Here is a 144179-nt window from a genome sequence, read left to right as displayed (position 1 = left end):
TATTCTTACAGGTAGCTAAAATATTAGGTTATTTTGCTTGAGGCAGATAACCAGCAAGAACAAATTCTGCATTATAACAACTGTTATGATTGTACTTCATGAGAAGTCTCGGGTAAGCTTAATAACAGATGGACCGTCCAGCCTAATGTGATGTAATAGAATATAAATGACCAGTAAGTGTCTATTTAAATATCTCTTCTTGGGTGTATTTTAAATTGGCTATTTACATTAATTATGAGTTTAACTGCTGGTGAATTTCACGAGGCATTTGATCTAGTTTGCCATATATGAGAAAGAAGGACAACAGTTATGCAGGTGCAGTGCCCTGCCTGGTGGTATGAGCGGAACTCCTTGGCAGTGGAAGGACACCTCCAAGAAGCCGCCTGTGCAGAGGTACGTCACAAGGAAATGCTGGGACAACCAGCTTCTTGCCCAGCTCTGGGATTAAATCATCCACAGCATCCCATGGAGGAGCACTAACATTTTAGTGCCCTGATTTACTGCTTGCCTTCACAAAATGGGGGTACTGGTACAAGCGCGGGATGGTCAGTTGCAGTGTGGCTGTGGGAAGGAGCAGCCAGGGCAGAAGTCACTTAAATCAGCTTTGCTGCATGCGGAAATGAGTGAGATAGGGAGTGATGAGGTGGGAATGTCTCTTGCTGAGGCTGGAGCTTGAAAAGCAGGAGTAGTCCTTCAGCAGCTAATTTAACAGTCATCTTGCATATCAAAAGGACCCACTGACTTTTGGAGTGCACAGAATAAATAATTGATACCTCATGAAGGCAACTATCAGGTCTCAGTTGTCAAGCTGATGGGAATTAGCCTCATTGGAGGGGATGTTTGCAAGGCCAGACCATATGCAATACTGATGCTAAGTGATTTGGCTGTGACATAATGCAGAAGTTAACAACATGTCAACATTTTGTTCTACCATTTTACTCTCTGCTCATCATTAAACCCTTTCAGTGCCTGAAAAGCCACTTCTTCCCAGTCACCACTGCGCTTGTTAAAGCCCAGCAGCCTGGTTACAAGGCTTGCTCACTGAGAGGGTCTCCCAGTTTTCCTGCTGGAACAAAGCAGCTCTCTGGAAAGTATGCAGGCAAGAGGGACCCAGGAAAGGTCATTTCCACTGTGAAGCTTCTTGGATGTTACAGCATTTGGGAGTGAAAAGACTGGAATTCTTTTTTAAGTTAAAGGCTCAGGCTTTTAAGGGGTAGGATCCTGCAAATAGCACCTCAGAAACAGGATGAGTTCAGTGGCACCAGCTGGTCTGTGGATAAGGTCATGTCTTTGGAGGGGAAGACTGGCTGTACAGCCGTTGTGCAGGAAAGCCTGTATCACAGAGGCTTCATTAGCCTGGGACAAATGCTTCACCAAGAGAAAATCCCATTGTGGACTGTTTGGTCAGTCAGTGCCTTGACACTCGATTTAGAGCCCAGGAAGTAATCTGTGAGTACAACACAAACCGCAGGGAACTGCTGTGAAATCAGTAAGGCGGAGAAGGAGGCTTGTCTATGAAATGGCTGTGGATCTTGAGCTGAGTCTTCACTCCCATGCTCTGGATCTACCTGCACGCACCTAAAATTTAGCTGAGAGATTTTGCCAGACACCTGAGCCATCAGGAAAACAGAGTCCAGTGGAAGTAAATCCCCGGCCCCTTATTTTTATCAGCCAGCTCTGCGTCAGAAAAAGGAGACAAAACAAAGTTTTAATTTCTCAGGGAAATTATTATTATGCTATTAGACCTGTGAGCTCCTGAGTATCATAGTGATAACTGCTGAGACCAAATCTTCTAGGGATATGGGGCAAAAGCACCCCCCATCACCAGGTCAGGGGCTGAAGGCTTGAAGCACCTCTTGCTCACACTGGCAGTGCAAGCCTCCTGAACACAGCACATTGCTGCTGCAGCAGCCAACTCCCAGCTCCAGCCCTATCCTGCAGCTGCCCCTGAAAAATCCAGCCCAGGTCACGGGCTCCACCTGGGACTGGCTGGGAGCATGCCCCAAAGCCTGGCCCTGCATGCCTTGCATGCCTCAAGCCCCCTGCAATCAATGGGGGAGGCCGCGGGGAAACAAGGGTCAAGCCTGTCCCATTAGCTACTAATGAGCAAGCTGGCAAGGGAGGGGGTGGTTTTTGGCTTCCTCCTGAGAGGAGCCTAGTGTAACTAGATATGAAGACAAAGGTGACAAGGTCACTCCTGCTTTTGGCAGCCCCAGGTCGCAGCTCTTTCCATTGGTGCTGGGCCACAGCCTGTGCCAACTGGGGAGCCGGGTGAAGCCACAGCACTTGCTGGGTGTCAATCAGGGACAGGGCAGGGAAAGGCCACATGCTTGTTCACGCCGTCCCCTGAAGACAGGCTGTGCTGCACATCCCCTTCAGTAACACTTGGGTAGTGCCTGAAGCTTGGGGAAGAGTTTGAAGAGGCTGATGTTTTGGAAATAGGGAGGTCTGCTTAAAAAATGGTGAACCCAGATGTGCTCTGCAAGACCTAAAACAGTGGAAATTGCCACTTTGCAGTCTGCACCGCTTTTAAATTCCTAGAGCTGAGGTCAGAGGGGTGTTAGCAGTGATGTAGATTAACTGATGTTTGGTTGAGATAAGCACATGGTTGGGAAATTGCCACCTTGTTAATGAGCGAGGCCATTTTATCAAAGTTTCTGGGAACCTAAATGCCATCAGTGAATATACCCTCCCAAAACATGTCTGTATTGTTCTCTTAAAACCCCAAACACTGGGAGATAAAGCGACTTACTTAAAGTCATACAACAGACCCAGGGCCTTGCTTTTGGCATTTAAGCCAGGTGCGGACACTGGGAGCAGTCTCACTCCACATTCCATTGAACACCCCAAAGGCTGAGCTCTCTGGAGATGCTTGTCTCTTCCCTTTTATTGCAGAGGGAGCCTTATCTGGGAACATGGAAGGAACTCGAGACAAATGAACCTCTCCTGAGACACTGTCCAATACCCTTATAATGATATTAATCGCCATTCCCAACTGTGCTATTCTGTCTGGGATCAGGATTTAGCCTGTGATGGAGCATGTTTGCATTTCATAATCTGCCTCTGAATTCTAACAATAATCCACCATAACCACTGTAATAGACTCTTCAAATTAAAATGCTGTTTAACAGGAAAATGAAGTTTTAGAAATATATTGCAAAATTAGAATTACCCACAAAATAAAATAATTTTGACATGACATATCTGGCTGTAAATTTGCCTTGCAACAGAAATATTCATAATTACAGTAATTTGCAGCTCAGCCTCTTACTGTAGTTATATGATCCCGTAATTGCTGAGTTGTCTGCAAAGCGCTGGTTGTGCTAGCTAAACCAGTTTGCTGCTCTAAAGGAACAGCCTGTGAGCCAGCTCCAGTGCGTCCTGAAGCCATGGAAAACTTCCCAGAGACTGGAGTGAGCAGCAGGCTGGACCTTGAGCTGCAAGGGAGGATATTCAGCCCCCTGCAGAACAGTGTTTCGCTAACATCTGTTCAGAAGTGTGGAGTACTGGGATGGAGACAGATACTGGTTAAAACTGTGTAAATCAACCTCTGCTATAAATCCCTGCATCTTAACTAAGTAGTTCTGGATTTATACCAATACAAATGGAAAACACTTTGGTCAACATCATGGACAAAACTCTGGCTTGTAGTTAGGATATGAAGCTGCTGATTTCCTCAAATTCAGAATTTAATGTTCACCTCTTAAGAGCCAGAACTAGGAGAGGTATAATTCAATAAGTACTACTTCTAGCTTAAATGATCATACAGCACCACCATCCCCCAAACAAACAAGCAAACATTGACTATTTGCATTCTACTGTAATTAATGACCTTGAGAGGATAGGCTGTTTCTGCTGATCACATATAAAATGGCATAACCCATGGAAGTTTGTTCTTAATAACGTCAGTGAGCAAAAACTTGCATAGGAAAGGAGAGCCTGAGGTTCAGGTACTTGATCCTACAGCAGTATCTGCATTTAACGTTGGGTAAAACACAAAACGAGTCCTAAGATCCTCTGTTCCTAAATCCTGAGACTTCAAAGCCATCCTCGGCCTGTCCTACCATCTTGCTTCCATGAATCTGTGTTGCAGTGGTTTATATTCAGCAAGAACAGAGACTGTACTACCTATAAAGCTATGGTTTTCTCCTGGGATATGGATACTGTGGATTTGAACTCCTCTAGAATGAGGTGCAAAGAGATTTTCCACCTCCTAAGAAAGTCCTCTTACTACCAAGCTGTCAGAGACAAGGTGTGCTGCATAGTCAGACAGTACATAATGCTGGTGGAACCATAAATAACAGTTTGAGGTGTTCTTTATAAAGAATGAAAACCAGGGTGGTTTGGGTTTGTTTGGGGTTTTTGTTTGTTAATAATGAATACTACTATTTAAGCTATTTTTCTTCTGGTATGTAAAATAAATGTTACGCTCCATCTGACATATTATGACACGGTAGAAAAAGAGAAACTTGAAACAGATAGATTTTTACATCTATGCCAATGTTACAGCTGTGCTTGTTCAGATATCTTTATTGATTTCAGTGTTTGAACGGTTACTCCTCTATTATCTAATGTATGTTGCTAACGATCACCCACTTACGAAGCACTTATTGCAGCCAACAGCATGAGATTTCTTCAATAAAATTCTGTGACCGAGGTTGGCCAAGTACCAACCTAATTCAGCTAAGAGACATACGCAGTAAGAACTTTCTGCTGTGCCTGGGGAAGAAGTAATAACAAACTACTTTATCTAGGAGCTTAGGAGAGCAAAAAGGCCCAGTGTCATAATGCCTGTTAGCAGCCTGAATCATGCTGCTGATGGGATGCCTGCTTTGAAATGCCCCATCCATCCAGGCTCATATTTTACAGCATTTCATTATGTTCACTGTAACTTAATACCTCCTACAGCGAGCAGGATCCTAGCACATAAAAATGTGAGCAGCTTGCATGGACTCACTGCTATGATGAATCCTGAGTAGCATACCACAGTATTTTATACTACAAGCTTTATGGCAGTTGGTTACAAATGCTAGTATTATTAGAGAAATATATGGCTATCCAGCTTGTGTAAATGCTTTCAAAAGCCTATTTCAGTACATGACCTCTCGAAGGAGAGCTCAGATGCACGTACTGCTTATTTTGCCTTGCAGTGGGCCAAGCAGGGGAGCTGCCAGTCAGGCTTTGCCCAATATGTTTTAGAAGTCTGTTCCTCCTTCTGACCTCATCCCACCAGGCTTCTCTCGTCACTTGTGTTTAACTAGGCTTTCTGTCACTGTAGTATGAATAATGCTATACATCACTGACCTTCCTTATCCAGGAAGGAGTCCAACCGCAGAAGCCAACACAGCTGGACTTGGGATTGTTCACCCCCACTCTGCAAGGCACCTTCTTCCTCCCTGAAGCTGCTTGTCCTCCTCTCCCCTCAGCCCTAGCCACCCCCTTCACCTCCTCCTTGCCAGTCCCGAGGGTCAGGTCTAGGATGCTGAGGGTGGGGAGGAGAAAGATGAGGTGATATTGTGGTTGCCGCCACACAAGCAGAAATGGGAGCTATGTGGACAACTGCTGCTGTTGGGAAGGCCAGCTCCATCCCAACCAGTCTGTCCTCTGCAACCCAGTGGCAGCTGCACTAGTCCAGCACATGCAGTTCAGCTACAGCAGGCACTGTGCCACCTTCCTTTTAAGAAACAGGCTGGGAGAAGGGACCTGCAAACTTTCTGCAACCTGGAAGCCACCTTCAACCTGCAAGCCCATGGACAAATGCCTGTGCATAGGCCTAGTGTTTCTTCTGAAAGTAAGGGATTGCACTACAGGTTCCTCCACCCTCTGCCCCATCTCCTTCTTATGTTTAACATCCACCATGCCTGTAGTTTTTCACTGCAGTTTTTCATACCTTTCTCCTACCTGAAGAGCTGTCAGTACTGATTCCTGGTGTCTAACACAGTGGTTCCTATACAGGGACATGCTGGTGCCTGCAGAGATGGAGCCAGACCCCACAGACAGGCTCTGCAATGGGTCCCACAGCGACTTGCAGCATATGATACCAAGGATCCATCTTCTCAGCAGTTTTCTTAGCTCTATTCCAAGTCCTGGGTCAAGCTTATGCTTCTCCATGGACAACCAGCAGTCACTACATTAAGTTATCCTCTTGTACCACCTATTTTTCACCTCTCAAAAACAAAAAAAAAAAAAAAAAAGGAAAAAAAGAAACGAAAAAAAGAAAATCTACATGACAAGAGGGTTGTTAGATCAGTAAGAGGAGCAATAAAAACATTGACTTTGTGGAGTCTCCTGCCCTAGGCTATACGTTTTGTAAAGCACTTTTTCAGTCAGTGCCAGGCTGGGATTACTAAATGTGATAACCAGATGCAGATAACCTGCATGTACAACAAGCTGAATAACTGGACAGTGGAAATGACATTGATTTTTGTCATACTTAATGAAAGTTATTATTCTGACTTTAACGCTTCCTCAACTTTCAAAGCAGTATGTGGTGGTTTAGCTCCATATTCCTCCCATATTGTGGAAGACAATAGGAATTTTATCATTGATTTCAAAGGGAACAAGCTCAGACCAATGGTATCAACAGCAATTGCACCATAAGGCTATTCTCTTGGAAAAATGAGCTGCCTTATCAGGTTACTTCTGACCACAAAGTACCACAGCACATGTGATGGCACCAAATATTTGCTGTGTGACATCATACAGCTCAGCATGCTTCCTCAGAGTTTTCCCAGCGAGTATGGCAGTGAGTAGATGCACAGCTGGGCTCCTTTTCAGGTGCCTGTTTCCTCTAGATTGAAGCCAAAGTCCAGATCTGTTGGCGGTGACTGTAAAATGTCGGTAGAGCTTATGCTTCTTTGGCCAAAGGTAGATTGAGTCATTCTTTTTAATGAAATGTTCCTTAATTGCCTTTATTCCTTTGAAAAGCGCAAGTAAATAGAGTATACATAAAGAGATTATAGAAAAGGAGAGTTGCCAATATAATTATATAATCTTGCAAATCCTAAACCTGAAATCGCCTTTTGTTTGCTGTTTTACAGCACATCTTTTCTCCCTGTCCTCTACAGCTGACAGAATAGCATTTGTTTAAAAAAATATGTGACAGAAAATACCATGGGAAAAAATGTATTGTTACATCTCAGCCAACCCGCGGGAAGGCTCAAGCTGGGATCGTCAACACAAACAATCCCAATTCAATGTCTGCTCTTTGCAGCAAATGAAGGCAGTGAGGATCTAAGCAGAAATTAATTAGAGAACTGAAAGGAAAGAACAGGGCAAATTCTATTTCTTTCTGACCCCAACCCAAATCCAGTATGGCAAATACCTGTCTACTGTACAGGGATATGGTTTCATTTTCTAGTCCCTACCTTGTGAGAGCTATAAACTAGTTTACACTGAAATATATATATATTATAATCCCAAACAAAACTCCTACTGATTTCAGTGGAACTAAGTGGAACATTTGATAAGCTTATCTTGTTCTATTTCAGCACTTCAAGAAACCAATTTTAGAATTCTTTTTCCGAATCATGCATTTCTTGGTCTGTGTATTTCAAGTCATGATAAACACTGTGAACATACGGCATGATGATATATATTTGTCAGAGCTGTGGGATGTCATTTTACTGCTTGCCCCTCACTAGGGACACCCTAGATAAACCAGGGAAGAGACTTCTGTGTACCTCTCCTGGCAAGACCGTCTCTTAAACTGACCTTTCTGATAGGAGATGCGTGTTGGGATTGCAGAGCTGCTCAGCTCCTGAAGGTACACACAGGCTCAGCCTGCAAATGCCTCTTTGTTTGGCTTGGTTCCACCAGAGAATAAAAAATTATGCCACACCCCATCAGATTCACTTAAATCTGTTTTGGATGCTTTGGACACTCTCCAGATGAAAGCAGCTAGTTTTGCTATGGCTAAGAAAAGGCTTGCACCTTTGCTTACGTGTTGGAAACATTGCTATGGAAGCAAAGTATTAAAAAAAACCCACCCAGGAACTTAAACCATGTTTGATAGCTGCCTATAGTCAAGCTGCCACTTAAACTTTCTTTGAAGCATGATGTTGACCACAGGAGTCTAAGCCAGAACTGGTAAGCAGCTGCTTTCTAATGTGCTGTTCTGTTTGGTTCCCCAGTACTTCCCACATTGCCATTGCACCCAAGAGCATCAGAGTTTCACTGTGTGCCAGCAAACTTTAGAGTTCAAAGGATCCTTTCTTCTACTAAGCTGCTAAGGAACCCTGCACTAGTTTTGCAAGCCTTTAAAAAGTGGTCCAGACATGGGATGTACAGCCAGTGCTTCCTGCTCCAGAATGAGACTGCCCTTCCCAGGTGGCATGAATTGCACAGAGAACTTCTGATAGCGTCATAGCAAGGTACACATTGCTTATCACACAGAGAATTACATACAGAGCGTTTTGACAGCCTCTGGATTTGTGGGACTTGTGCAGGCTTTCCATAGAGATGTGATGATGTTATGGTAGGTGTGGGGCTTTGGTGTGTCACCTCCCCACCTACCTTACGTCAGTAGTATAAAGTCATCACCACGTATGCTATTGTGTTCACAATGGCTATACAACCACCCTGCACAGCTGCTGCAGTGCCTGCTTCCCTGCAGCTGTGTGTCTCTGAAATCTGGTGGACTTACGACTGTAAGGGTTTTATGCAATACCCTTAGGTCCTCTCTCTTCCTCTTACACTTTTCTCTCTATCCTCGTGTCATATCAGGATTGAAGGTTATAGTTGCACTATAACCTTTCTCCTCTGCTTGCACTAAACGTGTATAAAGGTGTTTGTGACCTCTATCGTTTTGCCAAATATACTAAAAATCACATATTGCTCAGAAATACGTGGAATTGCTGGGGTTTGGAGGAAAAAACCTTGTAAAATATGCACTCACAGGTGTTTTGAATCTTCTGGAAACTGGGTTAAAAAAGTAATACATTACACATAGGGCTTTCACTTTCTACCATGCTGCTGAACAAAGGGAGTAAAATGGTCACAGTATATTATTTGTAGACATAGTGCTAGGACAGTGTTGCTGGGCACCTTGCTAGCAGGGGAACTTCTCCATTGCTTCCCTACAGTAATATTTCTAGCTACTGGGCACACTAGAAACAAAAAGTACAGGACTAAATGCTGCCTGTGGTATGTTGCCACCAAACTCTGGATATAGTTATAGCCACCTTATTAACTCTCTGAAGGTATTCAAGCGCCTTTGTGAAAGATGGGGTTTCGCACAAGACAGAACAGAATACTGCTGGGACATGATTTTTTTAGATCATGGGTTGAGGCAAAGGCTGTAAGATGCCTGGTATTCCCACAAAACCAAATATCCTGGGATTCGTTGCCCACATCTTTCATTTATGCTGTCTTTTCTACTAACTTCTCAGGCTAGCAGGTAGTTTGCATGGAGTCTGCTGCCTTAGAGCAAGCAGAATCCCTCTCACAGCACAGAATAGTGACTGGTTTTGGGTTTTTTTGCTAAATATGCACTTTTCTTTGCCCACCAGCAATTTAACAACTGATTCTGTGGCTTTCTAACAAATCATTATCTTAAAGAATAAAATAACAGAGCAGAGAGATGCAAGTCCTGTAAGACTCTTGCGGAGATCTCTGCCAAAGTAGGTCAGCGCGTTTGCACATCAGTTTTAGCAAAACTGCTGGAAGATTCCTGAGAGAAGAAAAAATCTGAAATTGCTTTATTTGTTGCTGGCTTTGCAATCTGCTTGGGCTTATTTAAAGAAGTGGTTAAAAATACACTAAAACAATTCTTATGGCAACTGAGACAATAGCAGTCATGGTGAGAAGAGAAGCAACACATAATGATTATATCATTATGCAAAGCTCTAAATGATTCCTGCAGTAGGCTGCAAATGTCTCTGATTTAATCCCAGGCGTTTTTCATACTTATTGTAATTTTTAGCCTTAAGAATTAACAAATTATGAGAACTTTCAGAAGCCCACATCAACATTCACCGTCTTAGAAAAAATTAGTTTACCTGGGATTTCCTGAAACAGCAGGAGAACAAATAGAAATGTTCTGGGAAGTTTAGTTAAAGATGTGCCAATCCAAATCCTGGTCTGTATCTAGGAGCCACAACATTTTCTGCATCCTAAATATGCGTATGTCTGGATGTACAGGTTTGGATAAAATATTATTACACTTATACTAACATACTGTGCAAATTCTTTGTGTCCTAATATCCTTCTCTCAAACCAGAATGTTTTCTACAAAGATTCACAAATTTCCTTCTCCTTTTCCAGTCTCCTGTAGCTAAATTTAATTCCTGGGCTTTTTCAGCTTTGCTAAACAGCTACAACCAATAGACAACTCTAATTTTTGAGCTGTGTTTTCAGCCAAAGAGCTGGATCTAGGGCTCAGGAATGTAAAAACTCAACCCGTGCATTTGTATCACGTGTGATTGCAAGCCTTTCCTACAAATAGCTGGGGCAGGAGAGCACCCGTGCTTTTTCCTCCCAGCATTTTGATGGATAGCTTTGTTAGCATCTCCGCAATAGACACTAAATTCAAAAAAGAGGCTGAGTCAGTCCTAAGTAATGGAATGCATCCAAATTTTCCTTGGCTTTGATTCTAACAGAGAAAGACATCATTTTCTTGTCTCCTTCCAGATTAAACTCCATTCCATTTTCTGCTGCCCTCAATGCACACTCCTGAAAATCCCACAGATGCATTAACATTCAGTCAATGAGATATTTCTAGCAGCTAGACTACTATAATGTTTAGGTTCTTCTGTAGTTGCAAGGCCTTGATTTTAGCCTGCCTTTGCAATGCATAAACTGTCTTTAATTTTGACAGCCAGAACAATACCATCTTGACAGCCTGTAATGTCTTGTACCCTTGCTAGCTGCAGCCTCCTGTCTTTAAGGCTGCCACTTCGATCTTTTGTTGTTGCCTGAGAGAGAGCAAAAAATTCATAATCACCACCCAAATCATGAAGAACCTGGATTTTCATGAGTCCTCAGTGAAATTCATGAGGAATTTTTCCCATTTCAGTGCAGATTGTTTGGAAATACCTCAGAATGTGGGTGAAAACCCAACGTTCACATGTTCTTTCTTCCCCTGGTGCAGGATAAAGAAACCACCCCAGATGATAGCGTATCCACAATTCCATTCTCAGGCACTGGGGGAGCAGGACCAAGGGAAGCATGAGAAGCAGGTTCAGGCTTTGAACATAAACTATATCTACTGAAGAGACCAGATGTGAACCAGATAACGTTGTCAACCTCTTAAACCCTCCTGTTGGAAGATTTCATGCTACAGAAAGTACAAGCTATTTTCTTGCCACTTGCAACATTTGATTCAGTTGCCTGCAGACTCAGGAAGATTTGCTGCCCAGGTTTATAGGACATTGTATTTTCAAGGTTTTCTTTGCAACTTTAAACGGCAGGAGGATACTTCAGGCTGGAAATGGACTGCAAGAACAGCACAAGCTTTAGACTTGTGAAGAGTGCTGGCACTGTGCAGGTCATTCTGACATACTTCGATATCCTTAACCATGTATGGGCCACCTTGCATATGCTAACACAGGCATTAGCTCAGGACAAGCTCACCAACCAAGAAATTACCCCATCACTCAAGTGGCTTCTCCTGTCTGTGTCAAACTTCAGATTACTACACTGCTGAAAGTCCCTGAGCTGGTTTAATGGTAGCTCATGCACATCCTCGCACACCCACATTGCTACACAATGTAGTCAAATGTGCTCAAAAAGCTTGTGTTAGTTTGCAGTGGCCTTTTTTTTCAGCTTAAAATTCAGTTCGACTGAAATAATTCAAGGGGCCTGAGCAAATGTAGAGGTTCAGTGGGCCAGGTTCCCCAAGAAATTACAGCTCACCTTACTTAAACCGCATCAAAACAGCCCAGATTGGTTACAGAGCACGCTCTGCCAGATTTGACCAGTTTGTGTTTGTCCACACATTTCCAGCCTGATTTCCTTAGGAAGGTTTGTGATGGCAGCCTTTATGCAAGCACACGTACATGCACAAGTGTGGGTGTACATTTGCATATCTATGAATTACCCTTCCCATCACTGTCCATCACCTACTAATAACTTTGAAGCTCTCAGCCACTTCCAGCCAAATCTGACAGCAGAGCAGAGATTTCTAACAACACATTTATTTCCTATGGGTCCATATAAATAGGCAGTTAGTTAATGGATAAAAGCTCTATTAGTGTATAAGTAGTCTTGAAGAAAAGGTGTAATTCCTATTAGATACCAGAGACTATGTCCACACATCAACATTACATTTTCCAGGACCATCTTCTGCCATTAAGGGCAGCAGATAGTGAACAGCTCATGCCAATTACTATTAAATACTTTTGCCCTCCAAAACAGGGTGGCCGAATGTGAACTACTTGCTGGAAATGGCCTTGGCCAAAGCTCACTCCCAAACTGTGTTCAGGAGGCATTTGGGAGACTCCTGTGGCCATAGGCCAGCACTCTGTCAAGCATCATTTGGAAAATTTGATAGTACAGAGGATCAAATTCAGGTGGCCAGAAATGTTCCTTGGGTCTATTTAATTTAGTACAGCCACTGGCAGCGAAACTCCACAGGAAAGGGGTTAGGAGTGCTCCACCCGCACAAGAAAAGCTTGAATTAAGGTTGCTACCATATTAAACAATGGAGAATCCAAATATGACGTGCAAACCCCCAGGAAATAGGCCTCATTAAATCTGTTGCTGACAGAATGGCTTGTTTAGTTGATGGGACCTTATTTAGAATTCACTCCCACCAGCAACCCATTTCAGATATGATATAGCAACTCTCAGCCCTGGATGCCAGATGCATGGTTTGGTTTTTTCAGCATTCATTTAGCTGTTCATGTTTTGTTCTCTGTTTGTATTAGCTGCCACTGTGATTGGGCTTTTTTTGAGACACTGTAATTATGGGCACCTTTATTGCTTAACATGGGAATGAGATAATTTACCTTACTTGCTATTAGTGGTCATGACTGAGAATTCAGACCATGACCTCCAATGCTAAATTATGAAAACATTAAAATCTTAGAGTATGAAGTCTGTTAAAAAGCAGCTGCAAAGTCTCATCTTCCACAGCAAAAAGAGAGATAGAGGACAAATATTGAATATCTGGATGCTGGCTATCTGGAGAACAGCTTTCTGCAAGAATAAACAGCTGAACATTGTAGCAATGCTGAAAAGAAGATTAAGACTCTGAGGAGCTGGAAACTTGAATGCCTAGGAGGACTCTGAAAATTGTAAGCTGTAGGCTCCATCTCTTGGGTACCAAAAGATGAAGTCTAACATTCCTGCTGCGATATTATTAACATCTCCTGTTTGTATTTCAGTGGCACCCAGTGACCCCAAATCCAAGACTGAGACACTCAGCTGAAAAATGAATACACATGCATTGTGAGTCTATGATATGCATACACGCTTTCCAAGAAGAGAAAGACTCCTGTGAAGGAAACTTTTGCACACTTTCTTTGTCATAAATACACTTGTTCCACAAACAACAGCAATAATGAAACTTGGCGGCCTACACACTTTCGTCCGCCATACAGAGCAGGCCTCCTTCTTTCCTACTTCATCGACACTTTTTTTCTCAACAGAACATCCCCCCTCTTCAAGTTCTTTGTCCCCAGGGAGCGACATGGTGTAGCTGGCCAGAGTCCACAGGCTGGACTGTGATGCCATAGCCACTGCGGCTGTGGAGGTGGCTGTGGGGTTCCTCTTGTCCCATGCCAGTGGTGCATTAGGACTTTATCCTCTCCCAAGCTGTAGAAATGCCTGAACCTTAGGGCCAGCATACATTTGTGAACTCTATCCCAGGCTGAAATCAACCAACAGGTTCAAAGTTATTAAAGAGAGGCTGACAGACATGCAGACGGACAGCCAGGCAGAACAGTTGCGTAAGCTTTGTTTCCTTAGGAAAGCAGGCTAAAAAAAGAAAGAAAATGCAGTATTCACTCATCATCATCTACAAAAACACTGAAATCAGCTATTTAACACTTTGTAAGGAGTGTAATGGCTCAGCAGAGTTATTTATTCTGCTTGAAAAACCTGTTTCTAGGCCTCAGAGGATTAGCTAAGAAGCAGCATAACCTCTCTGTGACCTTACCTGAGAAGAAGCTGGTCTAACTGGAAGTCTGAAAGCAGTGTTTTGAAATTGGTGGCAGCTACACATAGACGTGCTAGAGCTAAGCTTAGGGGAAGTTTTACAGAGAAAGAAAATAATCTAAGCATCAGAATGGAGAAAGAGTTAAAGAAAAAGAGAAGTGAAAAAGCAGGCTAGAAGAAAAATGAAGAAAAAAACCCCAGAATCAGCACAGCAACAAACGCATTTCGGTGTGCTGAGGAACATGATATATAATTTAAATGACAGGCTAAAGGTATGCTAAGACAGTCAATAGAAGCTGAACCAATATAGAAATTTGTAGAATACAGATTTGGTCTTCTTAAACACTTTTTAAATCCACATGAAGCGTCACCGCCTCCAAATGCAGCAGACACCAGAGCAAAGAAGAGCAGGCAATGTCTGCAATATGAAGCCAGGGCTGAACCCACAAATCTCTTTCCCTCTGCCTGCCAGCGTTTGGTTGGGGAGGTCACATTTACATAGGCTGCAGCAAGCTGTCCAGTTTTGTGAGAATGAAGACAAGGAACACGGGAAGGAGCTCTCAGCTGCCCAGGCCAGGCTGAACCTGTCTCAAAGCACCCTTGGCTAATGGTACCTGACAGGAGGGAATGCAGAAGTGTCAATTAGCAGACACTGAAAGCACCACCAAGCTTCAGTTAGGAAAAAAAAATAATATTTAAGTCATACTATATATATTCATATATATATCCACATATGTAAATATTTACATATCCACGTGTATGTTTATATACCTATATTTATCTGTATAAAGAATGTGATTTTATTCCTCAACGTTATGCTTGGGAATAAAATCACATTCTTTCTTGCACTGGATAATCACCTGTCACTTTAATCCTGGTATCAGGTAAGAGCCTTAAATTATTGATTATTGTCCTTTAAGTATTGTATATATTAATGGTAGGAATAACCTTACAGATTATATGAGCCCTCTCTTGATCAGCAAAGGATTACTCGCTAAAGGCAATTCTTCAGTATTTTATCCTGGTTAAATCTGAGTGTCCCTGTAATTGATTTTACACCCCTTTCTTCAGGCTGCATTTCACTGTTAGTGTCTAACGTATCTCCGAAACTGTTCGTTCTGATGTTCAGTCTAAATATTCTTTTTCTTATGCCACTGGCTCACATACCTCATTCTAGGTCCTTACTAGAGTGACACACCCTAGACATCTAATTACCCAGGGCTCTCCTAGCAGTCAATGGAGAGAAATTAGCAGCTCCAGAGGATGCAGAGGTTGTATGTGAAGGTTCCTGTTCTCTGCAAGAAATTTTACAGCAACACTTCTAGTTCAGGTACCTCACCACGAGTGAGCTGAATCTGGGTCTGAAATATCACCCCCCCTCCTTTAAACAGTCAGAGATTATTATCTTGTGATTTAATGCCTCGACCTGCAGACACTTGCAAAACAAACACGCATTATGACTGAAATTCCAGCTTTTTTCCAACATCACTTTTGTTGCATTTCTCTGGAGTATTTCCAGTTCTCCAATACACTTCTAGTATCACAGAATTATTACATATATATATATGTAATATATATGTATATATGTGTATATATATACACACATATATATACACATTACATATATTACATATAATACTTAAATTATTACAATTCCTAGAGTTTACCAGCAAAAGCATCTTTACAACTGTCACCAAAGATGAAAAACGCTACTTTGCATACATTTTATATTCCAAAATTATATCTAATTTTGTGTTTTACTAAGTGTGTGAACTAAGCAAATGTACTTTTTCAGGAAATATGAAGTCCGCATGTCATTTCCTGGACCTGTCTGGTTTCCACACCACCTCTCATCTTCATGTCTGTGAATTTCATTTGTATCCTATTAACTTCTTCCTCTATGCATGAAGTAAAACAGTACCGTCTCCTCCAGCCCACGCCGACAGGGAGCTGTCAGAAGTCCTCTCACTGAGGATTCCCCTTTGACCATCCTCACTAGCTGCTGAGAAGACACCTGTCAATTCAACAGCAAGTGCTCTGAATGTTTCTGAGTTACACTTAGCATGTGTGTTGACCATGATTTGTCTTTTGCTTCCTACAGATGGTTTAAGAGACGACTGAGTCACTGAGGAGACACAAGGCAGGGGGTATTAGCTGCGGGAAGCAACTCCCTTGCTGTATTTTGTCTCACGGGACAGGCACACTGACATACTGCCCCTTATTCAAGTAGGGCTAGTCAATCACCATAGTCTGAGGCGTGTTTTCACACTATTTCTGCCTTTCCTCGTTTATTATCTAAGAATTCATTTGGCAGCGAGATGTGGCAAGTAACCCCAACGGGTTTAAAACTCTCATCAGTGTTTCCATGCCAAACTATGAATAAAGGTATTAAGACTGAGCAGATTAGAAATAAAGCACTTTCTAATCAATAGAAACGTGCTTTTTTATGTCATGTCCTTTTTTAAATAGTCAACTTTCTAGTCTCTTACTAACAATGGTTAAAACGCCTTAATGAGTGGTAAAACTGGAAATGAGGCAATGTGGCTTGATCCTAAAGCAGTGAAATATTGCAGGCCTGGCTTTTAAGCAAAGACACAGAGCTCCTATTAGACAAAAAAAATCATAACCTTTAAAAAAAAATAGTGGAGAATACCTGGTCTGGCAGCACATGGAGTAAATTTCTTTTTGATAAAGACTCAACACTGTTACCAACTAAAGGTCAACATAATCTTAAGGGTCCATAAGACCACACCTTAGCACATACCTCATCTTTTTGTCTTCTGAGTCTACAAATATTTACACATTTAATGTTAAGTTTTTAGGGGTTTAGTGACCACAAGTTAATAGTCAAAGGGAGTGCTCACATGACCGAAGTTAAGCCTCTGATTATATGTTTGAACTGTCAGGACTTTGCACATCTTTTGTTCTACTGAAATTGATAAAGGCAGTCTTTTCTGGTGCTTGAGTTAGGAATCCTAAACCTGTTTTCCACTGAATTTTGTCACGAGGACATTTAATTGACTTTTCAGGGCCTGTCAGTGTATGTGTGCAGAAGCAAAAGTGTCATACACAGTAATTTAAAATGCAGAGATAATCAAAGAGAAGGTGACTGAAAAATTAGAAAGCAGGGAAGCAAACCAAAGACCTCACAGAAGTGAAGGAATTAAATTTACTATTACTGTGAATAAGTCTGTATGTCCTTCAGCAGAGAAATAATACAGTAGAGGTGATTTTTATTATTGGAGAAAAGCATAGCAAGTGACTACTCATAAAAACCGTATTTGCTTTGGTGCTTATGACCTGTCTGTGCTTGCTTTCAGTAAGCAGTTCAGTTACACTACGACTAATGCATACAAACCCCATAGTTTTAAGTTTGCTCAAGTACTGTCCAATAGAAAATTCTGGATTTGTGCAAAGAAATATTTGCTTCCACAGCATATGTTTTAGATGGGAAGAAACACTGTTGACACAGCTGAAAGGGTGATGAAAGTTTGATACGCAAGAGTCAGACAATTAAATGAGTTCAAGAAGGATTTCTCTTCACTCTTCACAACTATGGCAGCCTATCTGCCTCCAGTTGCTATGTGATAATGTAATGACAAAAAATGTGTGGCTGTGCTAAATACTAACTACCTACAAATTCTGCTTTTCCAAAGAATTCTTCATTGAACAATCCTGGTGCTTCAGGGGAGAAAAAATATCCAAAAATCTCTTTACTTTTTCCTAGCCTAGGATTTTAAAGATTTATGCCTCATCACAACAGACATATCCACCCCTGATCGTTGAAGAAAATCACACATAAATTGCAGAACTTTTGGACATCACAGAATTGCCAATGCAGTGTCAGGGGACACAAAGTGCATTCTTAAACAAAGCATTTTCCTAAGTGTTTTCCTCTATCATGGCTAAGTCAAAAGAAAACAATTCCACACAATCTTTGTGACCAAGAACTACAAACTAAGAGCTCACATTTCCAGTGCTATTAAACAGTCCCATGCAAATGTTTATTATTAATTCATAAAAACTAAAACTAATGTAAAAAACCTGGTTAACCTGTTACTCTGCTCATTGATCTCCCAGAGGTATAAAAAGGGAGGGTCTTTAACAACTGGACCATTTTTCGATGATTTGATCATCTGTTTTATTTGATCTTCAGCTTAGTTATTTACACCATTTGGCTGACTAATCAAAGATCAAACAGTTAACAATCTAAGACCTGTACTCTACAAACAATTACACAAATGATCTCAGACTACAATGGAACTGCATCCAGTACTTTCCAGAACTTGTTGCTTCTGTAAGATGCAATTTCATCAGTTGACCACGAACACAAGCAAAAACAGAGAAGTAAAGGACAGCAAGATGAAAACAGTGATAAAATCATGGTGGTCTTTTTGGCTGGTAATGCATCAGTCATGGGCTGGTGGAGGATCCACTTTTAACCCTCACTCCTGCAATACAGTGCACATTAAGTCTATACACCTATAGTCATACAGTTTAAAGAGATGATAAAGCTTCTGTAAGTCTTTCATAAAATCTGAATTTGAATCAAATCCCCATTAGGAGGAAAAAAAAAAAATTAAAAAAAAATAAAAAGACTATCTACTTGGCCACATTCCCCCAGTGCAGGTATAATGAATATTGTAAGACAACTTTTCCAGACAATGTAGGAAGATATGATTTCGAGTATATTGGCATTGGAATAGACCTGACTAGTCTAAAGGAAGCTGATTTTGTTTTTTAAAGCTTGCTAGAACTGTCGATTTCTGCAAGCACTTACTTAATAAAAACTTGTGAGAAAAATTCCCTTTCCAAAAAGTTCAACATAATTTCCTAAGAATTAAGATAAGGACTGAAAAATGTGTAAGTAGGCGTTTTGGAATCAGTCAGTAAACCCAGTCAACCAACTAACCAGCCAACTAAAAACAAAACAAGAAAGGAAGCTCAAGACTTGACTTGAACTTTCTAAGAAAATGCAGAAGCAGAATTACAACTTTTTCAGAGCTGAAAGGTGAGAATTTTCTGATGAGTACTTCTCTTAAGAAGGAAGAAGAAAATTGCATACATCTTTGCAAATCAACTTAGAGACTACAGTCAGCAATATTAATGCACACAGAAAAGCCTCCTGTCTAACAATGGCAGCTTCATATCATAAAAAATTTCTTTTCATTGAAGTTTTCAAAAAATTATTTATGAAGCAGTCACTCAGGGTTTAAAACACACATCAGTGTGCTGCCATGATTCTGACTGTCTTGAGTAAAAACCCCACAGTATTCCTGTTTGTTTGCTTTATAATTACTCTGCACAAAGACATAAACTACTGCATATGCCAGGATGAACACATACAACTGTGTCAAATAGAAAAGGAGCCAGAGAAAGAAAATATTAAAGTACTGTTTCTTCTGGTATCCTTGGAGAATCTGTGGTGGCAACAATGCTTGTTGTTTCCTGTCTGAAGAAATATTACATATATGGGAGCCAGATCTCTAAATATTTACACTGTGAAGACCTTGTTCTTTTGTGCTAACCTGAATTGTAAGATTTTAAAGTAGAAATAAGAGTTCTTCCAGACACTTACTCTCCCTACCTGGCAGCAAGGGCTGCATCAAGCCCATCTGTGCTTGCTCATTCAGGAAGCATGTATATAGGAGATGAAATCCAAGGGGATTCTGCCAGACTGGCAACCTCCAGCAGTCCTCAGTCTCTAGCTGAGGCAATGACGGAATTGCAGGACTGGCTGCCCTGTAGTCATGAGCAAGGTCATGAGCAAGTCATGGTGAAGAAGGTGCTAGATCCATCCAGTGATGACACAAGCACCTCTGGTTCCAGCCGGTTGATGGATATAGTTCATTAAAAAAGAGCAGATGGACTTGCGTGGACTATTGGGCAATTTCACTTACTGTCCATACCTGAAGGTGGTCAGTTGTTTTGTGGCTGGTTTTGAAATATTTAGTGTTTTGTAAAGGAGCTATATGATGCAATTTCTTTTCCCACTTTGAACAGAAACTGAGTAACGCAATTCATAACAATTAAATTACCAATTTCAATGGTTTCTTTTTAATTTCATAAACCTTAATGGACGTGAAAAGGAATTCAAATCTTTGAGAATCCCATTTTCACGCTTAGACTAAGGCTTACATAAGGTGAAGTGCAAGGATATGAAAAATGAAAATGAAAAAGCAAAGAAAAAAAGGTGTAATGAAAATGTTCATACCTACAAACAGCATTACAAAATTATTTTCAAACATGCCACTTCAGATTTGCTTTGTCTAGTCAAGACCATCATTTGGATTGTTAACTGAACAGTGACCACACTATGCAGATAAGTTAAAACTCATTTACATTTCTTTTTTTTCTTCAGTTTCTCTTGTCTAAGAAGAGAACCATATGGACCCAATTTAAAGAACTGCTTCATATGCTGTAATGAGAAGTTTATAGCCCAAAAGACTACCAACTACTCAAAATTAATGTAAGTTTGTGTGGGCAAAAGCAAACATTTAACCAATGACAATACTACTGCTTTAAATCTTTAATTTTCAGGCTTGTTGATGTCTATCAGGTGAATACAATGTCCATAGCTCAATCCTGAGTTACTTTTCCATGGATTTTTAAGGTTAGAAACAGATTCATCTGTATTCATCGCCTTTGTGCTTTAAAAGTAGTTGGACTTTGTTCAAATATTCTAAAAATCATCTCTGAGCTGCAACTAATCATAGAAGATTTAATTCCTCGAGGAAATTGTTCTGGGAAAGTTATAAGCAGTCATAACAGGAATTTATAATGGAAGTTGGCCTGCAACCTCAGGCTCTCATCTCAAAAATGTTTACACATGTGAGTATCTCATTAAAGACACATATAAGGCCTCTCATGCACCAAGCATCAGGACATAGACAGATTGAAGGCAGCTTTGTGATGCTTTCCTGAAATCTGTGAGGGTTACATGAAGGCATCTTCCCATAAGCAGCTCACGTTCAGGTAGTATGGTCTTCAAGCTGTTCTATCTGATTATCAGCTTTAAAAAGTAGTATTGTATAGCTCTCAGAAAAGGCAGAATCTTATTTAACTACTGTCAATCTTTTCATAGTGTCTGTATACAGGCAGTGTCCTAGAGCCATGGAAGGAGCAAGAGTTGGAAGTCTATCTTTCAGGCACCTGGAGATGTGAGCTGAATGTCTGCATTCCAGACATAAAAGGAATTAGGCTGCAAAAGGCGTGATTTTCTCAAATCCACCCTGTGCCCACACCAAGCGAGAGCTAGATAAGCTAGGTTAACAGAGGGAGGCAAGATGGAAAGGTGAAATTCAGGTATAGACAGCAAAAGCTCCCACTGTGTGTGACCTTGAACCCTCACCCTTTTTACAAAATGGAGCTAGAAAAACAGCTTTTTTAGTACCTCAGTGATTAAACACCACACACCAAACATGGGGGACTCAAATCTCCTCTCTGCCTGAAGGAACTAATATTTACATCTCCCACTAGAACTCTCTAATGACTCAGCTATATGATATAATACCTTGGACTCTCACAACTTTTCTCCCGTTATGGCTCTAATGCTCTTTATAATGTGCTTAAATATTCACTGCAGCAAACACGAAGCCCTGATCTTTTTCTTCCGTGCCTTGCTGACTGTCCTAACCAGTGAGCTTCACAGGTTACAGAATCAGCCTGAGCCAGTCAAGTCCTGTGAGCATTTTATCATTCCATGCAAACCAGACAGTGCAAAGCAGCGATTTGAGACCTCCACCAGCTCAAAGATGTGTGTGTTTGAATACAAGGGCGTGCTGCCAGGAGGTGGGAACATGAGCAGCCTTCCGGACACTGCTGAACACCAAGCTGCTGAAGAAAAACGGAGAGGGTGCAACCCTGTATCCCTCTCTGTAGGAAAGTGGGATGTTCAATAATTGCACTCTGAAAGAGCTCCTGGAGAGGGTCCTGTTGTTGGGAGAGGTTAAGCAATGCTGATGGTGAGAATCTGCCGGGTTTGTGCAGCCATGAGATACCTGCCTACCTGCTGGGCAGCTCTCTGTGCACCAGCAGCTGCAAGGACATGAAGGAAAATCTGGTAGACATGCACACATCAAGCACTTTAGGAGATCTGATGATCGTTGCTCCGCAATGAGAAGCAACTCAGTTTGGGACTAGGAAGAGCTGGAACAGCACCGTCCCAGTGGGTGCATTGAGCTTTGCCACTTGGCTCTGGGGAGACCCACGCAGTCTTTCTTGTTCTGTGGGATGCTGGCACTGAAACAGTGTGGGAAGGTCGATGGATTTCACCTCAATTCTATTTAGCAACTTAAAAATACCGTTGACCAGCATCATTTCTAGAGCAGCGCTTCGGTGGATTTCCTCTCATCTGAAGCTGCTGCTCCCCTTGTGAATGCAGATGAACGGTTTCACCTGACCCGTCGGCCTCCGGGCGTCGTTCCCCCGCCACCGGCACAGGGCTCGCACCTCCCGCCCTGCCAACGGCGGCTGCCGCGCTGGCAGCACCGGGGCTTCCCGTCACCGCCCGGTGCCACCGTCCATCCCGTCCCGGGGGCCTTCCCGCCCAGCGGCTGAGCGGGGACAGCGCCTGGGGGTCGGCGATGTGCGGCGGCCATTTCGGGGCGTGAAGGGAGTCACCCGCCGCGACCCCCGCCGGGGGACGGGGAGGCACAAAGGGGAAGGCGGCCTCCGAGCGAGGCGCCCCCGCTGTCCCCATGCGCAGGGGGAAGGAACGGGCAGGAATATTCTGGACCGAGGGAGGGGAAGGAAGGAGAAGGTGATGAATAACTTGAATAAATCTGCAACGGAGCTGAGGCGAGGGGGAGGGAGGCGGCGGGTCATGTGAGGCACAGTCATGCTGCGGGCCCGAGGCAGAGGGGGCGGCCGGGGGGAAACCTGCGCCCCCTCCCCACCCCGGAGCGCCGCCACGCCGGGACACCCCCCGCCCTTCCCCCGCCGCGGGCTCGGCGCCGCTCGGCAATTTCCGCCACGCGAGCCGAGCCTATTTCCGCCGGCCTCGGCCAGACGGGCTTTATGTCTGCCAGCGGGGCGCGCATGCGCGGCGGCCGCCGCCATCTTACGTTGTCTCTCGCCTGCCCTCCCCTTTGGCGAGCTTTCCCCTCCCCCAGCAGCCCGCGCAGCGCCCTCCTCCAGCGCTCCGCGAGGAGACGGGGCCGGGCGGGGGACGGACCGGGCGGCGGACGGAGCCAGGCGGCAGGGCGGCCGCGCCAGACCCGCGGGGAAGAAAGGACGGGGCAGGCGCGCACGCGGCTGGAGGACTGTTCCCAGGCGCGGTTCTGCGGAGGAAGAGCGGGTGCCGCCTGTTATAAAGGGGGAGGAGGCGGAGGGGGAAGGAAGAGCGTGCGGAGCGGAGCCTCCTCCAGAGACAGCCAGACACAGAGGGAGGAGAGAGAGGCTGCCTGCCTGGCTGGCTCCCCCTTCCTCCCTCCCTCCCTCCTTTTCATGGACTCTCTTGTCGGGCTGCTGCTGCTGCTTTTCTTTTCTCCTTATTCCGTCGTTTTAATACCCAAAATGATTCAGCTCCATGGCTGCCACTGACGGGGATGTCCCTGCCCGGCTCAGCCTGCCGCTGCCGCCCTCCTGTGCGCCAGTCCTGTACGTATCTGCGCTCTCCTACTACTACTACTACAGCGGTGATGGCGAGGGGCGCCGTCCGCCCCGCCGGGCTGCCCTGAGGGCCTGCCGGCTGCCCTCACCCCGCCGAGGAGGAGGAGGAGGCGGCGGTCCGGCGGCGGCGCCCGCCGCGGGGAGGGCGGTTCTGCCGGCTGCCGGCGAGCCGCGGGGAGGAAGGGGCTCGCCCCGGGGCCACCGGCATTTCCTCCGGCCTCTGCCCACCCCCGGGGAGAGACGCAGTCGGGGGGTGGCGGCCGAGGAGGGGGGTGGTGGTGGCAATCAAAAGGGGGTGGGGGGAGAGAGGGAGAAAGAAAGTGAATGGCGGAGGATTGAAAGTGTCACATTCAGAGGCGCTAATCTATAGGCGGCGGAGGACCGGTCCTCGCCCCCTCCCTGTCTCTGAGGGGAGGAGGAGGGGAGGGGGTTGGTTAGCGGCGGTGCCGAGGCGCCTCAGCCCGTGCTCTGCGGGAGCCGGGGGGGGTTGTGCGTGGTGTCTCTCTGCCCTGCCGTGAGCGCAAAGCTAACTGTGTGTGTGTGTGTGTGTCTGTCTCTCTCCATACCGGGGGATTGCACTCTTAAAATACACCCGATACAATGCACCAGCCTGACTCAGCCGCAGACATTAGTGCTAGGAAGATGGCGCACCCGGCAATGTATCCTAGAAGGGGCAGCAGCAGTAGCAGCGGCAGCAGCTGCGTTACTGCTCCCACTGCACCAGGTACCGGCGTTGGGAGCGCTGCCCTCTCTGCCGAGGATTATCAGCCGCCTTTGCTGGTCCAGCCACCGCCTCCATCTCCTGCAGCATCTTCATCAGCGGGTCCACAGCCGACACCCCCTCCTCCACAAAGCCTGAACCTCCTCTCGCAGTCGCAGCTCCAGCCACAGCCTCTTGCACAGACTGGAGCTCAAATGAAAAAGAAAAGTGGCTTCCAAATCACCAGCGTGACCCCTGCTCAAATATCAGCTAGTATGAGCTCTAATAACAGCATAGCCGAGGATACAGAAAGCTACGATGACCTGGACGAGTCCCACACTGAAGATCTGTCGTCTTCGGAAATCTTGGATGTTTCTTTATCCAGGGCCACCGACTTGGGAGAACCTGAGAGGAGCTCCTCTGAAGAGACTTTAAATAACTTCCAAGAGGCAGAGACTCCTGGGGCTGTTTCTCCAAACCAGCCTCATCTTCCTCAGCAGCATGCTCCTCTGCCTCATCACCCACAGCAGAGTGTTGTGATCAATGGAAGTGTTCACCCCCATCATGTTCATCACCACCACCATCTTCACCACCACCATCATGGACACCACCATCCGTCGCATCCTGGGGTGGGCAGTGCCCCGGTTTCTGGAGGACCACCGCCCAGTCCATCATTTAGAAAACTATCAACAACTGGAAGCTCTGACAGTGCTGTATCAACTGCACCAGTTTCTGCTGCATCATCCACTGGTTCCCCGGCATCTGTCGTGTCTAATATCCGCACTACGAGTACTCCTGGCAATTTAGGTGTAAGTCCTGCTACCGGAACTAGTACCTTAAATAATATGGGTGGTGGTAGCTCTGGTGTGGCAAGCGGTGTGATTGGTACTATAAACTTGAGCAACATCACGAGTACTGGTAATGTAAATGCTTTGTCTGGAACTAGCAGCAATGTTAATGTGAATATCTTGAGTGGTGTTGGCAATGGTACGAGTGCTTCCTCTAGTGTCATTAACAATGTTACTAATCCAACTGCAGGAATGGCAGTGGGATCAAGCCAGCAGCAGCCTGCATCTGGCACATCAAGGTTTAGGGTTGTAAAATTAGATTCTAGTTCTGAACCTTTCAAAAAAGGTAGATGGACATGCACTGAATTCTATGATAAAGAAAACACTGTTGCAGTTTCAGAAGGAGTAGCAGTAAACAAAGCAGTAGAGACAATAAAACAAAACCCGCTTGAAGTGACTTCTGAAAGGGAGAGCACCAGTGGGAGTTCTGTTAGCAGCAATGTAAGCACACTGAGTCACTATACAGAAAGTGTGGGAAGTGGAGAAATGGGAGCACCTCCTGTGGTACAGCAGCAAGCGTTTCAAGGTGTGGGTCCGCAGCAGATGGATTTTAGCAGTGCTGCTCCTCCGGCAATTCCAGCATCTAGTATACCACAGAGTGTTTCTCAATCACAGCTTGCACAAGTCCAGCTGCATTCTCAAGAAGTAAACTATCCACAGCAGAAGCCAGGGGTCCAACCTCCTGCACAGGCCAGTCTAACCACTGTTACTGGGGTTCAGCCAGCCCCAGTTAATATACTAGGTGTATCCCCATCTATGGGCCACCAGCAACCTGCCATTCAAAGTATGGCTCAACAGCAGCTACCGTATTCTCAGCCGGTGCCGCCTGTGCAGACTTTGCCAGTTGTGCAGCAGCAGCAGTTGCAGTATGGACAACAGCAGCAGCAGCAGCAACAGACAGTTCCTACACAGATGGCCGCAGGTCATGTTAAGCCGGTGAACCAAAACTCTGTGACGGGGGCTATGCCAGACTACATTCAGCATCAGCAGATCCTTCAGACTCCAGCCCCTGCCATGCAGCCTAGTTCTACAGGAGTAGGAGGAGGGCAACCGGTTCCCATTGCCCAGGCGCAGGGCATGCAGCCTTCAGTGCAAGCACATCCAGCCGCTGCCCCAGCTCAGCCTGTTGCGCATGCTCCAGCAGCAATACCAGGTGTAGGTACCAGTGGTCAAATGCTGAATGTTGGGCAGCAAGGAAGTGTAGCTGCTGTGGTGCAACCACCATCTGCTGCAAACCAAATTCCACCTCCAGTTATGCCGTCAACGGCTGCTCCTCCATCTTCACAAGTAGTGCAGCCTGTGCAGACAGGAATAATGCAGCAGGGATTACAGGCTAGTGCTTCAGGCCTTCCTCAGCAAATGGTCATTGCTCAGCAGAACACTTTGTTACCTGTACAGCCACAGGCACAAGGAGTGGAATCTGTCGTCCAAGGGATGACTGGCCAGCAGCTGCCTGCGGTTAGCCCTATACCTTCTGCTAGTACTGTTCCTGCACCAAGTCAAGCTGGTTCAGCTGTGCCTCCTGGCATACCTTCTGCTTCTATAGGTCTGGGACAGCCACAGAACATAGCACAAGCTTCGGCTGTACAGAACGGGAATTTGGCTCAAAGTGTTAGTCAGCCTCCCTTGATATCAACGAGTATAGGTGTGCCGGTGGCACAGAGTGTGCCACAGCAGATGCCGCTAAGCTCTACCCAGTTCCCCGCACAATCACTAGCTCAGTCCGTTGTAAGCCAAATTGAAGATGGCAGACGCCCTACAGAACCTTCCTTGGTGGGTTTACCTCCAGCTCCCAGTGGCGAGAGTGGTGTTGGAGCATCAGCCGTTTCAGATGGCGGTAGCAGCAACGTGCCGTCCTCCGCTTCCCTCTTTCCACTGAAGGTGCTGCCATTGACAACACCTCTCGTAGATGGTGAGGATGAGAGGTAAGACTGCCTGTAACTTTATTAAAAGATAGATTGCCTGATAGTTTGATTTGCGCTAACTTGCAGGTCTCGTTACAGCCATTCTGTGAAATGAAGCAGCGTGATGTTTGTGTCTAATTAGAAATGTTGTTCCTCAGGTCCCAGCGCATGTAGGTATTATATTAAAAGACTTGTTTTTCTCTTGAGGGGGTGGGTTGTATTGATTATGCTCTGAAACTACTGCGTGGGTAAACTGTGTTTAACAATCTGTGACAGTGTGTATGTTCCCATTGTATAGAGGAAGACAAAAGAATACTGTGGAATGTGGGTATGCTAGCGGTGATTGTAGTTTAGATTATTTATTATATTGAAATAATATTTATTCTTAGGTAGAGTTTTTTTTACAAGCCTAGACTTCATCCTGCCTCTGCTTCTCTTTTTCAAGTATTGACTTTACTCGGGTTGAACCAGTTGCGAGTCTGTGGTGTATGTAGAAGCCTTCTCTTTCACAGCCAAGAGACGCTTTAGGCAAATGAGTATGGTGGGAAAAGGGAGGTTCAGCCACACTGTTGTGGCTCTTGAAATTGAACTTGGGGCACTTTTGGTCTTGGTGGTTTTGCTTCAAAGCATTAATCCATTCTGAGAGCCACTCAGGCCTGCGGAGGAGTGGTGAGCCTTTGAATCTGGTGCACTGATTCTCTGCAGTCACAGTAAGAAACTGCACATGTTCTCCCACCTGCACCTTTTCAGAGAAGTGACCATTGGCAGGTCTTAATAGTATGTGCATGTGAATAGTCTTGTTTCTTTGACAGCATGTGCAGAGAAGCTGTGTCAGCTGTGAAAGGCCCTTGCATGTGCAGGCTGAAGCGATCTGAATGGTGGTTCTAAAGTGCAATTGTTTAATATTAATTACGTGTGGAAATTCCTCGCCGTATTGAGGACCTCTTGTTTATATATATACTCATTTACAAATGGACGGGAATACTGTGGTGGTTCTCCCAAAGAACTTCTTGTCTAAGCAGCAGCTATGTTAATAGAAGAAGTAACTTTGAGATAAATAACTTGCCTTGAGAATGTGGGAGAGGACAGAAAAGAAAAACTGAAGACCTGGATGGGGGGGGGGAAAAGGCAGTAAACACTTACATGGTGGGGAAAATGCCATAGCAATGGGAGGTGAAGTACTTCTTAAATATCTTGGTGCCATAACTTAAATCAGGAGTAGTATCAGTGGCCAAATTTTATAACAAAACAAAACACAAACCAACCAAACAAAAAAAACCTACCAAAAAAAAAACCAGGTTGCTGGGAGAGGCTTGATTCTCAATATTGAAAATACTAATTCTATCAGCGGTCTCTGATTATGTTGATCATGAGGTGTTGACTGCCTTAGTGGCTTTCATCATGTCTTTCTAAGATGCCAGAGAGCTGTAATGAGTAGCAGCTTGTCTTCGAGGAGTGCTAGAAGACAAGTCCCAACACTGTTTCATTCTGATTATGTTTTTTAGTCAATAAGTATGTGAAGGTGGTAGAAGACAGACTGAGGTGTTAAAGCCCACAGTATCACCAGTATGCTACTAGCAGTCAATTTTCTCAAATGTTTTTTCATTTTCCTTCCTTTGATCTTTCTACAGCAGGACATTAATTCTGCTCTTCATGGATCCTGTTTGTGTTTGGTGGTGTTTTGTGTGTTGCTTTTTTCTAACCAAGCATCCAACCAAAGCTCCTTAAGCTTTCAGGGTTGAGTAAGAGGATCATAAGCTCATTGATAGTCATTGTTTTGGAAAATGACATCTAGCATGTGACTGTACCCTGATTTTAAGAGCATATGTTAGCTGTTTGTCATGATTGGTGGTTTTTCCAGAATGCTTAAATCCCTCAGGGTAACAATAGCCAGAAATACCTTCTTCCTCTGTTATTTAGCTAGCCAAAGATCATATCCTTTCTTCTCCCGTGCACGTTGTGTCTTTGTTCAATCTGTCATCTCCAGGTAGACTACACTTTTGTTTAGCTGCAGTTGGAAAATCATTTAGATTCTTTACACAGAGCAGGATATGACTCTGTTAAATAGAGACCAAAAATAATTGTGGTTTGTTGGTTTTTTTTTTTTTTTTTTTTCTGATGGCAGTGGTGGTCAGGTCACTTTTGTACAATCAGATAATTTACAGCAGCACTTCTCCCTAATATCTGTAACATTAAAATCTTAGTGCCATTGCTTCTGTTTCCTCTTCTATGGCATGTCAGGGCAATGTATTAATTGTATTGTCATCTTGACTGGAATTTCTTTTGGTCTGGAGCTTAGACCTCATTAGTCACTAAAGGTGCTGCAAGATGTGCTGTTCTGCTTGGCCTCTCACTTCTCTGGCCATTGGATTTCTCTAACTAGAGTTCTCTAGAAAGTTTTTTGTCTGTTAGATTATTCCCTCTTTTACAGGAGATAAAGGGTAGTGTATTGTAAAAGTACACAAACATTTAAGAAGCAGGTATACTGTAAGCATGTAAAATCCTCATTTCTTTGTCTCGTGCATACACATATATATCACTGAAGATTTATATCGATACATCCCCAGTGATTATAAACCTGGCAAGGGAGAAGGTAGAAGAAAGAAGTAACTGATGACATAATTGGGCCAGTAAAGAAGCTGTAAAATTCCATTTAGTGTGTCTTTGAAAAAAAAGCTGACCCATGTAATGCCTCGTTTAGATTAACTCTCTGCTTTCCTTAAACCTGTGTATAATTGCGTTTAAAGATGTGCCAGTATCTTCAAATCTTTAGCCCTGTTCAGTTTTTAGAATACCATTTGCAGCTCTTTCTATGACTATTATCAGGGCATGGCCTTTTAAATATAGACAGTGTGGAGTGTATGCGCTTTGAAAACTGTAACCTTTATTTCCCTGGTATGAATGATTCTTTTAATATCTCTTATTTCAAGTCATAGTAAAGATTAACAAAAAAGCTGCTTGGCAGAATGCTGTATGGAAAATCAATTTACAAACTTTACTAAAGAGAGGATACAAATAATACTATTACAGTTTCTGTATTTATAAAAACAAAACAAAAACCAAACCAACCAAAAAACAAATGCAACAAAACCCCCTAACCCTAGTTCTCCTTACTGGTCTGTCTTCAGCCTGTGGGGTATGCCATAGATGTTTGTATGTTTGTAGGTTCATCCTCTCTTTTCATATTTCCATCTACAAAAATGCAGGTCACTTTTTATTTTCTTCGCTTGAATCATGGTATGGACTCATTTTAGTGTTTGATTCTTATATAGTTTCTGGTTTTGCATTAGTTATCTTGATATATCAGTTCAGTTATTAAATCCTGTCAATTTTAGATATGGTCTTTTGAGCTTACTATTTCATCTCTAGAACTGCAGAAGATTTCTTTTATGCTTTTGAAACTTCAGTATGGGGAAATACTTCTATTTCAGTGAATTCTTTTGTGTATTTATAATTAGTGTTTCAAATCAATTTTACATCTCTCCTAGACTATACTTTATTATGCTTTGGATGCTTGCAGTAGGATTTTGTACAGACTTGTATAATTCTTAAATTACCTGTGAGGTGAAAACTTAAAAAAATCAATGTATTTTGATGCATTTATAAAGGCTGCTCTAACTGAAATATTTTAACTTAATCTCAAATGTTGTTTACCATTACTCAAAAGCAGATTTTGTGAATGAAGGATAAGAGAGCTAATAACTGCCTCCCTGTCCTTGACAGCATTTTCCATGGAATTGCTTTCATTCTTTAGTCTGATGCAAGATTTTTTTCACCTGTTTGTGCATTTCATCCAACAGCGAAGCAAAATAGGAGGAAAAGGTGGTGAGAAGCACAGAAAACCATCAAGAGAGATATTCTTTCTTATCTGACAATCTCATAATTTTATTTTTCAAGAGAAATTTTTATTAAAAGATCCCTTTACAGCTAGGAAAAAAAGTGGAGGGGATATTTTCTGTATAGGGTATATGTTTTAGCTTGTTACTAAGTCTGTGGAAGGGCTGGAAGCCTAAAGCTGAACGTGAGAATTGAAAGACTTGTGAACAGCCTTTGAGAATCTCTAGTAGTAGTAACTAGTAGTATTCTGACTTGTAAAGCAAGAATGCAGTCAGGAAATTGGATCAATTTTCATCATATATGGGAGCAGTAGGAAGGTTGAACAGGTGCGGATGAGATTTTCACAGCTGTAACTGAGTATTTGTTGAAGATGTTAGTAAGATGTGGCAAACATTAAAGTAGAATGGGAAATTTCAATTCAACATTATTTTTGATGCACTATTTTATTTGGTTTTTTCCAAGCTGTTTTAGAGTTTTTATTTTTGGGCTTTTTATTTGCTGTAGGTCTTGCTTCTGTGTGTATGATGAAAAAGGGAGATACTTCTAGAAGATACTTCAAAACAAAGGATTTATGGTGGCTTAGCATAGATTTCCAGTGGTGTTTCTGGACTTGCATCCTAAAGGCAGTGTTGCTATTCTCCATTTTTCAGATTTTAAACTTGTTTCAGAGTCTTGCCACCAGTTTGAAAATTGCATAAGTTGAGTTCAAAAAGTCTCTTCATATCTTCAATTTGGTTATTTATGGAAGTTGAAAACATAGTTACCCTCAGTAATGACAAGTCACATGAATAAAGAGAGAGCGCTTTGGCAAAGAAAATGTGGTTGCTGTTGTGTCATGCTGAGAAGTCCTGCTTCTCATTTCATCTGATGAAATAAAATACCTACTGTTGATGGAATTGACTTTCAGCTCTCTGCTCTAAGTAAAGAACAATAAGGAGTTTAAGGCCTGCACCTTGTGTATCTGCTGGCCGACTGTAGGTGCCAGTAACTGTTTGGATAGACCTTTTCCCCGTGTCTTTTATAGATGCGTTCTCTGCATCTGCACACGCCATGGTGTGCCTTGAACTAAGGATTGCTACAGTGCCTGGTGTTGCATTGTCTTTAAAGATAGGAAGAATTCAGATTTCAGGGGGTTATAAAAGCAGTAATTTAGCACTTAAGGCAGATTGTTGGAGATGCTGAGAAGTGTATCTCTCCAGCTGATAATGTGATTTCCAGAAAATGTTCCTGAGTGCTACAGCTTTGGCTGCTCTTTGGAAATTGTCAGTGTATAAGCAGACTAAATCATCTATGTATGTGTGTGTAAAAACAAAAGGTTTAAAAATATTTCATGTTGAAAAGCAATCTTTGTTACTGTCTTAAGATTTGCATTCTTTACAGGCTAATCTGGAAATCAGAATTATCTGTTTGTCAGTCCGTGTATTGGTAGTGAAGTGTTCCAGCCTTTAGAAATTACTGTGATCTAGATAATGCTACAATGGAGTGATGACTGTAACAGTGGTAAACTAGCAAAGTTTTGAGGATGGGAGATGAAAAGAATAATACCACCTCTCTCCCCAGTAAAAACCCTAAAACCCACCCCGCCCCAAAATGTTAATGTATCTTGCTTAAGTGTAGGTAAATAGACATATGGATAACATGCCTGTGCTGCAAAAACCCACCTGTAATAATGCTGTGCACTTCGCAGAGGGTAATAAAGTAAATAAGTCTTTTCAGATCTGTCTCTGTCATCTTAGGAAGTAGATCAAGTTGTAAACAATAATATTGCTAGTAAAGTCTTTTAGAAGAAATGACTATGCATACCTGGATATCAGTGTAATAATAGCAAGCATATCCTTGCTATGACCTTTTGGGGAATAACTTGTGATCTGGATTTGCAGATTGGTGTAGATGAAATGTAAAAAAGAACAGAAGAGAACGGTATGTCTTTGTTCTCATTGATTTAATGCACCGGTTCTTTTCTTGATTAATTTATGAGGCTAAAATGTGCTATGTATGATATGTATTATACTTCAACAAATGACGGAAAACATTTTTTTTGAAGTGGGCCTATACCTTTCATTTACTGCTCTTAGGCCACCAAAGGCGATGATATTAAGCGAAAGCATGCTTCAACAGCAGACTAAGCAGGGACTAAGGGTAAGATTATTCAGTAAATTATTTCATGGTAATGATCACCACAAATAAGGAACTAGTTTATTCTCAATGTGATTGTACCAGAAACTGTAGCCTAAAGCTAAGATAGAAGGAGCTCTTGAGCGACTAGAGATACCACTTTATTTCTTTTAGCCTGTTCTGAAGCATTCACAGCTAGGAATTGCATGATGGAAGTGCCGCGTAATTGCGGTATCAAATTGGAGCACCTGATCATCCTTCTGGCTTTAATGGCTTGCAACACTTTAACTCTTGCTGTGCCTTTAGAACTTGCTAACAAAGATAGTAAATGTGCCACAGTCAGCTGTGGTGTAGAAACCCTTATCAGCTCATTTTGTGCAAGCCTCCAAGCACCTATAATGCGTTATTGGTGTCTGACGCAGGATTTGGTTTGTGGTTGCAGTTATATGCAGGAGTCTCCATCTTCCACTGGAGCTGGACAGACTTTCCCAAGAGAGAGTTAGAGGTTATGAATGTTTGGCAGGCAGGGATTTTAATGATCCCATACGTGCAAATGCTAGAGTATTGCCTGTGATAGCTATAGTTCAGTGTTGGTTACCTCATGGACTGAGTTGTTACCTACTTAATGAAGACTTCTGACTTGGATGCTATGCAGAGATCAAGAATGGTACTCATAATAGTTCAAATGCAGTATTATGCTTTCACTAAATGAAATTTAATGAATTTTTTTGCACTTGCAAAGTATAATCCTGAACACTTTTTTAGGGGAAAAAAGTCACACTAAACTTGGTTGCCATTTTTCTTTGAGCAAGCAATTTGTTATTACAATTTCTTTAAATTATTTTGGCATTAATTTTTGTATGTCAGAAATTACTCCTTTTTGATCTTTTTCTACTCCACAGTCTTAAGTTACACTTATGGATCTTGACTTCAGCTAAGTTGTTTTAACTTTTTTTTTTTTGTTGTAATTCAGTTAATTTTCTGGATTTTTTGCTAGTCTTTTTATCATAATACTTAAAAGTGTACATTGAGCCTAAACGTTACTACTGTAAGTTTAAAATAATGCTATATAGATTATTAAAAAAACCCCACCACAACAGGAAGAAACCCGTTTAAACTGGGCTATAGAAACATAGGAATATGTTTCAGTCTTGAGTGATGCTCCATGTGTTGCTCCATATGTGCTTCATATATGAAGCCAAACATTCACCACTGAGCTAAGTGTGAAAAACTCACATGTAGGTATGTCTGTATTTGGGCACTTAGGCCAATGTGTGTTGTCATGTTTTTTCTTTGTGTTTATGTGTTCATAGTACTGTTTTTGAGATGTTTAGTGTTGGTGAAGCTTCATATAGGATGTACCTTTGACAGTCAGGACATATGTTTTAAGTATCGTAGGCATTCAGGCTTGAAGTCTTTGTCCCAGTTTGTTTCTTCTTGCAATGCAGGGTTAGTGATGGTCCAGAACAGTTCAAGTAAGCTCCATTGTTCAGCAGAGAATGGCTACCTAAACAAACCACTCTTTACAGTTAGCCTTCCTTGCTGGGGGCTGTAGGCATTGTACAAACTGAAATGGGTACAGAGTAGGAAGAAGTAAAGCAGTTTGAGGTGCTGTTATCACCAAGGATTAGAAATTAAACACATTTTTTAAGCTGACCGTAATCCTTGAAGAGCAACAAATGTAAGTACTGCTGATGCTTGGTTTTTTTGAAATGAAACTTTCAGAAAACTGTGCTTCATATTTAATGAAACTTATGAGGGATCCTGATCATCTGTTTATATACTTTTGAATAACCCATTCTTTTGAGTATAGTTAGTGGAGTACAGTTTTATAAATTGCTAAAACAGGCAGCAGAAGATCTTCTGTAAGTTTAGACATAACAAAGATATGGAAGGGCCCACAGCCTGTTAAAACAATAATTCATAGACTGTAGCTTTGGTAAGGTATAGATTTCTTAGCAGCTGACAGTTGGTTGTGGAGTGTTTTATAATGTCCTGCTTAAGTGTGCTAAACCACTTGGCCAGGCAAATTGTTTGAGCCTGTGTGTGATTTAAGTACTTGTCCAGCCTCCTGTTTGTATGTCTTTTTTGGGTGGGGGGGATGTGTTTTAATTAGCATGGATATCCAGCAGGAACTTTTCAGGGCTCTGATTTCTTCATATGTAATCAAGATTTGAACTTCTCCAGCAGTCACTTAAGCAACAGTATCAAAGTACTGTGCTAAGCATCGGGGACAGTACTGAAAGCTGCTGAAAATGTGGATACACATTCAACAATAGTCTTACTGTCTTAATACATTTAGTAGCAGATTTTTTTACCACTAGTGTAGTTCTTCAAGATGAGTTATGCAGATAAGGAAATTTCAGCTCATGGTGCTATTAGCGTATGCTTATTTCTGTTACACTTGATGCATTCCTGTAAGATCAGAAAGTGCAAATCAAATGTAAGTTACACCATTTGTTTGCAGACACTGTTGATCTTTTATTTGACCCATGAGACACTAGATTATAATAACAGTCCTAGTTACTGGTAGCCAAGTGTTAATCTTCTTTTGTGCTTGCGTATCTAGTCAGTAGTCCTTTTAATTGCATAGTGTTAAGTTTCTGAATTTAGCATCTGTTGAGAGTTGCTTGTGCTTGGTTTAGAAATGGTGTTTTTCTTTAAATTGTAAACAAATGTGTGGTATGGAAATAACTTCTAAGGTTTTTCCAGTAACTTTGACCTCTCTGTGCAGTGTAGAGGGATGAAATCCCTGTCAAGATGAGAGAAAACTTAAATGTCTTTTAAGGTTCCTCTGACCTTTGCTTCACCCAACTCTGTCACAGTTGTGTATAGAAGACAGAGGTAATGACTGGCAGACATAACTTACATATAAGAAACTGTAGAAATGAAGTAATTAAAAAGGCAACCATCCTAAATTTTTGTTTCTATATATTTAGTGCTGTTACAGCTTGTAAGGAAGATAGTGATTAAAAACTAACCTGGTAACTCATGTATGGTTGTTTTGACTTCCTGTTGTGACTGCAATTTTGAGATATTTCTCTTTTTAAAGAGGCACAAGCAAAATCTTCTCAGGCAGAATCTGAATAGTGAGTGACTTGTTTGGCATTATATTGCCACCGAGTTGGGATAAGCATAGTAATAAAAATAACTTCTCTAGATTTCCTGGAAGATTATTTTCAGCTTGGTAATTTTACTGGATATATATGTCAAAGTATCATAGTGTGTTTTTATACCATGTGAAAAGATTCCATATGTCTCTGAAGAAGCTTGTCTGTGGACTACAAACAGCATTTTAATTCTTACCTCCAGGTTGACTCTGACAGAAGTGGAATGTTTTTGTTTCCTCTGGGGTTTCGTGAGGATTCATGCAGCAATGCCTGCCCTATAGAAAGGCATGTAAAGGGAAGCAGAACAACTCGGGATGTTTCATGATTGTCACGTGTGTAGAAACTTGTGCATGGTATTAATTGTCATTGTCCCTTTGTCCCTTGCAGTACAGGATTCTCAAACTCTGAGCATCTCTGAAATCTAGCAAGGATTTTGTAGTAAGAATTAGTTTATATTCAGCATTATGGTTTGTTTGTTAAAAGCTGTTTAGTGAAAATCTTGACCTGGCCTTAACCTGAAATGTCTAGTGAACATCTTGATTAATTTTTTGGTAAATTCTTTGTTCTAAAATTCTGAATGCTGCCTGTGTGTATACTTGTATATGAGAACATACAAGGTTTAATTCTTTAAAAAAAAAAAAAAAAAACAACAAACCAAACCCAAAACAACTGAACAAACTTGCTGGCGAGAGAAGGAGCAATTGCTTCTCTTATGGTTTAATTTCTTGCATTCTTACAAAATAAGACCAAGTAAAAATAAAATAGAAGGAACCATGAGTTAATGACTACATATTTTAAGTACTTGTTAAATAATTTACTGTAGCACTCAAATGAATTCGAGGTATAAATGTACCTCTTTAATCTATTGAATGAGGTTATTATGTTAAGAATGGATCAGCATATTGCACTGCCAAGTGTTTCTTTAGTAGGCCTAATATCCTAAATTGGGTGAAATTGCAAGTTACTTGTAAATGCTCAGGGACTGGTGCAGGATGTGCATATGCCTGCATGTTCTGTTCTTTCTTTCCAAGTTTGTGAGACTCTTTCCAGTTCCATAATTGCTTGTGAAAGGGAGGAGTTCCCAGTTCCATAATTGCTTGTGAAAGGGAGGAGTTCCCAAGCACATGCTTGATTGGAGGGAGAGGTGGGAGGAATGAAAGTGTGAAATGTTTATGATGGTGATTTTGGTTTTCTTCTTTCTTTTTCTGGTGGGGAAAGGGATTTTAATTTTTGAAACGGTATCAGGCATGCGTGTGTTAGAGCCAAGTATATGCAGTTCTTGGCAATACAGCATCTTCTTATTTATGAGCTGGTAGCTAAAAGGCCTGGTTGTGAACTGGGGCTCTGCTTTACTGGCTGCTTTGTAACAAAGAGCAGAAAAGACAATCCTAAAGGACTTGTTGTCTGATGTCCATATCATTTCTGAATTGATTTTGAGACAGTGATACTTTAAAACAGGCAAAATCTTAAATGTTTTTAGTGGTTTCTGAAAAACTGGAGCAGCAAAGCAAGATAGTAATCTGTCTGTTCCTGTAGAGATGTACCCCGTTAATAATGAAGTATACCATCTCTGGAATACTGCTGCATTGAAAATTAAGTCACTGTTCTGTCATGAAAGCATGGGTTAATCTCTTTTGTAAGGTTTCACAGACTCTGCTCTTGGGATGTGTAGATTCTTAGTGCTGCTTGTTTATGCTGGAGCATGGTGAAGTAAACGAGCAGTCTTTTTATTTCACTGGAAATTAACATGTAAATGGAAGATGATGATTTGCATGAAGATATTTTTCAGCTTCCAGAGAGTACTGTGATCTATGGAAGGGAGAAAATAAGTAATAACAAGTTATAGCAGGCAGTTGTGGCTAACAATACTTATCATTAGTTTTTGCATTTGCCTGACCAGAATCCAATCTCTGGGAATGTTTAATATGTATATTTACTGTCTAAATACTTAAAGTATTTAGAACGTGCTTTTTAGTGCCTGTGAAGTTATTGGATAAAAGTGTTTTCTCTGAAAGTATCACAAACAGTCCTCCAAAGAATTCTGTAAAGGATGTTAAAATTGTGTGAAGCATTTGTAGGTAGTTCCAAATAGAGGATTGTCTTGATATTTACTGATGTAAAAATTCTTTAAGAAAGCTGTGCAAACCTCCCTCTTAATACTTTTGAATTGGAGAGATGTTTAAGGAAGCTTGCCTGTTCCAACCTCCGAATATGATAGACTAAACCGTTCTTAAATGTTTCAAGAACAGCTATATTTTACAAATATACAAAATGTCTTATGTTTATGTTGCAAGAATGGGGGAAAAAAAAAAGAAAACCCCAAACATTAGGATATCTTCTTAAATGACGGATTTTGCATATTGTGTTAGATGGATGATGAAGTCAGATCAATGTAACCATGCAGTTATCCAAAATCCCAAATAGCCTTTCTTTAGTTCTTCTACATCGGCTTTAAAAATCCTTTAATTCAGTGAATTTACAGGTACTCTTTAGAATTCCTTTCTCAAAGTTGTTCTGTGAGTCAGATAGTTCTGGAACAGAAGTACTTTGTAGGCACTAGGCCTGCTGTCTGTGACTTTAGAGGAAGGTTGGTATCTTCTCGTTTAAGCCTGTAGCCTTTGTGGATGCAGACTAACCTTCTTATGCTTTTGTTTCTGTGATCACTAAACCAGTCATATAGATTGCATTCATCGAATAATACTGCCATGTAGCTTTGCGCAATTTTTGTTCAGCAGTTGCGTGTTTTTCAGCCACTGATTTATGTTTTCTGCTTCTAATGAAGAGGCAAGATGTAAAAACAAAGCCCTTTCAGAAATCATGAGGTTGCCAGAAAGAGCTGCTTTTTTGCCTTAGAAATAGAGGTAAAAGAAGTAATTGCCACTCGTAGTCTAATCTGTGACCACAAAAGAAATGTATGAAACATAATTGCTGGGAAAAGCAGGCTTTTTTCTTTATAAAAGAAGATCTAGCCATGTCTGCATACTATTTGGTTATAGTGTCTGTCAGTGAATGTGACTAGTTTCTGTGAGATTGTCCTTAAGTGATAAGCCAAGGTTGTTTGTAACCTCAAACTGGTAAGAAATGGTTTGAAATGCAGTCTCTGAAAAGAGATTTGCAGTTTTTTCTGGTGACGTAAGCAGCTTTTCTCTCTGTAAGTACATCAATGTTAGTGGGTTGAATTAAGATTGCAGAGACATGAAATGTGAAAATTAAGACTCTCTTCAGTGCTGGCTTTTCTGAAAACTAAAACTAAATAAGAGTCATGTTTGAAACATGCCAATGAACCCCTGAAATGCCAGGATGGCTGCTGCTTGACTTGGCAGCTTGATCTTGAAGGGACGTACTTGTGTTAATTCATCTAATCGAGTAATAGATAACAATAATAGAGCGAGCTGCTGGAGAAGGAAGCTGAATACAGCCCCATGGAGAGCTTGAAAATCCTGAATTATGGTTTGGAACAGTTTATAGTGGAGATTCTGAATCTTTAGCCTTCTGCAGTAAAGGTATTTGAAAACATATATGCTACTCTTACCATCAATGCAAGTTGTTGGGAAGAGATGGAACAGTTTCTCTCTGCTCCCTCATGATGGCTTATGGCCAGAAGCCCACTGCCATGGGAAGAAGTGACCAGTAGAGAAGCATTTGACCACCTGGAGTGGGTTTTGCAGAGTGGCTAGTATGGCTGAGTGGTGTTGGGATGCCGTATATCCTTGACAGTGACAGTTTTAATTGGGTAAGAAGAAGGATGGTAATGAGCGATTAACTAAGTTTTTAACTAAGTTTGGGTGCTGCTGACTCCTCTTGTCAGTCTGTGGGAAGACCTATGTCTGTGTTATTTTCCCTTCTTTGTTTTCCTGGAGAGTCACTTTTTCTTAACCAGAAGCTCTTTGTGTTTTAGGCGAGGTTTGCTTGCTTCTAGTGTTTGGTGCCAGGAGGAAGTGGAGCCAGTGTTAGGGCCAGTGGCTTTCCTTTTCTTTTACTTCACGCATATCTTCAAGTACAGCGAATTGTCTTTATCTGGTCACTTTTGCCTTCCTAGGATTTTCCACTCATACCCGCTATTACTGTGGTGAATTAATATGTTTGAGTTAGATATCTGTTGCCAAACGTGCCACAATGGTCATTTAGTTTTGGTGTGGACAGCAAATACAAAGCCCAGAATGTCCATTTTGTAAATTAAATGAGTACTTTTAACTCAAGCCTTTGAAAACAAAAAGCTAATGAGTTAAGGCCTGCTGTGCTGCTGGAGCCTGTCCTACAACATCTCAGAATTCAATTGTGGTGGTGTATTTTTTTTTTTTTTTTGATGACTAAAGATAATCTACAGGGATTAGAAGGAATTCAAAGTAATACCTAAATCAAGAAACAAATCTCTAAAGCTGAATAGTAAACCTACATCAGACTTCCAATTGAGACAATGACTCAGAAAGAGCCTAAAGCTATGATAACATATCCACTTTTTTGTACTTTAAATTATAAATGAGAACTAGTTCAGAACGAGATCTGGACCTTATGTGCCCTCAAATAATTTGGGAACAGGAGGACATGGGTGAAATTGCCTCGGCTAATTTTAAGACAGGTTTTGTCTGTGGAACATACTGCCACAAGATCCTGTGGAGGCCTAGAAATTAGCAACACTTAAAGGGGAAAAAAAATGTGTATATGCATGTATGATTATGTAGGAAATAATACAGAATTATAATAGGACATGGAAAATTAAATGCATTTTTTCTTCAGCTTTTGAGACTACTTCTAGCTATATCAGGGAAAGCAAGTACATCTTTAAGCTAGATATGCTGTAGCTGCTGCTTTCACCTTTTTTCAGTGACTTCTAGAGTACTTGGTGCTGGCAGCTGTTGAAGTGAGGATACTGCTCCGTACCTTCTTCGTCCAAACAGAAATCAACTACAACTTAAAATTCTTTTTATTTAACTTTATTGAAGATAGTATTGAAGTATGAGGGCAGGAGAGGAAACTGAGTCAAGTGGAAAAACAGGTACAGAAGGTGGCCATACATACCCTTTGGTGTTGCTTGTAGAAATGTGAATGATAGCAGTTGATCCCTTGGTTGCTAAAAGCTAGCTGTGATGCAGTGATGTGTTATGACTTTATGGAGTAGCAAAAGTTTAGAGGTATTTGCATCTTTAAAGGAGGGAAAGGTGTAACAACTGCCCTACTCTAGCAAAGCACAGGTCAGAAGTTAAGATGTCATGTAAGCAGAAGCAGGATATTTACAGTTTCATTAACAACAAAAACACTTATTCACAATCGTTATTTTTCAGGAAGCTGTTCTCGTGCTTGAAGAATGTAATGGTCAGCACAGCAATGGCTGAAAATAGCATTTTGGATGCTATAGCACTGGCATTAGAGCCCCATTGGCAAACATCCAGGAGGTCTGTAAAAGAAGAAAAATGCTTTAAATGTTAAAGCTCAAAAGGCAGCTTCTGATGGTTACACTTTCTAAAATTTATAAATGGGATGCCTATTTAACAGAATATTGGAGAGTGAGCTAAAAATCCCATCAAGACACACTAGACAGCAACAATTCTTATTGGCAACACAAAATAATTAATTATAGGAACACATGTAGGGCAGCTAGCTGTGAAGAATTACGAAAGTTGTACAGAGTATAGTGGTAGCTGCACCAGTGAGGGGAAAAGAAAAAAACTTCAGCAGTTGGCTTTTCCTCTTCTCCCTGCTTGTGTATTTTTCAAATGCTTGGTTGTATGTCAGGATATAATGCAGGCCTTTCTAGGCAAGTTCTTCATAACAACTAAATATATTTACATGTTTATGTGATGGAATTGAAGTATGTTGTTTGTCCTTTTGCAGAATACTGCGGATAGGAGGAGGAGGGATGGCCTTTAGCAGCCTCCTTCCCTGCTTCTGCCAAGAGTCACCCCTGGTAGTTACATCCTGCCTCAGGGGAGGAAAGATGCCTTCTGTTGTGATAACTGCTCTTAGAGTGTCTTGTGGATAACTCCGTTAGCTGTTGTTAATGAATAAATAGGCAAGTAGCAAGCATTTAAAATTACCACCTTCTCAATTTTACTGCTGCCTGCAGAGGACTTGGAATAAAATACATGAAATGCTTCCTGCTCTTCCCCTTCCAATTTTCAGGTAAATGCTGCTATTAAAGTTGCTCCAAACTATCTTTGCGGTAAAAAAACCAAAACTAACCAAACAAAAAAACCAAACAGGACAGTTCAGCTTGATTCATGCCTGGGTGGGCACATTTGCAACCAGGGCACTAATAGTTATTGTAAAGAACGTTACCAGGACTCTGAGATCTGACATAGTATTTTCAAAACACTCCCTCATCACAGTGCTTTAGGTAAGCAACACTGAGGAGGAATTCGACTTTATGCTACTACTGAGTTTTGGAGCATGTTTTTCAGGCCTTGCAGATTTCTGCAGTTGCTGGTGTATCTGATGCCCTGGAGATCAGCAAGCACGTCAGAGGTCACTAAACCCTAAAGGAGACAAGTAATCTACTTAGGGTATTTTTTTTCTCACTTTATTTAGAACTTCTAGTTTGTAGTATATTGAAAATAGCTTACTTTGTATTTCTCTTTTAATCCATCCAGCAGCAGAATGGAATGGGCATATCTAGTGCAATCTACAAATTAATGTTTTGCTTAACAAGTTTTTCCTTGTCCAAGACCCTAATACGATCCCCAAAAGAATACCATTATGGGAAGGACTTAAGTCAAAACCTGGGATAAGACAAGCCCCAGATACCATATCTGCCCATTTCTCTCCTTATCATATGGCTCTTGGCTGAATATTAGTGTTATATTTGATCTACAGCAAATACAGGAATCTTATTTCAAAAGCTGAAGGAGTCTGCAGACTTTCCAGGGCTTGTCCTTGGTGTTTGGGGAGGATGTTTGATCAGATTTTAAAGCAGTGTGATGTGGATTATACACAAATAATGCAATTATGTTGCAGGTTAGCAGTGGAATGAGTAATAAATCAGAAATGCAGGAAGCCTGTTGATCTTGTGTTAAACACAAGAAGTTTGGCAAAGCTTACTCTTTTTAATTCTTAAATTAATCACAGTTACTAAGGCCAATAAATTACTTTTAACATTTTCAAGCTATCAAATACAGACTGTCGCATGTTCCCCATTGGCTGCAACATCAGGTAGTATTGGAGGGTATTATTATGCTTGGCCTAAAATACAAAATTCAGAAAAGAATGTAATATACTCCGAGTCATTGCACAGCGTATGACTAATGCATAAGACCAGTTAGCAAATGTGGATTTGCTTAGTGTTAGTGTCTTGGCATGAATTTCTATACTTAATCCATTTTTTTTTGTCTGTAACCTGGTTTATGTAGTAAGTTCATCTAGGCTTATCTTTCCATTGCCTTGATGAAGCATCTTGAATATGAGATTAGAAAGTGCTGTGTAACACTAAAATAGGATTAGCCAAGTGTTCTGTTTATACTTGACTACTGTTCAGGAAACTTACTTCTTTCTCATGCTAGATGTGTTTGAAATTTGCGTCGTGTTGTCATGTAGGTGATAGTGTAAAATGCTGTGTTCATGGGAACAGGAAGGTGATGAATTAATTGTTCGGTTAGTTTTGAGTATCTTGCACTTCTCTGGGAATGGGCACAACATTGTTGGAAGTGGAATAAAATACCCATAAAAAATAAAAAAACCATAATCCTTATCATGTTAGTGCTTACCACGTGCCATATCATGCTCATGTGTACTAGAAGGGAACAGACATGAGTATCTTACATTCTTGGAAGATAAACTGTGTGCTAAAGATTGGGGAGGGGGATGCAACCACATGTATAAACTACTTACGTGTAGCTTTACTCTTTAAGAAAATGTACCTGACCTTCTCTAATATAACTTTGTTTATCTCTGTAAAGCATCGTATCAGAAAGGGGTCTGAAGAAGTTAGTGACTTCATTGATCTGTGGGGCTTTTTTTTCCACTTCGTCTGTATCATGAAAAAGACAGCCATTTGTATATTGCTGAGCAATGCAGGACAGCAGGGCCTTTGAAGATCAGGAGTAGAAGCTTAGCTGCAGGGGAAATTTCCTATGCTCATAAAGGTGATTAAGTAGCCAAAATAAAGCCAAGTCCACTGACTGTAAATATACCTTCCTCCTATATTAGGCTGTAATAGTATGTGTTGGTTTAGCCCTTTCTTTTAAGCTGCTGTATTTGGTGTGTTCAAGTGTGTCTAATTAGACTGGCAAGCTCCTTTTTCAGAAGCATTTTCCACACTGTCATTGACTAGGGCTTTTTTGTTGGTCTTCTAAGTGTTAATCTTGTCTTTTTATCTTCCAGATTTATGGTACTGTGTGTGTAAGAATTGTACATGTGTGTGCCGCTTCCTGCGTGCAGCAGTATATGCCTGTGATGAACAGCTCAACAGTGTAAGAGGCTAAACTGAACAACCCACATAATTCTGTAGGAGGCTGGCTGCTGGGTTGGATAAATTTATAAATCTAATTAGTCTAATAACTTAATGCCAGCAATTTTAATATGTACTTTTTGCAAAACTTCTGTTACGCAATCTGTGATGATTTCTGTGATGTTTGAAGAATGCAGTATTGGTTAATAGGCTGTGGAGATGGATGGAATGGTATTGCTGCTGGATGAGGGCTTAAGGTAAGGTGTTCCTGCTACACTACTTAGTTTTAAGCAATTAATAAGAGAAGTTAAGTGTTGACTCTATTTTGCCTTTGAAGAGAATTGTCACTGCTGTTTCTGTTTTGGGAATGATCATGCTTTTATAATTAGGGGTTTGAGACTAATGGAAGACAGTGATGAAAGGCATTGCCAAGTTTCTAGTACTGCTGAGTATTTAGATACATTTGGTTAATTGATGTGGCTTAAATAATTTTTAAAACTGTATACCAAAATGGTACCAAAGTTCTTTTAAGTAAAAGATAAATCATGTAAGCAGAGTGAGGATGAAGACAAAGCTCAGAGGAAAACATAAGGAAGCCAGAAGAGCATGGTGCATAATTTGTACTGTGTAAATTGCTTTGAAATCAGTGACTCCTGGTATCAATGCCCTTAAAAAGTGCGAAAGAGAATAGAAACGCTTGCATGTAATACAGATCTCTACTGGAAAAATTGCTACTTATGGTAGTGACTGACTTTTAAAATAGAAACTGCTAAAATCCAGAAGCCAGATACTAGATGGAAAAGTAGAAATTCAGTGATTGTGTTTACTGATAAATGTATTATTCATTGGAATGAGACTGAAATGCAAGAATATTTTCCTTGTTTGAAATTCATATGAAAAAGATGAACTGTTCTAAGGGCTGTGAAACCTGATTCTGATACTGTGTAACGCTGTTTTTCTATTTTGGCTTGGATGATCTGATCCCACATGTTATTTAAGCTTTTCAGTTGCCACACAAAAGAACCTTACATTGCATTCCAACATCAAAATAAGCTCTTAAATTCTTTTGTTTGTGCTGATAGTTTCATCCTCTAAAGGTTAATATAATCAGTTCAAATAATTAGCTGTGTAATAGAAAGCCTACTTAATTAAAAAAGTCCCAACACCTGAGGCTTACTGCATGGAAGTCTCAGCTGTGGAAGGCAATGGACAAACAAATCTTTTCCTTAACTTTTTAACTTATACTTGATCATTCCTGTAATCCTGATTAGAACTAGAAAAAGGATTCTTAAAAATACTTAACATTTATGATGTGAAAGTTACTCTGTGCTGTATCTAGGCAGGATTAATTTCAAAGCAAATTGACAAATGGTTATTGTTTCTAGATATTTGGAACCCATTTCTCCCTGGAGGAAAAGGATGAGTGATGTAGCCAGGGAAGAATTTTCTGTTGGAATTTACTCATCGTTGTCTAAAAATTCATTAAGATTTTGTACTGCAACTGCTCATGTCTGATGCTTTTTTCTCTGAATGGCTCTCTAAGGGAGCATTAGCAAGAGGGGGAGAAATGTGAATTGCCATGGTTTGACACAGAGTTGACTGTATTAGTTCTTTGAACGTGTCATCTAACTCTTGCACTAGTGAACCCTCAAAACAGGAATCTGGATATCTTCCCCTTGAGGATTTTGATTTTTTACAACTTTGACTTTTGTTTGAGTAGTTTCTGAAACTTTTTATATCCTTAAGATTATTAACAATGTAGCTTTAGCTGAAAACATACATGTACTTAGAGTTTTTATTGAAGCCAGTGGGTTATTCAATGTCATGTTACATCTACTGTTGGCAGTTTAGTGTTTTCTTCATCATTAATGTGGCTATTAGTTTATAGAAACAGACATCTTTGCTTTAAAAATCTCCAAACCTTTGATATTTAAAACGTTATTCTATAGTACACAATATAGAAATGTAATGTGAAATGCCCATGGTAACTTCAAAGTCTTTGACCTAGTTTAAAGAAATCACTGGTTTTAAAGGGTCCCAAGTGACTGTAGGAGGAGCATTTTAGTCTCTTTAATTCTTCTTATGGGGTTTGAGTTAATACAGCTCAACACTTAAAAAAAAAAAAATAAAAATAAAATAAATCAACCAACCAAAAAACCCAACCAACCTCATACTAATGTTCATGCTTCAAGAGGGTTAAATTACTTGCTTTCCTGCTCTTTTGGTTTATTTAGTAGTCTTGGCATGTACTCTTTTCAAATGCAATGTATCCCAAAGCATCCTTATGAAATTCTCTTGAAGTCAATGAAAAAAAGTACCCCTGAATACTACTTGCTATCTTTTGCTCTTTCTGGAACCGTCTCTTTGAAGCTTCTGTTTCTGTTCACACTTTCCTTTTTCGTGTTTCCTGGGTTAAGTCATACAGAAAGAGAAAAGAAAATTCACACATTTTTTTGTAGCTGTCTCTTGACTCTTCTGTTTCACAACGAGTAGTTATAAATTAAATACAGTTATTGCACAGATTCAGGGCTGCATCAGTTGAAGGATTTACCATCTTTGCTAAATGTTTTACAGTCTTGAAACTAAAGCTTTGAGTAATGCAAGCTTTTTATGTGATACCCTAGTTTGTGTATAGATTTTTAGTTAGGAATCAATAACACTGTTCTTGTCAGTGAAGGTATGGTATATTGCCTGGAAGAGGCTCTCAACAACTAGAGAAAGGCCTCCCCTAAATTGGGGAATATCAGATGATGACACGTGTAAATAGGAAAGTTTACTGATTTGATAATGAGGTGTCAGAATGCTATGTTAAATATAGTTACATTAATGGCCTTGTGGCACACTGTGCTTCGCTGAATACATGATAGTTCCTGTAAAGAAAAAACCTGCTTTTCCAAAAATTAGTATACATGTCTCTTAAATGCAGCTTCTGTTGCCCATGATAAAGTACAAGTACCGTTGTTGCCCACCTCTTAAAAAAAATGGGCAGGAGGAGAGGAAGCTGGTCTGTTAGTTCCTAGCCCCGTTTGCTTCTGAGTCTCAGAAGTTTCAGCTTTGTATTCCATTTGTGACTTGTTAGTCCTTCCTGCCAGCCGGCCCTGCTTTGAGCTGTGGGGTTGGACTAGCTGGTCTTCAGAGATCCCTTACAACCTCAACTAGCTGGTGAGCCTGGGAGAAATTCAATACACTGTTCTTTTAAATTATATTACTTATGCAGCAAGGAAGCATGGGTTACTTGCTTAGTGATTCTGTTGTTTTGTTTTGGTTTTGTTTTAAGAAATGAACCTAAAATTGGGACCTTTGATGGTAAAATAGGAACTGAAGGCGGTGCTTCACTAAAACAGAGGTAACATTCTTCCTCTGTTGCAGAACTGAAACTGAAAACCTTAAATATCTTAGGCTTATATGCAGACTGCAAGCCTGACTTGTATTAGTCCTCTTAAGCTTGCACTTAATTCCCATGTCTCTAGAACACCTTTAACTTATTCCTGACACAAACCTGCATTTTGTTTAGATCCCCCCGTCTCCTGTCTCTATCCCAGCAATGTTTTCAAAGAAGCTTAATGTAGATACTGCTGTGAATTCCAATGGCTGACTTGTTTCTAACAGCTTGATCCCTTCCTTATGGCCCTTTACCTTTCTCTGTTTGCTGTCTATTTCTTTGCTTTCCTCCCTGACCTGTTGGTTTCCTTTATTTGAAAGCTTCAGATGGGATGTTGGGGAAAGGAAAGGAGGTGAGGTGAATCCACTGTGGTAGTTTATCTCTAAGCCCACAGTTCTGGCACTGTTTATATTCCATATTTAGTTTATCGTAATACATTATATGATCATCAGTTTGACTTAAAAGTAGTGAGTTCTAGGAAGCTATAGATTTTGTGTACGGTTTTCTATCTTAAGTGTTATTATGGTGAATATTTATTTTTAATACATTTAATTTCCAGCACTAGTTTGAGAGAGAGAACATTCAGCTTTCTGGAAAGTAAGATTTCTGGAAGGGCCACAAGGAAACTTACTGTTTCTTCTGCGATCTGTAACTAATGCTTGCCCATTTCACCTTTTGTTGCCTTACAGCCATATCATGTCCCCTTTCATGGCTCCTTCAGCCTTAGAATCCACAGTGCAGTCAGCACAGCTGCCCTGAGCTTGACCCTTTGGGATTGAGGAATTTTATATCATGAATTATTTTTTGTGAGACTTCTAAGTAAAAAGAAAGTCTTGGTTTTGTTCTTGTGTTCTGAACTCCTTTTCACTGGTGCTTGTGGAGGAGAGCAGAAGCTTGAAGTAAAGAACTATAAAGCTTGCCAGAGTATTGCAGGAGAACCTGCTGACCTGCCGTTGTCTGTTTGCCAACTCTTCCCTGTTGCTTTGGGCAGCATCCTACAAGCTTCTGGACAGGCTGTGAAATTCCTTCCAGAGGAAGCAGCAGCTGGGCAGGTGTAGGTCATAACACAAGCGGAGAGGCAGTCCATTGGACTTGTCGCATGTATCTTGGTAAGTCTCAAGGGATCACTAGTCCTAGCAAGGTATTTCACTGCTATTGTTTCCAGATATTCTAGTATTGGAGAGTTTCAGTTTATCACACTCCTTTCTTCATTTTGTGTCTTCTGAACTAGTAGAGAATGTGGCCTAAGTGCATGATGGAGTGAAAATAACATGCTCAGATTTTCGTTATACTAGTAATTCAGAACTTGTTAGGTTTTTCTGTGGTTTTACTTTGGCCGATGAGCAGACCAGAGTGGGTGTATTGGAGCCAAGAAAATGGAATGTGCTTTTGAATCCTTGTTCAGATCTGTTCAAACCATTCTTTTTTTCTTTTTTTTCACTGTTTGTCAAGTTGCATTGAATGGCTTAGGTAGATAACTCGAGGCAAAGCAAAGGTGGAGGAATTGACAACTGCATGTCCCTCTTCAAGCACCTTGTCTTGAGCCGGATGGTTACTTTTTCATGAACTTCTGTGGAACTTTTTCGAAAAGCTGGGATGTGAAGTATTAAAGGAGATAGGAGAGAGCAGGTATCTTGGTTTCCCATGATGCATTTTTGAGATGTGTTATGGCTGAGAAATTGCCAGTATTTCAAGTGACATCCTGAATGTTACCTTGATGAAAAAGAAAGCAAGTCCAAGGATAAAGTCAGCAGGAGAAGTAAACTGGTGATAGTAGCTTCTTCATTAAATTACCTTACAAATCAGACTCTATGGTTTTGGTTGGTTCCCCCCTCCCCCGCGGTTGTGAACTCTCTGAAAACTGTAGGAAGGTGCTTTTTTAGATGCACAGGGTAGGAACTGGCGACAGCTCACCAAAACTGCTTAAAGAATTCTGTTGCATTTCTGCTGCAGCTTAGGTTGGGAACTCCCAAATTCTTCTTTTCAACTAGCCTTTTAGCTAAGCTTTTTTGCTATGCTGAATTTGTTCTAAGAGAGAATGCACTATCTTTCATAAATGGTACATAAATGTGGTTTTGCTTCTATGGAAATATTTTGTTAGGTAAACCAAAAATCAGGTAATATATAGTGAAGGGCTCTTGTTCCTCCCCAGCTCCAGAAGACTGGGAAGAGACATTTCTCTCCCTGCCCCCCCCCCCCCCCCAGTGTAGTTCTTCTATATTCTTGACTCATCTGTTTCATTCCATTTTATTGCAGCTTCATGTTCTAATAAAACCTCCTTTAGTTCATTCTTTATTTCATGCTGTCTCTTGGATGGTATTTATTCCAGCACAGACTGGTCTCACTTCATATTTTTCTAAAACATGCTTGTATTGGTGGTCTCAAAGGAAGAATGCTCCTGAAACTGAGCCAAGGATACTTCAAACTGGGCACTCAAACCCATTTGCAGTTGGAGAACACTTTCAAAACATTCGTCCATGCTTTGGTTGGTTAAAGGGGAAGGCATTTCTAAAATAGTGGGTGCTTAAAATCTGGGAACTTAATGTTCTTCTGTAGTGCTGGCAATTAAAAGAAGTGTGGGGAAGAACAATTATATCTGTTGCAAAATATCCTTGACAGGGCCTAATTTCTTCTAAATGCTTGATTGCCAGCTCTGGTAAGTGCTAATGTGTACATTGATCATTCAAAATAAAAGTGCATGTTCAGATTTCAAGTTCACATTGCATTGAAATTTGGAGCTGTAAATTCAGCTGATCAAGCTCTTTGCAATATAGCACAAATAAGAATGTATATTGGTTGTAAGTTCTGACGACTGGAAGTTGTCTTTCTGAGAATCCCCCTACTTTGATTGTTTAAAACTCAATAATGTCATTTTGGAAAGTTTCCATTGTAAATCGTGCTTTTCATTTGCTTTAATGTGTGCCTCTCTGCTAGAAAAGCTTTGGTTTAGAATCTGTGATGTTTCTTAACTGTTTTGCATAGCGATGCCAAACATTTTGGTACTGTCCTACAGCCTAAAGTAGTAAATGGAAGTAATAACAATGTTTTGCTAGCTTTGCATGTTTAGAAGGATCAATTTTAGCAGCTCTCTTGTCAAGCATAGCAATCACTGCTTTTAATAAATGTTCACACCAGTAGATGATGTACAGTCTTAGAATGGCTGTTAAATATTTAGCAAATAAGGTGGTGTTGAACAAACTGCATTTGAACAGTGTTTAAAACAAAACAAAAACCCCATATAGGCTTGCATCAGATTGTGAAGGAAAAGCTGAACTGTACTTAAAAATAGCATGGCTGATGCAATAGTGAGGCTAATGTTGAAGCCGAAGTATTATACCCATAACATTGGCTCCAGTCCTGCCAGTGGCTTCCTAAACGAAGAAAGTTAATGCTGCAAGAGCATTCAGGTCAGTGGAGTTCACTCCGCTGAGTGGCTCTGCTACAGGGGAGTGTAGGATGTAGGAACCAACCACTAGAAGATTTGACTTTCAAGTCTGTTCCCCTCCACCCCCTGGGTGTTTTTGTTTAGTATTTGAGGAACAAACAAAAGGGTTTGTGAGTACTGGAGTTACCAAAAATATTTAAAATAGGGGGACTGCATGTGGGGTTTCTAGGGACTTTTATCAGAAGTCTCCTTGACTGTGGCATGGCAGTTATGCTTTTCCTATTGCCATGCTGCTTTTGCCTTTACCCCCTGTAGTTTAAGTTCTTCTCATACGTTTTTCCTCTGCCTTCTCCACTGTAGTTTTCCTTTTGCTTTGTGTCTTTTGGCTTGCTGGCTGCTTGAAAAAACACGGGCTGGGCTGCTGTGCTCTCAGCTTGAGATGTGCTACCTGGATCTCTGGTTGTCATCCATCAAGATGAGTAATGTTGGGGCTGCCTCTTGTCCTTGCCCTCCCTTGCCTTGTGCTTGTGGTGGGAGAAATGGGATCATGGTCATCTACTCCATTGTTGTTACAATACTTTCCTGTTCCTTGAGGTGTCAAACTGGGTTTAAATTGAACAGTGGCTTCAGAAGTAGGTTTGTAGGGGGCATGCAGCAGAAATATTTGGTTTGTCATGTTCTTTTGAAGACCTGATCAAAATTAAGCTAGAACTATGTGCAGCGGGCACTAATCTTGTGGAGTTGGAGTGGTTTATCACTACGTTCAAGTGTAATAACTAGAAATTTGCAAGTTTATGGAGTTTTAAACTGTGTATGTAAACTAAATAAACTAGTAACTTTTACCAAACAAAATGACTAATTCTAATAAACCACGGAGATGAGTATTGTTACAATAGCTATGAGTCCTCTTTTCCTGTAACTTGTAGTTTTTTGTTTAATGTAGGTTACAATTCTGAAATGAATTGTTAAACTTGTGTGAATTTGGTTTTCTCATAGTAACCTTGGTTCTTCCCATTGTATTGTGTACTTTATGACTAGGTCATGTGGAGATGGATTACTGATGTCCTTGTCCGTAGCGTCATGTTTTTACTTCAGATTAACTTTGTTGACACTATATGCTGCAAACGAACATGTAGTAGTAGTTTAAACTTGCCTTAAGATTGATGGAGAATATTGTAGTCAGATGATACTGACTTCTCTGATTGCTAGCTGCTAAGTAGGCTTTTTTCTTCTTTTTTTTTTTTTTTTTTACATTAACATTTAGGGCACTGCTCAGAATAACCATTTCCTCTGATTTAAGTGGTAAAGAGGAGGGAAGGAATCTGTGTGGTGTTAATGCATGCTGGGGAATTGCTGAGGAAAGATTACATGAAGTGGTTGCCTGTAGTGACAAGAATGCGAAGATTTACATTTTGTTTCCTTACTTTCCTTGTAAAATACTTACGCTTTCTCAATAATGTCTTTTACCGCTATGTATTAAGTTGCAGTTAAAGATTCATCGTATGTTTGCACGTTTTTTTTCAGTCTATACTCAGTATTATTTTGAGCTCTAGATACAGTGGAGCTCAAAAATCTGTATGGGCCAGTTAATGATTCATTTCCTTAGAGGCCAAGGTTATCATGGTTAAATGATTGGCTCTTTGAGAACAGTCTGCCAACGTACATGCTGCTAGCAGGTACTTAGGTGATTCCACTGGAGTTGTGGAGTATGCACTTCCCCATGTCCTTTTCCCTCCAGTGCTCTCTGTTCCCACTTTGGAGATGGGAAGCATCTTCCATATAGTTTTGTTAAATGCAAATATTTCATTGCATGTTTTCATAATGAATTGTAGTTAAGTACAAAAGCAAATTATTACTTGACTGCAGTAATGAGAGACTGTTGGTATTTTTAGTGCTTTCGGGTTTTCCTACCGCACCCCTTTTTTCTGTGTATGTATTTTAAATGTACAAGAAAGGAAAATAATTAATGAAAATATTGAATTATACCATTAAAATACATTGCTGGAAAAGCAAACTTTTGACCAACATAATCTTGAATATTCTATATTTCAGAAACCTGCATTCAATTCACGTAGAGGGGAGAAATGTTTCAATGCTGTATTGCAGTGTGCCGTAGTGTTCACCCAAATACTTCCTATAACTTCTTTCCAACAACTTGCAGTTGCCTATGCAACTACCATTAGAATGCATTTTATTGGGTACCATACATGATTCTTCTGTCATGCAGGCTGCTTAAATATATATGCATGCTTTACTTTATAAAATAGAGTGAAAGAACTTGACGGGTAAATGGCAATTCCCTGATGACTTGGAAAAAGAACATTAAAAGATTGGCCAGGCTAGGAATAGCCGACTGTTACAGTAAGTCACAACTCAAAGCATGAAGTTGGCAGTTCTGTGTGCAGAATTTTTCTGTTGGACTGAAGTCTCCAATAAACGTAGTTAAGAAATAAAAGAACAGAAAATTACTTGATGTTCACATGTGAAATTATATACATGAAGTAATACTCAATATAATGCTTGTCCAGTAAAAAAGCAGGAGGAAAAAAAAGCAGTTATGCAGTATTAAACTCTGGTCTAGTCTGTAAAATGCTTATGGGGATTTCAGTTATGCACGTATTAAACTATGAATTAAGAATAATTTTAAACTTGGAGAAATAGCTATTTGGAAGAATACCTATGCTTAAATACAGGCTTATTCTCAGTTGAATTCTACATAATGTAATTCTTAACTCTGCAGCCTCTAGAGAATGGATTTTGGATATATTCCAACCAACAACTAAGGTCTTTCACTTGATCAGGCATTTGCATTGCAGTTTTCTTTGTTGACTGTGTCATGTGTGGTATGCTTTCCTTGTGCATTTCAGTAAACTGGAAGGTGGAGTTTGACTTACGAGTGTGTAAGGTAGTTTTCTGATGCAGGCTTTTTAGCATGTAGAAGTAATGGCAGCATGGAATGCTTGCGAGGGGGTTTTTAACCTTTTTTTTTTTTTTTTTTCTTGGCAGCTAGAAAGCCATTAAGTAGAAAATACAAGTTTGCATATAATATACAGCTAAAGCCTGAGAACCTGAATGCAAAACTCCCTTGATTCTGCTGCAAACTAATTTTAGAGTCTTGCCTTAAAAAGAAGATGTGAAGGAAAGAAATGGGCCTTGCCGGTCTTTTGTAGGAGAGCTGATCTTCCGAACTTACAGGCAGAAGCATTTTATTAAATATAACACCTGTTTTGAGAAAATACTGGCCTTTACGTTTTGGCACAGAAATCTGAGATCAGGCGACTCATTTCATGCTAAAAGAGAGTAGTGTCAAGAGTATCTCTAGTGTGCGTTGTTGTCAGACTTGCTTCAAATGAAACTGTGTGTGTTGTAGCTACTAATCACAGAAGTGTTCAGTAATGGTTCAAATGGTGGTTTTTTTCAAGCGGGTTCATATTTTCTTCTGTGTTTGCCTGAGTTTGTGGGAAGCTCTTTTTTATCTGCCCTGGATTGTGTTTATTTTTGTCAATGAAGTCTTGACTCAAATGAAGGAAAGAGGGTCCTGTGAGGTTCAGTGTATGGTTAAACACTCGCCAACCCAGATCAGTCAGTGGGGTAAGTTTCTGTTTTGGTATGGATGTTTGATGTCTGTCTTTTTCCCTGCTCTGAATAACTTTGTGAAAGCAGTAAGCCTAGGCTAGAAATAGAGCTTTATGTGTTTGCATATGTATTTTTTTTTATGTATTACTTAATACTGTTTGCTTCTTCTTGCATGCCGCCTAAACCAAGTGCTAATATTTCAACAGATACAGAATGACAGTCAAACACTGCACACTGGTATGCCTGTGAAGAGGCACTGCCAAAGTTAATTGTGTCTAGCACAAAAGCTGCGAGTTCTGGCTGATCAAAGCAGGTAGGTGCGAAGGTGCTTGCATGGCGAGAAGATATAGGGACAACTCAATGCAAACAGTTCTACCTAAGCAGAGGCAAATGTTGTATTTCAAATGGCCTTCACCTCACCTGACTTGTGAGAATTTTTATAATGAAACTTGTGGTGGTCTTACTCCAAGTTGAATGACACAGTTTTAATTTGATACTGTAAAATATGGCTGAATTTGAGGCACTAGTCCAGCAAGAAAAATCAAGTCAGCAAATCTTCAGAAAGCCTTTAATTAACTAATGAAAGACAGCGTATTTAGTGTGCTGAAAGCAGTACGAGAGAATCTAGAATGTGTTTTTCCATGTACTGTTAACACCTAGTAGGTAAAAATAAAAAAATGTAATTCTAATCTAAAACATAACCGACTGTACCCGATTTGTACAAAACTTGAATCTTGAACCTAAGAGGCAGCAGAGGTATCATGGTTTGCTTGCACATCATTTGCAAATTTCAAGTCTGAATTGGTTTCTCTCTCCACTGTCACTAGTTTGTGTTAAGACAAAAATAAGCTTTAGTTACATTACATGCTTCTTGGTGCTGGAGAACTAACAGCTTACAATAGCATTTGATATCCCTTTGTGTCTTGGTGGTGACAGTTACTAGAAAACTCAGTCCAGTTTTAGCTGTAGAGTTCTTATTACTACTGAAAATGAGGAAAGGATCAAGCCTTTTGGTTGGGTTGGATGCTAAATTTGTAAGCTCTAGAGTCAGGAAGTTCACTTAACAAAAGAAATTAGTATTTCATATGGAAAATAACATGAAGTGCTCAATTCTGAAATGCATGTTTTGAGTACTTTCCGAAGCAGAACTTCTTTAAACTGCTGACTTTAAAAAGGCAACTAATTTGTTTAGCTGTTATGTTCCAGTTATCTGTGTTGCCCTTCACTAAAATTTATCTATTAAATAGATATAAGTAAAATACTAAGTAATATTAAATAGATATAAGTAAATATGAGTAACTATTGCATGAAACAGTCATTTTTACTGTATTTGAGTTTGCCAGAGGTCCCAGACACCAGGGGGAAAGTCATGAAGGAGATGGTCAAGGGTCAAAACCTACAGGAAAAAGCTTTGAGCTGTTCTCAACTGAAAATGTGGTTTGGCTCTCAATCCAACCTCTGCAAAACCCCCCAAATCACAGGCATCCAGTCTGGTGTGGCAGTTGAACAGTACTGGAATCACTCCTCTTAACACTGTTTATGTGCAGTATCTCAGCTTCCAGGTTCTGCATATAAACTGGTTGAAAGACCTTGACCAGAGAAGTGTAGGAATTATGTGAAGATTGAGAACTTGGTAAGAAAAATGATGCTTTAAAAAGAATTCTGTGAGAAATTTATGAAAGCTAATTGCATGTAAATGATGGAATTAAATAGGCAAGCCGTGCATTAAGAGCTAAAAAGGAAAGTATAGACACTGTTAAGAAACTACAGATTTTATGTACTTCAAGTAGGTTCAAGGTATACATAAATACTGTAACCTTTGCTGTAGTAGACTTTCTTAACGAGGAAAAAAGCAAACAACAAAAGCAAACCAATTGTATGATGTCTTAAAAACATTGACTTTTTTTAAATATTAGCTCATGTACTCTGCCCAGAAGCATAGAATTTCTCTTAAGGTTGAATGAAGGTCTGTCTTTATGACAGAAATGTATATTAGTGCCAGTAAAGTCTGTTAATGTGATTTAAAGTGTGGTTTAGCTAGGCCAGAAAAAGGTTTGCTCTCAAGTGTACTTGGCATACAAAGCTGACACAATCAGAAAGCATGTTAATAAAGACATTTAAAAATCTGCTTGCAATGTGAAGTTTTAAAAATGAAAAAATAATTATAACATTGTTTAACAAATACACCCATTTCTTTAATTTTATGAAATTGATGCACCTATTAATGGGAATTATTTTTACAAGGTAGTGTTGTCTATAATAAATTTTATTATATTCAATTTTATTTAATTTTATACCCCATGTGTTTTCCTGCTGTTGTGTATGTGCCAAGAAATACTGGCTGTGTTTCTCAAGTGTGCGTTGCTGTGACAGCTATATACAATTTTGGAATTCTCTGTCATGCCGAGTTCAGAAAAGCCATAGCTTTTTACCACTCCTAGGAAGGGTCTTTCAGGGACTGGTGCATATGCCAGTCTCAAGCAGGTACTGTCTGACACCTTGTCTGATAATCCAGACAATGCCATGGCCCTCTCTGGTTTTTCACAGGCCTTTAAAGAAGTTGAGCACAAAACATTTCTGGAGAGAGGCCAAATACTTTAGAAAAAATTCTGAAATTCAGGAAGTCAAGATTCCTGCCATTCTGTTTGTCTGCAACTTTAGCTTTTAATGATGGGTTGTATGAAACTTAATCTTTTAAAATCAACACTTTGATCAATGATTTTGATGCCTTTTGTGCATCTTGAGACTTGGTAACATGGTCTGGTATAGCTGTTGTAATCACAGACTCATTGAATAGTTTGGGTTGGAAGAGACCTTAAAGCTCATTCAGTTCCAACCCCCTGCCATGGGCAGGGACACCTTGCACTAGAGCAGGTTGCTCCAAGCCCCGTCCAATCTGGCCTTGAGCACTGCCAGGGATGGGGCAGGCACAGCTTCTCTGGGCAACCTGTGCCAGGGCCTCACTGCCCTCGTAGTAAAGAAGTTTTTCCTAATATGAAGTGAATGCTCAGTGACTTCTTCCCTCGTATCCTGTCAAGTCCTCTCCTCCCTTTCACACCCCCCTCCCCCCAAAAAAAACGAAAAAACAAACTCAGGAAGTTTTGGGAAACTAATTTTTTTTTCACAGTGTTGGTAGTGTGGAATTTGAAGTCAGCCTTACATCACTCCTATTGATATTGTAATGTGCATGTCATGTTGGTGCTAGTTTGCAGGAGAAAGAAACTTTACTAAAATCTGTTGTTCTTGCAATGTTTATTTTGATAAACAGTTCAACTGGATGCTGGTGCAGAGATCCTGCAGTGGGTTTGCAGCCTGCACGTGTTTTTAGAGGTATGACTACTGGCAGCAGGACAACTACTTACCTAGAACCAGTTTTATTTTAGGAAGTACACATATTCCATATGGCTAGTTGCACTTTAAAATAGCTGCATGATGCTTGAAATTTTCAGTTTGGGTAGAGAAACAATTGATCTAGCTGCAGGTAACTTGAATCTGCAGTGGCAGCTTGCATTTTGTTTCCATGTTCTTTCAGTTGGATCCTGTAGCTGTTAGAGCTGCAGTGTTAGAAATAAAAAAAAGTATTGTTGCTTATATTCTATACCACTTACCAATTACATAGATTCAGGTTTTTGCTGATGGCATTATGTAGAATTTGCAGTTGTTTAAACTTTCATTTACTGGCTATTGAGCTTCTGCTTACTGATGCAGAAGAACAGGGATTGCTATTCTCACTGGCTTTTGAATTAGTGGTCATGAAACCTACTATATAGAGAAGGAAGGCAGAAGAAAGCACTAAAGGGAGTTTTCCTCCCAGCACTCGGGTCACTGTGAAAAGACATTGCGGAGATTTGTTTATTTGCCCGAAGGAGATGAGAACAGGTTACAGGATTCCTTACTGTCTTCTGTGTGCTCACAAACAGAACTACCAGTGCCTTTCCTGACTTCATCTATAGCTGAAGATCATCAACATACGTTGCTCTTGTGTCATCACAGCCATAATTTCTACCTGCTCCAACTAGAAGAATGTCATCATAGCCTGCACTTGAGGTAAATCGGCAAACTCTACAATTCAGTGACTAAGAAGAGCTGTTGTATATTCAGCTCCTTAAGCTGGCCCAACATCCCATCTCGGTAGCATAAATCATGTCTGCTGATTGATGGGAGGCAACAAGAAACTTTTCCTGTAAGAGGGATTTGGGTACTTTAGAAGATCTATTCTAGACCTCTTTGCTATTCTAAAGATTTAAAAGAAAAGTAAAGGAGTATTTATTAGCATTTCTCATCTGAGAATGCAGAAGGATGTAGTTGTTTCAGCCTGAAATACATATCTGTGTATAGGAATCAATCAAGCTAGTATTTTTGATAGCTAGAACCCAAAAATTACTAACCTCTTTCTTCAGAGTTCAAGACAAGTCTTTTTAAGGGAAGATAGATGTATGAAAGGGTAAAAATTACAAGTAAAGGGCTCTCCCTTTCTTGAAAAAGGAGCGACACCGTGACCTTGATGTAAGGGAAGGAATTTAAAAACACGTTATTCCTAACAGGATGTTTCAGATTGATCTTTCAGAAACTGTTTTGTTGTTCAGCTGTTTCCATGAGGAAGATACCAATAGACAAAGTCATTATGTTTTGGTTTTTTTTTTCCTTACAATTTTACATTGGATCTTTGTCTCTTCTCCTGAACTGCTACATGAATGGAATAAGACCAGGTAACCTCTTTTCTACACCCTAGAAACTTCAGTAGGTGATCTGGAGACTTTTTTCCAGTGAATAGGATCTTTCCCTGGTGAAAGAGGATTTCTCAAAGGCAGCCTTATCTTGATATTACAGATCATGCTGCTGGGTTATGCTGCTTCATCTTGGTTCATTTGCTCCGATACCTTCTATTGCTTTGAGCTGGAAAAGAATATTGACTTTGGAAGTGTTAGTGGTGTTTGTAGGCTTCAACATATCACCTGAAATTAAACCTATAATGCTGTATATGGCATTGTAGTTATGAATTGTAAGTTACAAGTGTTAGTTCCTGAGATTCGAGATACTGCAAGTTATCTGGTAGGAAGAACCTTCTATTCACATGAGAATGTTAAGAAGAAATGCGCTTTTAATTATACTCTCATTTTAGGATAGTTTCTTAGCCAGCAAGTACAGAGCAGTAGAAATTTGCATTGAACATGTTCTGTTTATAATATTTTCTCTTCTTTTTATCATTTATCCTCTACCTTACTAGAAGAGGGGAATATAAACAACATCCTGGAGACATCTGTTGGCCAAATACATTTGTATGTGTGTTGGTCAGTTAATTCTTTCCAAACAGGAAGATCTTCCTTCACAAAAACGTGCATGTGGGATGAAGAGACTGAACCTGACTCTTCGACCTTTCTTTAACCTTTAAAAGTTGATCTGAATCAAAAAGGCAATGTTTCATCAAATTGAAAGGTCTCATGTTGTTGGAAAGTCATGGAATTCCATTAAGACAAATAATCCGATTATTTCTATAAAATAGTCTTGCTATTTAGAGCAAAACCTCTTACCTTAGATTGAGGCACTGTCACCATATTCAGTGTCCCCAGAGGAACCAAGAAGCAGAGTATCTTTCTGCATGTCCAAGCAGTTTCTTTGGGAGAAACTTGCTGATTTTTCTGTTTTAATTACTGTAGGATAATAGGTTCTGTCCTTGGAGGCTTTATCTATCACCTGTTTAGGGGGGGGAGAAAAAAAAGGAAATTTTCCTGCCTGCTACTCTAACAGCAGAAATTAAAGATGCAGTTAAAGAAAATTATTATTGCTGTGGTTTTAATGACAGAACCTAGCTTTTTTCCCCCCCAACGTCTCCTTTTATTATTTGGATCACAATGAAGAAAAGTTGGTTTTGAGGAGGGGAAAGCTGATAATTAAAAGACATGCAAGATACCTAACCATATAAAGCTATTTTGTTTAGGTCTGTGCTCTAAAGGAGAGGATGAAGAAACCCCACCAAAATTGCCTCCAAATGAATTGAGAGAAATTGCATAATGAGGAACATGCTATTGGATCATACTCTACTTGGTGTCTTCAGAGCAATGAAGGCAAAATGATAGTGCCTCATATGAGGCATACAGCTCAACAGCTACCCTGCATGCAAACACTAGCCACTGCTGCTGTTGTGCGTAAGGTATTGCAGGGGGTAATAACAAGTAAACACGTACATGAGAGGCTATGCATATAATTGTGTTTTAGGTCCAGTGACTTGTAGTTCTGTTTCGTTGCATGTTGGCTCCATGCTACTGATAAAATTTCACAGGAATCTATTGGCTTTCAGGATCTATGAAGAAAATTTCAGCTCTTACGCATTAGATTTTCGTTGTTCAAGTAATGACAGTTAACTCCTAGGATCATCTAGGAAAAAGAAATATTCCAACAACTTGATCCAGGAACTTGGGTAGGTTTTAGCTTCCACAGCAATGATAATGTACCTAGGTTAGGTCAGAGGTTGTCACAAGAGCATTAAACTGCTGTCAGTGTTTGATGGATCTGATTTTTCGACTAGAGTAGAAGACCTGAAATTGGAGTAAGGCCTTTGCAGAGAAGTTGAGGGTGGGATTAGGAAGTCATTGTAAGGGAAACATTCAGGTAAGTATGATCATTTCTTCTTAAAGAGATTACGGGGAGACGTTCACTGCATTCCAGTAGATGCCATTTTTAATTCACTTAAGGCAAAGTGAACAGAGGAGAGATTTGAAATTCCCCACCCCCCCACCCCCCCCCGGAAGAAATGAGCACTTCATTTCCCCCCCCCCCCCCCCCTTACATGTAACAAACTGAGAGAACTTTCTGGACAAAACATCTTACGATTGATCTCATCTATTGGTAGATGTCTTAAAAGTCTTGAAAGTTCACAGCTCAACACTTTGTTTTTTTATTTTCTTGGCATCAGAGCATGAAAAAACTGCATGTCTAGTACTCATCTCTTGTCATCCTCCCCTACTGCAGTGACTATGTGTATGTCTCTGTGTGGCAGGAAATGAGGGAATGCAGATCATTATTCAAGAAGTTACCAACTAGCACTTTTCCTTCCCCTCCAGTCTTTCTGCCTCCCTATCCTGGAAGTATGGAGTCCCTGCCTCAGCCTACGGCTTCATTCTTTTTCCAGCTGCCCACAAAAGTAAAGAACCAGTGTGAGAGTTTGAAGAAAGAATCCGCTCAGAGGACTGAGTCTCAAGCAAAAGCTCCAGGTTGCAGACTCAGAAAGAAACTTCCTTTGGGGAAGGATCTGCTTCCAGGATTTGCTCGTCTCTTTTTCCTTGGGCAAACAGAGTTCTTTGAAGCAAACAACAGGGTTGCAGGTAGGTAGGGCCCCTTTGAACCACCATCCACTCAGGTGCCAAGGATGGACTTTATGCTGTTTCTCTATGCTTTTTTTTTTTTTTCCTGTTGATGTTGTCTTCCACTTTTCTAGGCTGAGAGAGGGAAAGAGTGTGAGCAGTTTAATGAGAAGACGTGGGGGAGAGAGAGGAGAAAAACATATCCTGAGCACTTGGAAAGAATGGGTTTTATGCCTCTGTATAAGCTTCCTGTCTGTGGGTCATATTTGTACTTCAGTTCTTTGAAGGACTAATGACATTCTTTGTCTGACCCTTTTCTAGACAGGAAACAAAGTCAAGAGCAGAAAATGGTGGCTGGGGCCAAGGTAAGCCCAGCGATTGTATATGGCCCTTAGCCACACAGGTTTCATCTCCTCCCTGTCTCTTCACACCAGTGCTAGGTTTGAATGTGCAAAAAGGTGGAGGCTGCCAAATGGGTTTGAAATCCAGCTTGATTCCCAGCACGGAAAATGTTCCCCAGGTCTAAACATGTAAAGGCGTTCTTGCTTCAGGGGAGCCTATGGCTGTTGGGTTAAGTCCTGTTTCTTTGTCCATATGAATAGACTCAAACACCCTGATTAAAGGGGATGTGCTGCTAACCCACATGATCAGCAATCCCTCAGGCCCCTAGAAGGGGAATCAGTAGAATCAGCTCAGGTAAATTCTGCCTTTCTTGCTTCATTGCTGTGCAGAGCAACAGCCTCTTCCTTGCAAACGTCGGTAGCCCACAGTCAGACCTTTCTTTCTCCAGCTATGTCATTGCTGGCACAGGAAGTTTATTCGAAATTTCCTTTTGATTTTTAGCAAAAGGAATCACTTGAAAACTGACAGTGAGATTCTAACGAGTTTTTACCAGTTCCTCTTTCATGCTGAATTGAAGTCATTTGGAACTATGTTACATGCATTATTACTTTGGTGCATCTTGTGACTCTTCTCTCCCTCTTCATTCCCTCCAAATTGCTTCAGGACACCTTCTAACCTTTATACTGCACCACAAGCCTTCAGCAGAAGATCTTGAGAGCCATTTATGTTGCTGGAAGATGACTGGGTTTGGATCTTGGCCTTCCTTAAGCAGGATCTCCTGACAAAAATGGGATTGGGAAAGAAATGACTCCTTTTTCCATCACACAGAGCCGCCCCAGAAATGGAGGCCTAGGCAGAAAATTACTTCTAATGCATCATTCCTTAGGAGATTTGTTTGGCCTTCCACGGTCCTTCTGTTACCATGTCATAAAAATGTCTTTTATAAAACTTAAACCTGGCATCTTCCTATGTGAAGATCCAGTCAGTAAATCCAAGTTTAAGAGTTTACAGGTCTAATGTGGTCAGATCAAGCTGTCTCCTACGTAGGAGATGCCCTATGAATCTGTGAAGCAGGGTTCTGCTGTGGTTCAGAGTGTTATATCTGTAAAGCCTTTTCTACTTACAGTCCATTTAAATTATTAGAAATAATACTAATAAAGCTTCTTGTGAAAATGGTATTTAATTAGGCCTCGAACTCTCCAAGTTTACTTAAAAATAAGTGAGCCAAAAATGACATAATGGGCAATATGGGAAGTACTGCATCTTCTGAGGTTTCCTGTGGGTTTGTGTCCAGAGAAGGTATGTTGAAAGTGTCGAGGGCTGTGAAGGTGGAAAAAATTTAGATTTTGCTTTAAGAGTGAAAAGCTATTTGTTAGAAAGCAGAAAGCTTTTAATTTGCCGCCTCCAAGGGATTCTTTAGTCTAACGGTCTTGCAAGATCTCAAATAAAAACCTTATGTTTGGCAGTAGTGAGCAACACACACACGCATGCGTGTGTACTTTTTGTTCTTTTTGCCATAGGAAATTAGTTTTGAAGAACAGGACTGACTTTTAATGTTCAGATTAGGAAAGGGGAAAGCTTTGTTCTGAAGCTGAGTGTGAGAAGAGGTGGCAGGAGGGTGAACTGGACCCTCTGAGAGGAGGTAAAGAGCACTTTTGTTTTCCTGTTTTCTGCTTCTGGCAGTTGGAGTAAACTAGTCAGATGCTTGTGCTTGAATCCAATTAATTTCCTAAATCAGTTACCACAAAACATTGTTTTTTAACTAATGCCTAGATCTTTCATTAAATTCACCAGCCTATTTAAATTGTTGAGCAGTCTTAACATAGCCCTGAGGCTACTGCTTCATGGCAGTTGTGACTTCTTACTACGCTGGAATGCGCTGCAGTCTTAGTACATTCTAAAAATAATTGTTCAGATGGTGCCGTTTAAGTACATACTTATGTAGTGAGCCATTTTCACTGGACTTTCTGAAATTTGGGCTCTGTTGGATGGCTTTTTAATACCCTTTTTTTTTTTTGTTCCCTGTGAATATCCAACTTCTTTGTCTTGCTGCTTCTGTGGTTATTGAGTAAAATGCTAAATTTATAACCTGGTATTTTTAGCAAACTGATAGTCAGATGTATGTGTTAAACTATGCAACCACAGTAACACTTGTGAACTTTGAAGTTTAAAGAGAAATCACTTTCATGTATCAAATTCAGTACTTCTTTTTTAATATGTGGAAATATGTTTGTGATGACCTTAAAACTGAGTAGTTGTTACAGGTATAGACATGGATTGTGTGCTGAACATGAATGATCTAGAAGTTAGAAGCTGGAGATATGTGAGTCTCAGAAATGAATACTGCTGTCTGTGGGAGAGATCTGTGCCAGCAGTGCTTTTAGTTGAAAATACCTGTTTTTCTAACTTCTCGCCCATTTAAAGTCTGGTATCTTTTTGTGCCTTCCTTAAAAGACATACTTGCCTCAGCCACAGTTGTTGATCATTTTGTTCTGTAGAATAAGGTGATTTAAGACCATCAAGTACTTAACAGGAGCACTGAGAACTGTTCCTAATGTTATTGTCTCAGTTGCTAAAATGACTTTAACCCCCGCATCACAACAAGGAAAAGAACCCCAAACAAGCCAAAAAGCCTATTGCTGTTCTACAGTCAGTATTTTGATACTTCTTGTCTATTACCATTGTGTTAGCGTGTTACTATCATTCTCTGAGTTCTGCAGCTGGAATCCTGGGTTCTTGATAAATCTCTAGAGCAATAACTCCTGCCTTTGTGTTATTAAAAAATAAAGATGTCTGAAACCATTTTCTTCTTGTTTATATTGTACTTAACATAATTGTATGAACATTGACTGACTTTTCTGACTGACTCCAGAATGCCAGGAAACATGGAAAACCACTATGATTTTAGAGGTTTTTAATCCCCAGTACTAACAAAATTTCATAAAACAGACAGCGTTACTATTTTTCCTCTTTCTATTCCCTTTAAGATTCCTTGAGCATTTGAGCTACCTAACTTACTTCATGTAATCCTTTACATCTTCTTGAGCAGATGCCAGCTCCTCCTAGTTGTTTCATAGCCAGGCAGTAAAATCCTGGCTGTTGACAGCTCCCTTTTTCCTGTCCCAGAAGAGCTATCTTGTTTAACCTGAAAGACTTGCTTTCTTCTTTCCACCTTCTATCCACTCTCTGTGGTTTATGTTGCAACTCTTTCTCTGTTACGGGATGCCTTGAGAGTGAGGAGGTATTCTGTAGAGGTCAGGAAATTTGGGGGAAAATCGTGCTGAAGTTTTTCTTCAGGCAGAGGTAAATCTGTCACTTGTGAGAGAGATGCTTTGTCAGTTTAGAATAGGTTAAGGGAGGGAAATGTGTCAAAAAATGCGTCCCTTTTGTAAACCAGAAAACAATGTTGATTTTATAAATGAGAAATGAGAACAAAGAGCAAAGGTTCTGGGGTGTTTATGTTCCCTTGCTTTTACAGTGAGGAAGAGGGGTAACAGTTTTCCATCAACTTCTGAAAGCCATACTGGTTCCATCAGCAGTGGTGTGCTGTAAGGTGGATTCCGTTTCTCCATTCCTGTTTGCAGGGCATTGGGATTTAACCAGGTAGCACTGACAAAAATCCTTTTTCAGCTCCTTTTTTTCTTTTTTTTTTTTTTTTTGATTGAAGAAAGATTGATACCTCTGTTTGCCAGACCTCTGTTATTGGTCCCTGAAAGAATGAATGGGATTTTAGGTGTTAGTTTAGAAAAGTGGTTTTAATTGAAAACTGGAAAAAGGTATTCTTTTGAAAGCAATGGTAACAGATGGTTGAACCCCTGCAGTTTTATTTCTTGCATGGACTTTATGAAGAATTGGTGGCTGCCCAGCTCCTGAGCCAGGTTCATAAATTGGTATCAGCAACATGAGGTGAGTTGGTGGGTTGTTTCAGGAATTGTTGGGTTTTGCTACTTAAACTGGGTTGTCAGAATGGTATTTACTGATGACAGTGACGCTTCCTTGATGGTTTGATAATTTATTTTTTTTTTTTTTTTTTTAAGACTATAAAATTCCTGTTCTCATACTGTTTTGCCCAGAGAAGCTGTGGCTGCCCCATCCCTGGCAGTGTTCGAGGCCAGGTTGGATGGGGCTTGGAGCAACCTGGTTTAGTGGAAGGTGTCCCTGCCTGTGGCAGGGGGTTGGAACTGAATGACCTTTAACAACCATTAACCTTTAACAAACCATTCTGTAATTCTGTGAATACAGTCCTGTATTGTTTCATTTCCTTGTACAGGGGTGGCTTTCCTTTTCTTTCTCCCTGGTAGAAACTGATGTTTCTTGCTTTATGGAGGTCAGGAAAATCTGTGGGGTTTAGGCTTCTGTTACAGGACAGTAAGTGAAGAAATCTTTCACAAATGGGTATTAATTTTACGGGGCAAAACAATTTTATTTATCCCGGTGGATGGTTGTAAGATACCACAGAGATGCATGTGATTTGAGTAGTTTTCTTAGTAGCTTCTTCAACAATTTCAGCCTTACCATATCTGATCCCCTCTTGTCAAATTCAGGTAAAGATAGCAATCGTGAAGTAAATAGTGTTTGAACAAATAACAAGATTTTTATGGTTATAATATATTTGTGATCATAATTGACTGTTGAAGATTGAAATGTGATTTAGATAGATTTTCCCCAAAATATAGCTTTGTGCTGACTTGGAACTGAGGTTTATTCATCAGGTGGAATTACCTCATTTGGAGCCCACGTTAAAATTGTGATAATAATAATGCAGACAGATTGCCAGCAAATGTAAGCTGCTAATCAGGAGAAGCACTCTTTAGAAATTAGTATCACTTTACATAATCTTTTGAATTACTGGCATGGCATTTGGGTAAATTGCCTGTCTCCCACTTTGATTTCAGCTTTTTCGGTGAAAAGTGAAAAAGACTCATCAAACAGCGCTATAGAGATGCTGTATGATAAAGGGGAGATATTTTCATAGTCTTAATACTAGTAAAAATATGATGGTATATTCTTCAGCTTATCTATTCTTTATTACTTTGGTTAAAATTGGTTTAATTTCCTAGGCAGCATAAGCTTGCAAACCTTTTGCTTCTTGTGGTAGGAAACAAGGTGAAATACATTGTTCTGTACTCTGTGTGTGGGGCTACAGGAAGAATGGAAAGACTGGACTACCAAAGTTGCTCTGCAGAAATTACTGACAAGTAACAGATACTTACCTGTTTGTCCAAAGCTTCATTCTCTATAGCTAAGGGAAGGCTTAAGGCATAAAATCAGGAAATCTCAGCTCCTTAAGGTAGAACTTTAATTCTGTTCTCATTTGTTATGTTGTCCTACAGTTGTATATCAGGACATGTATGAGTGAGGGAGGGTATTATGGAAAGCTAGGAAATACTGCTTAATGTGGAGTGTAAGTGTAGTGTCATGTGAATGTGAAACATGAATCTCTGGAAAACGGTGGAAATTACCTTGAACATATGTAGACTGTGACTTGGGAAAGTATCCCTATCATGCAAGCATTTCAGGGGAATTTTCACACGCGTGCTGCTAGCATGCAGGTTAGAACTTTCCAGAATAGTGAAATGTGAAATACTCTAAAAAAAAAAAAAAAAAAAATAGTCTTCCTGATCTCTGGGAGCACTTTGCATTAGATGAGACAGCATGAAAAATTAATTTGCAAAATCCATGAGGAGCGTATAAATGATGGAGAGATGAAATCAGGCTGCAGCACGTGTGAGTAAATGAACAGCTGACTTCAGCACAACTGTGTGCAGATGGGATGTTCCTGGGTGACTTCAGGACTACAGAGAAATTGTGGCTGAGCTGGATACTGGAGCAGCTGAGGAAGCGTACTTAACAAGCAGCCAGGAAATGTAGGAACTCTCCCTTAATAGGCAGTAGACTTGACAGAAAATCACTTGTAGCAGCTGAGCTTTGCCTCCCCCCACCCCAATAAGCAATGCCACTAGTAAAGGCTGGACTCTCTAGATCTGTAAGCTGGAGTGGTTAGGTTCTCTGGTGTCTAATAAAGTATAAGCGCTGATTTGAAGCTGCTTTGTGCCTTGGGCACTGGTTATGTTTAGCACCTAATGGTGACTAAAACAGTTGAGTTAATGCTGCAGATTTTTTTAAGGGAAAAGTAGAGACAGGTTAGAAGGGCTCTTGGACTTGCCCATTTGTTTTTAGGTAACTTTTGAAGAGATTGTGTATCTTTGGAAGCTGTAACCTTCCATTGGATCTAGTTGAAAATAGAAATAGGTTAAAAAATTGATAGGGACATCAGAACAGGGACATTTACAGAAAGAATTTTTTTCCTTTCCTAATAAATTAAGAGTAGTTGGAAAAGTGAGAATGTGCTATAGTAACTTCTTAGCTCTTCATGTGTTAATTTCTTCTCAGTTTTACCTCTGTAGTATCCTAGAATGCAACTGATGTTTTTCATATGTTGCTTAACTGATCTCTGATGTTTTTAAAACAGTATTTACAAAGCAGCTGATGAAATGATTAAATTATTTTGAGTGTTTTAGGGAACAATAATGCTTTCTTCTGTTATGTATTATGGTGAGGAGTATTCCAAGAAGTGATTTCTGTATTGACATTTTTGTTCTCTTTTTACTTGTGTGGGTGATAAATCTTTTAAGTATCTGTTCTCTTGTATTAATGCTAAATTTTATTGATTTTTTTGGTTTGTGGTTTTTTTTGTTGCTTGTTTGGTTTTGTTGTTTTGGGTTTTTTTTTTTCCCTTTAATCTGTTCTTCCCTTGCATCTGCTTTGGACACTTTTCCAGTCTATTCCTGTTGAAGGAGTACATTAGCCGGGTCTCTGTAATACTTCTTTTGTAACTAGCTCAGGACTGTTTTTTGAATAAAGCAGTTTTGCAAATGAGGAAGAGGAACAGTAATATCAGGTTTGTTCAGAGAACAACTGTTTAAGAAAAAATCAAGGAAACTTTTGTCTCTGTGTCAGTCCTCACATTGCTTTTCAAAAATACATATTGCTTGGAAGAATCCAATACAGCAGTCAAACCAGTGCTTCTAATATGACAGTACTTCAGCTGCAGGGCGTTTTGCTTGTCTTTCCAGGTAATCTTAACACCCAAATTCCTGCTTGTAGTTGAACTTAAGTTACTATTTTGAATTAATTTTCTGCCTCCTTAAAGACTTAAAAGTTGTAGTGTTGGTGGCAGTCTAATAATGATCAAAGGGCTGGGCTCCTTGCCCATTCCTTACAACTTTTTCTAAGGGCTTTAACACCATGTATGAATGGATGAGAGAAATCTCAGATCTTCGCTTGCCTTTACACTTCAGCAGTGAATGGTTTATATTGCCATGTTGTGTCACCCTGATCTACCATCTGTTTTGTGTCCTCCTTGGAGCACCTACTGTTTCAAAATCTGGCTGCTCTGTGATTCAGTGCATTTTATAGAGAGACTCCTTTCTGCCTTTACGTAAATACTGAAGTATGTGCAAGATATTATGACTTGACTGGCTGTTCATATCTTGTTCTTTGCACAGAGCGCAGAATTGTAGATGGGAGATATTTGAGAACCACACTGTGCAAAGCCTTGGTTCCGTGAATGGTCTCACTAGTTTGATTGGCATGTGGTACTCAGTTATTCTTGGGAAACTTCTTGGAACATTTTTTTTGTGGACTGCACTGGAGTAAATCACGTAGTGACTGGCCTTCTGCAAGGCAGGTGTTCTTCTTGCCTGAAGGAACTCTCTTCTGTTCCAGCTAAAAGCAAATGCAGTAGAACTGCCAGGCTCCCATATTTCTTTCCCGCTTCTTCACTCCTGTGTTGCCTCTTTAATTTCTGGCACAATGAAGAGAGTTTATTTACTCAGCAAACTCCCCCCAAGCATCAGAGAATCCTTGCAGGTTAGATAAACCTGGAAAATTCATTGCTTTCAAGTGATCCATAATCTGATTTATTAAATACACTAATATTGATACTTAAAAAAAGCTTTGATCTGTATCGAAATACAGGATTATAGTGACTGTAATGTGCTATGAATGCTGTTTCCACCTCCACCCTCAAATCTAAACTTCAGTTTAGTCTGTATGAAATGATGCAGGATGTTGTTCTCTCCCTCTCCCCCCCCCGCCCCCCCTTTTTTCTCTTGCTGCCAAGAAAGCAGGCTTTGCTTATTAAATGAGACCCATGGATGGTATTTCAGCACAAACATTAATTAGTTTGGTTTTTAAGGCAAGGGATTTTATCTACACCCCAAATGAACTTGAATTTCCTCATTTGCACCCAAAGTTGAAAACTATTCCCTCCAACTTCCAGCTTAAGCAGAGGCTGTCATACAAGGATTGTAAGATAAAAACCCCACTAAGGTAGAGTTTCCAGACCTACGGTATAGAGTACAATATAATAGATGGTAGTGTTTCTTTTTAACATGACACGAAAATAATTACCTTCAAAGACTGGGGATTCTACCCTGTTTTAGGTTGGGGTGGTTTTCACCCCACAGATTGGGTTGTTTTAGAAAGGAATGATTCATACTTGTGGGTCCTGTGAGGCTTTGCTAGTGAAGACCACCTACTGTTAATAAGCACTCTGCCCCTGTTGCCTAGTTCCTGTCTGATTTAGCACACTGACCTCTTTTGTTTTTGGCTGGGTTTGTAGTAGTGTTTTCATCCCGTAAAGGTAGTAGAAAGATTATTGGTTTTAGTTAAACATTTAGAAGTTATGTTGGTTTTTTTTTTTTTTCCTCTGCTGTTAGTGACAGCTTCAGTTGTGAGTTCGTGTTAGCCTCTTGGTAAGTTAAAGCATTCTTGCAGGTAAGGGAACTAAATGTATATTTAGTGTTTTATATAAAATCTTATGCTCTTGTCTATAGAAGAAATCAAAATAGTATCTTTCCAACCCATAAGTATTATCTGTGTGGGGGTGTGTGTATATATACACAAATATGTATATGTCGGGTTATAAAGGATCTGTAGTTAAATAGCACTGTTGTGTATTTTTTTACACTGAAGAAGAGTTTTGGAGGTGGTACTGTGTATTACATGACATTTATATTGAAGGGTGGAAAAAAATGTCATATTCTGATATCTTAAAGAGCTTCTTCATGGCACTATACGCTCATACTGACCTTTAAAATGAAAGCTAAACCCAAAATAAGCTCAAACTAAAGCAACTAATGTGATTGCCTAAGATAACGAGTTCTGTGAGGATTCCACGGAAGGCTGGTTATAAGGAGGTTGGGTTAAGGATGCAGATGACTATTTTTGAAGTGAGGACATTCAGTGAGAGAGGATATTATTTTCTACGGCTTCAAAGCCTTTAATTACTCTTGGTATCTTCTTAAGTGCTCAGTAAGTTAAAAGCATGATTTTATATCAACTCCAAACTCCCACAGCCTGTAAAAGCCTGTTGGAGTATCAGGTATATTTTTCTGTGCAAGCAAGATTACATGTCTATATCTGTCTATATCTGTATAAATAGATATAGAGATATGTCTGTGTATTTCTATAGATAGATGTAGTGTGTTGGTGCAGAATATCACTTTTGCAAACAGCTTTGGGGACTCGAATATCCTCCTTTGAAGTCCATCAAACCCAGCATCTAAAAACCCAAATATCTTCCTTTTGACTTGGAAGTCCATCAGACCCAACATCTAATAATTAAATTGATAAGAGCATTAAAATAACCTTTCCTCAGCCTTCCAAACCAATATTATTATACTGCATTTATCTGGTTATTGATGATTCCACGCTAATGTGTAATTAAATGGTTTTGGCCCCATGAGAAGCAGTGATCGGTCAGTGGTGCTCCTCTGTCACTAGGTAGGGCTGTAGGAAGCTTTTTTTTGCCATCTCTTAGTCCTGTAGGCTGCTTTTTGACTTGACCTGAATGCTCTTGCCCTGTAAGGGCAGTGAGGTTTAAATGCTGAGCTCAGACTGATTAATAAGGCATTAAGTCAGTTAATACTTTCATTTTTAAGTAAAGTATTAACATGGTTTTGGTGGTTGCTGATTTGCATTTTGAGTAACAGAGTTGGCTTATGTAAGCAGCATGCATTTTTAAACCATTTGTGGTGTTTGGTGATTTTAGTTCTCAATCTTTAAGTGTGAAGTTTAAAGAAATAAGGTGCTGAATCTGTGGTAGCTATTGCAGTGATGAAGAACAGATACTTTACTAGCTTAAAGATGGAGGTCATAAATGAATATGAAGAGTGTACAAGCATTGTTCAGGGCAAGTATTTGTGAATGTGGGTTTTTTTAGAAGGGATTTCCTTGTGTTACAAAACAACACTAGATATACTTATCAAGGGGTGGCTTTGCCACGCCTATGGCTTAGTGCCTGAGTGCTGTCTCGCTGAAACATGGAATAAAGTGGGCTAGGGCTTGAGGAAGGTGAGAATTGTGTCCTCTAGAAATGGTAATGAAATAACATGACCTGCAGCTTAACTTTTCAGTACTGTCTAAACTCGGATGTGGTGGACTCGAGCATTTCTCAGTCACAACCATAGCAGTATATAAGACCAAAGGTCCCACTGGAAGGAAGAAACCTCTATTGAAATCCTTTTGCTTGAAAAGCAGATCCAAACGCTGAAGTGGCTCTCTTACTTTTGTGTTGTATTTACCAGAGCATCAACCACAGACTTCTGTTTTGAGGAGATGCTTTTGAGTTCTGAGGCCATCTATAAAAAATTTTTCACAGAAAGGTCTTTAAGAGCTCAAGAGGATTCATTAATACCACTTTAATTTCGCGTTTGTGGGGAAGGCATGAGGAGTCTATATGGCATTAACAGAGGATCTGTCACTGCATTGTAGCCTCCCTGGGAGGTGGCTCCTGAATTTTCAGAGATGACGTGGTCCTTATGGACAGACAGGTGCTATCTCACTCTCTTACCGACTTGTGGTCTCTTAGCTTTGAGGAATCTTTGTCTCAATTTATGCTCTGTGAGCTGATGTGCCCTTGAAGGGTATGTCAGTATTTCTGGTAGATACAGTTGCCTGTTGTGTTTGTCTTGCAAATTATGGGATACCTTCTGTCTCCTAACATGTGCTTATTTGACATCACTGTTGGTTGGAAGATGACAGTGCATAGGGCACTGCTTTTTCTCCATACACTCTGTTAAGCAGCAATCCTGTGAGTGCTGTTAAGAGGGTCTGTTCTGACATCTCACCAGGAGGTCTGGGGGCTCTCTTCCTGGGGCGTGTTGGCGCCTTTTGAGTTATACTAAACCTCTTTGTTACAGCTTGTCAGAATAGGTGGTGTAGTTTAGGACACGTGCAGGGAGAACTGAGATGCAGGCTTCCAGGAGAGGCTATTCATGGGAACTCTTAACAATTGTCTAGGACTTTGTACAGTAAACACAAGTATTCCAGGTTTATCTTGGCACCCCCTCCAGCTGTGTAACTTTTGTGTGAGAGGCCATTATTCACGTTCCTGGAGGCCAGAACAAGATAGAGAAGTTTATTGCTTGCAGATGGTGCTTCACATGCAGAAATAAGTGATTTCTGCTTGTACAGATGCATGACTTAACATCTTACACAGCTTGGTTGTAACTTTTTAATGGGGCTAACATAAATCTGAGGCTGGAATTCTTGTTTTCTACCAATCCTTTTTCTAGAGCTTATTTTGATGTTATGTAGACCAAATAAAAGTTGTTCTTAGCAGATTAGTTGTTACAATAAAGGAACCAAAATTTACTGATGTACTGAAGTCTTGTTTGCGCACCTTCTGAAATAGGACTGAAAGTGTAAGTGAGAATAGGAAATGGTCTTTGCTGAGCCTTAAAGACTTTTGTTTTCCTTCCATCATATGTATACTTTGAACGAAGTACTGCACTCGTGATTTTACATGGAAAGAGGATCTGCACAAAGAATAGTTAAAATAATGTTGATGTAAGTTTAATAGACACTTGGTGATGTTAAGTTAATCGTTTCCTCTGTAACCTGAGTGGTGAAGTTGTAACAATTTGGCTGAGGATTTTTAAATTCATGTTTCTCTGATCAGCAAGATTGAAATTGATGGAATTCTCTGAAGTCTTTCTGTAATATTTCCTTCTGAGAATTTTAGGCCATATATAGCTGTTACATGTATCTAAAGATAACTTCTTGAAAGGCCTCTTTCCATGCCTTCATGCTGTTATCACTGCGATAGCCACATTCTAGCAGAATTGAACGTGCCCGGACTTAGTGTTAAATCTGGTCCAGCTTGTTACTTTGGTAATGGAATTAAAACCAGTACAAATTTGACACTATTGTGTTCTAATACTAAAATTATACCACTATATCAGTATGTGAGTAGTTCTCCAGTGACACGGATGGTGTGTGTGCTTTGTTTCGTTTCTCTTATTGTTATATTGAAAAGTAATGTGGCTCTTAAATACGATTTTAAAACCTATGACTGTTCTGAGTAAGCATATGTAATGTATTTAAAAGGATTGGTCTGCCTTATACCACTTCCTCCTGTATTCCCCAGCTCTCCCTGGAAAAATTCAGGGATGTAGTCTCCAGAATACTTTATATTTTAGCATGAAGACAAGAGTTGATATGTAGTTAGTTACCCACAGAGACTTCAGGCCTGTATGATGCCAGGTACTGTCATTGTATAAATATTAAATGAGTATTGTTTCATAAAACTATTTACCCTGAGGAAGAGATTATTTAAATTGATTTTTCTACTGGGAACATGTTTTTGCTTACGCAGTGCATGTTAAGTAGACATTGTAGGGCTGGAGAGGTAAGCAGTTGTGTCCTTTCTCACCAGCCTTGCTCTGTCTGCTTCTAATTCTTATTGTTAGCTGTATGCTTTAAAATTTTAAGAGCGTTGCTTTGGAGGGTTTTGGGATGTTTTCTCCTTTTTAAGAGAGTAGCAATATTCTTTTGTTTTGGCTCCCCACTTCCACTTGGTGGGTATGACATCCTCCTTGCCACTTCTTCCTCCTGCTGCCCCAGCTGTTGTAGTGTTGACTTTACAAGCAAACTGAAGCTTCCTCTCTGATGTTCAACGCAGAAAAGATATGTTCTTTGTCGTAGAAACTTCACAGACTATGCTAACAGGTCAGTGCTTGCACAAAAATGGCTTAAATTTGTTGTATATCCTCTTGTGTGTAATTCTTTGCACTGATGATGTGTGTTGAACTGCAGGGTGCTAACAGCAATGCCACAGCTTCCCTTGTAATAGTACAGGTGAGGAATCAATAATGAGGAGGAAAGGATCGAACAAAAAAAAGACAGTTTATGTTGGGAATGTCTGGTGTAACCTAAGGATATGGCTGTATGGGTAGCCGTAGACTTTCTGAAGCTCCTGCCTAACTAATATTTGGGTTAATCTCTAACTAGTAGATCATTCAGTTCCACACAGTTGATAATCAGAATTTTTGTAGTCTCACCCACCATTCCAAATTCCTATCATTCATCTGTCTATTTTAAGCATGTCTCTTGTGTAGTACTTCTAAAATTACCCACTGTTTTGACCTGACAGTAACAGGAATATGTGAGTTCCTCCTGCTGCTGTTCAGCCGGTGTATGGCTGCTTATGCCATTCAACTGAGATGATGCTTCTGCATGGAAGAATGGGGCATTTAAAATTCTATGGTGATTCTTGCTGTATGTTTGACCTTTTCCATAGCAGGGACCAACAGGGTTTCAGTTCACCATTGCAGTGCTGAGAGCACAACTTCTTTGTTAGGTCAGGTTTTCAGAGCACTGTGTTGAAATTCTTAACTGTGAGGGTGTTGAGACACTGGCACAGGGTGCCCAGAGAAGCTGTGGCTGCCCCATCCCTGGCAGTGCTCAAGGCCAGGTTGGATGGGGCTTGGAGCTATCTCCTCTAGTGGAAGGTGTCCCTGCCAATGGCAGTGGGGTTGGAACTAGGTGATCTTTAAGGTCCTTTCCAACCCAAACCAGTTTGTGATTCTATGAAATTCAGCCATTAATATCTTGCTCCCTGTATAAACCCTGCAAAAGCCTGCTTTGCTTACCCTTTTCTGCCCAGCCATGTGCCCTCACATAGCTTGTCTGGCCAAGCTCACTGCTCTCGGAATATGAATTTTTGTAGAACTGTTTGCACAGAGGAATGCACCATTTAACAGTGAAACTCGGGAAGGGGGCATTAAAGTGTTATTCAGTAATAGTAGCTGTTTTGCCAGGATGTAAATTATGTCATTGGGATGAAATAATTTGGAAACACTGAGTTTTTAGTTTAAATAAAAATAAACCTCTGCTTTTCAGAGAAAACAGAGATCTGAAAGAGCTGTCACCCCATGTGTTGGTAGAGAAAGACACAGTTGTGTTTACTGGAGAAGGTAATACGTGGGAGGCAATGGAAGGGGGCAGCTTTCCAGTTGTAACTTAAGAAACACAGTCCTGGTTCCTCTTTGTCTGTTCCTCTTCCATTTTGTGACTAATTCTTTTTCATCTGTGCATGAACAGATTTGCATCTTTGCAGTTGCTGTAACAGTTAGGTGAGGGAGGACGAGTTCCCTCACCTTCTAGGCATAAAATGCTACTTCACAAATGCCAAATAATGTCTGTAGTTTTGCTTCTCTACTTTACAGAGCTGCTGTATAATTAAAGCTTCAGCTTTCCCATCATGTCCCGTACAACCCAAATCTCCCCCATTTTTCAGTCTCTCTATAGTTCAAGTCTTTTAAATGCTAATGGTGAATGAGGTTTTTTTTTGTCCAAGAGTTTGGGTAATTTATCAGAAGTTTAAAAAATCTGTTCAGTGTTAGTTAGATGTGTAATTCTGTGAAATGTGAGCTAAAAGAGTTCAAAATCATTTGTTTGCTGATAGACAGTGCTTTGTAAATACTGTATGGTAGATAGTCCAGTTGCTTAGCAATAACATTAACAGTCATGAGTGTTTATAAAGCAAATATAATATGATATGGTCAACAAGGTATGTGGTGCTTTTTGTATTACTTAAGTGTCCTGATAACCGTTGGAAAACGTTTATTAGGATTACACATGAGCAAGCACCTGACACTTAAGAGCAACAACTTGAGTAAGTAAATCTGATAAATGATGTGCTTGTATTTTTTAATCTTAAACCTCACAACTTAAAACAAGTGGTGAACATGATGACTTTCCAAACACATTAGCTTTGAACTTTGAAATGTTATTTTCATGGCTTTGATAAATACTCTTGGAATTGGCTTTGGATGTTCAGCCGGGAAATATGAAGGGCGATAGGTTATGTGTTGAAAAGGCTTGTCTCCATGCGCACAGCGAAGCCCTGAGGCACAGCGGCAGGCAGGGGAACCCCAGTAACCTCATCACAGAAACAAGCCCCCTGACCTGCCTCCTGCCAGAGCTGTCACTGGAGATCATCAGCCTCCAGGGACGTGGGGGGCAGGCACTGGATGAGTAAACGGAGAGGCTCTGCAGGGTCAGCCTGCAGGTTGGGAAGGGGGAGTGAGTTAGAGTCACTGTGAGACTTGTCATGGGACGTAGGAAAGAACATTTTGGGATTGCACACAACTCGGCATGGGATGCTTGGGGGGGAACTAAGGTTGGGGAAAGGGTGATGTTTTGGGAAAAAAGCTGTAGGGAAAACAGAAGGGCAAAGGGATAAAGTGGGCTGCTTGTGTGTAATCAGGTGGCTGAACAGTGTGCTTGTCTGGCTGTGCCCTGTCCTCAGCATCGCAGTCCGAGGCCTGTCTCCTCCTTAAACTCTATTTCTGATAGTTTTATTGGGGAAGGGCCTACCTACTGTGTGTGCCTATGGGGACCTCTGTGCCAGCAGCTTGAGTCACACCGTGGGTGACAAGGGCCCATGTGGCTGGGTCAAGTGCAGGTACATGTGTTGGTATGTGATCATTAGGGGCTATGAAGTGGGACCAGCCTGCTTAGAGACTTGGGAGTGGCAGAGGAGTCCAAGCAAAACGTGCATGCATCTGCATGAGACAGCTGGAGGAGCTGGCTACTGGGGTAATTGGCAGCCTAGGCTAACTGCTGGGGAGGCTCTGGAGTCTGGCCGAGCCCTCGTTTGTGTGTGTATCTGTGGGTGGAGTAAACAAAGGCAAGAGGCTCTTGGGAACCAGCTGGGTAGACCAAGAGTCCAAGGCCAGATCGTAGAGGGATCTATAGTGAGTGTGTCTACATGTTTTCAAGGGTTTCTGGCTACCAACAACCAGAGTGGGACCACAGGGGCTTGTGTGGCAGCTGGGGCGACCAAGAGTCTGGGGACAGCTGCCAGGGAGACTGAGGGCGAGCCCAGGGCATCCATACTCTGTGTCAGTGCACATATGTACATGTTCTTCTAATGGACTTTCTACCTGATCAGCGAGGAGCAGGAGGAGGCTGTTGGTGCTGCTTGTGTTTACCAAAGTGCTGAGTTTGCATTTACCTGTGTGGCCAGCCCCCTATGTGTGTGCTGCACAGATGTTTCTGTGTGTGTGCCTATAGGGAATGTGTGCTTAGCCTTGGAACTGGGCAGGACCTTGGGGCAGGGACTTAAGGCTGTGTCGCTGCTGCTGGATTTGGCAGCTGCTAATGAAGGGAGGTGGGTCTGAGAAGAGATGCTGAGGATCTTTGAAAAATCTCTCCTTATTAAAGCTCAAACTGAACATCACCTCAGATGTTCAGTTTGATCTTTAATAAGGAGATGTACCTTGGGAGATACTGACTCCAGTTTTCAAATGTACTGTGCTGATGAATAAGAAACAAGTAGTATAAGGGAGTCATGGAAAAAAAGATTTACAGATGCTGTGCTTTACATAAAGTCAGAAGTCTGTGATTGCAGCATTTATAATTTTTTATCTTCCAAATTACGTATATTCAGTTTGGCTTAAAATAAAACCTTAAGTGGGCATACTGTGTTGGACAGCAGTGTTCCCTTGCTAGACCTCTACTAAGTGGGTTTTCAGACTGTTGGTAGCATATTGTCATTTATTTATTATTGTTACACTTCTTTTTTTAGACTACCTAGGCAAAATTCAGGGTCCTAGCACTGACCTCGAAGCCCTGAATGTGTCCCCTAAAGAACAGTCCAGACAAGCAGCTTGTAATGAAGTGTCTCCAGTTCCTGGGATAGTCCTCTATTTTGATTAAGTTTCAGATCATATTAAACCTGTAACAGGTTTCTCTGTAATGACATAAACCCCCCTTCATCTGAACAAAAGCTATCATTCATAAAACATTTTAGATACTTAAACTGTTCTTTAATAATATTGTCTAAGCTTCTGCAAGTTGACAGCTTTTAAAAAATGTTTTGCTTTGGTGAATTCTCTCAGCCACCTATTTGGCTGGAGGACATAACCACCAGACAAAAGGAAACAAAACAAAATAGGAGAAGTGGAAAGCTACTTGCAGTAAGCATGTGAATAAATGTTTGATGCTGTCGTGCTCTATAGAGCCTTGCTGCAAGGCTGCTTCAGAATGTCACAGGCGCTGCGTAAATAGGTTGCTGTTGTATTCAGCCATATTCTTGCACTCAGTACAGATAACACTTGTCACCTTTTTATTTCATTTTTCAATTATGGTCAGGCCTCTGGAGAAGCTCACATTAGACACTTAGCATCACTTGAAAGTCTCATCTGTTTTAAAGCAATTGATGTAGGGGGAAAATGAGGAATGGTTTGCTTCACGTGTATTTACTGCTAAAAAATCTGAATGACTTGTGCTATTTGAGGAATGGTATGCAGCCTAGTAGCTGAAGGCTGATGTAACATGCTAGGAAAGAGAGTTAAAGGTCTCTGATATCTTAATGTGCAATGTGGAATAAATAAGTCAATGCAATATTTAAAAGCTGAGGAGGTTACTGAATCTGGGAAGAATGGATTTCATTTAAGCTCTGTAGGGTGGAATGTCTGCCTCATGAAGATGGGAAGAAGGTCCTCTGCTAAATTGAAGATTAAAAATTAGAATGAGATTTTGAAACTAGAAGAGAGCTGCCTCATCTTTAGGGGAAGAAGAAAGAGATTAATTTCAGCAGAGGAGCCTTTTGGAAAGAATGTGTTATGCAAACCAAGTTTCCAAGGAGTCTGTAGACAAAACAGACTTTAAGTCTTGATAATGCAAAATGACTCGTGGCCTAGTGCATTGGGGTGTGTATGTATTATCAGTAAACTGGTATAAAGGATTATGTGAATCCTTGAAAAAATCTTTTTGTGTGTTTAGAAAGATGGAGTCAGCCTTTTGTGACACCAGGGTATTGGAAACAAGATTTTTGTGCTTCAGAGGACCTGTAAAGTTCTGGATCTTGTCTTTGAATACAGGTCAGATCTTTGAGAGCTCGAGTGGGAAGGTCTCTATTCTGGACAAAAATGAACTGATGAAATAATTCTGCTACTCGATTTGGGGTTTTTTTGTTTGCTGAGGATCTTAGTGGGCACGTGTCCTTTCAGTCTTTGTATGTTCCTCCACTGTGGATACACAGTGTGCTTTTTTTATTTCTGTATTGTTTCCTGGCTTGCTTAGCAGGTGACTGGCTGAGATGACTCCTGCTCATCGTTGGCAGGTGAACACTGTGGCTCCATTATAGGATTAAATCTTTGATTCAGAAGTCATTAGCTTCATCCTCTTTGACCACTAAGCACTGAAATAAATCTTTTCCATTTTATATTGTTATCTTCTGCAAGATACAGCCTGACTTCTAAAGCATGTTAGTATTTAATCATAATAGAAGAAGGGTAGGTCCCTTACCTGAATACTTAGATAAGGACCTTTTTTTTGTCTATGTAGTGTCTGCTTACTGATTACTCACTTTAAAATGCCAAACATTGGAGTATGGGAACAATTGACTGTGATGATTCTGGATTCAGTTTCATAATAATATTTTCCCTTTTACTTGTTAACATACTTGCATGCCTATTCCTGCCTTCCCTGATCTTTTAAAAGCTATTGGTTCTTTCCTATTCTTGCTTGCCAAGAAGTCTTAAGCTAAATTAGTTGATGAAAATGTCTCTATTCTGCTGATGCTGAGTCAGAGGTGTTTATTTAAAGATGATGAATTTAGTAATCATCAAGCCGTGTTTAAATCATCAGGAATGCTAATTATAGATAGGCTAACCTATATTTCTGAAGTACTTGAATGACTTGAAGCCCAAATCCTTCTTGCTTAAGTTAATAAATGCATTGGTTTCACTTGGAAATAGGTGACACTGTAATTCACAAAAGACGAAACATGAAACTTGTAACCCATGACATGGGGAGAGAGAAGCTGAATGAGATTCTCTCTCTTTTTTATGCTCTTTAGGGTAAGAAATTAATACAAATCTTGGGGATGTTTTATGCTATATGTATAATTGACTATTGCGTTGATGATGCTTTCCTATGCTTTGGTATATGTTTAGTATTTATTGCTCTGCCTTTCTGACTGCTAACTTTTTTCCTTAATTCTCATGGTTTTTGTTGGTATTCTTATTAGGTAATATTTGAGGATTGTACTGTTGATTATGACTATAGTATGTTTGAGAGTCAGTCTGAGAGATAACAAGTCTTTTCAATTTAGCTTAACAATTTAATCAACACTGTTTCCAGTAAGTATCTATAGTGGTAGTATCCATCACCAGCTAGAGTAACTTTCCATTGAAAGCTAATTCGAAGATGCAGCTATTTTACAGAACAATGAAAAGTATTCTGTGTGCAGACAGGGAGACAGTTACTGAGGTAAAGCTTGAGTCTAAATTGTGATTGTTTTAATTTTCGTCCATTACATGAAGAAATATCCAGATTGTTGTGTCTGCCCTTTGTTAATCTGGAACTTCCATTTTCTTAGTGATTGAGAAAAGTAATGGTCTTGCATACTGGTGTGAAGCAGTGCTATTTTACTGAAAATAGAACCCTCTTGTATTTTCAGACACCAAAATGCCATTGTTACTGGTTCTGCTTTTGAAATGAATGGAAACCTGTGTACTTCCTAATAAGAAAGTATGAAAAAAAAAAAAAAAAAAAGGAAGATGAAAGAATGTTGATGTCTGACTAATATAGGTGAAGAATCTGTCCAGTCTGCATAACCTGCTTTCAGACACAGATCACTATTTCTAGAGAAAGTCCTGTTTAATTACAACCAGTTGGAAAATTATTCAGTGCAGCTTTATAGTATGAAAACATTTAAACTTAATGGATCCTTATACGTTGAGCTAACTGGTGATAAAATTAATACAGAGCTGGCAGGTACAATTACTCTTAAGTTACTGTTAGTGTGTATGATGGGTGTTTATGAGCATTCTTAGAATTTTTAATAGAAATAATGCATCTGATGTGCTCTACTGGTAGAAACAAGGCCTTAAGTATACTTTATTTCTTAAAGTTGAATGTAAAATGAAAGTATGCGATTCACTGTAGACAAAATGGATGTGTTTTATGGGCTGAGGAAATTCTTCTATTGCTGCCATGGCTTTTTGTTATTCCTGTAACAGTGGCTTCAGAAGAGGTAGTATAGATGGCATGTGAGATCAAATAATGCTGAATTTGCAAAATTGGTAATTCCCACAAATGTTATGGGGAATTTTGTGCTGTTAATGGAGATAACTTCAAGGTAGCACTCTTGCTGATGAAAGACAGACTTACTCAATCACTGTGGACAGTGTTGTATGCATTGCCACACCTCTCCTTTACCTGCTAACTCGCCCCTTCAAGTTTAGTTTTAATATGGATGCATGTGAAAGTAAGACTGTCTTAAGATGTTTCAAGCTTCTGAGAGCATTGGGAAAGAAATGATTTTGAACAGTGATTCCCCTGGAAAGAATAGGTTTATCAGAGGTTTCCTTTAAATCCTCCCCAAGAGGCAAATATATCAAATATACACACATTTTCTAATACTCTTCTAATGTTGGGAAAGAAGTAGGATTTTTATCTTGATGATGGGAAAAACCCAACTCCCAGCACCTCTTATCTAACTCTCTTCAGTGAGTTCCTGTTGTGTCAAATCAACCATGGGTTGGTTTTTTTGCTGTGACCTGAATCTCTCAAAACTTTGTGACAGCAGGGGATTGTCACCTCATTAAACTGTTGTGTGGCTTTGGAGCCAGGACAGTCAGTGTTTGAGAACAAATGAGTCTGAGCATCAGAAGAATGTTTTGTGCCTGTGTAGAGTCCCAGTTCATAACTGCCAAGTTTAGGCAACTGCTTATCTTTGGGCTATTCTTAACCTCAGCAAACATGTATTGCAAACATTTCTAGCATGTCTCTAACCTTGCTGTTAGAGCTCAGTCTGGACTACAACTTCTACCAGGAAAAAAAAAAAGGAAAATTCCATCGTAACTTTGTGACCAAGTTATTGAAACAGTAGAAATGTCAATCTGACTAGTAGAAGCTGTAGAAAGACATTTGGTTAAGCATGTGGTTACTATTGGCAGTCAGTGCAGGTGGGAATGCTTGGGACTCAGAAAGTAACTGGCTCTTAATAGACTTGAGACGTACTTAAAATGGTAGTTGTGTAACACAGCTGTTTTGAGAATAATGTTAAATGGGATTATAAAGGGTTAAGATATGTCTCCAGTTCATTTATATGGTCTTAACACTTCGTGTACCCTGCTGCTTCTGTGTTTTTTCTCTGAACCATAGACATCGGTGGCATTCATTTCTACATCTCTTAAATTCAGTTTTGCATCTCTTAATGTCAAAGTTTCTTTTCTCCTTTTCTGCTTATACTTGCTTTTGAGTTCTGGTAGTGACTGTGGGGAGCAGTACCCACAGAGTTACTGATCAAATACATATCTTTGCACTTCAACAAACTGTCAATGGTGGTTTAATTTAGGCAGCATTCATCTAAGCACTTGGACTGGAACAGTGGCTCAGAATGATACATTGTGAAGGAAATAGTCCCAAGGTACAAAGGTGTTGAACTTTGTAGAAGTGGCCATTTGAGTGTTACAGAACACCACCAAAGCTCATCCAGGTTCATAGGCAGGCATTTAACATAAAGACCAAACTATTCTAATTTTTGCCAGCTTTTTCTTTTTTTTTTTTTTTTTGTTTTTTGGGGGGGGGTGTTTTTGGGGTGGTTTTTTTTTTTTTTTTTAGTATATATTGCCTATAGCTGCTTGTTAAACAGACTTGGCATTTTTAAAACGTATTCTACTTAGTTTTAAGTCTGCAGTCTTCAGAGCATTAACATTTTGGATCAGTCTTGGTGTTCTTTTAGATAGGATCTCTCTTGCCAGTTTAGATACAGCCTTCTTTCAATGCCGTCTGCACCCCGGCTCATGACATCATACCTCATTACAACATAGTTTGTGACCGTTGCTTTAGATACATAATTGGATCTTATTAGCATGATCTGGTGGTACAGTTACGCTGCGTGGAGTTTGTGAGGTTTCTGGGTGCTTCGGAGCCGGAGCCTAGTTGTGGTTACATTTGCAAGGCAAGCATGCAGGGTTTTATCTGGGACAGTACTGTAAACCCAGTTGCCTTCTGTGTGACCGAGGTATCTAGTCTCTTTTCCCTGTCACTTTTCATTTTGATTCCCTCCCCACCCACCACCAATGTTCAAATTTAATTTGGGCATTTCCAAAAAGGTTTTGTGTACTGAGTGCTCTCCTCAGCTGCTGCCTTGTTTACACTCGCCAGTGGAAGACTGAGGGAATGTGACTTTCCTCCTTAAAAACATCCAGGAGGGGGAAGAGTTATTTATACTTCATATTTTTCAGGCTGGACTGATCTCTTAGCTTAAACTGTTGCAAGCAAATGTGTACAACATACTAAAGGCTGCTGCTATTGGAGAGCTGGGATTCTGGTTTGGCCTCCAACCAGGAGTGCAGAAGCCAAATAGCTGAAGTAATTTTTAAAATACAGCTTAATATAAGGTACGTTCTGAGCAGTTGCCTGCTCAAAAGTATGTTTGTACTTTGGATGAGCCATACAGTTTTTCCGGGTTCTCATATCCTAGGGATGCAATATTTCAGGAACTGATTTCTGGTTCTTCTGATGCTCTGTTCCTTTCTGCTGTTTCAGGATTAACTCATGCTGTTCTAGTTGAGGGTGGGGGATCGCAGATGCATGGCCATCGCTGATCTGAATTGCGAAGAAGAATCCATATGAAGTCTGCACTGTTTTTGTTTACTGCTCCTCAGCATTCCTGAGGCTAAGTCTTCCAGGCAGCACCTTCCAGCCTGTGGTGGTCTGTCAGGGTAGTAGTGCTCATGAACATGGAGCTCTGTCCTTCTTCAATTGCTTCAGAAGGCAACCAGATGTAATGTTGAAGCTAGCCCTCATTTGAGCAGGAGGTTGGTCTAGATGAAAGCCAAAGAAGAACCTTTCTAATCTAATCTTTTCTGTTAGTCTGTGGTTGGTAGCACATATATCATACTTGACTAAGTGGTTTTGAAGGCTTCCATTTTTAGTTACTTTTCTTGATTGCTTTTTTCTTCTTATTGTTCCCATGTGTTGAAGGTATAAACTTTCAAATCCCTAACTTGTAGAACCTACAGCAAAAGACATTTGGTAAGTTGTGCATCTCCGTCAAGGTCCGTTTTCAGGGAGTTTTCTCATAATTTCATGCAAAGTAGACAGTAGAAAACTCAGCTGTTTAAGAAAGTAGCCAGGAAAACTAAGGCTATTCACTGAAGTAATTACATAGAACACTGCTTTGATAATTAAAAGTATAAATATGGCTTTAATCAGATAACTCATGGAGTCTACGTGCAGTATTGAAACTACAGTAGTAGACAAAACTCTAGCTTGGCACAGTAATAAAAGATTCAGACTCTTGTGTCAAATCCTGTTATGACAGTTGATTCATTACTAAATTTGGAAGGGTAGACTGCATGAACTGCCTGGTTTTCATCGAGTTCGCAATCTTGTAGGCACATCTTTCTGCAGACTACCGTGTTCCAGTGCATGTGTAGGTAAGTGAGTGAGGGGGGAGGTGATGTGGAGGAGTGCAAAGAAGTCAAGGCATAATCCCTTTTTTGTGATAACCTCTGCCATGTCTTCAGTCGCTTGGATTTCTGAGCATATGGGTCTTAGGAAGGAGCGAGTGGTAGTGATTGTTTGAGGTGATCTTTTGATGATGATGTCTTGTTGGAGGAGCTTTTCACGCTGCTGGGCTAAGTAAACTAACAATGGTTTCCATTAATGCTTGACCTGGCAATGTGTATGTTCTGCCTCTTCAGAGGGAAGGCCAGTGTTACTAACAAAACAGTGCTGACATCACTTTTATACTAGTGATGCTTTTGGCAGTTGAAGAATCAGCCTTTGCCATGTTGGCTGATGCTCTGTTAAAACAAACAAACAGAAAAAACGAGGAAGGGAAAAAATCAAAAAACAATACCTTCAAGTGTTTGGGTGTTAATAAAAAGGAAAAACACTGAATTACATATTCACCAGCACTGAAAATGATTGCGTGGTGGAGTACACTATATTTTTAATCTTCCCATTTTCTGTAAAGAAACGTTTTTAAAAAAATCCAGTTTAATTTTTGAAAGTATATCCTAGCAGTAAAAAGTCCTGGAAATTGACTCTAAAATCTGTGTGTTCTGACATACCAGCCTCACTTTTGTGCCTATGTACACACATACTTGTGTGTGTTTTCTTAAGCTAGGTGCAGCAAGGACTTGTTTCTTCCTCGTAGTATCCCTGGGAATAGTGGCAGTATTCAAGTGCACAGCCTCTTGCTGCTTTAGTGTTTGCCCAAAGGTAAGTGCCAGTGAGCAAACTTGGGCTGGGCTGGGGGTAGAGTGTGATGACCCTTTGGCTTCTTTGACTAAAACAACTCTTCGGATTGTTCTTCCCCTGTTGTATGCTGTGAGGCTGGCACAAAGGATAGGGGTCTTAAAGCTTCAATGTCATGGGCATATGTTTGTTGTGGGCAAGCTGATGACCCTCTAGTAATGGAAAGTAGTAAATTTAGGGAAGTTTTCAGCAAGACACTGGAGGGAATCTAGTACTCCAGGTAATACAAGGATTACTTAAATCTGAGAAGTGACATTGGCTTTGCAGTGGAGAGAGGAAAAGAATTGTGAGATAGATTGGCAATTCAGTGTTTTGAAACGAGGAAAAAAAAAAATAGGTGTCTCATTGTGCCTTACGAATTGTGCCATTTCATAAGTTGAAGTGTTCTTTCTTCCCTTTCTTATCAGGTGTGGATGTTGTGGTGTGACACCAGTGACTTGTTCCCCTCGTCTGTGGCTTCGTTGCTGAGGAGAGGGCTGAGGGAAGGGAGGGTGTTGTTTTAGCTTCTCTTGAGTTGGCACATGTGGAGTGCTGCAGTCTATATGCCATGGAGGTTAACTCTCCCAAGAAAAACATGGTGCGCTCCCAGCCTGATTGAGATCACTCCCTCTTTCTGCCCCCACTCTCAAGCAGGCTCCAGCACTCGAAGCAGCACTGGTTTCCCGTACGTGGAGCACAGGGCAGGTTTATCTGGGCTTCTCCTGCACGCATGTGGCCTTCAGTATTTACTTAGAGGGAAAACCAACACAAGTTTTGGCCCTCAGCTATTCTTGGACCTGAAAGTGCGGTGAATGACTATGAGGGATGCCCTGGGGAGGGGGCTGCTGGTGTGGTCGGTACTGTGTCCTGGGGGCACCCTTTTCTCGGGGCAGTCAGTGAGAGGAGATGCTGGTGGGAGATGCCCTTTGGCATGTTCTTTGTGCACTGACTGTAGTAAAATACAATTAGAAGGGGAGGATGCCCCATCCCTGGCAGTGTTCAAGGCCAGGCTGGACGGGGCTTGGACCAACCTGGTCTAGTGGAAGGTGTCCCTGCCCATGGCAGGGGGGTTGGAACCAGATGAGCTTTAAGGTCCCTCCCAACCCAAACCATTCTAAGTTATAAACCCAGTCAGGAGGAGCATGGCCCAGGTCTGGGGGGTTGCACAGCAGCTGGGGACAGATGTGCCAGTAGGTCTAAGTTTCCTGTATCTGGGCTGTGCTCCATTGTCATCTGAAAACCTGCTTTTTGCTGCAAGCTGGGTTTGGTCTGCAGCACCTATGAGTGCCATTGCTGGGCTGGGCTGCGCTCATTTATATACCCAGCCTCTGTTTAACAATGAGGCACTTGTGTACGTGTGTTCTCAGCCATTACCTGTGTAAATGCAGGCACTCCTGTCCTGTCTAGTTTCCAGGCTCTGTTCAGAGAGGTGAATGAGGTGTATCGTGGCTCCATCCCGTTCAGGCGGTGTATCACGGTTATCTTCCCGGTGCAGGTGCGGAGCGGCGGTCAGAGCCGTGCGGAGCGGCCTCCCGCCACGCCGGCTGCGCTGCGGCGGCCGGGCCCGCAGTGACCCCTAGCGGCCGCGGCGCGGCTGCTGGCAGGGCTGCGCTCGGTGGGGCCGCCAGGTGGCGCGCTTGCGCCGCGCCGCTGCCCCTCTGCAGCAGGCTCCGCGGCACCTTCTGGGCTCGGGCGCTCCGGCGCCTGCCCGGCTAACGCGGGCCCGGTGAATAACCCGGTGCGGCGGCAGCGGCGCGGCGGTGGAGGAGGGGGGCAGTGTCCTCGGGGGGCGTGAGACGCTGTAGCCTGGGGTTTTCCTTAGCGGAAGCTTGCTCTCGGGAGTGCAGCTGCAGCCAGATGTGGTATCGGAGGAAAGGGCTGGCCAAGGGCGAGGAGGTCAGTCTTCCCTCCTTTGGAAAACAGTGGTGCACTTCGGTGTTGACAGCAAAGAGTGAACAAAGTGGGCAGACCACAAGATTGGACATCAGGAAAAAATTCTTCACCAAAAGGGTGCTCTGGCATTGGAACAGGCTGCCCAGGGCAGTGGTGGAGTCACTGTCTCTGGAAGTGTTCACAAACCGTGTCAATGAGGCCTTTAGTGACATGGCTTAGTGGTGGACTTGGCAGTGCTGGGGTAATGGTTGGGCTTGATGGTCTTAAAGGTCCTTTCCCACCTAGTTGATTCTGTGATTCTATGAATTTGCACAATTTGTGCTCTTGGAATTCTCCCATGAGATGTTCACATTCTGAGTTGTTGATTTGGGGGAGTTACTTACAGAAAGGCAGAAAAAGCTTCCAACTGCCAGGGTTGTGTTATGTACAGCTGAGGCTGTGGTGTCAGTGCACACTGGGACGGAGTTTGCTCAGGTATGGCATTCTCAAGGCATCCTTAATGTGGTTGAATAACTCCCAAATTGTATATCTCTTAGGAGAAAGATAGTGAGTGGTCTATACCTGTACTTACACTTAAGATATTTCTTGTTCAAGTTCCCAGTTGTCAACAGAGAGGCTTTCTGTCCTAGCCCGACTGTAGAAGTAAGCTCCGCGCATAAGGAGCCCTGCGGGGGGCAGGGTTGGGGTGGATAGCGTTGAGCCTTCCTGCAGCGAGACTGGGGACTTCCTGGTTGCACAAGCACTGTGCGCTCCTGATTCCCATTTCTGTGAGCTGTATGGGAAGGTTAAAAATACAGATGACCTCCTTGTTTTCCTCAAACGTTATGTGCATGGTCAAAGGATAGGTTTTGTTCTCTTTTTAAAGAAGCTGCATTGCTGTTCTAGGTGCCTATTTCTAGTTCTGATGTCAGTGGTTTTTTTACCTTGGTGTAAGTTGGTGCAGAAGTAAAACCAGAAAAAGTTGGGTTTATGTATTTAGAAGGGCGTTTGTAGCAAAAATGGATAATTTATCTTTCAAGCTTGTTGTGTGGAGATGCAAGTGTTTTAGAGGCAGCCCTATACATACAATAGGGGCCTTGAAGAAAAAGCAGCCACCTAACTGGTGAACAAAGGGAGTCTGAAGTCAGCATGAGTAACCACTTGCTTTAAAACCTGAAATGTGCTATGTGGGATACTTGTTAATTCTAGTAAAAACTTGCTTTTATGCTTGAGCAGCAATTTGAGACTGAAAACTATCTAATTTTCTCTTAATTCAGATTGACAAGAAAATAGAGACAAATGATAAAACACTATTAATATGATAATGTTCCAGTTTCTTCCAGTACCTTTTGATGTGCGATTGAACAAAGCTTCAGGTCTTTAAAAATCATAACCCAGCTGTTCCTCTTGAGGGCAATGGGAGTTGTTGGATTTTGAGCACTTTTTTCTAGCTATTGAACTAAATGTAAGAATACCTGAACCTAAAATGGTCTTAGGGTTAGTCTGTGCAGTTTAGGATAATATGTAATGGGAGTTTTCTCCTATGTTGTTTTTTTTTTTTTACCCTGTAACCTTTGGCTCTGTTAAAGGTGCCAGTTTGATCTTTTTTTACATGCTGTGGATCTCAGCTTTCCTCACAGTGTGGTGTGCTACAAGAAACATCTTGTTTCTCCATGCTCTGCAGTGACAGCTGTAGCTCAGATGAATTATGCATGTGCTTGATATCTATTGCCTTCACCCTCTGCACATCTTCTTACGCTTCCCTTATGCTTGGAACTTTATTGCCAACTCCGTCTTGGGTGGAGGGTGAGAGGAGAATCCCTGGAAGGTTACTTATGCGCAGTTTACTAAAGCAAAAGGATAAGTGCCAGGAAAGGCAGAGAAAGTAACACAGGAGAGGTGGGAAAGAAGAAGTGATGGGCTCAGAAGCCAGGAGAAGAAAACATAGGAACAGAAAAGTTGATAGTAAGTCCTTGACAGTAAGAGCCTCAGCTTGAGTAACCTTGTGAAGTCAGAGTGCCATTAGGTGCTGTGTGTAATGGATTTTAGCTACCACGATTCTTAGTCCACTGAATTGATTTTTTGTGTGTGTGTGTGTGTGTGTGTGAGAATGTTTTGTTTGTTATAAGCTTCCCTTTTAGAGTTTGGCTTATGGTTGCCACGGGAAAAACTGCTTTATAAGAGAGGAGGGTGTATATAAAGGCTAACCTTAGTGCAGGAGAGTCATCGTGTTGGGCTGCTCCTGTGATAAGTGGAGAGAAAGGCAGGGACCGAGGGCCTTAAGCTGGGTGCTATCCTCTAGACATCTAACCTTGCCTATACTCAAGTGAGCTTTGAGCTTGGTATCAATGTGTGCATTGCTTTCAGTAAGATTGCAAGCAGGCTTTTTTTAACCAGGTGCTTATCTGGAAGGGTTCCTTTGAATGGACCAGGCACTGTCACAGGTGACAAATCCATGACTTAACCATATTTTTTTTTTTTTTTTTTTTTAGTAAAATAATTGGATAATGCTATATCTGTGTCGATACCTCTGCTCCTAGGTATAAATGATTCTGTCACTTCTGAAGTAACCTTGAAGTAACAGGTTTAATGTTAATCATACCTGCTATTGTGTATCTCTTAATACGATAGCTTTGATTATAATTTAGATCTTCTTTTTTCCTCTCTTCTCTGCCTGCTTGCTTATCTTCTTCGGAATGTGGTTCTTCAACTGTTCTGATAAACTTCTGACACAGGTAAATACCAGTCTGTTTGTATCTGTATTTACTGAGCATGCCCTCTGCTTGGCAGTTTGCCGTGAGTCTTGAATCAGACGTGCCACACGCTCACCTGTGGACTGGGGAAGGGAAATCCTACTGCCACAATGGGTATCACTAGAAAAGATGATTAGCCAGGAAAATGGCGTGAATATTTTCTTCCTTACCTGCTTTCCTTGTTCCTTCCCCTCCTTTTAACAACAACGAAACATCCAGATAGACAATAACAACAAAATTCCATGTTTGCTCTTTGGTGGTAACACTTCTGTCTGGTGTTTCCTGGAAGACTGTATGGTGATAGTGGAATTGGAAAGGGAAAGCAGCCTAGAGTGGGAAAATCCTTATCCTCACTTTTCCCCCTCTGCCAGTCAGTCATTTCTGCCTTTGCTTTTACATACTGTTCACATGGTGTAGCAGGTGGTAATTTTTAATTTTCCATCAGATCCAGTGCAAAGGAGAAGGCAAGAACATGTGGGCAGGATGAAGTAGGAGAACCTTTCATGGCAGTTAGTTGGAGCCCATTGTGAAATACAATAGTGGAGTATGTGTAATGGAGTAAGAGGAAAAGAATGTTATTTAACTTGTCTTGTTAGCTGTGTTTGTGCCTTTTATTAAAACATGGAAAGTTCAGCCTTTGTCAACGGAAAGCCTGTTGCCATGAATGCCTGAGTAGATTGCTTACATCTTTGGACTTGGATCAGCATGTATGTACCAGTAGGGATCACTGCAAATGTTTAATGGGTTATTGAACTGTTCACTGAAGGAGAAAGTAATAAATGTTGAGTTTTTTCCAGGCACCATGGAAACAAGAACTCTCAGTTCTTAAGATGTGATAGATTGATATTCAGAAGCCAGAAGTACAGAGGCTTTTTGGAATACACTTAGAACCCATCATCCTTACCTCTTCTGGTCCATTTTTCAGTAAACAATATGAAGTGTTAGCCATTATTAACCATAGATGAAATGCAGATAGGTCAATAAATTAGCTTTATGTCTGCCCTTCTGCCCATCCCACTGCAAACGCCTGCTTGTGCTCTCGTCCTCCCTGTGCTCTGAGGAGTGGAAAAGGCATTGTATTGTGTAGGGCTCACTCAGAGTGCTGCCATCTCAAAAAATCCTCTTGCTTGTGGTGACCGAGTCGGTTGACTGTACAAAGGCAGGTGTTGGCTGAATTTTGCTTTTAATTGCTGCACCTTTTAACCCACCTCCACTGAAGGGAGCTGCTGTGCTGGTTAAAGCAAGGGCTGCTGCATATGAACTGGCAAGAGAATTGGCATGGTGGAGAGGGAGGCTTTTGTGCACGGCTACAGAATGCAGGACAGCACAGCTCAGGGCTGTATGAGTTGTTTTTGGAATGAGCTACCCCTGCATCGTCACTGTAGCCCTTTCCCATGGGATAAGCTGAGCCACGTAAAGATCTTGGCTAATGTTACTGTTTTACCTCTGGTACCTTAGGTTAAAGTATTTCTCTAGTACATTGTATTTGGAGCATGAACTATGGAGAGAGTCGTCATAGGCTGGGTGGTTTTGCTCACGTACACAGAGAAGAGAGAGTCTGAAACTTAGGATTTTGTTTTCCCCTGCTATTACAAAAGCTGTCATCATAAGACAGTGATGTGATGGCATTGGGTTATGAATCAAAGTGCCGGTCTGCCAAGGGAAATTGCAGGGCTTTGGCAGCTGCTCGCTGTAGATTCAGTTTCTTAAGCTTTCCCTTCCGATAGTTCTCTTTTTCCAGAAAACTCTGATATTTCCAGAAATGCTCTTTTTGTTTTTCAGTTGTATTAAATGTACCAAAATAACCCCATCTGCTGTTACCTTTCTTTTGGGTATTTTTAGCCCATAATTCCTTTATTCTCTTCACTCACTCATGCGGTTCCTGACCCTTCTGTCGTTAATGCCTTGCTCTCCTTGCTGTTTTGCATGTCTTGACTACTTTTTTTGCCCTGTTCCTTCCCTGTTTCCACCTGCCTTTTTATTTCTAGTCTTCTCATTGTTATAGCTTTCTTTAGTTCACTGACGTGTTTTTCTGGTTTCCAAATCTGGAGTTAGATGGTTTTCCTATGATTCTGTTAATATTTAATTTCATGATAAATACATTTCTCAGTCTCAATGGTAGAGTATATAAAAATAATCCCTCTTCCTCTGTGAGATGCAGTAATATTCTTCCAAACCTCTGTTTTGGTCTCCCGATAAACCTCCATGGCTTTTAGTTATGTGATCAGAGCAATTCATTTCAAGAAAATGACTGATAATTACTGGTTATGGAACTGAAGTCCCAATTTTGGGTTTAAGAGAGGCACTTCAGCATGTCTGCAATGTTGTGACATTCTGTGCTCCTTGCTGATAGAGGAAGAAACAAAAATATAGTCAAAGGTCTCGGAAGAAAATGCTTTGTCAGAAGCAGCTAATCTCGGAATTGCTTGCCGTTTTTATATAGCCAGGTAGGAAAATTGGAGGTTGTGACTTTCAGTCTTTTCTGAAATAAACATTGCCAAATGCAATCAATTGAGGAGAATGCTAAAATAGATCCAGGGTAAGAGCTGTGTACCAGTTGAATGTTCACAGCAAAAATAATCAAGTATAGGATTAATGCTGTCTTCCAGTGGCTGCTAAAGGAACCAACACTTAAAGTTTTAGCGTATTGTTGATACCCGAACTAATGTGCCTTAATCATCCATGGTGGGCCACTGATGGGATTCATTACAGGAAAAAAACTGTGTAGTATCAGTGGCTCAAAATGGCAAGGTATTCAGTTTGCTGCCTGGGATTGCTGCTGTTTGCCTGTCAGATCTCTAAGCACTTCTGTATATTCACAGAAATCAGTATATTTGAACAGGTTTCACGGCACTACAAAACTTACTTGTATGAAAACAGATGGTGCACGGAATATTTGTCAGACCCCGAAGCTTCAGTTTCAGCAGCAAGTTACCCCCTTCTTCCTTCTGCATGAGCAGTGCCTGCCTTGTGAGAGGTCCTCCTTCAACACCTCCAGTCCTGGTGATCCAGGAGCTGAACGCTTGGGCCAGGTGGAGTGGCTTTCCCATTTGTAGCAGTGGATTCTTGGAGGGCTTTGGTCTGGTTTAGACATCAGAGAATCACTTTTTAGCTAGAATCTCACCTTGCAGAGTGTCTGGCCTAATTGAAGAAGAGAATCACGTTGGCCAAGTTTTGTTTCCTTCATGGAAAATTGTTGGGCATAGCAGAGAAACTCAGTCTCTGGTCTCCCCAGCTTGTTTTAGAGCATTGAAGGTCGTGTTACAACTGCTGTGCTCGTGGTACTGGAAGCGGGTGGTTACTCCTGTATGAATTTGTGCTTCTGTGGTGTCCCAGAAGTGATGCTGCATCGTTCTACTTGCCTCCTTTTTGAAACAGGTTGACTTATGAAAAATAAGTCTCACAGAGCCCAAAGATTTTTGGGCCTGAACTGCTGCTTGAGTGCAGGATGCCATCTGGAGTCTGAAAGAAAGGAAAAAAATGTGGGAGAAGAGAGTTGTAGAGTTAAAAGCTCTCCCTATCTTGATAATGGTTTAGAACTACATTGTTCTAAATCTTTAACTTATTCCTCTGGTATGGATGTCACCAAATGCCCAAGGAATGTCAGCTGTAGTTTAGTCTCATACATTTCCTGTATTACTGAGGAGTTTCAGATATCTAGGAATAGCTGTAACTGGTTCCTGTTAGCCCATGCCTAGCGATGAGACTCAGTTTGGAGGTTGGGCAGGACACAGATTTGTTTTGGAATTGGCCTGTGAAGGTTTTGGATGGTCCTTCTCAATGGGAAGGCTTGTGAGTCCCACTTTGTGTTTCAGTTGTCTGTTGAAATTAATTTATCCTTAACTGTGAGGCTCCATTTCATGGACTATATGACTGGCAACTTCACAGTACTCAAGTCTTCTCTCACATGCATAGATTAAAAAAAACCCCAACACAACCAAACGTGTGTGTGGAGGTTCCTTCCCCTCCATTCTAGCTGAATGCTTGTAAATCCTTCATTATTAATTTTGTATTCAGCTGATGTAACATGCAAAATAAATTGACAATGCCTTGCGGCAAAAAATGCTGAGCTGCTGTTACTGTGCTGTGTCAGGCCATGGTAATCACGCTCCTCGTTAATCAGAGGCTCTGCTGGCTTGGGTTTCGCAGTTGCTACAGTGAAGGAAAGGAGCACATGCTTTAAGCTAGCATAGAACAGCCAGGGTATAGAGATGCTGTACGTGTAGAAGAGATACTAGGCTTGTTCCTCTAGGTTTAATCTGATTTTACTGATCTCCACAGTACAAAAAGCAGCGACCAGTAAACATTCTAATTGGCAATGCGTGCTCATACCCATGCCCATAATTACTTCTCTACTTCTCCCCCCCACAAGTCATTTTACTCAATTTTTAACATGTTTTTGTTCCAGTACTAACATGGTTCCATGTCTTGAATACATTTGTTCTCCTGTATGATTAAATGATAGAAGTTTAGTGGCTTCCAGTCAGTGGAATATAAAGTGCTCACTTGCAGATGGTTCACTGTGGTTCATGGAGAAGATCGGCTCCCTGGAGCTGCTCCTTCATGCTTGTGGTGCCTTCCAGGTGTTCCTAAGGTGTTCTTATATCAGGTCTGCTCTTGAGATTTAGATTCATATCTGTTTAGCAGCCAGGGTGGTTGATGCTTCATATTTGATTGTTTGGAAACTTTATCTTCCCTGGGCAATTAACTTGGAATTAACCACCCAGTTTTACCGAGTCTCAGAACTACGTGATGTGAGTAATTTCTTTAAAAGAAAACTAGACTGGTTCTTGGAAGAAATAAAAATTAAGTGTAAAATAGGCTTATTCTGTGCAGCTGTGGTGGTGCTCTTTGTGTAACTGAAACACCTTATCGCTTGGTGGTGACTATGAAGAATGTATGAGAATATTCCTCAGATGTTCAATTAGGGTGTTTATAGCTAAAGACACATTTTGTTTGGCTTTTTTAGTCGCTTAATGATGGACTGAAATAAAGCTATCTTCTCTAAGTGCACCTCATTACAGCTGCTCAAAATATGAGGATAGCAAAGGTACGGCAGTGATTTCTGCTGCTAGCATTTGGGAATGAGATGCTTCCCAACCTGGCATCCACACACTTGTCTTTCACTTCAGTGCTTTGGTTTTCATTATGGTGCAAATATCTTTGTACAGCTTTTTGTCCTTTTTATCTTTTCTTGTTGTCAGTTTTATTTCCTTTGGTAATCCAGCATGCATTGCTTCACTGAGGAGTTCTAATGAGTGTTTTCTGAAGCCACAGTTGGGTTTTGTGGGCTGCTGTTGCTGACTAACAGCCTTGCAAAACACTTTGTGCCAAAGTACTCCATAAAGATTGATTTAAGATGGGACGGTGGGGCGGAATCAAAGCATTAAAAACCCCATAAGTTGTTATGCAAATGGTATATGGGGCATCTCCCGTAACAATAAGCACTGCAGCTTCATATAAATGTTTGCTGGTTTTGAACCCCTAAAGCAGTAGTCTTGAGGACTGTGCTGTAATCTCAAACCAAACTTTAGAAATCCACTGGATACCACTGTCTTACACAAATCTATGATCACTATGGTAGTCAATTTTTTAACTCTTAGATCATAGAATCAGAGAATGGTTTGGGTTGAAAGGGTCCTGAAAGATCATCCAGTTCCGACACCTCTGCTGTGGGCAGGGACACCTTCCGCGAGACCACGTTGCTCAAAGCCCCATCCAGCCTGGCTTAAATGTCTTAAGGATTGCCTGTTAGTAACTGTAAAGCTTCTAGAATAGCTTGAATGTTTGTTGGGTATGTTTTCCGCTTTATCAAGCACTCACATGCATGTCAGAATTTGAAATTTATTCTGAATTTGTTACACCACATCGAGATTGACACTGTTACCACAGGGCTGCTTATGTCTGTAGTCTGAAAATTGGCTTGTGCTTTATTTTCTGCCTTTTTTATGGTAAAGTCTGGATTACTCAAGCTGTTTCTAAAGTCCTCTATAGCATGCGGAAAGCGAACCTGCTAAATGTTTACCCTGTGAAGGTATGGCAGTGATGTGTGACACGCTGAGGAATTTGGGCTCGAGTGCTGCACTTCATTCAGGCTGACATAAACAGTAAATTCTGCTGGCTGAATGCCAGATTCATTCACTTACCAGGGTTAATCTAAACTTGGGCTGATATATTGTATGTTTTTCTTCAAAGCAAAACTGCCCAGGAGTACTGCAACTATCTTGAAATACGTTCCCGCCTCCCCTTTGGGTGTAAGAGCTCGGGGCAAGGGAGAACCTAGGTACCCTGATGCTATCATGCATGAAATCCTGTTGGGTTTTGTTTCATTAAATGCTAGAACTTACCCATATCTGACATCCTACTGTGCCCACAGTGATAATTCATCTGTGCCCAATCTGTCACTTTATATAAGAGCCAGAATGGTTCAGGACAAAGGAAGGAAAGCATAGCTTGGTGCTGAGTTCTTGAATGTGACAGAAGAAAGAAGATCTGGTACTCCAGGCATTTTTCAGTTGCAGCTAGAGGCTATTTTTCAAAGCAGTAAAAATGTTTGATGGCTTAGTTAATCCAGTTGACTTACAATTTCTCTGTGGTTTCTATTACCTGTAAGTTGTTGACCTACACGTAGCTGAGTAATACTTTTAATTACTTGATTGCACCATAACCAGAGTTGTCAAATTTAAGGGAATGCTTATGAGAAATACAACATAGTTATTGGAATACCTGCCTCTGGAGCAGTTAGATTTTAACATTTAATTTGGTTTCAGTCTGGTAACTGACAAAGCAAATCCTTTGCTGTTTTTCATGAAGGTGATAAATGGAACTGATAAGATTCCTTGGGGACACAGACCCCCCCCCAAATGAAAAGGTGATGAATTGGAATTAGGAGCTTTTAGATCAGTGACACAGAAACCATTTTATGTGGCATAATGAGAATGAATGGAGAATCAAATGAAGCCTGTGAGTATTGCCTTACTGTAAAGTCATCACCAGAACTGGGGCTGAAGCATCAGGAAACGTGATTAGTGTCACCAGAGATGGAGCTGCCTAAGGCTTCTCTTTGTGGGGCCAGCAGTGTACTCGCTTCTCTAAAGAATGAAGCGGCTAAATATATTCAGTAGTTCTGCATTGTACATACATATATATCTAGCATTTAATGATTGTTCTGGCTGTTAAGGAAACCCAGATTTGAGTTGGAGCAGTGCTGGAGCTGAGCGGTGTATTGGTCAGATGTGCATAACTTCCTGAACCTTGTTTTTAACTGTCTTGACACAGCCTTAGTGTGGAGCTCCTGTTCAGAGGACATCTTGGAATAGGAAAGGAGAAAGTACAGACTGTTCATGGGATAGTTTAACGTCATTGCTTTCATCCCTTTTCTACTCCCATTTGTACTTATTGTTTTAGGTATCCTGGAAAACATGCCAGTGCCTGTACTGTGTGCACAACAGTTATAGAAAAAGATTGTCTTCCTAGCTGATGTCAACCATGCAGCTTTACAGAGGGGGATACAGGCAAGAGAGAAGGCAAGAGGGATGTTAGAAAGTTAGGAGAAGGGCACTTTACAATCTGAAGGCATCAGCTCTGTTGGTGTGGTTCTGTGGGATACAGACTCAGCTGAGCCTGACTGCCACGTATCAGCAACGTAGTTTATAGAACAGCCTAAGGGAGGTTGCAGGAGATGTGATATATAAGATAGTGTAACCAGTAGGATTCACTAGAGATTATTATTGTGCTAAGTCTCTGGCTATGAATGGGTATGTAAGAATGCAACTCGAATTCTAATTTCTTCTTTCTGGAATTGGTTTTGAGCATTTCTTAGGTCAGCTTGATGTTTCAGCTCTTTAGAATAAGTAAGACTCCTTGCTATAAGCAATATTTAATCTTGAATATTTAAGCTATTCAATAATACTGGGTCAAACTTCATCTTAATAGTTGTTGATTCTTAATTATAAGAATTGTTAATCCCTTTGTTCCTAGGCAATTGTTCCTTGAAAGCCTGTTGAAAGTCCGCTTCCTTCCAGAAATCATTCCCCTCCCTGTTTTATATGTGGTTGTACCATGTTAGTCTCCATTTGAAGCTTTCAAGAGTAGCCCTACTTTCAGAGCAAGTGTGCCTCTCACAGGGCCATTATACCTGTCTGCCTCTTCTGCAAGGACCACGATCCTGGAGCACATCTCAGTGGTCCCACCTCCATGGCTTTTTGGTGGGAGTGAGAGGAGGACACTCAAATGAGCCATGGCTGTTAACTGTTTCCATGCTGTGCTGTGGGAGGTGGAATTGAGGTAATGAGAGGGAAACACTCATTGTAAAGTGTAACTTGTTTGCTTCAGTCTTCCTGGTGTGCTTTAAAAGGAATGGGATGCTTTGTCCTGCAAGCCAGGTGTGCCAGGCTCTGGGAAAACCGTGTAGTAATACTGGGCACTGCTTCACAGTCAGTACCTCTGATGCCCAGCTTAAACTATCTGAGTTCCCTCTTTGCTCTGGGAATGGGCAACTAATCCCATTCTGGGATTAGTTCTCTAACACGTATCTGGAATTAGTAATACTTGGGGTGCACCCGTCACCCCAGAGAGAAAAGAAACAATTATTGCTTTTGTTTGTTTGTTTATTTCTTCCTTTCTACCTCCTAACCAAAATACTTACTCCCTTTGCTGGTTCTAATAAGTAGGGTTGGGTTTATCCCTTCCTCACACCAAACTTATTTTCTTGTTATCATGTAATACCTGCTTCTGTTGCCATTAGTCACCTCTCCAGTGCATTGTCAAAGGCAAGGTAGAATAAGCCAACTTGTTTGGCCCTTCCATTTGTCATGTTTCATATATAGTCTTATGAGGCAAATCGACTTGAGAAAACACATCTGATAGTGATTTAGCAGTCAGAAGTAAGACTAAGTGGCATTTTCTAGATTTTATGTCTGGTTTTGTCTCTATATTTCTGCGGTCCTGGTCTGATGGAAGAGTATAACATCAGTGCCTGTGATCTCTTCTGTCATGGGAGTTCCTGTACAGGTACTGCAAGTAGTCTGCTATTCCCATGGTGAGGGGATGTCTCTAGCTTGCATGTAAACTAAGGAGGTGAGTCTTGCTCACTTCTCCACAGTGTACTGTGGGCAGTCAACTTTTGTTCACACTGACAAGCATTCACCATGATAGAGGAACATGTTTACACTGAAGCAATGCTGGATAATGGTGCCTGTGCAAGCAGGGTCCTAGTTACATGGTATTGATCTACTACAAGGCACCAAAAATTCCTCATGGTGATATGTGTTTCTGTGAGGAAGGATATGCAATATTTGATTGAATTTTGGCTTGATACATGGTAAGTTATTTATGTGGTCTGCAAAAGACTGACCAGATGAATGTCTAACTCTCATCACTGGTTCTTGTTATAGTAGCAGTCAGGGATAGGAATTGCCTCTAAAATATTTCTCGGCAAACTGGGTATTGTTGATTTTGTGTCTAATTACATTTGCCATTAAGCACTAGAACTTTGATTTGAGAAACAGTACAGCTCAGCTGCCTTTCTCTATTAGCTACCTGTAGCAATTACTGTGTGCTTTACAAAAAGTGGGAGCAGGCTGAATCAGCTCGAGAGTTGGTGAATTTGGCACGGCTGAAAGAAGATGCATTTGTCTGAGATCTGAAAACCTAATCGTGAAGACTTTAATCTCTCTTGATGCTTTATGTAACAGCACATCATGTGATCGCAGGATCTGTAGTGTCGTCACCCTTCGCCCTTCTTGTTTTTGTTGATCATGACCAACCACTATTAAACTCGGCAAACTTTGGATAGAAGCAAGTGGGTAATCTTTAACGGGTGAGGCTTTGTGATTCTTGAATGTGCTGCGGAGTTCAGGACCCGTGGTTAAGAGTGGAATGCTAATGCTAATCTTACTGCAGCCGAGGATCTGCCGAGAGGTATTTCTTCTGACCCCCCATCTGAGGGGATCTAATCAGCAGGTACTAAACAGATACATCAATGAAAGTGACACTTCTCCAGAAAAAAGGCTCTGACCGAATAACCATGAAAGTGTTATTCTTGGAACTTGAGCAGCATCTAAAGAGGTATTTATAAAGGTTTTAGGTTTTAGATACATAATTTACTTGCCTTCCTCTTTTTTTTAATGGTTTCTTAAACTATTTTGTTTGACCATGTCCTTAAGAATACTTCTCCTAAACCAAGGTGCTTGGCACTTGTTAAAGCTATTTTAAACTGTTTCAAGCTAAGAGTGTTATACTGGTTGAGAGTACTGTGTCATACAGAGTGGTTTACTTAGTCACTGGAAATCTTCATGTCTTGAAATACCTTTACTGCAATATTTAAATTAATCCATATTATAAAATGTTTGCCACTACAGTACTTTCCTCTTTTCAATAAGATGTTACTCCACATATTCCAAATCTGAGGTGACATAATGCTAAACAAAAGAAAAGAATTTTAACATGGTTTGAAACTTATCAAACTCATATTCATTCAAATATTTTTCCTACATAATTCACACTATCTTCTGTCTTGTCAGATGCGTAAAGAGAACCTTGGTAAATCAAACTTGCTAAATGTTTGTAGAAGCATTGAAATACACCTTAGTCTTTCGCAAGTTATATTATTAACCTCCTTTTCCATAGAAACAGTGAAATACAAAATGCATAGTTTTGGGCTGGTTCTTTTCTAATGTTTAAAAGAAATACTGAGTAACTCGGTGAATGGGAAGAATTATTTTACTGAGTTAAAAATATATGACAGTGAGGGAAAAAGTGCCCTGACTGTTCATGTTGCACAGTTGTTGTTTTTTCTGTGTAAGGAAGGCAAATACCCTTCTGTGGGAGGAGCACAGAATGTGTTCTGCATAACTTCTGATCTCTGAACTGGTGCTTTTGTTACACCACACCCTTCAAATCCCAAAACGTTGCTCTTATATGATAAGTTCTGACAAATACCAGTTAATACATTTCACTTAATACTCTTGTTATGTTGTATTTGTGGTATTGCCTATGGAGGATAGCTTTCCTCTGTGAATGGTGCCTCTTTAAAGAATATAAACTTACACATTGGAAAACTGTTTTAAAAACCATGGGTTTTAATTTCTGAAAACATGCTTGAACTTTCAGATGAATGTAAAAAATTATACTAAATTAATTCATCTGAATGCCTGAGGAACCAGTGTAATGGAAACCTCTTAGAATAGCAGTTGAAACATAATGACAACAGGTATGTTATACTTGAGCAGTGTGTTGTATACAGCAATGACCTGTGTCATTATATATTACTGAATAAGAAAGGTAATATTGGAAGATTGTTTCCTACCACAAACCAGTCTCTTCCACAAAACGTATAATGAAAAAAATATGATGGAGTAGATATGATTTTCTTTAACCTTTCTGCATTATAAAGAGGTTTTGCTGTAGCCAGTTTTTACTGATACACATAGCAGTGTGTTGTAGCATCTCTAGTCATAAACCACGATCTGCACCTGTTTACATTATACAGAAAATTTGGGTGATTTCTCCTGTATTCCTGTTCAGCAAGCTACTTCCTGTTTACTTCTCATTTCCTTTGGTTTTCTTCTGGTTTCTCTTGCAGAGGTGCTGGTTTTGCCCTAGTTGTTTCTCTGTGAATTAAGGCTGACTGCCATGTCACCATACATTGCAAATGAAGGAGGAACTTTAACCTCTCTTGCAGCTATTCTTGGCTAGTTGCATATAGTTATATTTTCTTTCCCAAACTGACCCAATTGAATGCATGAGCCAAATCCAGTGAAGCATTTAGCTTTCTCTGGGTTAGACACAGAATCTCTTTTGAGAGAGAGTGCAGTTGTGTGCAGCTTTCTGGAGGAAACAGGAGTGATTCCCAGGTCAGGCATCTCGTTTAAAACTGTCAGGATACTGACACAGTTGGCAGATCTTTTCCCACTTGCAGCCTTGGTCAAGGGCAGTTGACAGCATACTGAGAAAGGCTGTTGCTCTTAATAAAATAAAACACTTTATACTTTTTTCATTTTAAGTTTGGCTGCCAGAATGAAGTCCAAGATCTAGAGTTTAGGCTCTGGAGCTCTGCCAGGGTGCTTTGCAAAAGTGATCCCTAATGCTGTGTGCTGTGGGGAGCTAGACTAGCACTGGGCAGCTGGAAATGGTGATCATACGGGTGTCCTACTTCTCTGGTAGGGTGGACCACAGGCAGGTGGCTGTGTCCACTTGAGATCTGCTGTGTATCAGCACCTCTCCATATTCTTACTGAATATGCAGCTTTTGTGGCATTGTCTGTATTTCTTTCTGAAACTTAGTTGGAAACACAGATGTGAGCCTGGAGGGGAAAAAGAAACCAAGTCAGAAGGTGCTTCAGGTTATGGCATTGGTTGGAAAAAGGCAGCACTGGGTGCACTTGCAAACTTTTGTGATGCCTAAGGTGGGCTGTACTTAGTTAAAATATGTGAACAATACTGAAGGCAGGGACAAAAACCTGTCTTGTGCTGTTATATCTAGGTCATCCCTATCTGAACTTCAGTGACTTCAGTTTGTTTAAAGCATACCTTAGTGAAGGGCATCCAGTCTCCACCTGAATAGAAAACCCAGTATATTTGAGCTAGTCCTTCTTACTGTTTTTAAAAGGCAGATTTTAATTCATCATTAGGCAAATACTAAATGAATGTACTGTAATGTGAAAAATTAAAACAAAATCTGACAGCCCCTGAAACCTAGGATTTTCCCCATTTAAAGGTATTTTTTCACTCAAGTTGTGTGTAAGTCCTTCCAAAGATTTCAAAGATCCTGTCAAGTACCTTGAAATCTTTCAGTCTATCAGTATCCAAGTAAATTCCCCCAACCCCAATCTCTGAATCGGTTCAGTGGTTCTTTTCTATCCATTTCAGTTTATCAACAGCTTGTTTTAAAGTGCTGAGTTCTTCACAAATAGGGCTGAAAAACTGGTTTGGGCAAACTAATTGAAGGCAGGAGCCTATCTCAGTTGCACCGGTGCTACCCTGTGACTCAAACATTCACTTACAAATATTTTTGTTTATAGCTGTCATGATTGCTTGTACTTGAACTGCTGATTGATGTTGCTGTCTGCCTGCCCAGGGCCTCTAGCAATTAGCAGTAGTAGCTGGGAAGAGTCAGAGAGGAATTCCCCTCTTCTGTACCTTGTGTGGGAGCAGGCGATGCCTTCCTTGATGGGAGGCTGCCTAGGGTGGTGTTTGGAAGAGGTGATTTGTCCTCTGTGCTAGGTGGGACTGGCAGCAGTGGTTCCCTGGCTCCACTGGTGGAACTGGAAGAGGGGCTTTCAATCCTGTCTTGCAGCAGGGGTTTTCTCCCCTTCCTATCACTTGAGAGCAGCGTGGCAGCTCACAGTGTTGATGCTGTAGAAGAGTGGTCACTGGGCATCTGGGCTAACACCCTGTGTGAGAATGAGGAAATGTACCTGGGAGATGTTTTTGACTCCCATGTGTTACGAAGTAGGTTACTCATCTTAGACTTCTGATACTGGAGTTGGTTGGGTTTTGTTTTTGTGGGGGGTTTGTTTTGTTTTGAGGCTTTTTTTTAGCCACAGAGGTTCAAGGAGTCATCTTAATGACAGTGGTTTCTGGAGGATGAGGTAATTGTTTTCAAGAAGTGTTAGGTGCCTGACACAGTGTATACATAAGATCAGACCTTGTTTTCTATAAAAGACTCTTGGAACAGTTAAGGAAACATATTTCAGGTGGATATCCAGCAGAAAACAGGCATCAGCAGTATTAGGGAGTGGACAGGACTGCTTCAGAATGCCACTCGTAAATTTAATCACCTCTTCATAAAGATGATTAGATACTGAATAGGTATGAAATAATGTACTGTAATCTTTCCTTCTCACGTTGTGCATTAAAAGATTAAGAGTATATGTTCTGCTGTTTGCAGAATGTCTGGCTCAGGGGTGGCTAAATGTCAGTGGTGCCTGCCCTGTGTTGCCGCCACGGAGCCGACAGTCTCAAGATACTTGCTGTTTATAAGCCAGAAGATGAAGCCCTGTGGAGAATGAGGGCTTCCTGCTGCCTGGGGTTCCTTTAGAGGAGCAGTAGGGTACTGAGGAAGGCTGAATCCCACTTGAAGGAGAACCAGGACTTCAGGATAGATGTGCCTTCTGTAGATGATGTGGACCCGTGCCAGCCGTTTGCAGTCTCTGGCCTAGAAGGTGCTCCAGGGACATGTTCAAAATATGCTGAGCTGGCGCACATCTGTGTTCTGACTGTTCTCTTTGGTTTGCAGTGTGGCAGGATTGCAGGACCAAGGTGTTGTGCTACAGTGGGCAGTACCTCTCTAAAGCCATAAGGCACGGTCAGGTCAGATTAAAACATCCATTTGTCTGTCTCTAGGTAATTTTGAAGTCATTTTTAAGCACACCTCACACCTCATTGTCTTAGGTACTTTCCCAAGTACTTTGCATTCTATTTCAAATCAGTATTGCTCTACAATTCCTTCCTTCAGTATGAGAGTGTGAATGTTTTACGTGGAGATAATTCTGTTGGGATTTCTGCAATCGTGAGTCAGCAGGATTTGTGTCTCTTAAGTCACTGACTCTATTCCTGTGGATTAAGAAGCCTGGGAGTACTTTCCCACTCCAGAGTCTAGCTATACCTGTTTCTCAGTGCTGTACTGAGTTGAAACACGAGCATACATCAGATACCTCCCATATCCTCAGGAAGTGAAGGGGAAGCACAGGTTGGGCAGGAAATGGCCCAGCAAATGCCCAACTTGGTGGTTGATAAAGGGGAGCAAGACTTTGGGATACACTCACTGTGCAATAAATCTGGTAAATCAGGTCACATTCTTCAGGGGTTTCTGGAAATTGCCCCCATGCTTCCTGAATAGGTGGAGGTGATTTCTATAATTCCTATAAAAGAAAGCTTCCATTCAGAATGGAATGAATTTAAATACATTGGAGTTAATTCAGCCTATTAAAGTGCCCTTCTGCTTAGATGGGACAGCAGGCCTTGAATATTCTCTCAATTTTTTAGGAAGTCGCCAAATGATGATAAGCTGTGAGTTGAGGCACAACTGCAGTGGAGTGTTTTGACCACTTAGAAATTAGGAAATAGGGTATTAAAGATTTGTGTAATATACACGCATTAGAGCCAGGGGAGTTAATCTACAAGTCATTCACCTACTTGTTCATTGATATTGCTAATACCTTTGAAGCCATTGGCCAGTGATTGCAGAGACTGAAATTTGTAGCAGTTTCAGTGGATAACTGGGTAGAGAGAGGTTTTAGTGTATTTGCCAGGGAGGAAAAGTGGCACTGAACTCTCAATGTCTCTTTTCTGCTACACTTGTAAATGAGCTGTGGTGTTGGGGGTTTATTATTATTTAGCAGAATGGCCTTAAAAGTGGCTCTGCACAACAGGGTGATACTGAGTGATGTGCAGCATCAGAAGCTGATCAGTGGTGGATCTTCATCCTTGTTCACGCCAGATTGGATTCTGCTTCCCGGGTGCTCTGTTCCCATGCCGTGGTCTTACCTTACGTTTTGTTTCTGTACTTTTCTCCTTTGATCATCAGTGACTGTTTTTACTATTTTCTATAGAAGCTGGAGTAAGGAACTTCATTCCAAACTTCCTGAAGACCATAGGATGATGGCTGGTTAATTGCAGGGGTTTTGGCTTTGTTCCTAACGACTCTGTGATATACTTCTGTGGGAAATACAGGCTTCATTTCAGGTGTTGCATCGAACAGTGGCTGTCAAAGGGAAAATGATATTCCATGAGATGTGTAGGCCAGCTGTTATACCATATAAATAATTTCTTAGTAAGTGTGACTAAATTATTGACTGATCCAAGATTTTCGAGTATAGTTTCAAGGGGAACAATTAGAAAAAGGTGAAGAGGTGGGAAAAGAGAAAGGAATTGAGTAGTTTAAAAAGCGTAAGGGGTATAAGCTTTGCAGGGGGCTGGGGACAGGGGAAATGGGGGCACATAAGGTCCTTCACCCCACTTCCACAGTTTGCACCAGTCAGTAAGACAGTATTCCCATTTTGTGTGACTTCTTTTTCTGCAGCCTGAAGGAAATAGAAGATATTAAGAGTTCAAAAAACAATCAAAGATGACCCTTCTTAGTTTCAGGTTAAACAGGCTGGTTTTTCATGCATTGACTAAATCCCACTGTGTGCTACCAAGGCAGGGTGGGGTGGATGGGTGTCAGCCACTGTCCCAGAGTCCCTCCTGGGTCAGAGATGCTGCTTAATATAGAGAACTTGAGCTTTCCAAATGGTCGTCGTGTCACTGTGCCAAACCACTTCCTGTACTTGCTGTGTTTCTTTTGTTATGTTAGGTGCAACATGAAATGCTCCAGTGACTTTGTTTCCTCCCCTCTTCATTTAATTTTGGAGTACGTGGTTGAAAAATCTGTTGTACAATTAGAGCAAGGGGGATTAAATGCTGGTGTAAGTGGTTTTTACCTCGATGTATTCTCCTTAGCTTTGACAAAAGCATTGCTACACATAAGACCAGGGAATTGAACTTTCTTTTTACGAATTACATCTAAAATTATTCAAACCAAATTTCACATAAAGGAAGAATTACTTTCAGCTCCATGCTACGGATAGTGAAACTTAGACTGTAATGTTTTATCACTTTTCTACATATGCTGCTTTATGGCACTGAATGTTTCTTTTCTCCCCTTCCATCCTGGGGACAGTGTCAGCATGCAGAGTGACGTTGTGGGCAGCTTTCTGGAGGAAGGAAAATCAATTCCTGGCACAGATGTCTCACTTAAAACTTTCAGGATGCTAACACGGTTGGTGGATCTTTTCCCACTTGCAGACCTTGGTCAAGGGCAGTTGATGGGATACTGAGAAGGCCTTTCACTTCTAATGATGTTAAATATTTCACTCATAATAATCTTGGATATGAAATTAGCAATGCCTGTGATTTCCAAACTAGATGTTACTGCAAATTTATAGCTCCTTAAATTTAGGTGGTGTAGCATCTGGATGCAGTTTCAGGTTTTGAGTTATGATAGACCTCACCTGACTCTGAGGAGACTTTGAAACTCGATGGATGTGCACAGAACAGGGTCCTGCATCCCAACTGCATTGCTAGATGGTCATCTGTAGATGGTCTCAGGAAAGGGGGTGTCACATGTCCCCCTCCAAGCGTCAAAACTGCTGTAAGATATACTCATACTTGCTTGCAGAGTTCTCTCTGACTGGTAGAGAGTGCATTGCCTCTCTCTATACCGAGGTATTTGATGTATGTAGACCTTATGTTTTATTCTGACAACATTAAAACTGGTAGAATCGTTATAATTCTCATTAAATTGTTTTTAATGGGGTTGACTTAGCAATCAGTTGCCTGTAAAAGAGAAAGAGGATATCCTCAGAGGAGCCAGTGAGAACTGCTCCTTGTTTGTCTTTTGATGTTACATGGTTATCTTCCTGCTTTAAAATGCAGCCTTCTGTCTCCTGTGCAGAACGCGCAGCATGATGCTTCTGTGTATGCCTTGTGATCAGAGATACTGTCAGGTTATTTCCAGAGCCCCAGTAGGGTGTATGTATTCTTTCCACTGAATGTTTGTTTAGTTATGCTTGCACATCTGGAAAAAAAACCCCAAACACATTTACAAATATAGCACTTCATTTCACTAGCATCTTGCATAGCTTTCCCTTTTATCTGCTTTTCATGGAACTAAAACCCAATTCCTAGCAGAGCAAATTATAGATGCAAATAACTTCACTGTGGGGGAGGAAAAGTGCACATTTAGAGAAACTGATAGAGTAATATCTGGTAGCAGGAGGTTCTTCAATTTAGCAGAGGTATGTAAATTGAAATCTTCAGAATTCAAACGAGAAATGAAATACGTGTTAGCCTTTGGAGCTAAGCAATAAGTTCTCAATGGTTTCTTTAAATCAAGATCCTAGCTATGAGTTTGGGGCTGGAAAAGGAAGTTGGCTGAGGTTCTGTGATCTTTATTTAGACTATCTGAATGTGAATTTTCGTTCCTTAATCTGTTAAAAAACAAAATTATTATTACATACTGTTGGGAAAAACATTCATTGGGCAGCTTCTCCAGCCTATCTTGTACCTTTGCTGAGATAAAGAAATAAAAGCCTATTGAAATAAATAATCCTTTAGTCCTTGATGTCAACTACAGCCAGAGTTTCCTTTTCAGGTTGTTAGCTTGGAGCAATTTTGCATAAATTTGGTACGGGGAGGGTTGCTGTCAACACACACTAGTTTTAAATTTATTAATTTTAAAGCATTTTAGATGCCAAGTGAAATGCAAAGTCAGATGTCGTGTAGAATCTTAATTACTGTAATCTTGAGTAAATAACAGATGATTATTTGCTAACCTCTTCATTACTCTTATTTTGTAGTTGGAAACTGCAGTTGGAGTTCACAGGATCTGAGCCTGTCTGTAGCGTCAGATGAAGCCGTGTTGTGACAGAAAATGCTGTTTCTCATACAGCTTCTGGTGTGGTCTCTTTGCAACATAGTCAAAAGACGAGATGTGTTTTAAGTTCAGGAGATGCTTGTCTAGGGCTTTTAATGCTGACATCTAAAGGGCACGTACATTGACAAGGTACTTGAAAGATTATTTTTTTAAGTGAAATAATTTAGCAGGCTCACAGAAATGTGCCAATCCAGGCTTGAGTAGAGACAAAATGATCCTGTGCTGCAGCTTACCTCATTATGTGCTTAAGATAAAAGGCACTTTTTTCAAGTGCTTAGCATAATTAAATTGAGACAAGAGGAAATTATTTAGTGGGAGAAACAGTGTTTAAGAACTGAAGCGCTACAAAAGGTGAAGCCTGCTAAAAAGTCTTTGACTTCAGCAGTTAATTTATGTGAGGATCAAAGATGATGGTGGGCTGCTTGTTCAGCAGTACATTGTATTCTGCCCTGCATGTTTCTCAAGCCATATTGAGTCTTTATTACTTCATGCAGTTTGTGAACACCTGGGGTGCTCTACAGATGTGTGTGATCCGGGGATTCTCAACCAATGTCCTTCATCCCGTATCCAGGGCTGACAGGGGTATGAATTGGTCCAGGCCAGTGCAGAGGCAGAGGGCTTTACAGAAGTGAGGAATTCTGCAGTCTTTCTCACCTCTGCTACCAGGAATGTAAAGCTGTAAGCTTTGCAGGAGTCTAATACCGTGTAGTACCTGTTAATGAGGTGTTAAAAGAGATGGTTAGAAGGTTTTGAGTAACACAGTAGTCATCTCCAGTCCCTTCTAGTGCTGTAAGGGAATCAAAACAACATGATCTGTGTGAAGTGCTTGTTGAATGTCTTGGTGGAGAAGGCAAGAGGGGAGACAAATCGATGAGCAAGCAAGGGGAAAGGGACTTTTGAGGATTATTTTCTTTATATCTTCCAGAACTTGTTTGATTTCACAAATTATATGTATTTTTAAAAAGCGACAGCAAACCCCCAACCTTTAAATGTAGAGTTCAATCTCTATCCTTGTCAGACAGAGGACAGGGTGTGGGGGTGAGAACATCGGAGTGGTGCTTCCTCCCCAGTTTTGGGGATGAAAAACATGGGGTTTATTTGCTAGATGATTGGAAAGCTCAGAGCTTTCTCAGCCATAAAGGGACAGTTCTGGTTTGGTTTTTTATAGGGTGGGCAAAGCAGAGCATGCACATTAACATGCAGTCCTACTTACGCAGCTGACAGCTTTCTGTTGAATCACAGCTCTGCTTGTAGGCATCTAAAAATAAATGCAGGAATTTGCTGAAAGCTCACTGAAGCTAATGGAAGATGGTTAGAGAGTTTTAGTGGGAATTGGATTTAGGATGATACCTGCATCTTTTTGTGAAGATATACTAATATAGATTAAAGAGGGCAATGTTATTTACTGTTAATTTTGTCTGAGAATCATGCCATTTTTGTCATAAGCGGAATGATGGCATTTAATAATTACCAGTTGTTATGGCAGCAGCAAGAGTCATCTTGGAATTCATGCATGGCTTTATTTTTACATGTACGAATGAAAATACGTACAAACGTCTGTCCTGCAACAGCAGAGCAGGCGTTCCAAGGCCTGTCAGGCGTGTGAATGTGCTGTCTTCAAAGGAGTTACTTTATAAGGACCTGATTAGCAAGGATGAGACTTGATTTTCACACCTACTCTGCCCTGTTCTGTTCTAAGAGCTTCAGGGGACTGAGAGTGCCCCTGAGCTTATGTCCAGCTGCAGTTTTGTTAATTGTCCTGAGTAACTGCCACGGGGAGGAGTGATTTGAGACGTTGCTGGTTTTCCAGCCCAACCCTTCATAAAACATTGGTCTAGATCGAGTCTAGGACAAGAGTTGATACAGATTCCGGTACAGATGATGTGCTTTTGAAGCTGTTAGCAGCTTACTGAATACAATGGAGTATTCTCTATAATTACCTGAAAGGAGGTTGTAGTGAGGTGGGGGTCGGTCTCTTCTCCCAAGTAACAAATGATAGGACCAGAGGTTATGGCCTCAAGCTGCACCAGGGGAGGCTTAGATTGGATATTAGGAAAAAATTCTTCACTGTAAGGGTGCTCAGGCATTGGAACAGGCTGCCTGGGGCAGCAGTGGAGTCACTGTCCCTGGAAGTGTTCAAAAACCGTGTAGACGAGGCCCTTCGTGACATGGCTTAGTGGTGGACTTGGCAATCCTGGGGTAACGGTTGGACTTGATGATCTTGAAGGTCTTTTGTAACCTAGTTGATTCTGTGAGTACCACTGTGTGTAGCAAGTAACCCCTGCAAAGAAAGGGGTTAGTTGAAGTGTTTGTACTTTGCCTAGTTGAAGTGTATGATTATGGGTGCTGGTCCGTTGGGAGGCAGGAAGCTGGAGCCTGATGTGTGTATTTTAATGTATTGCTTCTAGTTTACTTGCTATTAAGTTTTCAAGTCAATACAGGCAAAGGTCTTGTTTTAAAAACTTGCTTTAATTTTCAGCCTGTGAGGTGCTGTCCTGTGCAACTTCCCCAGGTAGCCATCATCCCAGAGATGAGAGATGTGCCCTTGTGGGATGTGCATCATATGTGGTGGCGGGAGAGCGACTGGGAGGAACTCTTATTCTTAAATGTGACCTCTCATGTGAATAGGATTAGTTTGTACTACTCTGCTGGCATTACTGAATGAAGGAATAGTAGACTAGGACAACAAATAAACTAAGAAGGATGATGCAGATACGCAAATGCTAAATTTAGCTTTAAGATGATTATCCTGTGCCTCCTGGCTTTCCTGCTTGTCTGGGAGCAGCACCTGTGACATGTCTGCCGTTGTAGTTCTTGGACAAGTTTGCTATAGAGAACCAAGTTGGTTTTTTACTTTATTTTTGTGCCTTTTGAGTCATGTAATGCCTGATGAAAGTGCAGGTCTAGAAATAGTGTTTTTAGCAGTCTGTTCGTTCTTGTGGCAGTGTTATGTGGTGGTCAAATTCAGCCGTAGGTTGTATCCTAACCTGTTACTGGTAGGGAGGATTGCTGGGACAGGCTGTGACTGTGGTGTCCGTGTTCAGGACATGTGAGAGCATACATCTATTGAGAAATACACCACAGCTGGGTGGGAGAAGTATGTTTCCTAAATTAAGTGCCGTAAGGTACAATCTGAAAATGAGTGAATAGGCCTTTTGCCTATTATTGTAGAAGAATATCAGCTGGGTTATTAGAAATCTGCAGGTTTGTGCTGTGTGTCCTTTCTGTGGATGAGCTGATGGCTAAATGTTTTTTTCATAAATGGTTTTACGGCCTAATAAGGCCTATGTAAGGGACAAAGAGGGATCGCTGCTGCTTCTGCTGCTTTATCAGGTCTGTAGGAGTCCAGAGCGGTTTTATCTGCAGCGCGTATCAGTGTGCGCATCCCGCTGTCGCTGCCGAAGCGGGCAGGGCTTTAGGCCATGGGTTTATTCCCCGGGGCTGCCATTAGCGGTGGCAGGGGCCGGTGTCCCGGCCTGCCGTGTCTCTCGGCAGCCGGCACCAATAGGTGGCGGTGTCGGCGCGGCGACGGGCGGCCCCTCGCCGGCGCGGCCCGCGCTCCCGGTGGCGGCGGCTGGCAGCCCGCCGGGCCGCGCTGGGCTTCCCCGCCGCTCCGAGCCCCTCCGGTGGTGGTGGTTGTGTTATATCGCCTAACCCCTGCCCCGTCCCCGCCAGCGCGGATCGGCTCGGTGAGCGCCCGGCACCCGCGGGCCGGGGATTCGCGGCGGGGCGCTGCCGACCCCGCGGGGGCTGCGCGCCGGGTGGGGTGGGGGGGGCAGGCTCCTAATGAGATGCGGCGGAGCGGGGGAACGGGGCGTGGCCACGGCGGCGGCGCAGCCAATGGGCGGCGGCGGCGGCGCATAAATTATGGGGGGGGCCGGGATGTCCAGGTTTTGTGCGGCGCGGCGGAGCGCTGACCTCGGAGCTGGCCGCGCGCAGCCCCGCGCCCCGCAGGGTCCCGCCGCCCGCCACCGGACACGGGGAGACCGCATTTCTCCGGGGAGCGTTTCTGGCCGCGGTTGCATGAATGCCCAATGTTGTAGACCAGTGGCAATGGATCTAGGAGTTTATCAACTAAGACACTTCTCAATTTCTTTCTTATCGTCCTTGCTGGGTACCGACAACTCGTCCCTGAGGCTCGACAGTAGGTAAATAAGTGTTGTGTCCGAGGGGCTCTGCCGGTGGACGTCGGGCGGGCTCCTTTGTCCAGGGGAGCCGCAGCAGCGGCGGCAGCACCGGGCGCCCGCCCGCCTCCCCTCGGCTCCCCGGCGGGGCTGCCGTCCCCGGCGCGGAGCGCTCCTGCCGCAGCTCGCGGTTAAGCTCCATCTTTGTGGTCTGCTGGGGCGGGGGGAGATGTCGGGATATGTGACCCGGCTGCGGGCGGGGGGCTCGGGGCGGCTTCACAGGTTGCTTTGCTGCATTGGAGCATCCCATCCCGGTGGGGCAGCGTGAGGATGGCTTTCCCAGCCAGCTGGCTGCCAATGCCCGCGTCTCTCGGCTCGTAAATAATTCAACCGCTGCTAATGTTGATTTTTTTTGTTGATTTTTTTTTTTTCTTTCTTTTTCTCTTGCAGCTCCTCTGGTGCAAGCGTGGTAGCGATCGACAACAAAATCGAGCAGGCGATGGTACGTACCGATTGAGGCATAACGCCTTGTTCGTGTCCAAAGCAGTAAACAATATGGGGATGCGGCGGGCGCTGGGGGTTAACCCGTGCGCGGACGCCGTTTTATAACGGGGCCGGGCAGGGAGGGGGAGGCACGGGCTCGGTTTGGTGCGGGGGGCTTTGGGGGGGGGCGGGATATTGTTGGCTGTGGTGGTTTTATTGATGAAAGGCTTCCCGCGGGGAGGAATGCGCACGTTCCCCATCGATGCCGGGGAGGAATGACGGCATCGCTTCTGGCTCCTGCCTCCCGAAGCGATCGATCCCGGCCCCGTGCGGTGGCGGGGGAGGGGCGCTGCCGGGCAGAACGCGGCAGCTGTTTGGGGGTTAACCCCCCCCCCCATCCCCGAGAAGGGATGTTTTGTGGGGTTTCTCATTTGGTTTCTCAGCTCTCCTCCAGGCGCATCCCGCCGAGCGGCGCACCGCCGCGGGCTGCAGCCGGCACACCCGCTGCCGGCGCGGGCATCGCGGGTGCCGGGGCCGGGGTCTGCCCCGCCGCGCCTGGGGCCCGTCCGCCCTTTGTTAGCGGCGCGGAGCCGGGCGCCGCTCTCACGGGAGCCTCTGCCCGCTGTTGCTAGGCAAACTCTGAGCCTTTAACTCCCGGCTATAAATAACTCGGCCGCTCATTGGCCGCGGCGCGCTCTGACGTCACCCGCGGCCGCGCGCGGCCGGCGGGAGGGAGGGAAATGCGGCAACCTGCGCTGAGAACTGGCTGCAGCCGGTGCGCGGGGGGCGGGGCCTGCCCGCGCCGCGCCGAGCCGCACGTGTCCGGGATGTGACACCCCCCGGCCCGGTCCCTGCCCCCGGTCCCGGCGTGTCCTGCTGGTCCCGGCCCGGCTCGGGGTGCGGAAGGGATGCTGCCGCGGGTCTGCCCCGCAGCGGCGCTTGTGGCTGTCGCCGGGATGCTCTCCTCCGGCCAGGCAGAGCTGAGACCGCATCACTGCTCCGCGATGTGGATCCGCCCGGGCCTGGCGCTGGCCTGCTTTCCTAACCCACAGTCTCTTCTCTGCGTTTCAGGATCTGGTAAAGAGTCACTTGATGTATGCGGTAAGGGAGGAAGTGGAGGTCCTCAAAGAGCAAATCAAAGAGCTGATAGAGAAGAACTCCCAGCTGGAGCAAGAAAACACTCTGCTAAAAACACTTGCCAGCCCGGAGCAGCTTGCCCAGTTCCAAGCGCAGCTGCAGACTGGTTCCCCGCCTGCCTCTTCCCAGTCACAAGGGACAACACAGCAGCCTGCTCAGCCGGCATCACAGGGGTCAGGGCCTTCAGCGTAGTTGAAGATGTCATTGCCATCCTGATCACCGGCCTCTGGACTACCCAGAGCACGAAGGACTAGCGGGAATCCGCCACAGCCACCCTTCATCCATTTCAATGCACATTGCAACCCAGACTGAGGACTCCATGCCCTGCACACACCAGGAGAGGCTTCTCCCCCCCCGTATTACGCACTCATCTGTCTCTCTCTTCCCTCCCTTCCCCCTTTGGCTTGAAGGAGTCTTTGTTCTTAGGTTGATTGAATAACATAAACTTCCAGAGAATTAGCACAAGTACACTGGGGACTTGAGCAGCTTCTGCAAATGGCTGAGAAACGAAGCTGCATGCCTGAATTTTTTTTGGTTTGTTTTAAAATCTTCCGCTCATCCAGTGACATAACTGATACAAGTGCTTTTCCAGCTTGGAAATATGAAGAAATAGACTGGAGTAAAAAGAGATGGTTCAATCCCCCATAGTGCCCTGGGGTTTCAAAGTGAGGACTGGTGCATAGGATCTAAGAGGAAGAGGGAGAAAGGTAAATTCAGTGTTTTAACACTTAAATTGTCACCTGAAACCTTAAGTGCAAATACTTGCACCATTTTCTGAAGCAGTGGACAGGTGCATAACGCTGTATTATATATAGAAAGCAGGTAGGTGACGTACAGTTGGGTCATAGGGTAATTACAATGAAGGTTATTTGCCTACTGTATATTTGTGTATTTAGTGTAATTACTTTGTAAAATAGAAAACTGTAACTATTTAGGTTGTACAGATTGAAGTTTAGTTGTTTCATTGGCTGATCTGAAGAAGTTTGGAAAGTCTCTTTTTTTTTTTTATGCTACATAAATAAGAATGCACCTACGCAACTGTTCAGAATTTGGCAGATTTATGCTGTTTGTGTAACTTCTGAAGTTCCCTGGCTGCTGATTATCTTGAAGTAAATCTTTGTTCATTGTAGTTTGGTTCAGGACAGGAAAAACCACTCCAAAAATATCAAACCCTGCTAGCAAAGAATTTAAAAATATTAAAAAAAAAAAAAAAAAAAGGAATTGGATTTCCCAGTATGGATTTTTTGCATATGATCTGTATAGTAGTATGCATATGTTTTTGTGCATGTTCTCTAAACAGTTGTAACACGTCATTGTATTTAACTGTTGCACTTGTCGACTTTCAATAAAGCATACAATGTTGATAAATCACTGTTTGTATATTGTACTAATGTTAACTGCAATCACTTCCAGTGTGTTACGGAGCAGTTTTACATGAACAGCGAGGTCAGGAAGCAGAGTGGGATCCTGCCCTGTTGGCTTTAGTGCCATCTGAAAACGCAGCTCCTGCTTTCCATAGTTCCTTAAAAACACAGCGTGAAGGCAAATGGAGGAGGTGGGAGTAGGGGGCTTGACTAAGCAAAGCTTCTTGTTCTGGTCCAATCCTGCATCATCAGAACTGTTGGGTGCCTTCTCTATACGAGCACATCTGCAGAAGCACAGACATCTGCTGTATGATGAGCCACGAAGGTATAAATCTCATGCAACAGTTGTTTCCTACTGGCAAACCGTACCCTTTCCTGGGCATGGGTCACCCTGTGCGGGCAGCAGCTCCAGCACCCTCAGTTTGGGGTGATGAAGGCAGGGAGCATTACAGCTTCCCCAGCAGGTCAGTCTCAGAAACTTCCAGTGGTGAGACCAGGCTGCAATCTTGGTGTCCCAAGACTCTCACCCCCACAGCTCTTGCTTTGATTATTTCATACTTACTTTGTGAGTTGGAATCCCGTGAACTTGGCATGTAGTGTTAACTCTGCTTTCTGAAACTGTTGAGGTAGATCTGTGTGAAGACAAAACCTTCCCTTCAGTTTGAAAAACAATACTGCTTTCCTCCTTAATAATGATTAAAATACAACTGAATCTAAACCTACAAATTTCAAGGTGAATGACTAGATTTCTAGTGTGATTGACAGGGTACAACCTGGAGAGCAAAGGAATTTGCAGTTTTACAGTTGACTCTGTGTTGAGGATATGAATCTTGGATGTTCAGAGTATGGGCAATAAGGCTGCAATGATCAGTACTCTGAGTAGTAGGTTAGTACTTTGACCCTGAAAGCTGTGTCCTAAAATTTGAATACAAGGAATTAATTTGACTTAAACTGTAAGGGTTAATTACGGAGTTTTTCATAGGGTCTTACATGACCGCTGACTCCATGTGAGGATCAGGAGATAGAATTTTTGTGCAACTTCATAGAATCATAGAGTCACATACTGGTTTGGGTTGGATGGGACCTTTAAGATCATCCAGTTCCAACCCCCTGCCACGGGCAGGACACCTTCCACTAGAGCAGGTTGCTCAAAACCCCGTCCAACCTGGCCTTGAACCCTTGTTACTGAGAGTAATCGGGTGTAGCAGAGGAAAGGAAAGGCTGGGGGTTCAAAAGCAGGGCAGATCACCTTTTTGTGGGATTTAGGGCTAACTTTGTGCTCTTGGGTACTCATCACGCAGCCATTAAGGCACTGCTTGGCTCTATTTCAGCGCAAGTAACTGCGTTACTGTTACTGTGATTAGTATATCAAAGTGCATGCCTGTGTGTGTGTCTCTGTGGGAGTGTGAACTTTAATTTGTAGTTTGTGTTCTTGAGATTTCAGTATGTAATTTAAGAGGGTTCTTAATGAGGAAACGCCAGAGAGAAATGCGACATGCTTTTTTTTTCATGGATTAAGCTAAAATTAGAAATTGATGATAGCCTTTGTGGCAGAACAGCACTTGAATTATTGGGATCTGACAAAAGGAATGCTAATTTTGGTGCATTTTAAATGGCTGGATTGTCTCCAGTTGCCTTTATATTCTGAATGTCTCTTTAGCACTTCCAGGCCATAACACTGAGTATATAAAAAAGTCAATCTTAACATGCAGATCGGCTTTTCGCCCGCTTCCTTACCGAAATTCACAAAGAATTACTTTTGTTTAAAAAAGGAGATTGACTTTTGGGTTTATTTCTTTTGTTTTGTTTGAAGAACAGCCTGAGCATATTCTAAATCTAAGATTTACTTATTTTTAAGTGTTCTTCAGTATACTGTCTGAAGGGTTTTGGACAGGTAACACATGCATAATTTTAGTACTCTGCTTCAACGTTGGCAAATTTGATCATTTATGTAGTAAATAGTTTATAACTATGGAGCTGGGCTGTGGAGCTGTTCAGTAATTGCCAAAGTTAGGCAGGGCAACGTTTTGTTTCTGAGATGATTTTAGCAATAGCTCTGTCAAAACTGCACCCTCTTCTCCATGAAACTGATTCAAATTGACTAAAATTGCACTTGCGACCCAACCAAAGAGTAGATGTTCCAGTCAGTTGTGTTGTAACACTTCTGGAATGAATTGTTTTCATTTTTGCTTTTGTTCTAGAACAAATAATTTTTCAGAGCGCTTTAAATCAAATGTTATCAATAGTCAAGGGTGAGTGGTGCCTTTTTTCACCAGAGTTTTTCTTTGTGCAAACTCTGAGATGCTCAGATTTTCATCCACAGTGAGAATCAACTTAAATGTAATCTGCCTTTTGTGTGTCAGGCTTTTTTAGTCTTTCTATATCTCCAATAACTCTTCGGGCTATATTCAAGTATATTTTTTGTTTAACCTATAATTTTTGGCAAATAATTCTAAGGCAGGTTCAGATTGTGCAGATTCTGGGGGCTCTGTAAATACTTGGCTGTGCTGGTTTTGGCTGGTGTAGAGTTAATTTTTCTTCACAGCAGCTGGTATGAGGCTGTGTTTTGGATTTGTGCTGAAAACAGCTTTGATAACACAGGGATGTTTTTGTTGTTGCTGACCAGTGCATACATAGAGTCAAGGCCTTTTCTGCTCCTCACAATACTCCACCAGCGAGTAGGCACAAGGAATTGGGAGAGGACACAGCCAGGACAGCTGACCCCAACTGACCAAAGGGATATCCCACGCCATACGGCATCATGCTCAGCATATAAACCTGGGAAAGAAGGAAAGGGGGAACATCTGGAGTGATGGTGTTTGTCTTCCCAAGTACCTGTTACACATGGTGGAGCCCTGCTTTCCTGGGGATTGCTGAACACCTGCCTGACCATGGGAAGTGGTGAATGAATTCTTTGTTTTGCTTTGCTTGTGTGTGTGGCGTTTGCTTTACCTGTTAAACTGAGTTTATCTCAACCCATGAGTTTTCTCACTTCTCCAATTCTCTCCCCATCCCACCGTGGAGGAGTGTGGGGCTTAGTTGCTGGCTGGGGTTAAACCACGACAGTCCTTGGTGCCTCACGTGGGGCTTGAAGAGTTTGGGAGAATGACAGATCTGATTGGAATGTGCTAAATTCAATTTATAGCTGTTACTGCTGTTTAGCTATTAATTGTTAGGCTTGTCATGGGACTTACTTGCCTTACTGTATATTAGGGTCTAGTGCTTGTTTGTGGTTGTTTTTTGCTTTCGCTGCTTGCTGTATTGCTTATCATCTTACTGTGCTGTGCCTGGGAACATTCTGATAACAGCAATGGCCATGCGCCTGGGCTGGAAGGTGGCCAGGGCATCGCTGCTGCTTCTGTGCTGCTGAACTGGACAGGCTAGAGCTCCAGTGTGAGCTTGAGGCAAAGGGACTGTGACCTGTGGATGAGTCCATGCAGGAGCAGGGCACCCCAAAGCCTCTGTGGCTATGGATAAGCCCATGCCACAGCAGGTGCATCTCAAAGCGTCTGGGGCCCTGGTTATGTCAGTGCCACAGCAGGTATACCTCTGAAAGGATTGTGGCCCATGGATAAGTCCATGCTGGAGAAAACGTACCTCAAAGCATCTGTGTGTGTGGATAAGTCCCTGCTGCAGCAGGTACACTTTGAAACATCAGTGGCTGCGCATGAGGTCGTGCTGGAGTACCTCAAAACATACGGCTGTGGATAAGCCCACAACAGAGCAGATATGTCCTTGGAGGGACTGCAGCCCTGGGCAAAACTGCACTGGAACAGGTATGTGTCTGAAGGTATTGTGGTCCATGGATAAGGCCACTCTGGAACAGGTGACCTCAAAGCAACTGTGGCTGTGGATAACCCTATGCCATAGCAGGTATATCCCTGGAGAGACTGTGGCTCATAGATAAGGCTCCACTTGGAGCAGGTACGCCCCTAAGGGACCCCAGTCTGTGGCTAAGTCCAAGCTAGAGCAGGCACAGGGGGAGGAGTTCATTGCAATGTTAAAACCTTTGGTAACCCCTGATTTGAGTTGCATGTTACAGGAATTACTGTAGCAGGAATGACCCGAACCAACAGAGGACAGTCCTTACAAGAAGCAGCATGACTGCAGCAGTGACCTGGCCAGAGCTGGCTTTGATGCCCAGAAACACCACACAACACACAACCATTCCTGTCCTGAGTGCCCACCGTAACAGATGGAGCCCAAAGTCATGGAATAAATGATCTCAGTGGATATTTTACAAGCATTTCACAGGGGTGGTCCATAAGACTAATATCATGCTCAGCATATAAAGCTGGGGGAAGAAGAAGGAAGGGGAGGATGTTCACAGTGATGGTGTTTGTCTTCCCAAGTACCTATTACACATGATGGAGCCCTGCTTTCCCGGGAATGGCTGGACTCCTGCCTGACCATGGGAAGTGGTGAATGACTTCCTTGTTTTGCTTTGCTTGTGCGTGACTTCTGCTTCATCTCGGCCCAGGAGTTTTCTCACTTTTCCAACTCTCTCCCCATCCCTCTGTGGAGGAGTGAGCAAGCGGCTGTGTGGGGCTTAGTTGCTGGCTGGGGTTAAACCACAACATTGGGGAAACGTGCTTCAATAACGTGCCCGAAAACTGAAGAGCACCCAGGCAAAACCTCCCAGCAGCAGCGGAGTAAATGCAGTGCCTTAGAGATGCCTCTCCCTAATTCTTATGGAATAAATCCATGCCTGGGAGGCAGCTTCCCGTCTTTCAACTGGAGAAAGAACCCAGCAAGGCTACTTGGGAATTACCACCCTTGATTTCTTTAGCTACAGTGGATGTATTTATCTCAATACAAAGAATTTTAATTATTATTTATTCCTTGTAGGGTGAAATAGCAGTACTCGAGCTTGCTGACTGAAGACTTAGCTTAGCATATGCCATTTGCTAAACATCTTGAGTGTCTTGAATACTTTAGCAACAATTCACATCCTACAGACACTGCATTAGCTCTTGCTGTTCTCTCTCTTTGTGATTATGCATTTTATCTTTCTAGAGATGTTTTGTTTTTTTTCCTGGCTGAACCTAAAACAAGTTACAAATCCAACTGGGAAATCAGCCTGATTCCAACTGTTGCTCATCAGTGTAAATTCATACGTATGAAACTAAATGGAGGCTGGTTGCTGGAGGGAGCTCCCGGGAAGTCTGGCATGAGTTTTGGCATTTGAAATGCTTGTTTGAGGATACTCTGAAAAACACCTGCCATTGGCCTGATCCTTTTCCTGCCATGAGTAAGCAGCCTCCTGTGACTGCAGTTAGTATGTGCTGAGCTAGGCCAACAAACAGCGTGTTTGAAAACCCCATGGCAAGGACTTTCCAAGCAGACACTGGCAACTGCCCTCCCAAATCGGGGTCCAGTTTCCAACAGGAGCAAAGCCAAGCTCAACAATGAAGTTAAAAGCCAAACCATGAATAAACTGACTTCCTTACATTGTAAATACATGGGGAAAGGGTAGCAGTTCAAAAGAGAAAGTGAGCAAAGCTGCACAGACTTTCCCTGAAACTGAGTTCCAGGTGGTGGTTGTTTATTGAGGTGCCCCCAGGAGAGTTGTGCTGTGTCGAGAGGCAGGAGAGTTTGGGAAGGACGTGGCCAGGGGGCCTCCAAAATGCAGCACGATGGGAATCTGGGTACAGCGTAACAGACGGCTGAGGAAAGGGAAAACAGTTCTCAGAAACCTTGTTCCTGAGCTAAGCCAGGATCTTAGATCATCTTAAAGCTTAACTTTGATTCTTCAGCTGCGCTGGGTGGGGGTGGTTTTCAGTGATGTGTATGTGGTAATGTGTATTGGATGTGGTTCAAGTCATCATTAGAAAGTGGCTTCAGGCAAAAAAAAAGAGGCAGAGAAGGACATAACACTCCAATTCTCCAATTCAGTCTTCTGGTTTGGGTGGATCAAGAGCTCTGTGAAGTTCTCCTTTGGAGCTCTAAAAGCACTGTAAACCAGTGATAAGTTGAGATGTGGCAAATGCAAGCTCAGGGTAAACCCACCTGAATCGGGGAAGTGACAAAAAGGCAGCGGATAACATTTGTCATGCTTTAGAAACCAGAGTCAAGAAGAACAAACCTCTGTGGCCTTCAGAAAGGAAAGCAGATCTGTTGTTCATCAGGGAGCATGGGATGGGAGGGAGATGAGCTTACTTGTGGATTATTTAAATTGCTGTCAGCTGCTTTCCAGCCCAGCATACATTCAGGATCACTGGAAGCTGGGTGTCTGAGTTCTCACATCTCCCCCCCAAAACCTTGTTTAAAGTATCCGCCTGCATCATGCTCCCTGAGGAGGCCGCAGTAAATGGTTGTTCCTCCTTCCATTATTTTTATTACTGAGAACCAGCCTGTTCTGCCTCTCTGCTGCTGCTACAGCTGAAGCTTTGCTACCAGATAGCCATCAGAGAAGACATCTGCAATTCAATTAGATATGTGCTTAAACTCACCATCTCTGTGCAACTGGCCGCTGCTGGAACAGCCTGCAGGGCTCTGCTCTGGCACTCCTGCCTCCTGCCTCGCTGGAGTTTGAAATGAGCACCAACTCCTCATAAGAGGCTGGTAGCACTTTATTTCTCCATCCTTGCAAAGCAGGAGAGAACCCGGAAACTTGGCACCGCTCAGGAGCCGCACAATCTCCTTTATAACATACCGAAAGTGGTTGCTGCAGAGTAGTGCATTTCTGCCTCGGGAGGTGGAATGAAGGAGCTGTAAAGGTGATCCAGGGGTAAATTGTTGCACCTTTTGCATGGGTATGAAAGCACAACGGATTGATAGGAATGTCCATACCAAAATAAGATGGATATCTTTATGTCCACAGACTTACTTCAGTCTCCAGTGCATATTCCCTGGTGCCAGCTGCTCAAGGGCCACTATTCTTGCTCGCAGTGACCCTTATGGGTTGATCAACATGAGGTCCAACCAGCTTCCGGGCAGGCCAGACCACCAACCTCTGTGAGAAACAGCTCTTTCAAAGTATTTCCATGACCCTAGAGGTAAAGGTGATCTCCAAGTGACGTCAGGCTGGCCCCTGACACATACCACAACCTTGCTTAAAAATGCTCCAGAAGGATGTTATGCAGTGCTTTGGTGGTCTTGCTTAAAGCATTTCTAAGAACTGATTATAGAGGTTTACAAAATCTCCAGTGAAAGCAGAAGGGACGTTCGTGGGGGCTGCTTTGTAGCGAAGATACAGTTGACAGAAACCCCAAACTCAAGAGAAGTGAAGGTGAGTACAGGGAGTGGATGTGGCTTGCAGCTCTCTGCAAGCTGCTCTGCCTTCAGGGTAGTAGCAGCTTCTGGTTGATAGGCAGATTTAGTGCTGGGACGGGAGTAAAGCGAATGGGGATCAGACAGATAAAGCTGAGTATGGCCCCAATGGGTTGGGGTGCTGTATGGGTCCATACCCCAAGTGTAGGATTTAGCAAAGCCTTGCTATAAGCACCCTGCAGCCATGGGCTTTCTTCATTCACAAGGGATCCACACCAACAGTGACAATGAAAGCACTCAGGTCTGTCAGGGGAGGTGAGAAGAAGACGGAAGTGTGAATACTCTTAGGCGGCAGAGGAAAACATCCCCTAACCCATCTCCCCATCTCCATCAGCTTTAACTTTAAATCCAGTGAGCAGTAGTCGTGGATCAAGTTCAGTCATGCTCTTAATGAACAGCAGCTCCCACTTAATGGGTTCGTGTAGAGGATCTGAGCCAGGACAGCCTGTTTGCTCAGAAGGCAATTACTCCTATTTACTACTTAAGTGCCATAAATGCACTTGGCTTTCTAAGGAACAGCAGTAACTGCACAGCCAGCGTGTGTGGATAAAGCCAAAGCAACTCCAACCAACGACAGGACACAAATAAGTCAGGACTATGGGTGCTCGGGTACATCTAGAGGAGAGGGAGAGGCTGTATTCTGGTGTGACCTATTGGATGCCAATGCCCACGATGGAAACATCAGATCTAGGCAGTGATTTTACTCCAGCACTGGGCTGCTTTGGTGGCCTCGGTAGCCAGCAAGGTCTGAATGCAAATACCGTAGCCAAGCTGTCATGATGAACCACTTGCAAAGCAGGGGAAATTTGAAAAGGCTTGAAAAGGGGGCCCTTTTTTTCCCCCCTCCCTCACAATATTGATGTTCCTTGTATATTTTTAATAAATAAAGTGAAATCTTACAGGGGAAGGGAAGTCTAGCATGGGCTCCTGTCTGTTTTAAAGGGTTGGCAGTGAGGAGGTTGGGGCTATTTCTCTCTCAGAGCATCCTCAATGCCTGCAGTACTTAAACTTGCTCCTGGATGTTCTGGGTTTTGGCAGAGCAGATGTATATGCACAGCCTGGCAGTTCATTACCCTTTCAGCTCCTGCCTGATCAAGTGGGTGCTGCAGCACTCAGGGCACGAGTGGAAATCACACCTCTTAGTGAAGGGCCTGGCATTAAAATACTGCACCTGATACTGGAACACTGCTCTCCAACTTGTGCCTTAAAAGCCATTGCCAAAGCACTGCCCCCCAAAATATGGTTATGTTGTTAGAGGTAGGGGTTTCTGTTAGAGATCAAGGCTGTTGCTGCAGTCGTGTGTCCTAGTGTGAGCAGGACTGTATTTTAGCAGTGGCTATTCCTACCGATCTATCCAGTGTAAGTACTGAGATACTGGTGTTGCTACACTTAAAGGGATGCTTTCTGCTCAGTATAAATTGAACAACTCATTACCCATCCATAATGGTCTTGCCAGGGCTGTTAGTGAGGGCTGGCCCAGCCCCTCTGACTGGCTGTGGCCAGCAGCAGACACATAGGACGAGGTGTGGAGCTGTCCTTGTCCCTGAGCATCTTCTCACCTTCCAGCAGCCAACAACTTAGGGTCATTCTAAACCGGAGGCTGCAGCTGAACACGCGTGTTTTAGAGTTGATCTTAGATGTGTCCTCCAGGTACGTGTTTAAATTCACTTCCATCCTTTTGCTCACTTTGCAAGAGCAGTTGTTCCTCTGTTGTCCCTTTCTAGCCTGTCTCCCCAGCGCTCGTGCTTGCTTTCTACGGTAGCAGCATGCCTGGAGCCCAGCACTGGCCCCGGTCTGTGGTGTTAGCCCACAGGCATCACTTCAGACATGGAATCTGGATGTGTTGCCTGGCACTCAGTGCGAGCTCCTCGCCAAGTCCTTGCCCTTGAAGTTTCAGATAGGCTCACACAGCTCAGGTGGTTTCCTCCGCAGACTGTGTCTCCTCACCTTCACCACCCTCGCTGCCTACTTGGATACTTAGGTAATTGTCCGCTTTCAGAAAAGGAAAGGACTTTGGGTATTGCTACTCCTTATTAGCATTGATTTTATTTGCTTTTCATTAGACATGACATCATTAAATGGCTCACTTTGGTTTCTGTGCAGTTTTGCTTTCTTTTTTCACGACGAGGATGTCATCCTGGCAGGGCTGCGGCCAACCCAGCTAAGGGAAGCACATCCACCCTTCTGAGATGCCGCGTATGAAAACTCACATACATCAGTTTCCTTTTTAAAGAGAGGGAAAAGAAAAACATTTGTCACAAAACTCTGTTTCTCACTACGCTTAACTCCAAAGTCTGCCAATGAGGCTGCTTGGCAATGTTAGTACAGACATAGGTATGTATCAGCTATGAGCTATGTTAGAAGCAAAGCCAGGATACACCTTCAGTATTGCTAATTATTTCTGATGACCTTATTGTAATGCCAGATAGATTTGATGTACCCATTAAAATCTGAGGTCCTGAAATCATGCTGCTCCTATAAGACTTTTACACTTTCTATTAAGAATGAGTCAGCTTCTAGCCTTCAGTTTCTGAGGCAAAGAGCTGAAAATATCAACAAGAAGTTAGAAATCAGAAAAGAAATAATAGCAAAAATATCCAAAATTATCTCTTAAGATTAAATGACACATTCGGGCCTCACTTAGGAGGTTTTTGGATGTTTTGACAGCTCTGAAATTGTGTTGGAGCTAACTCGTTCTTGTGCTCTGACAGCACAAGCTGCCTTTGGTGTTACAGTGCCCTGATCCTTCAACAAATTAATTAAGGTTCTGAGGTTAAAGAGAAACACAGAATTAATCTTCCTGGTTCACAAATCGGGACTGATTTTTTTCTTGACATGTGACATTTTGATGATAGTGAAGCATATGCTGGGTCTTTAATCTTAAATACCTTTTATTGATTTCTCCATCAAGGAGCATTTTTGTGCCCATAGGATTTCATCTGGAGACTCGTATTATATGCAAATAATCAAGCTGAAAGACTAATTGCTTTGGGAGAGGGAATAAAGGATGACGTTGTTCTGGATCATCAAAAGCAATTCAATCTGTTAATTCCTTAAGGCAGGAATTAAGGTTGCAACCTTGCCTGCAAAAATGGAGAAGGCAAATGCTCGCTTTTAGCTGTGCAAACAGGTGAGGAGCAGCAGCATTCACACTGGGATGCACAATGCTGCAGCTCTACCGAGCCTCTCGAAATCAAGAGTGCTTCAAAAGCAATGGTGTTCCCTCATTCACTCCAAAAGGCTCTCTGGAGTGCTTCTATTGTGCCATCTACAACCTGGGCACTGTGTGGCACCGACTGCTCTGTAGTAGGTAGCTTCCTCGGAGAAAGGGCTCTCTCAGACTGTGCCCAGGCACCCAAGGGTAGTGCCTGGTGGGACAGCCACCCTACAACCACCAATGTTTTCTTATGGTGGCCCCAAAGGCAAGAGCAGGTCTGAGGAATGAGAACCCTCCAACAGCAAGTTTCCTAAAGCTCAGACTGAGTTTTACAACGAAGGGTCAAGAGAAAGTACTGACTTTTTTGTTCTCTGGAAACCATTGGCTAAATCGACTAGACTGAAAAATAGCAAGATCCATTCCCAACAAAAATAATCAACCACAGTAACGATCCCGTCTCCAGTTCCCTACATGTGCTGTCATCCCTGCAGAACTGCATCAGGAATGTAGCAAAGGAGAAAGCTGTTCTTTGAAAAGTTAGAAGCTCTTTTCTCCCCCAGCCCCTGTGAAACTACATCTATACCGAGCCTGCTAGGGGATTTATTTTGAGTGTCCTGAAATGTGTGGACAGGGAGGTTTCCAAGTGGGCAGTTCCTTCGACAGCTGTATTCTGCTGTCAGCCAAACAATTAAGCAGAACACTGCAGCCCTATAATTACATGTTAAGGCATTTCTCATGTACCACACAAGTCTGGCAGCTGCTAACAAAGGGCTGGATGCAGGTGGGACTGCTCCATTGGGAAGATGGCTGTGTAGGCAGCCTGTTTCCTTGGCCCATGCAAATAGAGAGAGACACAATATGTAGTCCGTTGTTGCTCTGGCAGATGCATCCTGACAAGGTTAAAGCAAAGGGCTTCTCTGGAGCAGGTATTTAAGAGGGGTTTCCTGCACTGTTTACTTAGTGGGGGCAAGGCACTTCAAAGAGGGGCAGCAGGAAAATAGATCAGTCCTTCTGGGCATGTCTTGGGTGCTGGCAGAGGCATGAACATCTATCAAAAATGTGTTTAAGGAACCGGTGAGGCAAAACCAGCAATAATAAGGGCCACGCAGATGCTCAGAGGGCTGGAGCACCTCGCCTATGGAGACAGGCTGAGAGAGTTGGGGTTGTTCAGCCTGGAGAAGAGAAGGCTCCGCAGAGCCCTTAGAGCAGCTTCGGATACTTAAAATGGGCTACAAGAAATCTGGAGAGGGACTTTTTACAAGGCCATGGAGTGACAGGGCAAGGGGAATGGCTTTAAACTGGAAGAGGGGAGATTTAGATTAGACATTAGGAAAAATTTAGATTAGACATTAGGAAAACATTCTTCACTACTGAGGCTGGTGAGGCCCTGGCACAGGTTGCCCAGAGAAGCTGTGGCTGCCCCATCCCTGGCAGTGCTCAAGGCCAGGTTGGATGGGGCTTTGAGCAACCTGGTCTAGTGGAAGGTGTCCCTGCCCGTGGCAGGAGGGTTGGAATCGGATGATCTTTAAGGTCCCTTCCAACCCAAACCATTCTGTGATTCTATGAAATTACACATTTGGGACCTGAACTGTTAGTGTATAGCGCACCTCAGCATAATACCCTGCTGATCTTCACATTCTTCCTGCTGGTGAAGGGTGGGTATTTACTGCCTGCTCTACAGGCAGCACCAGCATGGCAGTAACGGCCCAGTACAGCCAAGTGAGCTGTCAAATGCTGTGATTGAAGGCTGTGCCACACTTCTCCAAGGGTCTCTGCTGTGGCCCATGAGCTGTGTTTGTCCTGGTATGCATCACCCCTACTCCCTTTGCTAGCCCAAATCAAAGTCTGTCCTTACTGAGATGAATGGTCATGGCTGATGGAGTGTCCTGCAGCAGGACAGGCTCACAGTGCCATGTGGCTCCAGGGCACTGGGTGGTCCTTATGCTGGACCAAAGGGGAAATTTTTGTAGGTGTTTCTGACTTGTTGGCAAACAGCTGTTGTATTTAGGCTACAGCTCCATAATATTTTCATCTGGGAGGAGATGGGCTCTTTGGGAGTTGTGGTTGTCACTTCCCGGTGGTTTCCCTCTCTTCGTGAGGAGGGAAGCCATCAGACATTCTGTGCTGTATGGTTGGCTGGGTTGTCTATAACATGGAGTGTGGAGGAATGGGCACAAGCCAATAGCTAACCCTGTGGGGTACTAAAGTACTGCAGGTGGTAGGAAAGGCTTTGATTTTTGCTTGAAGAGGGCAAAAAAGGAGAAGATGCTCTAGCAGACAAGAAAGAATAATCATAGAATCATAGAATATCTTAAGTTGGAAGGGACCCATAAGTATCATTGAGTCCAACTCTCTGCTCCTCACAGAACTACCTAAAACTAAACCATATGACTAAGAGCATTGTCTAGGTGCTCTTTGAACTCTGATAGGCTTGGTGCTGTGACCGCTTCCCTGGGGAGCCTCCTCCCGTGACCAGCCATACCTGTATTTATCTTACAGAAAGTGACTTTGCAAAACTGCAACTTGTAATTCTACGTATGTCTGAACCTGTAGTATGTAGAAAAATGTGACTATTAGGGTGTCTCTATCACATCCTACAGACTGCCATGACATGCAACAGTGTTGGATGTTAGTTTCTTGGTGATTTATGTTTTCATCAAAGTCGAAAAGCAGCTACTTCTGAATGTGCGAAAAAAGGGGACATCAGGTAGAAAGGTATCAGAGAGCTTGTTAATAAGCAGTAAACAACCTGTGGAAAACAGGTTCTCTTCTTATAGGGAAGAAACTCCCAAATTCTCACTTTCCAGGATAATCCAACTTTGTCTCGTACTGGCAACACCCTGAATGCAGTCTTTCAGGAAGGAAAGCACGAAAGCTGTGAAGTCTGGGGAGACCTAGTGAATAAAACACTTGGCTTGTATTCCTGTTGGTTGGTTTGCAATGCCCAACCCACACTTCTAGCCTCCCAGGCTCTGCATTTCTGACCTTTTCTCTCAATAACGATTCATTGCATGTTAAAATACTTACCGCTGGGTTGAAATGACAAATGTACGCAATCCTACGGCTTTTGTTTCTAAACAACCTGTGTTTAAAAGGGGAGAAGATGAGTTAAGGCTCAATTGTTTCTTGAGCAGCCTTTGCTCTGGCAAGTCATTCTGAGGACAGGGGCACCCGCCGACCCGAGGCACCAGGGGAGGCAAGCAGACCTAACTGTGAGGTGGTGTCTGTTTGTGCTGTGCATACTGACACAAAACCCTGGTGTGCGATGGCCTGGGCTGTGCTCAGACGTGCTCTGTGTGTTGATATTGCAGCAGCATGTGGCTCCACTGCTCCAAACAACTCCCTGTGCCGGAACGCCGGCAGACTGGTGCTGCCTGGGCTCTCCTCGCGACCTTGGGTGGCGAGGTACAGTCCTTCAGCCCCGGACCAGGTCAAGGGCATGTTTTGAAACGAAGTTACCTGGATCCAAGGGCTTTCTCTTGGAAGTGTTGAGTGCTGTGGCTCCAATGGTACATGCCCTGCATGGGAGATGATGATCTGCACCACCATCAGCACAGCAAATGCTTTCTCTGCATTGGGCTGCAGGCAAGGACACAAGACTAGCTTCAGACAAACCTGAGACTCATTATCTCCTGAGCTGGGATTCATCCCACATAATTTTAGGGATGTTGTAATATGGATGTAGAACGACTGAACGTGTAAGGGACCTGTGGAAGCCATCTGATCCAACTCCTCACTCAAAGCAGGGCTAATTTTGGCATTAAAGCAGGTCACTCAGGGCTGTGTCCAACTGAGTTTTGGAAACCTCCAAGGATTAAAATCCCACAGCCCTTCTGGGCAACCTCTTCCAGTTTTTGCAATGTTTTTTTTCCCCCAATACCCAATCATACCTTTCTTTGCTTCAACTTTTGTCTGCTTTCTACAACAGAGTCATGCTTGATTCATTTGTAATTGTTGCAGAGAAGCAGTTTTGGGCCCCTGAAGTTTCTCACCTCTTTCAGGGTGAGATAAATTGCAGGTTTCAAATGAAGAGTGCCCATCTTTCCACAGTGGTGAGGCAGGCTCCCATGCTGCTGCTCTTCTGCTACCAGTTATTCTGGTCTGTAGACACCCGCTCCAGCTGCTGTGCCTATTGGAGACAGCTAACACTTTCTCCACATGGAAAGCTTTTCTTGACAAAGCAGTAGACCCACTTTTAGGGGGAGGAAGAGGGGCTGGTTGTCTTCATCAGCTCCACCTGCAGCTCCCATGTTCACAGGCTGCACACTCATGTCCAGCCCCTCTTTGGTGCCCAGGCACTTAGCAGAGATGACTGTGGAAGAGCCCTTCTCATCGCGCAAATTAAGATAAAAGTGACAAAGTGCACGGTTGTTTTGTTTTTCCCTAGCTGTAGCTGTAGTATTTGTGTTATTGGAAGGCTGTGAGCTCTCTGTGGAGGCATCCTGCATCCCAGGATAAAAGGCAAATGTGTATGGAGGACTGGTGGGAGCGGTGGGGAGCGGCATATTTGAGAAATATGGATGAAATAATACTCAAACAATTTATTTATTTAGGAATGACAGAAAAGATAGCAGGTGATTCTTTTGTTCTCTGACAGTGACAATCATCTTTTGTATATAAAAAGGCATTCAAGAAAAGCTTTCTAAAAGTCGAGTCCACCAGAATTGTTTCAATGGAGCATTTTTGACAAGATACTGATTCATTGAAATGAAAAGCTTTACAAAAAATAGTAAAAAAATTCCACAAAAGGTCACAGTTCTGTTGAGGAAAACCAAGAAAGGAGTGCTTTCAATTCATAAATTGTTCAGTTTTTAAAAAAATCTGGAATTTCACACTGATATTTCTAATGTTATATGTTCTGTAGAGGTTTTTTTAACATTATGGCTGACATGTCATGAAATCATCACGGCGCATAACAACATCTTATCATTTCTAGCTCAGAGTCTTGCCTGTTTGTTGTAGGGAGAGAGTTTGGCACCTGATCAAAGTGTCTCCTGCCTGTCTTGTAAAAAAAATAATGTCAAACTTCCATTACAACACAGACAGGAGACACTTTGATCTAGAAAAGAAAATATGCTAGTGTTTACAAAGTGGCAGATGGTTTTAATAGTTTTAAAATGAAACAGAATAAAAAGTACTAAGATGTTCTTATATAATATGCAGCACTAATGAAATGCCATGAAATGATAGGAGAAGAAAAAAAAAAAAAGAAGACAAAACACAAAGTGAAGGAGAAGTAGGAAGGAGCATCCCTGGAGAGTGACTTGGTTTTGGTGGGAAGCTTTCCTTTGCCATTGGCTTTTGACCAGGCTGGGTTTGCTGGATGCTGGGCCTGACCCGCATGCTGCTGCTGGGATGGGAGCATGGAGCTGGCACGGTTGTGAACTGGGAACACGTGATGTTGAAAAAGAGGGATGAGGTTGACCAGTCCAACAAAGACAGTTCTGGCGCTGTTGCCATTGGCTTGTTTAATGCCCAAAAACATTCATATGAGCAAGAGTGTATTTTTGGTGAATACACTTAAATAAAAACAAAACTCAAAAGAACTGCCTGGTCTGCAGCATAAGCTTGAGATGGTTACCTGTGGTATCTGGGATCTGTTCCAGGAATCAGCTGCTGCGCACCTCGTGTGACTCAAGCCACCAGGCACCGGCTATTTGGGATGCAGGAGCCAACGTCACACTGTTGTGCGTAAGCATTAGTTTGTAATAATAATCACATTTTGTAAAGTTCCAGCATCGAACAGAACTGTATGATAGTACACACACAGCATAAGGCATCCAGAAACAAACACACAGTTATCACACAAATACACCCTGGCGAGAGCGGAGGGAAATCAGCAGAGCAGCTCTGGGCCAGCTTACCAATATGGTTAAAATATGGTTAAAAGCAAAAATGTCCTTCTCTGTTGCAGCTCCTTGAAGTTGGGTGGGTTGGTAAAAGCACAGTGAGGGTTCCCATTCCCTTTCCATAACACATCCTGCCCTATTTTAACTGTTATCTAATAACATGAAACCATCACTGCTGATAGAGCAACAGCTGAGCTTGTGCGTACCTGTATCCATGAGCTGGCAGCTGCTGGTGGTGGGGCATCATACTGGGCTCCCAGCTGCACAGGCAGCTCTCGCATGGGAGGGCAGCCAACTGCAGGCCCTCCTGGGTCAGGCTGTGGTGAGTCCCCAAAAGATGCAACATGGCCAGAAATGTGTTTGCAGGGCTTGATCCTGCAATCCTCCTGTGTGCCAAGATCACAGAATCACAGAATGGTTTGGGTTGGAAGGGACCTTAAAGATCATACAGTTCCAACCCCGTGCCATGGGCAGGGACACCTTCCACTAGAGCAGGTTGCTCCAAGCCCCGTCCAACCTGGCCTTGAACACTGCCAGGGATGGGGCAGCCACATCTTCTCTGGGCAACCTGTGCCAGGGCCTCACTGCCCTCGCAGGGAAGAATTTCTTCTAATATCTCTTCCGTATCTCCCTTCTGTCAGCTTAAAGCCATTCCCCCTTGTCCTACCCCTACAGGCCCTTGTCCAAAGCCCCTCACTAGACTTCTTACCCCTCTAGCTATTGGAGCTGCTCTAAGGTCTTCCCGGAGCCTTCTCTTCTCCAGGCTGAACAAGCCCACCTCTCTCAGCCTGCCTCCATAGCAAAGGTGCTCAAGATGCTGGGCATCTATCTGCCTTACCCGTCTGCAGGATGGAGCCAGCACAGTCTGCTGTGTGCCCTGAAAACTTTTCACCACAGCATTCCTTATATGTGGCTTTGCTGGGTGTTGCCTGTAATATTAGAGAAAAAAACCCAAAGAAAAAAGAAGGGAGACAGTGGGACATTGAAAGGGAATGATGTGCAGGTGGGGCATCAGTCTGGTTTCTTTACCAGTGGCTTTGGAGGTGTACCATCACACAGAGCAGATGTTGGTAACTTCATGACAAACCCAAAAACACGAGGAGGGCTGGGGGGGGAGGCAGACCCCATGTCCTGATGGCTCTGACACAGGGATCACAACCTCTTTTTTCTGGAAAAGCCCATGGGAGGGTGAAGAGCTGCATAGACACTGGAGGCACGGTGCCCTGGTGCTCTTCCCTCATGTGTCTCTGTCTGCTTCAATGTGTCATTGAAGCAGCCAATGCCGCTGCCACCTCCAGCTGGTTAAGGAGGTCATCTGGGAGTGATGGAAGCAGCTTTCCACTGTGCTCTTCATAACACATCTCAAAGGGTTACTGTAGGAGCAAGCGCCAGGGAAGATTTCAAGCCCCGAGTCAGCCAAGAAGCTGAAATTGTAGGAAGCTGCACTGAAAAGAAGAAAAGAAAAAGAAAGGGAGATTTGAATAGCTCCAAGCCTGCTGAGGAGGATAAAGAAGGAGGAAAACACTGCAGGCATGAATCCCATCCAGATGCTTTCCGTAGACCCGGCACGGCAAATTTGTCACAGGAAATAAAGCTGAGAAAAGGACTGAGATAGGCCAAGGCAAGGAGGACACCCAGAGGGAGCCTCCAGTGAGGCTGGAGGGCTGAGCTCACCTCCACATATGGGCCTCTGGCCAGTGCCGGATTTCAGGTGCTCCCAGAGACACACAGTGGGAATGTGGATGGGGTTGGATAGTGAAATGTCCCCTGAGCATCAGCAAAAGCAATTCCATCAGCTCTGCCCCCAACCCACTAGGGGTGAAACGGGGAGAAGGTGCAAGAAGAGCAGGTAAAGGCTGCTTGGTCTGCCTCCTGCAACACCCAAATGTCCTTCTGCAAGCATCTGGAGGAGGATGCTCTCAACCTGTGTTTCAGAACATGCTGCAAGACCTGCGAATCCTTGCCTTCATGCAACAGAATTGGGTGAAAAAAATATGGAAAGAGAGAAATCACTGCGCTCCTCAAACAGCGCCAGTTCATGCAAATGCGCTTCAGTGTCCCACACCTGTGCAGGCAGATGAGGACACCTCCAGAAGCGGTGACATTGTGCATCCACAGGACGCCTTTCCCTCCTGGGCACTTTGCAAACCTTAATTTAACCCTGAGTGGGATATACAGCTTTTAGTTGTAGATACTTAACAATTAGCTAGAGCTGAGCAGGCCACCCTGCTTCTTTGATAGCCAGTGGGAAGGAGACACCCCTCTTCAGACCTGGATTATGTTGCCTCTGGATGGGACACGTTGCCCTCATGGTGAGGGCAGTACCTGGGCTGGCACTGTGGCAGGGATCCTGCACATTGGGATGCCCTGGATGAGGGACACCACTCACACCATCACCATGAGGTGCCAATTCAGTCTCCAGCCAAGCAGCACCTGCCCTGGATACTGGTGGCTTCTACTAGCTGTAGAAGGAAATTAATGAAGAAGGAGGGGAAGAATGGCTCTACATCCTCATGTCCAAGAGAGAACAGGCCTTGCTCTGTCTAGGAGATGAAGTAGCTACTGAGAAGATGCCCTTTCAGATGTGACACAGTGTGTCATGCATGCCCATTGGGGAAGGTTACCAGTCACATGTGGTGAGAAGGCAATGCCATTGTATCCTGCAATCACCCCCAGGCTGGGCCCCTGCAGCTGTGAACCCAAACCCTTGCCAAAGAGGATTTATGGGTAAAAATCATGAGGTTAATGAAGCTGTAAAGGACAACCTGAGATGCAGTTTGTGATTTTGACCTTCAGTATTTAGGAAAGGCATACAAAAATCTAGCTCTAATACATAGAACATACCTAAGCACTACTGTGCAAGCAACTTCTGGGGTCACTAAGGGTGCTCTCTGGGAAGAAGTGAGTGGGGAGAGGATGGGAACAGCTTTTAGTGACAGGTACCAGTACAGAAACGAAGGAAGGCTGTTGCTGTGCTCTATGGACGTGGCAGGTGAGGAGCAATGGTCTGGCGCTGAAGGAGGAGCAGTGTTCAGATTAGACTTTGAGGTAAGGGCTGAGCAACTGGGAGAAGTCACCCACTGAGGTGAAGCTGCCTGGGCTCGCATGAAGCTCAACAAGTAATTCGGAAACAGCTTCTGCCGGAAGGAAGCATTGGTCTAAACACAGCCCCCTTGGCCGTCTTATTCAAGAACAAAGCCAGAGTCTCTGAGGGCCAGCACTAAACCCAGGTCATTTCAGTGCTGTGTTTTCAAGATGGGTCTCCAGATACTGAAGCTAGTTCTGTTTCTCAGGCAAAATCTCCATGCAATTTGCTGGCGGCTGAGTGCAAATAATGAGCGCCAGTTGTGGTTCAATACTACAAATGTTTTCGCTCAGAATTCAATCCATCAATCAAGGAGATCATTTACTGCTAGAAAAATCACATCACCTGAATCTAGGAGAAGATGAAGCTACCCGGTCAGTTGTGAGCTCTTGACTTGCTCTTGGTCACAACATGCCCCAGCTCCAGTGCTCACTGTGTCCTCCTCAGCCTCCCAGTACTCCAGGGCAGATTTTTTGCCATTTATTCCTACAGAGCTGGTTCAACGTGACGAACATGTCGGAGGGAGCACAGGAGGCAGCGTTTGTGTTGTCTTCCTGAGGATGCCTGCAGTGGCTGGGTACGTTGTCACAGCGAGGAACAACTGTGGAGACAATGATAACGATATGTCTATGCAGCTGTTTATCTTTTTTATGTTATTTTATTTTTTTTTTAATCTTTTCCCTCTTAGTTGAACATCAGAGAGTCAAAAAGCCACAGAGGCCCAGGCATGGCTGTTGTTAAATATCAGGACTAAGTACCAAACCCAGCTGGGACAGACTTTGTCGAACCTGTGCAAATTTGGGAGGCTGCAAGGAGATAGCTTTACAAAATGATTTTTGTATAAAACCATCATGTTGGGATGTATCCAGCATCACCACTGGATCATATGAAAATCAAATGCCTTCAAAATGTACTTCAAAGCTTGTGAAAGATTGAGCGGGTTTGAAAGGCCTCTAGGTGCCAACCAGCATGGTGCAATGCAGGTATCAGATGTTCACAGTCTCCCAGGACCTCCCATCCCTGCCTTGTTCGTCCCAGGTAGAAGTATCTAATAAGCTTGTAACCTAAAACTGAACCACAAGAGCACCTGGGCTCACCCAAAGGTCTTCCCTTGGGGGTTACTAAAGCTATTTCAAATGGCAGCAGGGACAGTCGCTATCCTCACATACCAGATGCCTACCTGCAGCCCATGAGAACAGACCCCAACCACCACCCCCATGCTGCTCAGTGACCCAGGTACTGAGCAAGATTCCCACCACCTTTCATGTCCAGATGCATTTTCTCGCAAGTCTTAGCAGCCATTAAATAATGAAAGCTGAAATTTGGGGAAGACAGGTAGCACACACTTGCATTTTCCAGAGCTTTTTCCTAAGCCACAAACACAGGTTTCAGGAGGAACCACACCAGGCTGGTGTGGGCAGAGGAGGCACTAGAGAACCTCAGGCTGTTTGTGCTGCGAGCACAAACCAAAATGCTTTCCGCCTTCTAGTTCAGTCCCCTGATCCTCTCCCTGCCCACCCTTCAGAAGCACATTCATACCTGGTCTGCAGACAATAAAACCAAGCAGAGCCAGCACCTGTGTCCTGCAGGAGACCTCTCCTCACGTAGCCTTGAAAATATGGGTGGGGAGAGGGGAAAAAGAAGGTTTTGGTTGGTAGTGCTTTGCTGGTTTGCCCTGCTAGCTCATGTAAAAACAGCTGCAGAAAGACAAGATAAGGAACTCTGTGGTTTCAGCTTCTAACCTCAAACAGCAAACGCTCCTCAAAAACAGTTTACTATGTGGTCACGTTGCTTCGAAGGAAGAATAAGGAGCCCAACTGAAAAAAACACAATACAATAATTAGAAAATAGTATTTAGTCACAGAGGAGCTGTAAATAAAATACAGGATGCTCTGAGATCTGAAAGCTTCAACAAGTTGATTGCATCTCTTCCCAGGAGGTTTTGTCTTCTTTTTCTCTTGTTGAGACGCCCCAGTCACTATTGACACAGGCACCTCCTCCCAAAATCCCATTAAAATAGATGCATTTCAGCATGTGCCAGGAATCTCCTTATGTGAAATGTGCTAAGATGTTGCAACTTCTATTCAGTTTACTTTGAGCCAGTACAATGAAGCAGTGCAAGGCAGGGCTCTGGGGCTGGGGAAGAACACGGGAAGGAGAAGTTAGTTAATCTATAGTAATTTTGGACTGCTGAGTTTCATTTTTATGTGTATCACTAACACGGTATTCATGGAACAGGTTGAAGATTTAGAAACAAAAAAGAAGAAGAATTAAATACTGATACGTTAACTATAGCACTTAGAGCTTCAGAGGAAAACCAGATGTTTTCTAAAGGTAGATGTTGCCTGGACTGAAGTAACAGCTGACACGTACTGATAATTACTCATTAGACTTGTTCAGTGGGTAGAGCTTAACAGCAGCGGAGTAAAGGCTGTGTAACAGGCTGACTCCTTCCCCTGGCTCTGAAGAGTAACTGAAGTTCTCCTTCAGCTTCCCTTTTTTCTTCCTTTAACTTTCCATTCCTAATTTCAGTGCCGTTAGTGTCTCTCAACAGCCCCCATGTCCTCTCCTCCTGCCGTGGGGATACGCCCCATAGAGGTCGTGAGGCAGGTCCCTGCTGGTGCTGGGGAGGTGCTTTGGCAGCCCCCCTGGCTGCACCCCATCCCTATGGCAGCCACCAAGCAAAGGGGAGGTTCAGAGTAATCATCCTGAGGGGTCTCATCCACACCAGTGCCTATCCCACTCAGGGCGATGCACCCGCTCGGTGCCAAGCGTGACAACCCAGCTTCTAACTCAATTTTGGGGCAGAAAGTGCAAATCCTGCCAACTGGCACAACACAACTCAGTGGGAACATCCCCGAGGGATGAGAGCTGCGGCTGCATGGGGCTTCGGGCAGAGGAGGCACTAGAGAACCTCAGGCTGTTTGTGCTGTGAGCAATGACTCCTGCTGTTAGTCACCGGTCCTCCAAGCACAAACGCTGCTTCGCACATCAACAAGTGTCAGGAGTGAAAGAGAAGAACAGATTGACTTGATTTCAAGTGAACATGAAAAAAAATATAATCCAACCAAACTCTCACTTCCTGTTACCAGAAAGGCACTGGGCTAGAGAAACACTGCGTTTGAAATTAGCTTGTAACAGCTGACTTTGAGCTGCAGCTTTTTCAAAGGAAAGCAAATCCACCAGTTTTTCCTAAGGATTGGAAAACATCACGAGATGTAACATACTTTTAAAGTTCATCTTCAGAGATGTGAGGGTGATTCAACAGTAAAGCTGGACTGTGGCCAAAGGTAGCTGAGGAGGAGTCCCACTTTCAAGGCGGAGTGGGTCGCTCTGCCCAGCCACCCTAAACTCATGGCTGCAGGTCTTCCTCCTTCCCCTTGGGACACCAGGAAATCACCCCATCCCTTCCTGGAGAAGCAGCGCCTCTGGGATGGAGAGCAGGGAAAGGAGACCATCCGTGCTTCACCCTCTACCAATCTCCGTTTGTTTTAGACCAAGCAAAAGCAAATGTAAATGAGCTTTAAATAAAGGCAGGCTGGGCTTAAATTAAAAGGCCTGCTTCATAAGGCAGCTTGTGGTTATTGTCAGCTCCATCAGCCCAGGCATCGGTGGGTGGGCAGCGTTGGTGGCGGAGTGGACCCACCATTGATGGAGCGGTGCTGGAGTTGGCACCAGGGCACAGCCACCATGGCTGTGAAGGGGACGTGTCGGCTCCCTTTGGCCACAAAGCCACCGCTCCCCTGAGCCATCTGCATACAGAGATGTGTGTACGCACTCCCACATGTGGTTGTTCTTTGCAGGGTGGGGTCTGACACTTCCTCTACTGGTTTCACTGGGACAGAGGCGCACTTTGCAGTGAACAGGCAGGGTTTTCCCCCCTTTTGAGGGGGTTGCAAGGCAATAAAAAACCCTGCCTGCTCTGCATACCTGAGGTGTCCCCCCAAGAGCCCGATGGCCCCCCACGCCATGCAGTGCTTCAGCATCACCTTACTGGGTCTGGGCTACCTTTCCTCTCCGGTGGGTGGGGGTTTCACGGTGCTTCTTGCTTGCCATCATTAGTTTAGCCGTCATTACTTTCTTAATATATATTAATTAATTGTAAGTATGTATACACATATCATTATATATATATTTATTATATAAGTTTGATACATGTAATTCTATCACACATACTATTTATGGGGGTGTGGTGCAACTGGGGCTGCTGCTGCCCACTCCTCTGGCCACCAAAGTGTGCACACCCTCCTGAGCCCCCCTGCCCACCACAGGCTGCGGCACTGAGACACATGTGGGACCCCCTGGGTGGTGGGAACACCTGCCCAGAGCAGCCTCATGAGTCGCCCCACCCCGATCATCTGTGTGTCCCCACTGTGTGACCCCATGTATCCTGCCATCTGTGTCACACCATGCCCCACCATGCCTGACCTTTATACCTCTACATCCCCACGTGTCGCACCACACCCCCATGTGTCCCTCTTCACCCTCATGTCTCCCGTGCCCCCACATGCACCCCCTATGTGTCCCACATGTCCTTCTGCACCTTCATGAGTGTCCCTATGTGCCATGTGTGCCCCCCACCTTCCACATGTCCCACCAAAAACCCTGCATGTCCCCAGTGGTCTCCAATGCAGGTCCCACCATGCCTCTATGCCTGTCCCCTGCACCCCACTTGGTGTCCCCCACCAGCTCTCCCTGCTGCCCCATCCCTCGCTGTCCCTGGGGCAGTGGAGGCTGTCAACACCTCAGTACAATGTGCTGCCAAGCCCTGAGGTGGCACTTTCCAATTCTGGGAGAAGCAGCTCCCACAGCAGCAAGATGATGTGAGGTGAAGCCACCCGAGATGAAAGCAAAGCCCTCTTTCCTCTTGTGATGCATGTTGCCACCCTCTGATGAGCACCACTTCTTTCAAGCCCATAGGAGTATAGTCTTTCTGTTGGGGGAGCAATCCAGGACTGAAACATGAATGTTTTGGTATAACTTGCCTGCTTGTGGCACACCAACCAGTTCCCACAATGAGAGTGAAGGTGGCTCTCCGGCTCCTTTGGTCCGGGGCTGTCTCAGCTTCCAAGATATAACACGTCCGCAGCAATTATTTCAAGCTGCAGCAGGGAAAACACATGGCAATCTGTCCAGCTGCTTGCAGTAGCCCTGCAACAAGACCTGTATCGTAAGTACGGCTACATGAGGCAAAAGAGAGGGTGCCCCATGGCACAGCTGCATGGCCAGGAGGCTCCTGATATAATCAATGTAGGTTGTTACTAACAACCAGAAAACAATAAACATATTGCTGCACGCTTTTTAAGCCAACTTTCAGCTGACAAACAAACAACATGATGGACCTTCCCACGGCTGGTATTCTGGTGTTTGCTTTGGATATCAACATTTTATACCCCATTGTTAAGGGCTGGGAAGAAATTCAGTCATTGATCGGGACTGTGCTGCCTTCATGAAAGGCAGAGGGGCCTCATTTTCTTATTATTTGCATATCTTCTCATTTTACTGGGCATGTGTCTGTGCCACTGAGTGGTGCAGAGACCTCCTGCCCTGCATGCGTGCCAAGGTGACACTATGAAGGAGAAGGCTTACCTGAATGGGTTAGACTGGTTTTGCATCCAGCCCAGTGCCAGATGTTTCGGGAGGAGGGAGGACAAGGCTTGTGTTGCTTCCCCTGCCAGCCTCTGAGATGTCTGTTCCCTTCCCTGACTGCTGCCGAGGGCTGAGCTCATGCCTTGGTGGACACTGAACACGAGACTGAGCTCCTGACCAGCAGTGGTCTGTGCAGAGCCTGCTTGAATCTAGGACTCTCTTTTACCTCTCAATAGACCTGGTTTTGCAGTTATGTGTGTTGAATTTCAGCTGCCCTTTGACCACTCAGCCTGTCTGCAGTTCTCACAGCATGTCCTTGTCCTCATCCTCAGATAACTTCTTATCAGTGGCAAACTCTCTCACCTCACTCCTCACCCCTTTTCCGGGCCATTTACGAAGACAGTGAGCAGCTGAGGTCGCTCTGCAGACCCCCATGGAAGGTCACTGCTATCACCCTGCCGTTCTGAGAACTGGCTGTCTGCTCGTGACCTCCATTTCCTGTTTTTCAGCCCATTATCTATAGATAGCAGGTCCTGCTTTCTTACGCCCAAGTGGCTGTGTTTCCTGAGGAGCTCCTTCTGCAGCATCACTTTGTCCTGAGCTAATGGAGCTGTTGTGCCTACAGGAGTGGATGTGCTGGTCCCAGATTGCCTGAAGCTTGGGACGGCTGTACATGTGCCTGCAGGTCCAGAGCCACCCCACTGCTCTTGTGTCTTTGGTAGAAGAACGTGTGTTTTGGGTTCCCTCTGTGGTCAAGGGGAGAGAGGGGCAACTCTGGACCCTCCAAAGGGCCGATCTCTGTCCATCATCTAGGGCAGATGCCCATCATCTAGGGGTGAACAGCAAACAGCAACAGTCCCTGCTCAGCAGAAGTCTATAAATAAGTGTGGTGCATTGGGTGTATGCAGACATGCTACTGGGACCAGTAGGGTTTCTGAACATGCCCAGGTGATTTTGCAGCTGGGATGGGGCTCAGAGCACATGCTTTTAGCACTACTGTTTTTCTCATGTGGTGGTGAGTCAAGTCCAAGACCCTTATTGACTCTGCTTTTGCTGTGATGGGTTCCTCCTGGCTGCCATTAAATACCTAAAGGGGTATAACCAGCATCTGCATTGAGTTGCCCCTCACTAGCAGCACCTGAGAAGCATCTATATATAGCATGTGGTAGCATGTACCAGATGGGCACAACTCATTTCTCTTTGCTCGGATCTGGATGACATAAATAACATAAAATGGCATCAATTCTCTTATTGTTTCATTGCATGATAATTTTCTTCTCCCTCCCCTCTCCACCCCACTGAGGGACGTTTTGGCAGTTTGTGAACATCCCCCTGTTCACATTCATTGAGTGTTACTGCAGGCATTTCTTTCATGTGACAGCTTGAAAAAGGGATGTGAAAGCTTTCCTTCTTGTCTTTTTGGCCTTTCCCTCCATCATCTGACCCTCATGAATACTCTCCAGCAAACAGTTTGCCTTTCTTGTATGGTAAGATCCGGAAATAATTGCGTGCCCCAGCACTTATTTCCATCAGTGAATAAGCTTGTGGTCTTTGCTCCACAGTTCATTTTCTTAACTCAGAAATGTGCCTTTATTTTTTTTTTTTCACCATTGCATATATTCCATTTATCCCCATGGTTCACTGTTGCCAATAAAGTAGGAAAATAAGGGATAATCACCACTTAAATGCTTTCAAACCAATGCCATGTGTGGGGAAAAAAATCCCAAACCAAGGAAAAAGTCCTAGCATCCTCGAAAGAATGTGCATTGAATGTGCCCTAGCCAGAGTCCCATTTGTTCTGATGGATCATATAAAACTCAAGGTCCTGACAATCTGACAAGCCATGTTTTGATTCCTCGAATCCCCAGCCACAGATCAAAGGTTGGCTCAGATCAGCAGATTGGTTGTTATGGTTCTTGCTGATCATTTG

General features: G+C 42.5%; 1 protein-coding gene and 2 long non-coding RNA genes across 19 annotated transcripts; 1 reads left to right on the top strand and 2 right to left on the bottom strand.

Moving 5' to 3' along the window:
• The first annotated feature begins 23219 nt into the window (after positions 1–23219).
• On the top strand, positions 23220–117304 carry TSC22D1 (TSC22 domain family member 1). 17 transcript variants are annotated; one of them, XM_030477373.1, is made up of 4 exons: positions 23220–23697; positions 24319–27182; positions 114764–114815; positions 115868–117304. In XM_030477373.1, the coding sequence occupies exons 2-4, from the start codon at positions 24352–24354 to the stop codon at positions 116123–116125; spliced, it is 3141 nt and encodes a 1046-aa protein (XP_030333233.1). In that variant the 5' UTR covers positions 23220–23697; positions 24319–24351; the 3' UTR covers positions 116126–117304. The 17 variants fall into 17 exon arrangements, 12 of the variants coding, with proteins under 12 accessions (XP_030333233.1, XP_030333234.1, XP_030333236.1 ...); XR_003990230.1 differs by lacking the exons at positions 23220–23697; positions 114764–114815; positions 115868–117304 and adding exons at positions 62008–62268; positions 63253–65391 and having other exon boundaries at positions 24048–27182; XR_003990229.1 differs by lacking the exons at positions 23220–23697; positions 114764–114815; positions 115868–117304 and adding exons at positions 62008–62268; positions 63091–65391 and having other exon boundaries at positions 24048–27182.
• Positions 117305–126642: 9338 nt separating this feature from the next.
• On the bottom strand, positions 126643–135996 carry LOC115604352. Its single transcript, XR_003990234.1, has 3 exons — positions 134414–135996; positions 130476–133961; positions 126643–126792 (listed from the first exon to the last, which is right to left on the bottom strand). It is a non-coding gene; the product is annotated as an uncharacterized LOC115604352 (long non-coding RNA).
• A 320-nt stretch (positions 135997–136316) lies between these two features.
• LOC115604353 lies at positions 136317–139305 on the bottom strand. The gene is made up of 2 exons (XR_003990235.1): positions 138200–139305; positions 136317–137261 (listed from the first exon to the last, which is right to left on the bottom strand). It is a non-coding gene; the product is annotated as an uncharacterized LOC115604353 (long non-coding RNA).
• Positions 139306–144179: the final 4874 nt, after the last annotated feature.

This window comes from Strigops habroptila, chromosome 2 (assembly GCF_004027225.2).
Source record: "Strigops habroptila isolate Jane chromosome 2, bStrHab1.2.pri, whole genome shotgun sequence".
NCBI lineage: Eukaryota > Metazoa > Chordata > Aves > Psittaciformes > Psittacidae > Strigops > Strigops habroptila.
Note: the sequence above shows the minus strand (reverse complement) of the source record. Positions and strands in the feature narration are given on the sequence as shown.

Bases quoted from the DNA above. Each gene is read 5' to 3' on its own strand.
- TSC22D1 (XM_030477372.1), top strand. From the start codon at position 24,310: ATGCACCAGCCTGACTCAGCCGCAGACATTAGTGCTAGGAAGATGGCG. The intron at 27,183-114,763 runs GTAAGACTGCCT...TTTCTCTTGCAG, and splicing joins GTAGATGGTGAGGATGAGAG to CTCCTCTGGTGCAAGCGTGG. The intron at 114,816-115,867 runs GTACGTACCGAT...TCTGCGTTTCAG, and splicing joins ACAAAATCGAGCAGGCGATG to GATCTGGTAAAGAGTCACTT.